At 46.2% G+C, this 143,752-nt stretch overlaps 5 protein-coding genes across 6 annotated transcripts; 2 read left to right on the top strand and 3 right to left on the bottom strand.

Moving 5' to 3' along the window:
- Positions 1 to 28,969: 28,969 nt before the first annotated feature.
- Positions 28,970 to 63,981, top strand: SCGN (secretagogin, EF-hand calcium binding protein; the record flags this gene model as incomplete). Its single annotated transcript, XM_081295640.1, has 11 exons — positions 28,970 to 29,051; positions 29,838 to 29,908; positions 37,301 to 37,387; positions 40,799 to 40,888; positions 43,918 to 43,974; positions 44,374 to 44,451; positions 52,699 to 52,754; positions 56,574 to 56,619; positions 56,835 to 56,894; positions 58,223 to 58,291; positions 63,853 to 63,981. The coding sequence occupies 11 exons, from the start codon at positions 28,970 to 28,972 to the stop codon at positions 63,979 to 63,981; spliced, it is 825 nt and encodes a 274-aa protein (XP_081151766.1).
- Positions 63,982 to 81,278: 17,297 nt separating this feature from the next.
- Positions 81,279 to 81,674, bottom strand: LOC308649698 (histone H2A type 1-A; the record flags this gene model as incomplete). The annotated part of the gene is made up of 1 exon (XM_081295442.1): positions 81,279 to 81,674. The coding sequence occupies one exon, from the start codon at positions 81,672 to 81,674 to the stop codon at positions 81,279 to 81,281; it is 396 nt and encodes a 131-aa protein (XP_081151568.1).
- Positions 81,675 to 81,982: 308 nt separating this feature from the next.
- LOC308650514 (histone H2B type 1-A) lies at positions 81,983 to 82,366 on the top strand (the record flags this gene model as incomplete). The annotated part of the gene is made up of 1 exon (XM_081296527.1): positions 81,983 to 82,366. The coding sequence occupies one exon, from the start codon at positions 81,983 to 81,985 to the stop codon at positions 82,364 to 82,366; it is 384 nt and encodes a 127-aa protein (XP_081152653.1).
- A 7,111-nt stretch (positions 82,367 to 89,477) lies between these two features.
- LOC308650454 (histone H2B type 1-N-like) lies at positions 89,478 to 89,840 on the bottom strand (the record flags this gene model as incomplete). The annotated part of the gene is made up of 1 exon (XM_081296458.1): positions 89,478 to 89,840. The coding sequence occupies one exon, from the start codon at positions 89,838 to 89,840 to the stop codon at positions 89,478 to 89,480; it is 363 nt and encodes a 120-aa protein (XP_081152584.1).
- A 15,704-nt stretch (positions 89,841 to 105,544) lies between these two features.
- On the bottom strand, positions 105,545 to 121,874 carry LOC308650321 (putative small intestine urate exporter; the record flags this gene model as incomplete). 2 transcript variants are annotated; one of them, XM_081296388.1, is made up of 11 exons in its annotated part: positions 105,545 to 105,679; positions 107,093 to 107,183; positions 108,252 to 108,399; positions 108,480 to 108,612; positions 110,729 to 110,890; positions 110,997 to 111,115; positions 113,106 to 113,192; positions 113,603 to 113,690; positions 113,774 to 114,007; positions 114,556 to 114,761; positions 121,784 to 121,874. In XM_081296388.1, 11 exons carry the CDS (start codon positions 121,872 to 121,874, stop codon positions 105,545 to 105,547), a joined length of 1,494 nt encoding a protein of 497 aa, XP_081152514.1. The 2 variants fall into 2 exon arrangements, with proteins under 2 accessions (XP_081152514.1, XP_081152515.1); XM_081296389.1 differs by lacking the exon at positions 121,784 to 121,874 and having other exon boundaries at positions 113,774 to 114,004; positions 114,559 to 114,750.
- Between the last annotated feature and the right edge of the window lie 21,878 nt (positions 121,875 to 143,752).

Here is a 143,752-nt window from a genome sequence, read left to right as displayed (position 1 = left end):
TGGGAGAAGCATGAGGCAAAGACAGGTGGGTGCTGGGCGGGTGACAGGCCTGGGAGGGTGACCCACTGCCCAGCTGAGTGACAGCCCATGGAAGGGGCAGTTATTCTGTTTGGGATGCAAAAGCCTTAAAGGAAGTAACATTGGTGCTAGGCCTTGAAGTAATGCCTTTGTAAGTGCCAGACCACGTTGGGTCTTTGGTTGTAACCCTAAGATGCAGGTGTGACACACGTTACCTCCTATGATGCAGGTGTGGCCTGTGTTACCTCCCATAATGCAGGTGTGGCCTGTGTTACCTCCCATAATGCAGGTGTGGCCCACATCACCCCCTGTGATGCAGGTGTGGCCCATGTTAGGTCAGGGAGCCATGGAGATGCAGGAGTGTTCTGGCTCAGAGCATCACCTGGGAAACCCTGGCAGAGAGCACCTGCTGTGAGCAAGTCCTCTGGGCTCCGCAGAGGAGCTGTAAAGGCCACCAAATGCCGCCGCAGTCTGGCTGGGCACAAATAACCAAGCCGCCACAAAGCCTTGTAGGTTCAAACAGCAACTCTTTATTCCCTGAACTCTCACCGGCACTCCACACACACTTCCAGGGAATACACTCCCTCCACCTGGCTCTGCATGCCCATTCTCTCTGAACCCTGCAAGAACTCAACGGGAACTCCAAAGTAGCGGGTGCCCAAGGCAGCAGGATCCGCCCTAATCCCTATTCCCTATTCCGAGCAGGGTCACCTTTCAACCATTCCCTCTGGCAAAAATGCCAGGGGTCATTCCAACTAAACTGTGGCTCTCAACACTTGAGGAGGGACAGGGAGGCCCGTGACCAGCCTCTGCTGCTCCAGTGAGGGTCAGACCCGACTCTGCAGTGGAGCAGGATAAGGCGAGATTCTCAGTGAGGCGAGAAAGCTCGGATGAACAGCCCAGGAAGGAGAGGCAGGCCCAGAGCCACCACCGAGCGAGAGCCATGACTTGTTCCCTCTGGTGATCAGCAGGGGCTGCCCTGAGAGCCTTGAGGAGCACGTTCAGTGGGGGCATGGTGGATGGACAGCCTGCTGGCCTTTGTGCCTCTGCAGTGGTCCTGAGGCCAGCCCCACTCTCCGCTGCCAGGTCGTCCCCGCCCATGCGGGTCTCCTCCTGGGCAGCCTTGCTCAACACCCTGGGCTGCACCACGGTCCTCACTCCTCTGACCCTCTCACAGTCAGCCTGGGGCTCTGACGGCACTCCCTGCACTCCTTCCGTCTCAGGAACGGTCCCCAGGAGGGTACCTGCAGTCTCTGGCTGTCCTGGCCCACTCCTCCATATCTTGTCACCCTGATCAGTCCAACAAGGATGCAGGGGAGGGTGGCTTTATGGTGTGTCTGCTGAGCTGGAGACTGGTGGCCCCTTCCTCAAAGCACAGGGCTTGCTGTTGGCTCTGTAGGACCCATAATGTGTCTCTAGAAGGTTCCCCAGGACAGAGAGTGAGTGACCAAGTGACTTCTCAAGCTTCCTTAGGACCTGACAAGCCAAATGCCACTGGATTACTGTTACGCCTGTAAAGTGCCAGCGGAGGTGAAGGGTGATGTGGTCTCTGGGAGCCCAGTGAAGGTAAGTGCTGGAAGGCCACAGCCACAAGGAGCCGTGGGTGCCCGGAGCCCACCAGACAAACCAGGTCATCAGGAGCCACTGAGGGAGCTAGGGCCCCAGCCTCCTGGGAACCCTCGGACCATATGAGATTTTCAAAAGCACCGTTAGGAGGGCCCGGGGAACCTTCTTGTAATCCTAAACCACAGACACGGCAGGATTTTCCTGTAGAGATGTGCAAAGCTCAAATGAAGAATACGGATTCCCACCCATCTCTGGGTAGGTGGCAGGGCCAGGATAACCCAGAAGTCACGTCTGCTTTTCTGGGATGTGTGTGTCACACGACTTCAGCCAGCACAGTGGTCTTCCCGTGTCTCTCTCTCCTTGGTTTAACATGGCTTCTTTGGGAGACTGCTTGGTACAGACCAGGCATCTGCCAGGTGTTGGAGAGACCTCAGTTCGAGTTTGGCCACTGAACCCAGAAAGAGAGTACAGGACACCTGGCTTGGGGGGGGGGGGCGGGGGGACAGCAGCCAGCAATGGCTTGAAGGTCAGGACCGTGCCCCTGCCCTCATCTCCCAGGACAGCCACCTTCCCTTGTTGACTAGTCACCTTAACCTCCATCTGTGAAATCCCACTGTTCTCCATGAGAAAAACATTCTGCAGCTGAAAGGGCAGCAGATGAGGAGCAGCAGAGGAGGAGGACATGACACAGGAAGTCTCTGCAGGCAGCTCAGCCCTGATGCTTCAGCAGAACATGGAACCTGCCCTCAGTCCCAAGTGGAGACCCTTGAATGGATTTTCATTCAGTGCTTTTGTTATCTGCCACCTTGAAGGCACTGCCCACGGTGGCTCCCAGTGAAAACTGTGTGGCGTGGCGGTCATTCCTCGTCACATGAGCAGGGACAACACGTCTTCTCCTGCAGAGGGAGCCCTGGTCGGAAATTGTAGATCATGGTGCTGATGCTCACCTCCCTCAGACCCTCATTCTTTCTCTGCCGCGTTCAGGGTCCTGCTTTTTGTTATCCAAATGGACACTGACCTTCCTCAGTTCCTCGGCCCTGCTACCCAAACCAGAGCAGGGACGCAGACAGGGAAGGCGGAGGGCAGTGGAAGGAGGAGGAGAAGGAATGTTCCTTCATCGTTTCTGTCTTTCCTCCCAAGTTTTGGCAGGACCCAGCCAAACTGCAGCCACGCCTCAAGGTGCTGGCCCCGGTCTCTCCTCCCACGATGGGAGGACCTGGGGCCCCGCTCCACCGCGCGACCAGCACGCAGCTTCATACAAGAGGTTCGTAGCATAGAAGTTAACTAGTGAGATCAAAATAAACACACAAAACTCAATTTACCTTTTTCTTTGACCAGGTCTGAGACAGCTCTCCCCTCTGGCTCCTGCCTCAAGCCACCCGGTGGGGCAGCAAGGTTTACAGACTAGCAGGAGAGAGAGAGAGCACGCCAGGGAGTGGCCTTTTATTAGGGAACAAGAAATTCAGGGGGAAATTCCATTCAATGAAGGTCGAGGGGGACAGCATTCCAAGGTCAGGGTCAGTGACTGGTCTCAGGGTCAATGGTCAGTCACACCCTCACACAGATGGGCTCTCGCACCTAGAGAGGGTGGGGATTAGTTCCGACTCAGTTTAGCCAGAACGCCTCACACCCAATCAGGGAGGTGCCCAATCATGTGCGAGAATGGCTTCCCACACCCCGCAAACCGGCAAACCTTCTGCCTGGTGAGCTTCACACGTCTCACCCCAGCCTCCTGCCACTCGGCTTGCAGCACACAGCGTGGGCAGAGAGCAGGGCAGTCTGGGCTCACGGCGAGGCCCACATTTGGATCTGCTGAGTGAGAGCCCTGTAGTCTGCTGCCACATGCCGACGTGGAGCGGGGTTTGGTTTCTCTGCATAGACGGTGACTCCATTGCTCTGGGCTATGGTGCTGCAGAAGAACCTCAGGCAGAAGGAAGTGGTGGAGGAAAGTGGCTCAGGATGCGGCACAAGGACACAGAGAGAGACACTAAGCTCTGCTCACCAGGGACAAAATATACCCCAAAGGAACCCACCTCCTACAGCCACACCCTACCTGCTAATTACCACCCAGGTCATCCCTATCGGGATCAATGTGCTGGTAGGTTGCATCTCTGATAAGATAATCAATCACTTCACCTTTAAATTTTCTTGCAGTGTCTCACACATGAGCTCTTGGAGGACACCTCAATCCAAACAGCCATGGACGTCCAAAACTCCCTGTGACCAAAACAGGTGATTCGTCATCTTCGAGCTGCCATGTGCCCTGCCTAGTGATGACACAATCAAATCATGGTACCTGGAGAGGTCTCCAGGGTTCGTAAGATCCCCCTGTCACTGGAAAAAGGGGGCCAGGACTGCCACAGCTTCCCGTTTCTGTGGAACAGAGACAGTGAATCTGGCCAGCGTTCACTGAGCTGGCCTTGCTCCACCCCAGGTGACTTGATGGGACCTCGGTGCCCATGCTTACCAAGGAAGAACCTGGTTTTCCCCTCTGGGTGAGAGGGTAGGGAGGGCCACTGGCAAACAAGGACATGGTGTATTGGCCTAACTTCTCAGCTCGGGGAGGCCTCTGAGCCATAGCCAGACCCCTGTGGCCTGGGCACACTTGGCAGAGGAGAAGGAACTTCATCCAGCGGCTGCTGATTTTCAAAGCTGTAGAAGGCATCTCCTGCAGGCCACAGGTGGGGCAGGATTTAGGGCACTTGCAAGCTTGAACTAGGTAGGACATGACATCTTCTGTTTGGTGACCTCATTTGCAATCCAGCATGTCCTTCAGTGATGAATGCCGTGGTCTCTCAGTATCGGAGGGGAACTGGTTCCAGGATACCTTTCCCTGATGGATACCAAAACCCACGGAAGCTCAAGTCCTTTATATGAAATGTTGTAATGTTTGTGTCACCTACAAACACCCTCCCGTACACTTCAAATCACCTCTGGAGTCTGTACAGTACTCAGTACACCATAAACGCCAGATAAATGATCGTCAGGCTGTACTTCTTAGGGAACAGTGACAAAGGAAAAAAGCCTGTGCTTTCAGTATGAACATGAGTTTTAAATTTTCACTGTTGTCAATCCTAAAACGTGGAACCCATGGGCACAGAGGGCTGGCTCCACACGTGACAAACCCCAGTGTATTAGCAGTGCCTGGGGCAGTGGAAACCACAGATCTTTCCAGGTGAGTTATAACCGCAGCAGGAATTGCGAAGCGTCTATCTCCAGGCTCATCACAGCTGCAGCACCGTGGTTTACCAGACCCCCCGCCATATCATGTTATTGAAGAATTAACAGAGAAGTGCTTCACTGACAAATATTTGTTTTAAAATATCTACCACGCGGCCTGCGCAGTGGTTTCATTAATGAGGTTCTAGGCATTAAGTTAGTTAGAAGAGATCGAAATAAAACACACAACCAGTACCTTATTTTACATTGCTAGGTCTGAGACGGCTCGCCTCCCTGGTTCCCGCCTCCAGCCGCCCAGCAGGGCAGCGAGGATTACTCTGGGCTAGCAGGAGAGAGAGAGCGAACACGCCTGGGAGTAGCCTTTTATTGGGGAACAAGAGATTCAGGGGAGAATTCCATCCAATGAAGGTTGAGGGGGGACCGCACTCCAAGGTCAGGGTCAGTGATTGGGTCCCCGGGGTCAGTGGTCAGGCACACCCCCACACGGATGGGCTCTCTCTTCAGGAAAGGGTTGGGAAAGCTCTGACACAGCCAGAGCGCCTCAGGCCCTTAACGGGAGTCACCCAATCACGTGTCAGAATGGCTCTCTGTAGAGAGCCATTTTGCTGTGCTGCCTTGTGTGGGCGTGAGCCTAATTCTTGGGCTGAGACCCAGTTCTTTGTTTTCAGCCACTCCCTAGAATACAATGTATCAATTGTCCAGCTCCTGGAACAAACTGTTTTCAAGAAGTGCTTGTTGCTTTGCACAAGCTGGAGCTGGGTGTCTCTTGCATTATGTGCAAGTGCTGGGTCTATCATTCTATTGGCTGCTGCTGTGTTGCTATGCACTCTTTGTCCAATGGTGTACGAGCAGGGCTGCAGCTGAAGTATATAAGGGGTGGTTTTTTCGGGCCCGGGGCCTTTTTCTCTCTCATCTATACCTCATGGAAGCTTCCAATAAAGTGTGTTAAAGAAGAATCCTGCTGTTGTCGTCTTTCCTGCCGGCGGGTAGACGCGACAAGTGGTGCCGAAACCCGGGAAAATCAGAACTTTCAGTCGACAGGAGTGGTGCACCGATCGTCCGTGAGTGGACCCCTCGTCCCGGAGTGGACCCCTCGTCCCGTGAGTGGACCCCTCGTCCCTGAGTGGACCCCTCGTCCGTGAGCGGACCCCTCGTCCCCGAGAGCGGGACCCCGTAGGCCTCATATTTTATTGCAGCTGCAATGTGTGCTTTTACTTTTGTTTTCTGTGTTCTTTTTGTCGTCTGTGTCTTTTGTTTTCTGTGTTTTTCTTGTTGTTGTGTCAGGGGTGCCGCACCTTCAAGTCCGCTTTTCTCGGCCCTAGATGGTCTGTTACGCTCCAAGGGCCTGAAAGTGAAGCATAGCACTTTACAGAGATTTTTACAGAAGGTAGATGTTGCTGCACCGTGGTTTGCATATTCGGGCAGTCTTACTATACCTAGTTGGGATAAGTTAGGCAAAGATCTCGACTTTGCTTCTGAGCAGGGCATATTAGAGGGCGGAGTGATACCCCTTTGGAAGATAGTCCGTAGTTGCTTCACAGATGGCAGGTGTCATGACGCACTTGCTCTAGGACAGGAAGTTCTAGAACAGTTACATGAGGAGAAATCAGAGACGGCAGGAAGTGAGGCATCTCAGGAGGATGGGAGCGTGCGGAGCGTGAAACAGGGGAGGAGACGATTGCCTCCGGCAAAAGGTGAGGTATCTCGGGAGGATGGAAGTGTGCGGAGCGAGACACAGGGGAGGAAACGATTGTATCCAGATCTCAGTGCGCTGCGCACGCCTCCATGCGAAAGTGGGTCAGAGGAAGAGGAGGATGAGGAGGAGGAGCTTGGAAGGCTGTCTCGCCAGCTAGGGAGTTTAGCTGTCGGAGAAGGGAACAAAGATAGATCGGGGCTCAAGAAATGTGATCCACCGGATCCACCGCCATATGGTGGAAGTGTTTCGGGGAGAGCTTTCCATGCTCAAACATGGAAGGCTGTTAATGCTGAGATGGGTCTTGCTTATCCAGTTTTTCAGGATGATAATAGGGGAAGATTTTCGGAGCCTTTAGATTTCAAAATTGTGAAGACCCTGGCAGAGTCTGTGCGCACTTATGGAGTGGATGCCGCCTTCACACTAACTCAGGTGGAGAGTCTGTCTAGATACTGTATGACTCCCTCTGATTGGGCTAGCCTTGTTCGGGCTTGTGTTTCCCCCGGTAAATATTTGGACTGGAGAGCATTTGTGCTAGAGGGCGCTATAGAACAAGCCGCCCAAAACCATGCAGCAGGACATCCGCATTGGGATAAGGAAATGCTTTTGGGCCAAGGTAGATTTGCTAATCAACAGACAGGATTCCCTCCTGAGGTATATAATCAAATTAATAACATTTGCATTCGGGCATGGAAGTCACTTCCAAATAGAGGAGAGGTATCTGGTAATTTGACCAAGATTTTACAAGGCCCTACAGAACCCTTTTCAGATTTTGTAGCAAGGATGGTGGATGCTGCTGGAAAGATTTTTGGGGATCCTGATAGAGCCATGCCCCTTGTCAAGCAATTGGTCTTTGAGCAATGCACCAAGGAATGTAAAGCAGCAATCGCTCCTTATAAGAACAAAGGCATAGAAGCATGGATGAAAGTGTGTAGAGAGATTGGAGGACCTTTAACTAATGCAGGTCTTGCAGCTGCTGTCCTCCGGGTTGCAAAAGGGGGCGGTCCTGCCGCCAGGACATGCTTCCAGTGTGGTCAACCCGGTCACGTCAGACGTGAGTGTCCCAAAAATGTCAATTCTACTGGACCTCCTTACAGTGGCCCTTCCACTGGCCTTCGTCCACCAGGATTGTGTCCAAAATGCAAAAAGGGGAGGCACTGGGCAAGAGAGTGTAGATCAGTGAGGGACATCCATGGACAGCCTATTTCAGCTGGGCCAAAAAACGGCCGACGGGGCCCTCGACCCCAGGGCCCGCAAATATATGGGGCAGTGGAGAATGTCACACCCGAACCCGAGACATGGCCGTCTCTACGCCATCCCATGCAACGCGGAGAGCCACTACAGGTGCCGCGGGATTGGACCTCTGTTCCACCTCCAGACTCGTGTTAACACCTAAGATGGGGGTTCAATTGGTGGAAACTGAGTTCAAAGGGCCTCTACCACCTGGCACTGTAGGTTTGCTAATTGGACGTGCATCCTCTATTTTACAAGGTCTTCATGTTTTTCCCGGAGTCATAAGTCCTGATACTGTAGGGATAGTAAAGGTTATGGTGGAAGCTCCAAAGGGCATTGTGTCCATCTCCCCAGGGGATCGGATTGCTCAATTACTAATTTTGCCTAGTTTACATGATCATTTCCCTGCGGACTCAAGGCCACGGACAGGGAATGAGATTGGTACCACCGGAGGGAATTGTGCTTATTTGTCACTAGATATGAGCAATCGCCCTACTTTGGAATTAAGTATAGAGGGTAAATCTATTGTGGGCTTACTCGATACAGGGGCAGACCGTAGCATTATTGCACTTAAGGACTGGTCTAAGGGATGGCCAGTGCAAACTTCTGATCAGTCTCTGAGGGGACTTGGATATGCCCAAGCTCCTCAGATTAGCTGCAGGCATCTATGCTGGAAAGACCCGGAAGGACATAATGGTACTTTTCAGCCTTATGTGCTTGATTTACCTATCTCTTTATGGGGCCGTGACCTGATGAAAGACATGGGGTTTACTCTTAGTAATGACTATTCCCCAGTGTCCCAACAGATTATGCAAAATATGGGGTATAGGCCAGGTCTAGGACTAGGAAAACATTTGCAGGGACGCAAACATCCTATACAAGATCATCAAAAGCTTGATAGATTTGGTCTGGGTTTTTCCTAGGGGCCGCTGAGACTCAAATACCCATAACATGGCTCACCGAGGAGCCTGTTTGGGTGCCTCAGTGGCCTCTTCCCTCGGTTAAATTACCATTAATTTTTTTTTCTCTTTACCATTAATTTTTTGAATTTGGATATTCATGGTCGCTCTGCGGCCGATAGGCATGTGTCCCCTCAGCCCTCTGTGATTGGCTATGTTAAGTGGAAAGATGTTCTTACGGGCCAATGGAACGGCCCTGACCCCGTGCTGACATGGGCACGAGGATCCGTATGTGTTTTTCCCCAGGATCGCACGGAACCGTTGTGGGTCCCGGAACGCCTGACAAGAAGAGTCTTGGCGCCAGCTACTCAGCAACAAGAATTACCACGGCAATCCCGCGATGAGGATCTTCATTCTGCTGAGTGCCCTGGCTCTGGTGCTGATGCCGATGACGCAGACAACACCAATGCAGTGGTGGGCAGTGGCACGGGCTTGGCCAATGCCGATGCCGGTTCATGATTTAATGATTCCAGGAATGCCTCCCGTATCATCGGCGAATACTTGGCTGGAAATTGGTCCATGGCAGCGGAAGACCTGATCCAGTCTCAACTAACCCAGATAGCTGTCTTGAATAGTACCCACGTCGATCCCATAACTTTGGGTCAATTCACCGATTGGATATCTTCAGCTTTTTCCTTTTTTAAAGAGTGGGTGGGGGTAGGCATTTTTGGTGCAATGTGTTGCTTCGGTATGGTTCTCTGCTTGTAGTCTCTCTGTCGCCTTAAGGCCCGCAGTGCTCATGATAAGGCTATGCTCACACAAGCTCTTGCAGCTTTAGAAAATGGCAACTCACCTCAAGTTTGGCTTGCGCAAATTAAACAGTGAATCTTTGACATGGTCGTTGCACCCCAAGTTTACGGACATTGCACTGGGAACGACATGTCTCTTCTTGCTATTCTCTTAGTGTTGGAAAGCCCTTGCACTCTGCCGGCTTTACTGCCATTGCACGCAGATGGGTTTCCACACTAGTGCTTTTCTATCGCTTTAGGACCCGTGCCTTTCTTTTAGGGTGTTGCCAACTTGTTTGTCGTTGTATTTTTATAGCCACAGTTCAGCCTCAGAGACCTAATAATGACTGGCTGAGTAGATACCATTAAACGCCTTGGCAACAACGAGCTGATCTTGTAGTACCCAGAGACGGGCAACTTTCACGCTTGCACTGCAACCTAAGACAGGGGAATGGGGCCTCCCCAAAGACGGGTAAGCAATGTAAGGGCAGTGAACGACCTAAGACAGGGGCTACTTGATTCCCTTTGACGTGCAACAAACAAAAGGAAAACACTGCTGGCAGTGGATTCCCCCCGGCCCCCAGGGCTTGGATCCAGCCCTGAAGTTTATGCACGTCAAGGAGGCCAGCTCACAAGGCCTTGTAAGATCTGTGGTGTCTGTTTTCATATTCAGCCAATACCGGTCATGCGGGAACGTCCTGACCTGCTTGGGTCTGATAAGGTTCCTGGTTGAAGGTTTAGTATGAGTAATGGCAATTCACCTCTACTCTTGCCTGTATTGTTTTTAGAAAACAAAAGGGGGGAACTGTAGAGAGCCATTTTGCTGTGCTGCCTTGTGTGGGCGTGAGCCTAATTCTTGGGCTGAGACCCAGTTCTTTGTTTTCAGCCACTCCCTAGAATACAATGTATCAATTGTCCAGCTCCTGGAACAAACTGTTTTCAAGAAGTGCTTGTTGCTTTGCACAAGCTGGAGCTGGGTGTCTCTTGCATTATGTGCAAGTGCTGGGTCTATCATTCTATTGGCTGCTGCTGTGTTGCTATGCACTCTTTGTCCAATGGTGTACGAGCAGGGCTGCAGCTGAAGTATATAAGGGGTGGTTTTTTCGGGCCCGGGGCCTTTTTCTCTCTCATCTATACCTCATGGAAGCTTCCAATAAAGTGTGTTAAAGAAGAATCCTGCTGTTGTCGTCTTTCCTGCCGGCGGGTAGACGCGACAGCTCTCCACAAAAATATTTTTAAATTATACTTCAATATGATCAGTTTCCTTCATAGGACTCTCTCCTGTTTTATCCACACAGCATCTTCATTCTGAGGTGCTTCCCTGGACTGTCAGCTTGCATGGGGGCCATGATCCAGCGAGGGCAGGAAGAGCTCCAACAGCTACCAGCCGTGGCTGCAGGCAGGACTGCAGGACTCTCACAGACATTTCTGGAAACGAATGGGAAAGGCTGTCTCACAAATGCATATTCCTTTTTGTCACCCTCCAAGCCACTTTCTATCCTCACATGCAGTATGTGCCCCAGGAATACCTCTCCGTGGTCCTGAAGATGCATAGTTTATGTCAATTCTATTTAGGAGAAAGAGGTCCCCAAAGTTGGGACAGGAGCTCCTGTCAGTGTAAGGCTTTGTCCTCGAGGCCAGCTGGGAGAGAATGTAGATTGGGCTCAGCTCTGCCACCTGCTGCCCCTGGCCAGACAGAAGGTGGCTTTCCTCCAGCCAGGAGTAGTGAGCGGACTCTACCCAGAGGGGGCCCAGGAGGCTGTTTTAAAATGTAGTGTGGTTGTTATTGAGGTATTGGAGAAGTCACCAGGCCAGGAGGCTGCTGTTGGAAAGATGGTTGGTCACTCAGTTCCCAAGAGGGGTGGGCACGCCCTGCCACAGGGCTGCAGGGGAAGCTCCAGGTCTGCTCAGTCGACAGCAGCAACTGGGGGGACTGTGGGCAGGACCTTTCACTGTGGGTCTGTGAGGAGGAGTGGATGTGGCTGGGCCCTTAAGTTTGGACTAGCTGATTTGGATAACTCCATTGGACTGGGGGGTCGAGTGCTGCCCAAGTTCTCTAGGGTCTGTCCCCGGGTGATGAGGGAAGGGACAGAGTGAAAGCCACGCATGCTCAGGCAGGTCGTGTGGACACTCAGGGAGAGTCTGTCCTACTTACTCCCTCTAGGGATGGCCTGCCCTAGGAAGTGTAGTCCCTCCTGAGGCAGCAAAACCCCAAGATGCCAAAGCACCAGAATTACAGGAAATAAAGGGGCGTAGCTGAGTGAGAGGCCCTGAGATGCCTGCCTGGAGGAAGGGCACTGGGGAGAGACTGCCCTGCAGACAGTAGAACGAGCTCATCTCCCATCGTGGACATCAGAACCAGGATGGGCAGCGGAGCCCAGCTAGAAAGAACTCTGATTGTAGCTTCAATGTCAGTCACTTGTAGAGAAGGGGCATTCAGCAGCTCCAAGCCCCTCACAGAAGCACATATGGAATTGTCTGGCCCATTGAGTGTATGCAGATGGCAACCAGAGGAGCCCATACTTTTCCTACCCCAAGCCAGAGGCTGGGCATCATCTCCTTTGTGGCCAGGTTTGGATGAGGGATACCACAGCTGCTAAGCTGAGGCTGTTCCTTAAAGTGCTTCCTGTGGCACCCTAGAGAAAGAGTCCAAGTGCCTACCTTCTCCTCAATAATGACAATTGTCATTATCATTATTATTGTCAGTGCAGGGAATCCCCTGACGTTTCGGATGCACACACAGTGGTGATTCTGTGAGCAGGGAGCTGGGGAGAGAAGGGCTGTGTATGTCAACAGAACCCTGCCGGAGCACGGCACCTGTCCCTTTGCTGGCAATCAGGGCTGTGCCAGCTGGCATGTGGAGCCTGGAAGAAGTGGCCTGGCTTTTCTTCCACAGTGTAGGAAGTATCCAGAGTGAAGCTGGGCATCAGGATCACTCTAGTGACCAACGGCTCTGCTACCTGCCCTCAGCATGGTCTGTGTTCTGGGCTCTGGAAGATGGTGGTGCTGAGTGCCTGGTGTCTGCCAGGGAGAGCCACTGAAAGCTGGATCTTCTCCTTCCTGATGAGGCAGCTGTCATCTTAGATGGGATGTGAGCAGGAGCCGTGATGCACAGCCCCGCAGTACTGTGGGTAGTGGAGAGCTGCTGGCCGGGGCCACAGACTGCCCCTAACCTGCAAGCACAGAGAAGGGATGAGTGAGAATAAAACGTGCACTAGAGGTGGCTGCTGGAGTTGTGAGTCATTTAAATCCATAGGTGATGCTGTGGTTTCCTGGGTTGTCTCCAGAACCAGGCAGGAGCTGACCCCCAAAGTCTTAATGGCATTAAGATGGTAGAAATGTAAGACTACAGCGTTTAGAGGTGGCTCTATGGCGGGGGTAGGCTAGATAGAGGACCTAGGGTGAGTCCCAGCGATTGAATCCAGTGGCTTTGTAAGGAAAGGGACACTGTTAACTTTTCACACTGATCACTACTGTGCTAAGGCATGATAGTTAAACCTGGAAAAAGATGCAAATGACTGATAGTTTCTTCCCAAGGACTCTTTCATGACCTGGCCTCTATCAGAACTTTCGATTAAGGTGATGGATCAGCAGATGCGAGGAGCCCAACTTCTCATCCTAATACTCAACACCAAGATCCAGGAGCCAGAGAGGGCTCGTCTCATCCATGTGTGTGTACGAGAAAGAGACCTCCTGCTCCAGCTACAGGTTTGCCCCCCCCCCCCACAAGCTGCCTCCACAGACAAGGAGGCAAGCGTGGTTTCCCACGAAGGTGAGCCACAGGCGAAAATTACCCAGCCATCTGAAGTTGTGAAATACTACAGCCCAGGGACAGTAAAGCAATCTGAAGGGGACTTAAGTAAGGATGCCAGACAGTAAATATTAACCAAGAAAAAGAATCCACAAGACAAAGCCAGGAATTTATTCGAAAAGAATAGGTCTTTTGTTGAAAGTCAGAAAGATGATGGTGACGGAGGCAAGGTGGCTGAAAAAGGCAGGCTGGGTTGGCCTTGCAACCTGTTTTGGCAAAAATAATAGTGATGCTGTGTAACTTATGAGGCTGGGCCTTAGGGCCTTTTCGCTTCCGTGTTTTCTCTTGAAGTGTTCAAAAACAAGGGGTTCAATGGCCAGTGTAAGCACAGTGATAGGTAGAAGAACCACCATGAGGGAATTCTGCCTGAGAAAGATGGGCCTAAACCCTAAGTACCCACATGGGCAAGCAGAGTCCACTCAGGAGCAGACTGGGGCCAGGGAAGGAAAATCACTAAGGGGAAACATCAGCAGTCAGAGGGATCTGGCTAAACTGGTCTAATGAGATTTTTGCTAAGGGCAGGCACAGGTGGCCAGACTTTACCTGGGAAATGGTGGGGGGTGAACACAATTGTACATGGAGGGCAATGGGAGATCCAGGAGGGGTGGGGCTCTCGGGAAACCCACAGCAGTGTTTTGTTAAAACTGGATTTTATAAAAAGTGCACAAATGGAGCCAGAGGAAGATTTGGGAGTCTGACTTCAAGTGGCCAAGCCACGACTCTGAGTCCAGCCTTGAGAAGCCCAAGGGCCCCTGCAGGGGCTGCAGCCACTGCCAGCCAAACAACAGCTGCCAAAAAGAACAGTGATAAGCTTTCCCTGCTGAGCCCAGGCCAAACTGCAGACTGTGAGCAAGTCAATGAGAGCCATTTTATAAACCGTGCAGCAATAGATAACTAAAAAAAAAAAAAAAAATCATAAAGGCCATCAGTTGAGGTGCATACCTGGATCACATAGGAGTTCGGTTTGGATGCAATGGACTATGTCCATTTCCCAAAGTTTCTTTGGGGTGAGTTCCTAGGGCAGACACCTGGCAGGCCTTTGAGGCAGGGAGTATAAGGGAGACAGAGCAGGAGCAGGGCACACAGCGATAAGGAGAAAATTCTAGCAGTAAAAAGACACAGCTGAAAACAGCAAGGGGAAAAGTTTCACTGCTACTGCTTCATAACAGGAAGGTTTATCATTATCTAAGCAATAAACTTCCATCTGACATTTTATTATTTGAAGTTTCATATGTATTACAAGTTATTCATAGGGGAAAAATCATTCCATATATATGTGTATATATATGTATATGTGTGTATGTGTGTATATATATGTACATGTATATATATGTGTATATATGTGTGTATGTATATATATATATATATATATATATATATATATATATATATATACACACACACATACACACTTGACACCAATCCCCCCCACCTTTCCCCAATGTCTGATGTCCCTTCTGATTGCTCAGTGCCTGCACCACACCCAGAGACCTGTTTGCAGCAGGTGGTAAGGGTAGAATGAGGAATTTGCTATTGTAGTTTTGAAAGAGAAAGATACACACACACACACACACACACACACACACACACACACACTGATTAAGAGAATCAGCGCTGCAGCACAGAATTCACTAAGGGACGAGTCATGAATCCTATCTCTGCTTCTCCCAGCTAATTCTCTGAGACCCCAGCTCCTGGGCCACAAACCTCAAGTCATGTACTTCCAGCTTGGAGCCAACTATCTGCTGCCATTGGCTGTCCCAGACTCCCTGAAAATAAATGAGGAAAGCAACAAATATCTAGAAAATTGATTAAACTGTGAATAAATGTAATGTGGGTTCCCAGGGTCCTCAGATAGGAGTAAATTGGCCATTTTAACTGCTCAATAAACCTAGATCATTTGTGAGAAAAGGTTAAAACCACACCATCATGTGTCCCTCTTCTGCCCTTAGAGAACTGAGAAGCAGTAATACTAAACAGGACACAGTTCATGTTGGCAATTGCTGGCTTTTCAAAAAAAAAAACTTAATAGCTTACTGAGGTATAGTTTACATAATACTCACCTTAAGTATATCATTTGATGTAAATTTAGACAAATTTCCATAAGCTTAAACAGTTTCAGTAATTTTCAGTATATTTGTATGATTATGAAAGCTTCCATCATCCCAGAAAGCTCCCCTACACCTGCTTTTGTCCAAATTCTGCTCCCTTCCTGGTCCCAGGCCACCACTGCTCTGCCTTCTGTCTGTAGTTTGCTTTCTAGTCAAGCCATGTAAATATAGTTAGGACTACAGGCATCATCTGGCTTCTTGGAGAAAGTTTTCTTTTCTGTTCTTGTGCCTCACCTCATTTTTGTCAGCAGGTACTGGGGACTTGGTCACGGGAAGACACGTGGAAGCTAGGTCACAGTTGTAATCCTGACCTGCCACTCCCTGTCAACCTGGAGCCAGTCAGGGCTCCAAACACCATCTCACCACACCAGCTCGGGGCTCATCAGCTTACCGTCTATCTTACAGGTAGAGCTCAAACTCAGAGACACGCAGGGCCAATCAACTGACACAATCTTGGTGTCCCTTACCAGGTAAACAGTCACAGTCCAGCACCCCCAGGTCCTCTCCCTCCCACCCCCGCAAATGCAGCCACCCTGCCAGGACCCCTTAACACTTTTCCATAATGTTGCCAACACAGGAAGCAGAGCTTGGTACAACAGGAGCCTTGACACCAATCCCCCCCTTTCCCCAATGGCTGACGTCCCTTCTAATAGCTCAGTGACTGCACCACACCCAGGGTAAGGTATCAGGAGGGACCTGTTTGCAGCAGGTGATGAGGGTAGAATGAGGAATTTGCTGTTGGGTTTTGAAAGAGAAAATGTTATAATCAATAGAATCAATCTGTGGAAATATTTTAGGGGAAAAAAATAAAGTCTTAATTTAGACATAGCAATAGTCTTCAGTGACTTGGTGAGTTACCAAGAAGCAGAGACCAGAGGTAATAACCAATTACAGTCTCTTTATGGGCTCTCAATTGTGTGGCAGAGCACTTACTCAAGAATGACAGCAGCTGTGTACTTAACTGGAAAGCCTGGCCAGAGACCCATGAGCCCTCAGCCTAACTCCATGGCACGACTTGATAGAACATGGCAGGAAATACATGGCACGTCTGTGGCTGCAGGAACACCTAGGCCGCCTACTGGTGGGGTTATGATCAAGTGACACCCAGCACTTGCTCAGCCTGCCCTCAGGATGAGGTGGAGCCATGGGTACAGGTGCACAGCATTAGACCCTAACTGCCAGAAGCTCAGTAGAGTGGCTTTGGCCTCAGGGCTCCCCAAAGACTGGGGCAGCAGGGTACATGGGATTTCATTCCCAAGATGCTGGACAAGCAGGGACAGGCGGTTCCTAGGTAGGCCCAGTAGAAGATAACAGTGGGATACCTGCTTGTTCCCTTCAAGTCTCCCGAGGAAACCCCACCCCTAAACATCATGGTAGCACCATGCTAGTAGCTAAGACTTGCAGAGTTGAGCTACCTCAACAAAATGCCAGACTGGAGATCCTCAACAGTTAAGGAGACCGAAAACCCACCAACAAGGAACAGTATCAGTTTGGCAGAAACTTCTTTGACTTGCCAATGGCCACGTTCCACTGTGACTAGGGTATCTGGCAGCCTTTATATGGACACAAATGTACAAGAAATTAAGATGAGACTCTTAACTACTCCTCTACAGCTCACGTCTGGGAGGCTAACCAGCAATTCAGTCCTCCCACGTTGAGTACATCCCACTTAAGCACCTACCCATGAAAATTTGCTTTTCCAAGCCTCACGGGAGCTTGGGAAGTCCACGCACCATACACTCAGCAAGTGAAGAAATCATAAAACCCATTAAGGAAAACACCTAATCAGCAACACTCCTAAAAAACGCAACAGGTGGCTCTGTATCATGGTTGCAGCTTTTAAGCTAAGTGTCGCAGCTCCGTGGGTGAAGAAATAAGAGTGTTGCAGCTCTCGCCTCTCCTTAGAAAGTGTTGCAGCTCCCGCTTCCTCAGAAGTGTTGCAGCTCTCACTTACCACAACTCTCTTGTATCTGAAAAACAGCACAGCTTCCCCTCGGGAGGGACAGGAAATACCTCTTTAGTAGCTTTTAATGTTCCGCACAAGGCTTACTGGGAAACACCACAGCGTATTAAAGCGTCCCACTCCAATACCAACTCCTGAAGAAACCACAGAGGAAAGAGAAGGAACCTCACCTCACACGAAGAATGACTTCAGGTTTCCCCGGTGAAGGGGTTTATATAGCGCTTGGGTCAACGCTATTGGTCCAAATTTATGCTAATGAGGTTTTGAAAACGTGCTAACGCTATTGGTCAACATGTATGCTAATGAGGTCTTGGAAGTGCTAACGCTATTGGTCAGCTCTTGAGACCAACTCCTCTCCTTTACCCTGCCCCTTTTCAGTTGTTCTCGCCTCGGTTGCTTCCATCGCGGGGTCTGAGCCACCGTTGGGCCGCAAGTCAGCCGGCCCTCGCTGGCCTCAGCCCTGGCTCCCTCGCTTCAGGCTCGTGCCAGCAGGGCAGGCTCCCCCGGGGCCGTGACCTGCGCGCCCCTCTGGGGCAAAGTCTTGAGTTTATTTTGACCTTCACTTGCCCATCTGAGTTCTGCTTTGGCGAAGGAAGGGAGTGTCCTTTAACTGTTGCGAACAGAGCCGCAGGCTGGAGACGGAACTTTCTCCTGAGGTCACACCTTGTTTAAATGCTTATATTGCTTCCTTCTTCCGTCTTTGCCCAGAGGTGCTAAGGAGCCAGGCTTTTAGACAAAACATAAATTTATTCTTGGAGTAAAGATATTAACCACGGGTCAACTCTGCTGCTCTCTTTGGAGACAACATGGAGGTTTTCTTTTTGGGTACTGGGTGGAACTCGCGAAGCCAGATCCCTAGCTCCATTTTGTGCTTTTTTTTTTGAACTTGCCATGGTCCTGACTCAGCCTCCCCAGCCTCTGGGATTACAGGGATGCACCACGGCAGCCTGGAAGTATTTAGTATGCAGATTTGCCACATTTAGGCCAGGTAATGTTAGCAAGACAACATGCCATCTCTTCAGATAAATATTGATGCATGCCTCAGCTTCCTCAAAGGCAAACATCTGAACAGTGCCTTCTTTGTGGCATGCAGTTAAACTCAGAGGCAGATGATCCCAGGGAACAAATGAACCCTTGTTTCCTCCCCTTGAGGGGTTTTGTTTCTTTTGTAATATTGGGATTGAGTACAAGACCTGATACATTCAGGCAAGTGCACTCTACCAGTAAGGTACACTCACATCCCCTCCTAAGTCTCCCTCTACCACCGAAGTTTGAATATTAATAGAAAAATATTAACCTTTCTCTGAAAAGAAGTTCATCTCTCTTGACATGCCCTGCCCAAATGCATTCATTGTTGGGAAAATACTTCTTCCTCTTTTCAAAGTGTCCCTTCAGTCCCAAGCAGGGAACAGGCCCCTGCTCTGCACTCAGGGCTGGCTCTAGATGTTCACAGACAGGCATCCGCCCCCTGCCCAAAGTCACTTGTCTTTCTCCAAATGGAAAACTCCAGTTACTCAAACATAAGCCTCAAATGGCATTTCGGACACCACAGGCAGATGTCTGAATGTGACAAGAACCAGTGAGACCCTGAGGTCTTCACCCTCCACTGTCAAGATCTGAAGGACACAGTAGTTTGTTATGTTTAATTCTTAAGAAGACCTTCCGAAGGCCCATGCTGTGGTGCACAGTTCTTGGCTGCTCTGCCAGCTTGCCCAGTGCCCACCCGTGCTCATTGCTGTTCTTAGGCAATTCAAGGGTGTGATACTAGTCGGTCTTTCCCTCTTCCCAGCCTTCCATGGTGTGAAAAAAAGGATACAGCAGGAGTGAGCTCAGGCAGCCCATCTCTCCAGGTCCCAACACTTGTAGATCAAGGTCTTCCCAATTTTATGAATGATTAGAATTTCCTGAGGATTTTTTTTTTTTTAAGTCCTGGTTCAAGGTGCTTCCTCCAGGGATGTTAATCTGTCTGTTCTTGGGTAGGAATTGCTTGGGTAGGAATCTGGACTATGAATGGTAGTGAAATAGAAGGCATCTTGGGTGGGCCATTTGAATTCATCATGGGGCTTATAGTAGCCTGATGCTTTCCCATTTAGAGGACCTTATGTGCGGGAACAGTGCGGGGTTTTGGAAGCAGCCACAGTTGAGCAGTTATGAACGCCCAGGTTACCTGGTGACTGTACTTATTTCTTCTTGTACCTTGACTCACCAGTTTTATTCCAGTCATCAAAGATTTGCAAGAAATGTAAGAAGAAACTTTCTAAATTTAAGGACTGACAGAGATGAGAAGTTATCCCACAGGCCATATTCTGCCTGTCTCCATAAGCATGCGCAGCAAACCTTTTTATTTTTTACAAATACCTCTCCTCTCCTTTGTTTTGTCTTGAGCCTCAGACTCATACTATTATCAAAAGGAACACCCTGAGTAGAAGAAAACTTGACAGAATTGAAAAATAATGCAAGAAAGAATGGAGGAAGGAAAGAAGAAAGGAAGAAAATGAAAAGGAAAAAAATGAAGAAAAAAAGAAGGACGTTTTGTCATGGTAAAGCACTGAGATTTCAGAAAATAAAATTTAAAGTTTTAACTTGTACCCAGACAAAAATGGAAATTTGTACAAGAACAGAATAGTTTCTAACACGTGGTGGGGGAGATATGCTGATTGGCCCATCCATTGAAAAACAACTTTAAATGTTAGGCGGGCACTTTCAAACTTGAAAATACATTGACACAGGGACAATTTGATAAAGGAGACTAAGGGGACAAGAGCCACATGAAAGCAGGACCGCAGGGAAGTGAAGGCTGACTCAGGCTGGCTCATGCTTTGCAGGCATTTGCCGGATCAGATGAACTGTCCTTCAGATGCCGAAAATCAAGAGATGAAGCTTAAGGAGGGGTCTAACAGAAGACTCGCCTCATAGCATCAGAACCCGGAAGAGCTACGCCTCAAATTCGGGGAAATCTAGAGAAAGCAAACCCTCAAGTCTCCATGTTGGAAATTGACTGTTGCAAACGTAGGACAGTTAGAAGGGAAACCGGCTGTCCCTACTAGAACTTCTAACAACAGCCTGTCCCTTAGACATGGGGACTAAATTCATTCTGCCTGTGGATTAAACAAGAACAAAACAAAGACCTCAGTCTGTAAATTTAGAGGAAAGTCTCCTTGTGCAGTGTTTCTAGGGGCCTTGTATTGTCACTGCTCAGCAAAGAATTGAAGAATAAGACATAGAAATAGAAAGCACGCAGCAGGTTTATTGCAAAAGCCACAATGGCCGACTCTTCTGAAGGGAAGGAGCCCAGAGCCAGGATTCAGGAGGGGAGGTTTGGGCTTGTTGTTTTTATGGGAAATCCCTCCTTCCCTTTCTCCTCCCCTGTCCACACTCTCCTCACTATTGTTCGTTGCCCCCACTCCATGTCCCCACATCTGTTTTAGGTTTTCTGTTGGGTGCTCCACCTAGGAGCACAAGTACGAAAGCGTCTGTCGGATGGGGTCCCCCACTTGTGACCATGAGCACTTTCGTCCACCAGGACGTCAACTAACTGGAAGACCCTCTCCATGCTCCTTTGGTCTGGTTCCATGCTGCTCCCCCTCACTTGCCATCTTGCCCTGGCTGCCCATGCCCTCCTACATCTCCCTCACAACTAATCTTAGACCAAGCCCCTGTTGTAAGCAAATGAAAATCCTCCAACCAAGGTTGAAGCACATTCCCACCAAGTTCCAAGAGTTATGTGAGCCTGTACTCTCAGAATCAGAAAGACACAAGGAGACAAGGCCCTGTTAGTGAAAGACACCAGAGAAACACAGCAGAACCTTCAGATGTGGAAAATATCAGAAACAGAATTTTAAGTGATTTTAATATAAAGAAATAAAAGTTGAAAATGTGAGAAAACAAGGATCAGTGAGATATAACCACGCATATTTTAAATGGGAAAAAATAGATGATGCTAAAATGAGAACTCTAATAATTGATTAAATACAGCTGTGCTGAGAATTGGTGAGTAAGAAAACAAATCTCGTGAAACTATGAGACTGTGCAGTTTGTGGCGCAAAGAGGAGAGAGATGGAAAGTGTGAAGGGGACCCAGCTTAGGATGAGGAGAGGGAACACATTTCCACCAGGATTCCAGAAAGAGAGGTAGAGGAGGGGAGGTAGGAGAGAAGAAGTGGGAAACTGAGTAGAAACGAGCTGAAACTTTTCTGGATCTAATGAGAAATACCAAATCAAGCAGCCCTGTGAATTTTAAGCAGAATGAGTAAAAAGAAACTCATCCCTAGACACACTGTACTGAAATCAGAGAGCACCAAAGACAGAGAAGGCCCTCGGATTGCCAGAGCAAGGGACAGAGGCCCACAAGGGAATGACAGGATGGCAGCAGCTGACTTTGAGATGGGAATTTGAGATAAAAGGAGAGAGATGCTGAGTCTCACAGGAAACGCCCATAAACCATGGAGAGGCAGAAAGCATCCCAGAGCTCCCGAGAGACATTCCCTTGGCCTGTGCCTTTGACCCATGCCCTGGTAACACGAGGAAAATGTAAAACTGCAGGGAACACTGGTGGAAATGGTGTAGCTCCACCTGCCTGCACCTCTAGTCCAGCCCCTGGCAACATCCTGCTAGGAACACGACTGCCCCACTGTTACCACCCCACACCAGCGGGATGCTGTCTGCTCTTTGGGAGGGGGCCCACTGTCTCCAATGTGCATTCCTTGCTTTATCGGGAAGGGCTTTCTCTCTTGAGCTTGCCCCATTTCTGCCTTGACTACGTAAGTGCTTCCTTAAAGAAACCTCTGTCTATGCCTCTGACTGACCGGTGCTGACGCTCTTCTCCATCCTATAAGCCAAAACCCCTGCGGCTCCTGAGTCGAGTTCCCCCTCTGACTAGGAACTCCCAGAGCCCTTGGTGGGAGGGGTCTTCTCCATGACAGCGTCTTAGCATCCAGGTGGAGACCCAGGAGACCCAGGGGAGTCGTCCTGTCAAGAGTCTGAGAGAAAGGAGCTGTCAACACAGAACTCAATCCCTGCGACATTACTTGTAAGAGCAGAGGTGAAGTAAGAACCCCCCAGACAAATGGTGAGTTCCCCTCCAAGGGAAGCTCAGTAGAGGGGATTTTAAAGGTTGTCCCTCAGAAAGAATAAAAGTAACCCTAGTTGGAATTCCGGAGATGCAGGAAGGATTAGGTAAGCAAAAAATGATGTTAAATAAGTGTGGAAAATTGATAAATATCAACAACTAAAAAAGTAACCAAAATCTGTGGATTAAAATACATTTAAGGTGTATAATAGCAATGGCATAGAAATAGAGATGTGGCAACCCATTCTAAAGTCATCTAAGGCTTTAAGTTACTTGGGAGGATGGAAATTTATTAAATAATTTTTACTTTTAAGTTTTCACATTGATATCTGTGGGGTTAAAAAAACAGAAAATGAATATGTAATCTCTAAATTAATTTTTAGAAAAATTGATCAAGTGAAAAATCATAAATAAATCAAAAATCATAAATCATCAAAAAATAGAGAAAGAAAAAAGCAGTTTATAGAAGGCAGGAAAAATAACATGAAATATACCCAAGCATATCAATAGTTATAATAAATGGAAATAGCCAAACATTCTATAGACACATCTAAAATATGCACAATGATCCATGTAAGTGGATGGAGGTAGTGATATAAAGCAAATACTACATCAGAAAGCGGTGTACCCATATTAATATTAGATGAAACAGAGCAAAAGATATTAGATAAAAGGAATTGTGGGATGATGAAAAGATCAGTTTATGCATAATTATAAATCAACATTTATATAAATAAATCAGTAGTTACCTCACCTAATTACATAGCCTCCAAAGGTATAAAACAAACAAAAAACAAACAAAGGAAATAACTTCAAGAAGAAACAGATTAACCACTGTCCAAATACAAGATTCTAACATATGGCTTTGTAATTGTTTAATTAAGCAGGCAAGAAATCAGTGAGGACATAGAAGTTTGAACAACATAATTGACATACTTGACCTGGTGGACATACCCAGAACATCATGCCTCAAATTGAGGAATTTGCATTTTTTCAAACACACGTGGACCATCTATGAAAATTGACTTTATAAAGGTTCATGAAGAAAACCTCAACTGATATTTTGGGATGGTGACCATAGTCACATTCTTCAACTGCAATGCCATTCAATTAAAAATCAACAAAAGCTATTTAGAGAAAACATACATAGGTAAAATTTATGAAATATTTTAAATCATGGACCAAAGAATCTCATATGACAATCAGAAAACAAAATGCATAATTAAACAAAATTCATGGACTCTGCCTGTATCAAGACTTACAAGGAAACTTAGAACTTTGAATAAATTATATTAAAAGAAAAGAAGTTGCAAATTAATAGTCAGGCACCCACATAAGTTAGGAAAATAACTGCTTACTAAAGCAGCAATATTGGATGAACAGAATTTATACTCCACTTGGGAAATAAGTACAATAATGTTCTTATTTTTGTGGTCACCAGGATTTAGCTTAGGCTACCAGTGATTTAGAAAGCACTCTGTACCAGTCTTGAGCCCAAATGATGTAAAACCTCTACGCAATTTAGGAATGTAGAACCACAGTGGGGGAAAGGTAAGAAGGAAAATTCATTTGAAAGGTTATCCTATGCTTTTGCATTATTAAATCTGCAATAAGGTGGCTATATTTGTGGCTGGAAAAATATTTATAGTTTCAACTTACTGTAACAGACCGAGAGATTTTAAAGCACTGCTTTTGTGCGTTAGTATAGGTTATCACAGTCTCTTTCCATAATGAATATAACTCTACGAACAAAAGTCGCATGACTAGGGCAGTATAGAAATATGAAGTGGTCATTGTGCCAGCTGCTGTATATGGGGTGGGCCAGAGAGAGAGCCCAGGAGGTTTTGATAAGCCACCTAGTGCCACTCACCTTCATACACATGCCACCTCTGAGCAAATCCTAAACTACTCCACTTTCCACAAATAACTAGCAGTGACTACTTTAGGATTAATCTCAAAGATTTTTTAAAAATTATTAATGTAGATACTCTCTTTTATTGCTAGTGACAGCACAAATTGGTAAAATCAAGATGGAATCTATTTTTAATAATGTGTATTGAAGATTTTAAAATGTCATGTATCATTCAGCCCAGCACTTTTGCATTTAGAATTATATCCCAAAGAAATAATTACAGGAGTGTGAAAACATTCAATTGATAGTGAAAACCTGAGAAAAAATTCCAAAAAGAGGACTACAAATAAACTAATCTAATGATATTGAAGCCAGATTTAAAGTTAGGTAGTCGGTGTAGTTAGGTAAATCCAGTCTAATATCAAGTGAGATCTCAAATGGAGGCCATGTTGAGAATGAATTCCAGAAACGCAGGACAACTCATGGAATGTTAATGAAGTCCAGAAAAAGCCCAAAGCCAAAGCCCATTCCAAAGAAGTGTTAATGAACAGCCCCCAGCAAACTTGAAGGTGCTGACTCAGAAGTCATTACTGCCCAGATTACTTCTTTGGCCCACCTATGTCCCACCCCTCGGGCCTTCCCACCTACCTTTCATCACTGAAAGAAACTGTAAAATGGAGAGAAAACCGCACTTCCACGGATTCCATCTCTTGGGTCCCCTTCTTCCTCTGGGAGAAGTCTTTTCTGCTGTCCTTTAATAAACTTCTAATTTCTACTCTGACCTTGCCTTGGAGTGCTTCTCTAGTGTTATACTTCAACATTGGGGAAGCAAGGACTCGTCACCGGTCAACAGCAGTAACAATATCACTAAAATGACACCATAGAAAAATAGTTAATGATAAGGTTCATGATATCACGTGAAACAGGCAAGTTACAGAGCAGTATAATCCAATTTTCTCCATATAAAAATGATTGAAAAGACATACACCTATTCATTGTTATTGTTAGCTTTCTTTAGTTGTAAAATCATGAAACAATCTTTTTTTGAAGCTTCTGATTTGTATTGCTTAAATGAGATATTATTTGTGTTATTGCAAAGGAAACAATAAAGAATATATTTTTAAGCAGCAGCTTTACTTTCAGTATTTATAAATTTCCTCATGATTAAACATTGTCCAATTTCTTCTAGTCTACTTCCTTTGACCTTTGGAGCTGGCATGGCATTAAGCTAATGCCATCTTTGAATCCTAAGACTGTGAGGCGTCTATGAAGTTTGGATATTCAATAACTATTGGGAGATGATGCCACAGAAATCCTTTGTATTTCTCATTAGAAATATCATTCTGTGTTTGCAAAAAGATGCAGATATTTTAGCTTAGAAATGAGTGCAAGCACCAGGGTTAATTAGCAATGCTCCAAATTATATACCACTGCTCTTTCTGTATAAATAACTATCAATTAGCTATGCTAATGAGAAAAGCAGGAAATGATTGTAGGAGAAAATGAAATCAGCAGGGAAAAAATAAAACCCTATTGTTTTAGTCCCCAGTGTGAGCCATCAGTTGTCAAAGCTACTAGAATGACTTATAAGTATAAATTCTGATTCCTTTGGAAAGAGATGGGGTATGAATCACAAAAGAATGTTGAATCCTTATGTTTTTCTTTTCCAGATTTTCCTTCAGAGAAGCCATATCCAAATAATAAAATGACAATTATGAGCATCCAGAAGCTTAGAGACACAAGGCAAGACAGTGTATCCAATATCATCCTTGCAGGGGTGGGGAGAGGGGCTTTAAAAATATCTATGTCAAAGCCCACTCCAAACCATTCAAATAAGAATATCTGTAGAAGGAGCTCAATGAATCTATAAACTGCATAATATATCTTTGGTTGCTTCTTGCTGCTTCTTGAGTATTTATTTTACTCTAAGCTCTCTGGGTGGATGATAATGGTCTCAGGTAAAATATCTCTGGTTCTTCCACCTCCACCCCCATCATTCCATTTTCATGTAGGAGAACCAGGGAGACAGTCTTAAATGTGTTTCCTGCTGATCCAGTATCTCTAAACACTTTCCTAATTGCTCTCTTCTCTGTCAAGGATTTGAACGATTTTCTCCCAAAGGAAATCTCATGTATATTAGGATTGCAAGGTACTTCAGCAGCAGCTACCTAACCCAAGGTAGGTATTTGCATAAAAATAAAGTAGATCATGGAATGGAAATCACAGCTATTCAGAAAGCTCCAGATACCAGACTGCTGGAACTTGTTCTGCATTTTGGTTGCTCTCAGTGAAGAGCAGAGCAGCTCTGGTAGTTAGGCTTCTTTTACTAACTTTCACTTTTCCAACTTCAAAAAATCATGAGAGTTTGCATTATATGCTTGCCCTAGAAGGTCTTAAAATAGAAGAATTATAAATAATAAAATTAAACTCAGCTACAACCTCCCTTTCCACATTACAGAGAGAAGCGTCACTGATGCCATTAATGGATATCCTTTGTTTCCCTATGTGTAGAAAGAAGTCAATACAGAATTGGGTCAGACCAGATGAATGCTTCTGTAGTTTGCTTTTCCTTGTGTCATTGGGCTTCAAAATCAAAGTTTCGATTTTGAAAATGCCATACATCCCATTGTAGAGATTTACCTTTGTTTCTTTAGCTATCGCCCTACCTGAGATCTTGATCATTACTTTTGATATTTGCCTCGTTTTTCCTGTTCCTATTATTTACCAGAAAACAAGAGCAGTCATCAACCTGCTGAGTTCTATAGACCAATCTTTCTGCCTGATGCTGGTATTGATAGTTCCCCAGGGCCACATGGTAACTACCCATACTGTGAGCTCCTCCCCTCCCCGACTCAGCTCTTCAGTGTTTGTACCCACCACTTCCCATTGGTGATGATGTCATTTCCCTTCCTTCAGCCTAAGCCATGCTCCTCAAAACCTTTCAAGTTTATTTCATCGTCCTCCCAATGCATTTGTTTGGGGGACTCTTCACCTCAGTAACTGACTTAGGTTGGGTGCTCAGGGCACTGCTGAGAGGACAGAATAGCACATTTCACCCTCAGGATAGCACCAGGAGAAAAATGCTATGGTCATCCCCATTTTACAGAAAAGAAAGTGGCTTCTGAATAATTTTCTCAGTTTCTCACAGCTGGTAAGAGGCCAGGCTGGGCCTCAAGCACAGAGAGATTTAGTTCTAAACCATTTCCCCCCAATATTGTACCTGAATTCCATATTTATTCAGATTTTCTTAATTTTTACCTAATGTCCCCTTTTTGTTCCAAGATGACACCCAGGGTGAAATGTTACACTTGATCATTCTCTCTCATTAGGCTCCTCTGGACTATAGGTTTCTCAGACTTATTTTCTCTCTATATGTATGCGTATGTGTATATATCATGCATTCATCCCTTGTCATCCAGAACACCATAACAACCATGAACACTGTGCATTTCTCTGTGCAGCTATGATCCTCATGGAAACTCCCCATGGTAAATGTTATAATCCTCACTTTATAGATAATAAATTCTCAGAAATGAGAATGAGTGGTTCAGCTAGCAGATGGTGGATCCTGACCCAGGACTATGTGACTATGAAGGTCATGTTCTTTTCATGACTCATTCAGATGGCCTATGCATGTGTGCTTTTCAAAAAGCAGTTCAAGTACTAATATCAGAGTCAGAGTGCTATAAAGAGGATATATTTCTGGTCCACCCCTCTTAACCAATATGGAAGCTTCTTTTATAGATCCTCCAACAAAGGGGTCTCAACATATACTCAAAGTCCATCTGTTTTTTTTGGGGGGGGGCATTAAGCCAGGGGTATTGTACCACTGAACCAAATCCCCAGCCCTTTTTGGTTTTTTATTTTATTTTATTTTGAGACAGGGTCTCAAAAGTTGCTGAGGCTGGCCTTGAACTTGCTCAGCTTCTGCTTCAGCCATCCAAGTCACTGGGATAACAGACATACCCAGAAACCATCCAAATTGTGAACATTCCCGGTCACTGGAAATCTCTGTGTTCCTTCTAATGAGTTTGGCTTTTGGTTTTCATGTGGCTCTCAGGAGCCAAAGGCTGGAGTGGACGCTTATTGGAGAAGAGGGTGGCCAACATGGCTGCGCTGGCTCTTCCTGGTAGAGAGAGCTCAGTTTGTCTTCCTTCCAGTATCCTAATGATACCCCTTTGAGCCGCAGGGACAGGCAGAATCTCCGTGTACCTGCAAGTCCTTATATTGTGTGTGTGTGCGCGCGTGCGCTACACGGTCAGGGCTCAGTAACTGCTGTCCACTGGCTTCTTGTGAGCAGCAGCCTCATACCGCCATCGCTGCTGCGCTCTCCACCTGCCCCCGCCGCAGCGTGTGTCCAAGTCATCAGGTCCAGAGGGGTCGGACACTGACATCTCCTCCAACGCTGTAGACTGGGCAGCTCTCCCTAGCAAACCTCTTGAGACGATAGTGTGAAAGGTGAGTCAAGCGGAAGAGGGAGTTTTCTGAGTTTGACGAACAAGCTAAAGGGCAACGCAGTGAGCCGTGGCCGGGTGACAGCGCTCCTCCCCGCGTCCCCAGCAGACAGCGGGGGCTCTGCGCGCGGGGCGGGGGCGGGGGCGGGCGGGGCAGCGGGCCAGGCCAGGACTCCCCGACGCCAGGGCCACCAGCGCCACCAGCGCCTCCCAGCTGAAGCCCGCCCACCGGCAGGTGCCCCAGCAGAGCACCAGCGGCTGGCGAAGGCTCAGCGCAGAGTGCGGGTGTCCTCCCCGAGGCGTGCGGTGCTGGTGCCCGGCCGCGCACACCACCATGGACAGCGCCCGCGAACCGGCCCCGGGGCGCTGGGACGCCGCGGGCTTCTGGCAGGTCTGGCAGCGCTTCGACGCGGAAGGTGAGTGCAAGCCCCAGCCCGGGACCGGGTCTCCGCGCAGGGAAAGCCTCCACCTGCGGCGTGGACCCGCGTGCCCGTGCTACACACTCGGAAACCTCGTGAAACCGGGTGGCGGGAGGGATTTGCCCCCTTCCCAGCCTGGGCGAGTCAGGGTTCCCCAGTTGGTGCGTGCAACGACGAAAGTCTTTACAAGTAGCCCGGGATGGTGCGCTGAGGCGCAACCCTCAGAAGCCAGCCCTCTCTGTGAGGTCCTGGGGGTACACACCTACCTCTTCCGCGCACGCACTCTCTCCCACAGAGGAGGAATTTATCAACCTTCAAATGTACTACATCTCTACCAAAAAACAAAGGCAAAAAACTTTCTTGAGGACCGATCACTTCGGTTTTACTAATAATTAAAGAAACATAAAACACCTACCATGTGTGTTTAAACCTGCAAACTAGGATTCTATATTTACCTCTGTTAACTATTTCCAAGCTTTCAAAATAATTGGATTTTATTCTAAAACTCGTGTTTATTCATTAAAATTCATGTATTTAAGAGCTTTTGTTCTTCAAATCCTAATGTAAACCTTAGCATAAAACATTTACTCAGCAGCATGTATTCTCTGTCCACATCTGTGTCTTCTGGAGGTCCATGTTGGTACTTAATTATTGGGATGACAAAAAGAAAATATGTCTATGGGGATTTTACACGGCGTGAGATTAAAAGCAAATTTAGATAAGTCCTAAATGCCATATGTTTTTCTATATGACTATTATTTATGCTTATCTCCTTACATTTAGAAAAAGGCTACATAGAAGAGAAGGAGCTTGATGCTTTCTTTCACCATATGTTGAGGAAATTGGGCACAGATGTAAGTACTTCCGGCCCTGAGCATCAATCTATGTGTCTCTTAGTGAAATACAAGCATCCAACTCTTGTGCTGATTTGTACCCATTAATCCCATCTGACCTCTTTTCTTCCTTGCATGTGTGTAATTTTTCTCCCTCTCCTAGCAACACAAGGGGATTTAGGCAGGTTTTATAAAAGATACGACTCTAACTTTCACCATGCTGGTCACTGACTGATTGTAACATCTGTCATGCACTCAGAGGTCCTAACTGTAGTCAACTCTGTTTTACGCGTTTCCTTGTTTATACTTCTGCTAATGGATTTAAAGCTGGAGATAGGGTGGTTTGCTTTGTTCACAAGATCAAAGGTGGAAAAGATGTTAAGAGCTTTATCGTTCTGGGTGTTTAGTGCATATGGCACTCCTTTGATAGCAAATGGCAAATCATCTAAAATCATTTTCCATTATTCATTTTATTAGAAGAGGGAATGACAAACTAGAGAGAAGCCAGACAGAAACATAATCCCATTTATGTGGCATTCAGGTCCCAGATGGTAAATCTGACCTTGAGAGATGTAGACTGACTCTTGGAGATTCCTGCCCAAAGCAGAGGTGAGCTCTCTCAGAGGCGCAGAGCTTCGGCTGGTCTGGATGGCTCTGGTCAGGAGAGGGCTCCCTTAGGGAATGCGTGCCAGGAGGAGGAGCACGAACAGCTGCACAGAAGTCAGGTACAGAGAGAGCTCACCTGATTTTGGGAACACTGGGGTGCGTCTCATTCTCCCTTCTGAACCCAGAGCAGGGATCTGGGAGCTTTGCCCCACTGAGGAGCAGCTGGTGGGTGTGGGGGCTGAGACAGGTCAGAAAAGAGGAGGCTGCCTTCTCCCTCCACCAGCCGACCCGGCCTCCATGTTGTCTGCCTCCCATTCTGTTCCTCTTTGTATGTCTGTCTCTCTCACCAGTTTCCTGGCTCTCATCTCCCAGTGTCTCTTGCCTTCCTCGTTGACCCCTCTGACTCTCATCTGTCACCTGCTCGTCACCTGTTTCCCTGGCTCTCTGTCTGTTTCCTTTCTTTCTCCAGCCAGTCTCTTTCTCAAAGGTCTCTCTTGGTCCCTCCTGCCCTTGTCTTTCATTTTTCCATTCCTCCTCTTTCCTCTCTATCTCATCTCTCCTTTTTTTGGTCCTTCATTTCTTATCTCACCCCAGTCTTCTGCTTTGGTCTCCGATGGCTCTCTCTCCATATCACCCTTTGTGTCCCCCATCCCCACACTCTGTGTGCCTAGGGGGTGAAAGGGGTGGCAGGTGGCAGAAATCTGAGCCCCTTCTTTGCTCTGGTGAGACCTTTGGCACACACTGTTCTTTACCCTTCATGACTGTGATTGCACCAGCCCCGAGCAGAGCTGAAAACCTCACCCAATTTCAATTTTGCTGCCCAGTTTCATGTGTCAGCAGCTTGTGGGAAGCCCCCTCAGCCTTACTGCTGGGCTCCCACTTTGGCCTGTGGATGCTAAGGGTCAGGGTGGTCCAGGAACCAGAGGCCATGTGCCAGCAGGCGTATTTGTGGAAAACCCAAAGATGCATGTGAAGCTGTTAACGTCTTCAGTGTTCAACTCCTAAACTTCAAAATAGTGTGGTCAATGCCTAAACATCTCCATCTCCAGAGGCTGCAACTCCACACGTTTCAGCAGGCTCTTTGCTTTAGTGATTTATAGGAAAGGAGAAACGTCATAGTCAGCACTGAAACTGGACATGTCTTACTTTCGGTGATGGAGGGGTGGCTACTCACACACGAGATGTGCTCTCGCTGAAGACTCTCCTTCTGAGGACTCAGCTAACCTAGGGGGAACTGTTGCCATTAGAGAGAGAGAAGGGGAACATCATCTCTGCAGCTTGTCTGCTCCATCTCAGGCCCCTCCTCAGATCTGGCCTGTTTTCTCTTGTGCAGGAGTAATCCTGAACCTTGAGGAAACAAGTCACAAATGAGTCACTGTTGTCCTGTGCAGCTATGCTCAGTGCAGGCATCTCTGTGTCTACTAAAGAAATTTTAAGGGGCTGGGGATGTGGCTCAAGGGGTAGTGCGCTCGCCTGGCATGCGTGCGGCCCAGGTTTGATCCTCCGCACCACATACAAAAACAAAAAAACAACAAAAAAAGATGTTGTGTCCGCAGAAAACTGAAAAAAATAAATATTAAAAAATTCTCCAAAAAAAAAAAAAAAAGAAAGAAAGAAATTTTAAGGTCTCAAGCACCTGATAAAATGTGAACCCGTACGTGTTTGAGTATATTTAGTGTCTGCAAAGAATCTTGCGTGGTAAAATCACACTACATCATTTGCATTTCCTCTTACCCTCTGTCCCTGCAGGAATGGTGATAGCTTACGGGCAGGGGATTCTGCCATGATCAGGTGAATCCCACTGAGCTGGGGCAGCAGATTCAACACTGCTCCTCAGCCCTGGGCTAGAGAGGTGGTGTCGATGACTTGTTTATTAACTAGAAATGGCAGCGTTTGCCACTGGCACCCTTTCAAAATGCTGAGGCAGTGCCTGGTGGGGGGCGGTGCAGGGACCTTCACTGGGCACCCCGTGCTACCTCGACAAAGCGACTGGAGAACCTTTTCTAGTTCTGGGCTTGTCCCTGATGCGCGAGGAGTAAGCTCAGTAGAGAGGGACAGCCCTGCTGTGCTCGTCCCTTAGTGAGTACAGAGACCAGACCGCAGAGAGGCCTCCAAGGCCAGGCAGCCTGGGCTCTGAAAAGCAGGCGTGGCTGGTGGATCTTCAGGGGTCCCAATAGCTGGAGCTTCCCCCAGAGACCTCAGAAGAAGGATAATGGGCTCGACAGAAAGCTGCTGCCGTGGTCTCTGAGTGGCCAGGGAGGAACCTCCTGCTGCCAGCAGCTGCTCTTTTTTCTTTGCAGACTGTCCTCTGAATGGGGACTTCCAGCCAGTCCCTTGCTGGCCTCAGCTTCCTGCGCACACTTCCCTTGTGTTCACCTCCTAGGCCTCTGAGAAGCTTAGATTGTGAGTGTCCTGCTGGGTCCAGGGTCTAGACAGAACTCGGGGGAATCACAGCACAGCAAACCCTGGCTCCTCGGCATTAGCCCTGAGGGAGGCTTTGGGTGGGAGATCTGAAAGGACAGGATAAGGCTCAGTGCTCTCAAGCCAAAGCTGGCCCATTAGTAGAACCTGGTCACTGCTTCTTTGGCTCCACATTTATTTGCTTTGAAATCTAATGGTTCACCAATGTGGCCTCTGTGAGTTCACTTCCCTTGGGAGTGCCCAGGCCACCATAAAGAATAATGTATTGATCAACAGATACTGTGATCCTGAGGTCCGGAGATGGCGGTCCCAGCAGAGTTCTTCATCTAAAAGGTCAAGCTGAAATTCAAAGTGTTTCCCACCCTGCTGAGCGATTTTCCTGGTGCTCTGCCTCCGTGGGTCTGCACGTTGTGGTAAGCCAGGGCTCTGCAGAAAGACAGAACCAGTAGGATATGCATAGAGACCTTGAGAGGTGATAGACCAGAACTCGGCTCATGTGACTGTGGTGGCTGAGAAGTCTCAAGACAGGCCGTCTGCAGGATGGAGACCTGGGGTGCTGGCAGCCCAGCTCAGGTCAAGTCCAGAAGCCTCAAGGTCAGGGAGGCCAATGCTGCAACTCTCAGTTGGAGGCCGGAGTGGAAGAACCCAGTAGAGGGGCTGCAGGTGTGAGAGTCCTGGATCCAGGGTCCAGAGAGCCTGCATTTCTGATGTCCAGGGCAGGAGAGGAGCATGTCCTGGACTTTGAGCAGGGACAGCAGTTGGTCTTCTCTTTGCTCTCTGACTCCAGCTGTTTGAACGGTGTCCCTTCACACTAAGGGCAGATCTTCCGCACTCAGTGCACTCAGACCTCATGCTGACCTCCTGGGGTGGTACCCTCACAGACACACCCCAAATAATGCTCTTCCAGCTTTCTAGGAAATTATTTATTTTTTAATGAGGTAACTTTTTTAAATTTGGCTTTATTTTATTCATCTATTTTTTACATGATGCTGAGAATTGAACCCAGGGTCTCCACACGCTAGGCAAGTGCTCTACCACTGAGCCACAGCCCCCCGCCTCTAGGTGTTTTATAACCTGATCAAGTTGATCCCTAACAGGGAACAACATCACACACTCAAACACACAGTGGAGGTGCTGAGACTGGACAGGCTGGTCGAGGCTCTGAGTGACATCACACGGGGAAACCCGGTCGACGGGAGATCTTGCAATCGCAGGAGACCTGTTCACCTTCTACAGGGCAAAGTGTAGCTCCTGGTCTCCAGAGGTGCACTTCAGAGAAGCCCTGTGATGGGGAGATGATTGTGGGGGACACAGAAATCCTGTGTGGCATCCCTGCTCTGCGGCCACAGCCGTGTGGCATGACATCAATATGCCATTTACGCTCCCTGGGACTCAGTTTTTGCCCATAAAGTGGGAACGACCCTGTTTGGACCTGCCTGTCTCACGGTGAGACCCCACAGGTGAGAAGAGCTTTCTAGTTGGGGAAGCGCCCGCTGTCCTCGTGTTCTCAGAGTGACGTAGTCTCTTCTGGGGCCTTTGTTTTCCCAGGATTTATTCTGGATCCTCTTTGCTGTAGAACCACCACCAAGTTACATCTCATGAGATGATTGGCATTGACTCTCTAAACCACTAAAATGCTTTTAATATCCAAAATAAACACATCTGTCCCTGGGGCTCCCGTTTGTGAGAGCAAGTTCCAAGCCAAGGCAGATGATCCTGAAGTCCCACCTGCCACCACCCTACTCCAGGGAGGTGGTGACCACAGTGAGTCACCTCAGGGCCACCACTCTCACTTGGGCTTAGATGAATGATCCGGGTGGTATTTCCCCCTTCCTCGCCCGAGATGTTGTAATGTCTTTTTCTTCCCCTCTGTATGTTTTGTTTGGTGGGTGTTCACTTAAGAAAGTGTTCCTTTCTAAAAACTAGGTTCATAATCATCAAGCAAACACACTTGGTTGATGGTACTTACAAAGTCAATCTGTCCGAGACCTCTGATTTTAATCATTTGGGGGTTTCTAAATACAAGACCAAAGCCATTAATCTAGCAGATGGCCCTGGTATGATGGAACACAATCCATTTGATGAGTGCATTATCTCTGTCACAAATGCGAGTGCTTTGGGTTTTCCTTTTTTTTTTTTCTTGATTAAAAATAGCTTCGCCTGTAGACGCCATCTTGAGTTCTTGTTAACAAAAGTTCTAACTTTGTACAAAGAAACTCCCCTTCACTGCAATGTGTTCTGAGCAAGTGAGTCTCACTGTCTAACCCTGCTGGGAACTACAGAAGCCCCAGTCATTCACGGTATTCTAATCCCCTCCAGCAAAAGGTGACAAGGGAAAAAAAAAAAAAGGTGCAGTTTCACTTTATACATGCTGAGGAAGTTCCTGAGTGGTCAGATGGGGAGACTCACTGTAGTTTGGCATGAATCTACCTGGCGCTCATGTCAGCCTTCAGAGTGCAAAGATTAAAATGATATCAGGGATCCAGTCGCTCAACTCACCTCAGCCTTTTTCTCTCCTCACCGTGATAAACCACCACCAAGCATTTGCTGGGCACCCACCTCACACTGTGTTGGGGGCCACAGTCCTGCAATGACCCTCTGGTCTTCCCCAGCACAGAGTCACTTCTCCTGAGCATGGTGCCACTTGCGTGTTCAAGAACTAGACTTCAAATTTCAGGGTCTTATGATATTTAAAGCATCCTGTTATTTAGCTAATTGCTGAAACCCATCCTGAAAAATTCCCAAAGTGAGTCAAGTTCTCACCTTTTGTTTGAACCGTTTCCTGTTTATAAACCACTTCTTGCCGGGCTCCCTGTGGATGCTGCTGCCTCCCATGGGGTGGGAGCAACGTGTGGGGCAGAGGGCCAGGGAGTGGAAGTGCTGGTCCCTGTGGTGTTCTGTCCGCCTGTGGGGAAAGTCATCCTTTTGGCCTTTTTCATCAGTAACATGAAAGGGCAGAGTCTCAAACCCGAGGAGAGCCTGAGGCTTTTTCTCCTGGACTCTGTTGCATGGAGGCTGGTCAGAAGGAAGCATGTGGCTGAGGGCAGCCACAGGTGCAGGGGACATGAAAGGGGCCTCTTTCCATGTCTCAGGCTCCGGAAGGCAGAGGTGGTCCTCTTGATCAGGAGATGCCACCTGTGGAAGGAAGAGGCTGGCTCTGTCCTTCTCTGGCACCCTTCCCCCCCCCCCCCCCCCGTGGCCTCCCATTGTGGAAGTCCCTCAGGGGGAGGTCCCAGTGGAAAGGGAGGTGGGACAAAGGGTCTTCCACAGCCTGTGCCCCAGGGCAGCCCCGGGCTGTTTGGCTCACCACCAGGGGCTGGCGCTGTGCTTGGCATGGGGTAGCTGCTCAGTAGAAAGCAGCTGTCCTGGGTTGGCCTGGTGGTGCTGGGCCAGGGCTGCAGGATGCCCCATGCTGGGAGGCGCAGGAAGGGAGCCCTGGGGGTCCGGGTGTTCCAGTGAGTGCTTCATCTCAGCACAGCTCTCCCTGCGCTTTCTACTGTTATTCTGAGAGCAGCAGGGGAAGGCCTGGGCAGGTTCAAGGCCACCAGCTCACTTTCCTGCACACATGTGCATAGATGACACATCCAAAGTCTCCCGCAGCTCCGAGTCCCCTGGTCTCCAACACCAGCGGGGATGGTGGTCAGTGAACATCACCTCTTCCCAGTCCTGTCACTCACAGCTGGAGACTTTGGGACCAGGACTAGAGTGAGCATATTAAGAATTAAGACATTATTAAGTACAAGTTGCAGTGAGGATGGAATATTTGAATTGGGCGATGTCGAAGACTCTCTGTGCCCTCCATTTGACATCAGAGTTCATTCTTCATAGTTCATGTTCCCTGCAGCATCCCCGAAATCCACCCAAGAAGGTAACTGCAGCTGTAGGGAAGGCTGTGGATAAGAGATAACCTCTTTGGTGAGCCAACGATCATTTCCTTTGGTTTAGTCTTTGATTATTTCCCTGTTATAATGATGCTTTTCTCAGTGGGCACAAGGAGAAGATCAAGAGAATGCCCTGCAGCAGCCATGGCGCTCCCCAAACTGAATTGTTTAGTTAAAAATGGAAAGCCTCTGAGTTCTTGGGAAAACACCTATATATTAATTACAGTGCTATTGTTTCTCACAGCTGAGTTTATAATGATATTCCAGTTCACTCTTTCAGCACTTTAGTTTCTCAGCTTCTTTCCTCTGTAGTTTAGTGACTTAGTGACTGTAAACTTCACCTGGTCAGACGGTGGTAGGTGGTGGGTTGCTGAAGTCCCCAGCACTGTGCTGTGCCCCACAACGAGAGAGTCTTCCTAAATGGCTGGGGAATCTGCTCCTCAGTGGCACAGGGGCCAGGCTGTGCTTGCTCTTGCACTAACGTGGGTGTGTGTGGCCCTTGCAGGAGGCCGTCTTGGAGGAAGACACGCGCAGGCTGAAACAGCAATTGGTGACCACGCGTGAGGCCCCTACCCGCGTTCAGATGAAAGAGGTACCTGTCGCCACTGTGCCTTTCTGGGTTGTGCCTTTCTTGACTTACCTTCTTGGGCTGTGATTTCCTGTGAGAGACAACGGGAGTCTGACATCCATTCGACTGGGAAATACGAGCCTTCTGCAGGGCAGTTGGTTTTTGAAGCAATCGCCTCTCCTTTTTCATCTGCTCAGTTACCTAGTAATGAAGGGTAGGCAGGGCTTTCTTGGTCTTATTGGGGTTGATCAATATACCTATCTTATCACCAGGGAATTGAGGTGGGGATGTCTTTTCACAGTGTCTCGTTCAAATTGAACTTGTATAAGGAAAAAACTTACTGACAATAAATGAATAAATAAAGTTTAAACAAACTAGCATCAATGCCAGTGGAGATTGGAAACATCTGTCTCTGATGATCATTAAAACAAAACAGAACAGAAAATAGCTTTCTTTACTGACAGCATATGTTCTGAGAAATGTTTTGTAAGGCTTTTTTTTTTTTTTTTTTTTTTGCTCACACAAACCAGGCATTATAAGTCAATCATTCCATCTGGCTTCTTGGTACTATCAAGAGACTCTCAGTAAACAAAACATGTAGCAGGCTGCTAACAATATAACATGGCTGACTGCAATACAGTAAAAACTATTTTTATATGAAAATAGAACTATAAAACAATGATAAAAATATGTTATAATAAGCATACAATCAGGGACACAGATGATTATTGTTCTTATCAGTTCTGTGCACAGTATGTAACTGTATGTGCTGTGTCTTTACATGATTGACAGTATTATAAGTTCACACCAGCATCACACATGTGGCTCATGCATGTTGCTGTGAAATCATCACAGCTGTGAGGTCACTAGGTTTCAGTTCCAGCAAGATCTTATGGGGCCACCATTCCATATTGACTTGGACAGTCAATATCATTGAAAAAAAATAAAAGGGAAATTTCCTTAGGGAATTATGTTACTGGAGCAGGATAATGTCTCTTTATGAAAAGTGAACGGCAGCTGCCTTTTCAGAAAATCAATAAGCTGAACCCTAGACTTATGAGTGTTGCTGTTTCCAACATTGTTTTTTGCTCAAAGGCAAGTTTCACATGTAACCTACGATTCACATCAGAATTGACATAAAAATATCAGTATGTCAGAAGTAAATGCAAACACGGAGCTCAATGTGCAGAACTAGGGCTCGTGACAGCAGGGTTCTTGGTGTGCTCTCAGCCCTGGAGCAGACACAGCACACAGTGGTGTTCCATTAGTTGTGGACGTCCCCAGGGATGTGAAGCATGGTACCAGGTGGACCCTCCTGAGCAACAGGCTGCCATGTGGTTAGAGGCTGCCCATGAGTGTGACCCTGGTGGCTGTTTGTAGGGAAGTTGGTAGTGTAGGTCTGGGTCCTTCCCAAGGTTCCTTAAGGCCTCATGGGTCTGCAAGTCTCTGGCAGCAAGGTCTCTATTTCTCCCGTATTCTCCTTGCTACCAGTGACATTTCACTTACTCCAGTTGCAGGTAGTCGTGACATAAAATCAGTCATGCTGACACAGTTTAGATGTTCAAGTGAAAAGTAAGATGGAGAAGAGCTCATGACCAAGAGCCAAAGTAAGGCTTGGGGACACTCTGTGTGTTTGATGTGCCCAGGATACCTCTGTGCCACTCCAGCTAAAAGTGGAGGTAGAGAGGGGTCATAAAGGCCTGGCTTAAGTGAACTACGTCTAATTGGGTTTCTTCGCCTGAGCCCTCCCTATGTGAAAAGCACTGCTTAGTCCTGAAGAGCCATTCCTAGTCCCAGCTGACCATGGGGTTGTAGGGTAGAACACAAAGTCATTGTGGGGGGATATGTAACTGTGGGCAGGTCATTTCATGTCTCTGAGGCTGAATCCCATTACCATGTGATAAGTGGTAACATCGAAGTTACCACTTATGATGGCTGAATAAACACCAGGTACTTTGCTACAGCAGTTCACGAATATGGGCTCATTTTATTTTTAGTTTTCACATAAGCATCAGATGCCATTATTATTGTTCCCATTTTATAAATGTTCCCATTTTATAAATTGGCCATAGATATGTCAATTAAATTGTCCAAGATCAAACAATTGGTGAGTAATAAGGAGAAATTTGGTGCTACTCTTGCCTGTCACAGTAAAAAAGGGGGTATTTATTCTTCCTGAAGGGTTGATGTGAGAGTTTAGTGAGATGATAAATGAAAAGCACCTTACCTGTGCCGGCCATGCAGTAGGCACCCAGCACCCAGTATGTGAAAACAGTTGTTAAAATGATATACCCTTGAGCTGACTCGAATCCAAACGAGCGGGTGAACCAGTCTGGCCTAGAGCCCACCCACTTCACGTGTGCTGGACTTGCTCTGTGCCGTTATACCAGATGCTGAGAAAACTATCAGTTATGAAAAGCAGTCATTATTTATGGGCTGACCCAGAAGGAAGATGGCTTACACAGTAGTCCCCTAGGTGCAATGAACCCTGTCAAACGCCTAGGTGTGAGGCAGAATCATGATCCTATAGGGGAACAAGATGTCACCTGTGTTTGAAATAAATGAAGAGTGAAGTACATCAATTGCTTACATAGGAAGCTTGTTGGTTGAATTTATCACCCTTCAGTCAACTGTTGTAGCATCATATAAACTCTAATGATGTGAAAGAGCATAAACCACAGTAGTACTCAAGAATCCCCCCAGCCAGCAGTCGTTCCTGCTCTGCACTTGGCACTGAGATTCTTTGAACAGTCAGCATCTCACCAGCAAAGCTTCATGGTTGCGGGTGGCGGGGGGGGGGGGGCTTGAAATTCCTGACTTGAAGACTCCACTCCCCACTTACTCACTGCATGACTTTGATGATTTTGTGTGTGTGTGTGTGTGTGTGTGTGTGTGTGTGTGTGTGTGTGCTGGGGATCGAACCCAGGACCTTGTGCATGCAAGGCAGGCATTCTACCAATTGAGTTATATCCCTGGCCCTTGACGATTTCTTTATCTCCATGTGTCCTAGTTTCTATAATTAGAAAGAAATAGCAGTGGTGTATGTGTATCTCAAAGGAGGTGGTTTGGATTAAATGAGCACTTAGAACAGTACCTGTAAGCCCAGGTAAGCATTATTCACTATTGACTATTCCTATTTTCTATCATTAATAATTTAATATGGGAGGTTCTTAGAATAGTAACTGGAACATACTGAATGCTGAGCAAGTTTATTATTATCATCATTATTTTGTATTTTTAGCTCATGGGAAACAGGTTTCACACCTAGTAGGAGAATGATAATTATTGAAAGAACCAATAATCCACGCAGGGTTATCAAGGGCAGGGAACTCCATTCTGGGAGAGCTGAGCCCTTCTGCCCCGTGGCCTGCGTCCACAAGCACTCCCTGAAGGGCCCGGGGAAGTGTCCCTGATCGCTGTCCTCTGTCCCCTTAGCTCGCCAGTATGTTCTTGTCTGAGGATGAAAAGTTTCTTCTGTTCTTTCGCCTGGAAACCCCCCTGGACAGCAGCGTGGAGTTTATGCAGGTGAGTGGCCTGACATGGGGAGGGGAGTGGCTGCCCCCTCTCCTGCCTGTCCTGAGGGACAGTTGTGCACAGAGGACAGAGCGGGCACTATTTTTTACCTTTATATAAAATCGAGCAAGCACATACACAGGGTCTTCACCGAAGAAATCTGAGTGGACCATAAATATATCCAATAACCCAAGGAATGTAAATAAAATAACTTAATTTTTCACAAAGTGGTCAAGATTTTAAGAAGATCTATAAAAATATGCAGTGCCACTAAAAAAAAAAAAAAAAAAAAAACCCTGAGATTGTTCACTGATGCTCTGTGGCAGGTGTGTATTGTGGAAGAGTTTTATGGAAAGTAATTTTGCAAAAATTCAATCAGGAAACTTTAAAGCTTCATGATTCAGAATTACTTAAAAACATTTACGTATTGACTTTATAATTCTACTTCTCCAGGTAGGTATTTTATGGATGTAATCGAAAATGTAGAAAAAAAAATTTCTTTAGAACATTGTCCATTAAATGCTGTGCTGTTACTTAAGAGTTAAAACTGAAGGGTTGGGGCTGTGGCTCAGTGGTAGAGCGCTTGCCTGGCATGCATAAGGCTGTGTATTCAATCCCCAGAATTGGGAGAAAAAATAACATAACCAACTCTGAATGAAGGAAGAATAAAGGAAATGATGACACCTCGTATGATTCCTTCCTTCCACAGTGCTTCTGAGTACTTGCCAGGGGTCCTTCTAGAGGCTACAGCTTCTTAGGGAAAGTCCCACTGCTGGGCAGTATGCATCATTGAATTGCTAATGTTTCCAAGAATATTTGATGATATGCCGGAGGTGCAATGTAATGTTAAGAAACAGACTTGTACATAGAGTGATCTTAATTTTGTTTAAAAAAAAAACACTGTTTTTCCTAAACCTGCATAGATAAATACTCGTAAGATGAATTACAGTTATTTGTGAATGGTAGGATTTCTGGACATTTTCATAATCTTTGTGTTTTCTAGTTCTGTATAAAATTATTTACAAGTTACTTTCAAGACATTTTCAAAATGATTTTAATTATGTTTAAAAATGCTCACAGGAAGTTTTAAATAGAATTTATAAATCAACCAAGTGTGTAGGTAATGTGACCAGCAATTCAGTTTTGTTTTATATGTAATAGAAACAGAAGGGAAAGGAACACTAAATAATCATCTCTGGGGTAGGGATTTCTGGATAGTATAGTTTTTTTTTTGTATATCTTTAATTTTGAATGATGAACATCATTTATTTCTAAAATCAGAAAAAAAGTATTAGCATGTTAGGACTTTTTTAGTCTGGAATAACCTTGAGAAATGGGAAAAGGAAACAGAACTAAGGAGCTTTCTTATCTTTTTAAGAATATATCTATTCTATTTTTCCTTCCCTTTACTTGATCAATTTGTTCTATAAGGAAGAACGTTCAGGGCCCTGTGCAGGTGAGGCAAGCACTCTACCAACTGAGCTATGTCCCCGGCCCTTGAGTTACTTTTTAATTAAATTGATTGCAGCCCATTATACCCTATGTATCTTAGGAACCCCAGTGTCCACTGTTCCCCTGAACCACAGGCCCTTAGCACTAGCTTAACACACACTCACTAGCTCAAGTGCCTTTTCTGCACAGGGCATTATTTCTGCCTGATTTTCTATATGCCATGGATTTTCTGCAGCTGAGATCCTTTTCAGTTTGCCCACATTATCTCTGCTCACAGTTGCTTAGACTTCCTTCTTTGTGTTTCTCCTTGTTCCAGGGTTTGTTGGTAATAAACTGTTTTTGTTTGTCTGGATCTCTCTTTACTTGGCCTTCTTCCTTTAGAGAGAGGCTTGCTGAGATTCACAGAAAGCTCTCTGGCCCCCCATGGCTCAGCTGCCTTTATGGAGCTGGAGGGGGATGGAGAAAAACACTTAAAGAGTCTGTAAAAATGGTTGGTGGAGTTATTGGAAATTCTCATAGTTTGGGTATATTCATCCAAAAATATGATATAAATCACACTTACCTCATTGATTTTATAAGTCAAGCTAATTCAGACACAAATGACTGGGACTAGAAGAAGTGGCTTTCTGAGCAGTTCTCACTAAATGTCCGCCTGGTGTCACCGCCGCCCACTCACTCTGTTGGTGGGGTCTGAGGTTGGGTCCTGATTGTGTGCAGGATGGAGGTCCCTGCCGTGGGTACCACAGACCACCCATTTAGGATGAAGGAGAACCTTGTTCCCTAAACAACTGCTCTGGGCTGCCTTGGTTTTGTGTGGGAGCCAGGGCCTTGTCCACGGGAGGCAGAGGTGGTTCAAGGAGCAGCATTCATCAGAGCAGGCGGCTGGTGGCTTTGATCAGATCTCCAGCTCTGTCTCCTAGCTCAGGACGCAGCTGTGGCCACAAACCAGTGGGAGGGATGGCTTGCCCCTGGGAGTCACCGAGGTAGCCTCTCCCTCCACCCGGAGCCACGGCCATGCAGGCGAGGTCACCGTGTCCCCGGCAGTGTGTGTGAGCCCACCCTTTCACTGGGAGGTGTTGACGTTTGGCGTCTCAGCTTTGAGCAGGTGACTCCATCTCATTTCCCACTTGTGTGGGTGCCAGGTTGTCACGTGTCCACCTTGAGGATGGTTGTCTGACAGAGATGCAGCTCGTAGTCAGGGATGGGCAGACCACGAGGGCAGGCTGGCTTCAGCCCTGCGCTACCTCTGAGCTGGCGCTGCGCTGTCGTGTGGGTCTCTCAGGGGTCCAGAGTTGTTTCTGTAGCATCCTGCACAGCACAGCGTTGAAATGCATCTCATCCTATTGTTTCATACGGAGCCTTCCCATGGGAGCATGTGACCCTTATAAGTGGCTTCAAGTGGACACAGTGCCACAATTTGGCTGAGTTCTTCCCAATTACTGTCACCAAAGAAAGCCTGAAATTCCCTGTGAAAGTCTTACTTGCACCAGTTGGGACAGTTTTCAGATGCTGAACCATGGGGGACACCAGCACAAGTCCATCTCTCAGCTTTTGAGGACAAATCGCTTAAAGACTTTTGTGTGTTTCAGATTTGGCGCAAATACGATGCCGACAGCAGTGGCTTCATATCAGCGGCTGAGCTTCACGTAAGTGTCCCTGGGGACAGCCGCGGGGGGAGGGGTTTTTATCCTTGGCGATTTGATATGTGTGCATCATGAGTTTTATTTCCATGATTCTAAGAAACATGGATTTGAATAGATTACTTTAAAAAAAAGCATGCCTGTTTAGAAGACTCAGCAGGTGCGGGCTGTGACGCTCTCTTTAGCAAAGAGGTACACTTGAGCACTTTCGCTTTTTTCCATGCCTGGAGCTATTCTCTGGGTTCCCTGAGCTCCCTTCTAACAGTGACAGCCCTCCATGCTTGGACTTATTGCTTGTCAAAAACATCCTACCTCCTTCTTCAAACAAACAGTCATAAGGCCTCTACAGAGCTTTGCAGCTTATTTACTTACGACATACAGTGTCACTTTTCTCTGGTGTCACAGAACTTCCTCCGAGACCTCTTCCTGCACCACCACAAGGCCGTTTCCGAGGCTAAGCTGGAAGAGTACACGGGCACCATGGTGAGTGACAGAACTTCTCTCCCCAGGGCCCCTTTCCCTCTGCTCCTCTTTGAGACCAACTGCGTGCACCAGAAAGCCTCATCTCCCGAAAGCACTGGCTAAAGCTGAATCACTTCAGCTTTTCTCTTGGGAACAGGCTGTGTGCATGGGGGAGGCTGTGTGCTGTCTTTGGGGAGACGAGGGAAGTCCAGGCAACATCAGGCTTCTCAGTGCCAGGCCAACAGCCCAAGTGGTAACAAAAGTCACAGGGAAAAAGTCAACATGGACCTAGGTGATCAGGACCAATCAGATGGGCATGCTTGCCCCTCGGGGACGGTTCTGCTCATCTGGTGTGTGGTTCCGTGTAGTGGGGGGTCAGAAAGAGGGGGTTGTGTCCTGACCTAGGACAAGCGTTAGCCTCCCAGCATCACTCAGATCTGTAGTGACATGGATTTAACGGTGCCTAGACACCGTGAGGGCAGTGAGCTGCCGCATCTGAAGCACACTGTGGTATTTGCTGTCACCATGTCACACTTACGACATCCTTGTCCCAAATGACTCAGAGATGTCGTCAGCGTCGGGCTTCCTGAAAAATGGTGAGGTATGAGGAGTTGCCCTGATGACTCGCTCTCCCATTCTGCCTGATTTTACCTCCCTGCGTCTCTCCAGCCCTAGTCCACCTTTTGTGCTGAATGGAATCTGGCTCCTCTGCCTGTGGCCTTCACCATATCCGCCCCCCACCCCCATGTGAGCTGCCTTTCATCAGATCTGCAGGTTTCTTCCTTAGAAAGCAAGTCATTTGCTGATGGAGGCTTAATCATGTGCTTGTGGGTGGTTCCACTCATTACCTTAGGAGTTCTGGAGCAGACCCACCTTGCTGAGCCGGGCGGGTAGTGGGGGTCGCATACCGCGTGGGTAGTGGGAAGAGCCTCTGGTTCTGTTAAATGTGCCCCCAGCTTGATCTATGCAGATCCTCAGTTGGCGTTTGCAACCACTGGAAGTTGGTTTAAGGTATGATAACCCAGGAAACTCAGTTACTTAGCAGAGGGTACCAGCTGAACTGGAAGCTGTCCGGATTTGCCTTTCTGGACCCGTCCCTACCTCTCGCTCTGGAACCTGGCGGCTCTGAATGCTGACCCCAGTCAAGTGAGTCTCCCGGGACCATGATAAGTTGTGAATGGCTTGGACAGGAAAAAAGATGATGCCCAGGAGAGAATGACACCCCAGGGCAGGATCTCAGCTGAGGAGACAGACTGGCGACCTGCTCTGTTGGTTTGTTTAAACAGCTCACAAAACGACGTCCAAAACCCTGTGTAAATATGTGCCCAGCACTTACGGGGGAGCGGACAATCCCCCAGCTCAGGAAGTTGCCTCCCTGCTGCAGAGCTGGCTCCAGGTCCCTTTTGACTAAGCCCTAGGGAAACCTTGTAATGGAATAAAGAACCTGCAAAAGGGCAATTAGGCTGAAACTGCCGGGGACGGAACAGGGAGCGGTCTCTCTAGCTGAGCATGTTTTAAACATTGTCTTAATGTCAGAATGTCAGCGCTGGCTGTTACCTCAATTTTATTAACTTATAAAACATGAAGGACATAATGAATATATTTGCATTTTGAATCTCCAGCATAAGTTCCTGGTATAAGTTCTTCTCCCATGAAGCCCAGGGGCTCGGAGGGCGTCTCCCACCTCCACTACTTTCTGACTGCTTAGTCGAGCCTGGCTCATCTTTTCCTACTTTTCTTCATCTGGCTCTTGTTGGTCCTTCGAGATGCAGTTGGAGGCCATCTTTCCTGAGAGCCTCGCAGGACCTTCTCCCCTGGCGAGTCCAGGGCTGCTCTTCTGTGCCCCTAGCACCATCGGTGCTTGCCGCCTTCATAACATAGTCACTCATCCAGTTCATTCTTTGAATATTGGTTAAATTCTCATTAAGCCCCAGGCACTATTCTAGTCCCTGGTGATTCAGAGGTGACACCAGAGGCAGAGGGGAGGCTGCAGGACACAGTAAATGCAATCAATAATGCATCCATTGCAGGAGCGGGTGGAGGGTGATGGGAAAGTGGTGCCAGGCCAGGGCTGCAGGTGCCCTGGGCGGCGGTGGGTGGGGAGAAGGGGCAGCTTCCTGTGGGCATCAGGGTGGCCTCCTGGGAAGGTGAGATGCCTGGAAGGACTGGGGAGCAGCGAGCTCAGCCCCTGGGCAAGAGTGTGCCTGGGTCTTGCCAACAGGGAGAACCCATGTGGCTGCTGCAGAGGGAGAAGGGGGTCTGAACAGGGACCAGACGAGCCTGGATTTCTAGGCCATCATGGGGACCTGGGTTTAGACTGAATCAAAGGGGAGCCGCTAGAGGACTGAGCAGAGGCTGTCAGCATCCGGCTGCCGTGTTGACGAGTTTGACACAGGTGAGGGTGGAATCAAGAAGAGCCCCGGGAGGCTGCTGCCATCTGGGTGAGACCCTGGCAAGAGGACCACCAGGTCACGGTGGGCAAGAGCTGAGAACTGGATCTGTCACTAAGTGGAATCAAAGAGATGTACGGATGAATGGGGGAGTTGAGTGTGACAGTGACGTATGTGTCTGGGTATTGTCCTATGTGAGCCAGCAGGCTTTGCTGTGACCAGAATACCCCACAAGAACAACTTAGAAGAGGTGTCAGTCAGAGACAGACGACTCCATTGCTCTCCGTCCACGTATGGTGGCCCATCATGGGGAAAGGGCCCGGGCGAGGAAAGCTGCTGGCCCAGGGTGGGCCTTAGCAAAACCCCTGACACTGCATGGAGAGGTGCAGCCCACACCAGGCAGGGGAGAGATCAGCCGTCTGGACAGGATGTTAGTGAATCATGTCTACTTTTATTAAACATAAGCAAGTACCTGTGGGAGAGATACTCACATCCCAGATTAGAGCATGAAATAGCGCAAGGCAACACGTTGAAACCCAGCACCTTGGCAGACAAAGAGAACTGCATGAGGTGGAGCTGGGCCCATCCCCGGCAGCTGTGGCTCTTGTCAGTCAGGCCTGGGGGAGCCGCTGTCTCTTTCTCCCTTCCGTAGTCCTAGGTGTCCCCTCTCCGATCCAGGCCGACCTGGGATGGGCCTGGGCTCAGTCCTAAGGTGGTTCCTTTTTCTGGGTCCACCTTCTGTCTACTGGTGATCTCGATTAGCTAAAGTTAATGACCTCAGTCTCTCTCTCTGACTCAGACCACTCCTCTGAATTTCTTGGGCACAGCTGGAAATGTATCATCTTCAAAATCGAAAATACGACCTTCCTCACAAACCACCGGCTGTTTTTCTTCACCTTAGTTAGGGAGAATATGATCTTTCAAGTTGGTCAAGGCACAACTCTCAGAATCATCCTTGATGCCTCTTTTTCTCTTACTCCACCTCTAATCGGCCGATCTTATGGGCTACTGTATGAGTTCCTTTTCTAATCAGCCATTTTCGGTAACTATAACAAAATACCTGGGGCTAGGGACTTAATTTTTGGTTGTTATGACAAAATACCTGAGAAAAATCAACTTAAAAGAGGAAAGATCTACTTGGCTCACAGTTTCAGAGGTTTCAGTCCAAGGTCATCTGGTTCCTTTGCTTTGGGCGGAACCAGGGTGGGGAGCATGTGGCAGAAGAGGCTGCTCACCTCATGGCAGCCAAGTAAGAAGAGAGAGAGAGAGAGAGAGAGAGAGAGAGAGAGAGAGCGAGCGAGCAGGCCAGGGTCTGAGGACAAGGTACATTGCAAAAGCATGCCCCAGTGACCGACCCCTTCCCACCAGGCTGTGTCTCCTGAAGTCTCCACCAAGGGTGCCGCCCACTGCCACTGGCCCTTTGCACTCCCCGCATCTCCACCAGGATATTCCTAGCTCCAGGTATGCACGTGGCTTGCTCTTTCCCTCGAAGGTCTCTTCTTACCGGACCTTTCTATGACCACCGGTTCCAAGCTGAGCCCCTCAGTTGCTGCTCCACAGACTCCTACATAGGTAGGACAGTCATGTGACTTTCATATGGAGTTTCATCACCGATTTGCCTGGTGCTGACCTTTCCCCCTCTGCAGAAGACCCCCTCCGTGAGAGCGGGAATCTTTGCTCCCTGAGCTGAACAGTGCCCGGCTCACAGTAGATGCTCAAAGTGTGGGTCCAATGAACAGAAGCACCGATGAATGCGTCTTTGTTGAATGAAGAAATGAGTGAATGGCAGATGCCACCGACGTCTTAGGAACCCGCCAGACTGCAAACTCCTCTTCTTGGCCCTCAGAGCCCTCTGTGCCTGGCCATCCTCCCCCCACTCACCTGGCCCCCTCCTCCCAGTCGGACTCTGCGGGCAGCCCTCTGCCTGCACCTGCAGCAGAGCTCTGCACTGTGTCCACCGGCACCGTCCTCCCTTCCTCCCAGCCTGCAGGAAGCCCCCTCTCCCGCCTCCGTCCTCCCCAGGGCCAGGTGCTCCCTCCACCCCCTGCTCTGGGAGGTCACAGGGATGGCGCCAGTGTTGCGGGTCACCCTGCATTTCAGACCTGCGTTTGGTCTCTGCTCTCCACTCCCCAGAGTGTGTGCCACTGTGGCGATTTCTGGGGATCTCGTGCAGTACCCGGCGTATCGTTAAACTGTTATTCTGTTGTAGGGACAGACGAGGCAGGGCACTAAAGACAGCCGGAAACCGTTTTATTTGGCTGCAGCCAGGCTCAGAGGGCACAGCTTTTGCTGTAATCAATCAGTCCCCTGAACCCCGAGTTCAGGGAGTTTCAGAGTTTTATACCCAGCGTGTAAGGGGAGGGACTCAGAAGGTCACAGTCTGCAGAAGTTCACATAAAAGCAGCTTTTTCTTTCACTGTTCTGGGCAAGTTAACCCTTCAAGGACCACACCTGAGAAGGGGGGAGCTTCTTCTCCCCTTTCTTTCCTCCCCCTGCCAGCTGTTACCACGGAGCCCAATTGTAACTTATCTTAAAAATGGAGACATCTCTGTGAAGCCCAGCTCAAGGCCAGAGGCCTGGTTAAAGGATTTGTCCTTGTTACCACATGTTGCATTTGCAAACACACTTCTACAAACTACTAGACTGGATACATGTTTGTGAAAAACAAGCCAAGGGGCGTCCATCACCTGAACTGCTGATTTTCCCCAGACCGCTGGCCAAGTAAAACAGAGCATCAGGAACATAGGAGGTTTACCCATGTTGAACTCTTGTCGAGACTCTTTTGCTTAGAGTCTTAAAATCCATTATGGTGAAGATTTCTGGAGCTCAGTTAGGATGTTTTGGGGAGGACAGGGTTCCACTGCGATTCAGTAAATAATTGTAGACTAATAATAGAAGAAGGGGCTCTACGTGCTCTTTGACACAATAATATGATAATTACCAGATAAAGATGATGATCTCTTTTTAAAGTTAGGGGAAAAAAATTCTGTTAAGGACTGAAGTTTCAGTCTCTCTAGGAAAACTCAGGCCACTGAGCAGGAGGCAATACCCATCGCCTTTTTCCCAAGGACAGAGAGGCATTTAGAAAAGCAAATGCCACATCTCTGGCATAATCTATGGCGTCAGATGTTTTATTTCATAACCAAACATGGAGCAAAACAAATTCATAATGAGACATTCAGACTCCATGAAGCCCAGAGCTCTGGTGACAGATGCGTTGTGTTACCTTTCCGTCACTGTGACAAAACCCCTGGGGCGGTCACCTAATAAGGAGGAAAGGTCTGTTCTGGCTTGTGGTTTCAGAGGCTTCAGCCCATGGTGGCTTGGCCTGTGTTTGGGCCTGTGGTGGCAGTACATCATGGCAGGGACATGTGGTACAGCAGGCCACCCACCTCGTGGCAACCAGGAAGCCAAGAGAGAAAGAAAGAGACCGGTGTCCTGAGTCCCCTTCGGGCAGTCGCCCAGTGATCCAAGACCTTCCACTGGGCTCTGCCTCTTGAAAGTCCCCCCACCCCTGCCAACATTGTCACAGGCTGGAGACCAGGACTTTAGCGCATGGCCCTCAAGGGGACACTTCCCAACCATGAATGAGCTTAGACTTGCATCTTGCCAATTTCTTAGACAAATTTAATCTTTCTCAACTTTGGTTTTCCTGTTTGTGCCATGCAGATATTTCTTACCTTAGCAGGATGTTGTGACCATGAAATGAAATGACATATAATGTATCAGAACTCAAATGGTCACTATTATCACAGTTGTAAAACTTAAGAGCTCTTATTATGTTCCAAACAAAGGGGCCAAATTCAAAATTCACCCAAACAGTGCAGAGTCCTGAGGTCCCCCTGGGTCTGGTTGTCCCCCTGTGGTGGGCTGGCCCCAGGCTCCCTTAATTACATGCTTCAACTCACAAGGTCAGGGCCTTGGAAACCGGAAGGACAGATCCCGGGTCCGTGTACCATTCACCCCCATATGCACACAGGGTGAGAAGTTCAGAAAGAGGTTTTCAAAAGAACTCCGGTTCTTAAGTGGATCACGCCGCCCGCTCTCTGATGTTGAACCTCATTGACATGAACTTGGTGTCCGCTCTTCCTCAGTCCGATTTTGAGTGAAGGGGCTTTCCCCATCTAGGTTTGCTCCCGGAGGAGTGGGCCCCCTCCTTATGAGGGAGCACTGGCTGAAAGCTCCTGCTGATCCAGCTCTCTGTTCAGATGGAGCCTCTCATAGTGACAGTGACAGAGATAACTCTGGCAAAGGGTGCCACTGCTGGACTTTACTGGCATGGCGTTCAAGAGACACCCCTGGACGTGTTCTGTGTACAGATGAATAAGGATATCCCTGGGCCTTTAGTAGATTCTGTAATGTACATTTTGGTGCCCAAGTTTTGGGAGCCTGGGCTTTCCAATCAAATACTAAAAACACACTGGATTTGGAGCAGGAGGAAGGATTTTTTAATGAAAAAATCTGTTGGATGTGTTTCCAGATGACCTCAATGTCTCTTTTTCCCTGTGCGGCCTCCTCGTACTATTGGGTTTAGAGACTTTCTGTGGCTTTAAAATGTTGTGAAGTCAGAAAATGCACTCACATCTCAACTCTCACCTGCCACACGTGTCTCCTCTGTCCTGCCCGACTGACCAGCCTTCCCACCTGTGGTCAGTGCAGAACGTGCCGACTCTAGTGCTGGAGTCTACAGCCGTGTCTGCTCTAGTGCTGCAGATGGGCTCCGTGGAGTCTCTCTGTGCAGAGAGAGGCTCAGCCCTGGCTCCTTCCATCTTCTGGGAAGGTAGGATTTCCTCTGACAGGAGCCCCGGGCTGAGGTGCTGATAGGTCTGTCACTCAGCTCTTTCATCACCGTGTCCAAAAAGCATGGTGAGGACAATGCAGAGGAGGAAAGTTTGTTTTGACTCCTGGTTTCAGAGGTTCTGTGGCTGGCTGACCCCACAGCTCTGGGCCCAGTGAGGCAGAGCATCATGGCAGAGGGCATGGAGGAGGAAAGCTGCTCAGGACACGGCAGCCAGGAAGCAGAGAGAGCTCTGTTCACCAGGGACAAGTACAAACCCCCAAGGGACACCTCAGTACCTACTTCCTCCAGCGACACCTCCCTGCCTACAATGCCCACTTAATAATCAGTGGATCAACCCACTGATTAGGTCATACCTCCCTGATCATTTTGCCTCTGAATATTCTTGCGTTGTCTCACATGAGCTTTTGGGGACACCTTGTATCCAAACATAACAGTGTGCTATTCGGTTGCTGTGAAATAATTTCAGAAAACCCTGACTCAAACCAAGAACCCAGGTTTCAGGCTTTAACCATCAGGCACAATACCACTTTGTTGGAAACTGGCGGTTCTTGCTGCTGTCCACCAAAAAACTGCAGTTTTCCTCCTGAGCACAGGTAGGACTACACCACTCAGCCCCCATGAGGTTAGGTGTGGCCGCAGACCTGCTCCAGATAATGAAATCTTAATGAGCAAGTGATTTGCCATTCTCTGTGTCTCTGTGCCTTGGCAACTGGGAATGTTGCCAGAGAGTAGCTCCTGCAAGTCCCAGAGTGCAGACATGGAGCCCCTGCAAGTCCCAGAGGGCAGAGGTAGAGCCCCTGTCAGCCCCCCCACCCCCCGTGCCACTGGAGTCAGAGAACCTGGGTGTGGTATGCCACACAGGTTAACCCACTCAGGGGCAGGTGCTCTGAGCCATCCCACACCGACCTGAGATGCAACTCGGTCTGTAACAAAGATGAATTTCCCCCCAGACAGAGGGATTCCCCCGCCAAATAGGCAAATATGTAATTAGAAGGGCGAAATAGAAAAGCACTTGATGACTTTCAGAATGAACTGTTACAAATATTTCTTACAACTGTTTTTCCTTGTGCATTTCAGATGAAGATCTTTGACAAAAATAAAGATGGTCGGTTGGATCTTAATGACTTGGCAAGGTGAGTAGTGTGGAAGTGAGGTCACGGATTCAGAGATACCTTCCTAGGGGTCTGAGGACCACATGTACATGCTTTCAAAATGGGGGGTCAACGGTCACCTGGAGGGCAGAAGATGATGTGCTTCTTAACAAACAAACTCCTGTTTCTGAATCTTTGGGGGTGACAGATCCCTCTGTGAAGATAATGAAAGCCCTTTCCCTAAAAATGTACAACGAGTAACATTTTCATGAAATTTTGTGGATGGACGGGTCATGAGCAGAGCCTGTCCTCAAAGATCAGACAGTTATGGCCCCACATTGGGGCTGTGACCAAAAAAGAAAAAAGAAAAAAAAGAAAATCATCCTGAATCCATTCCCTGGCTTTGGGAACGTTGAACAGTTCGCCCAGGACACGGCTGACACCTGAGCCAGACCAGTTATGTGCTCTGGTCCCAAGTGCTGGAGTGTCCTCAGTGGGACATCCGGTGCCTGAAGGGTAGACATGGAAGAGGACAGGATAAGAGCAGAAGTGACCGGATTACAAAGGTGCTGGCTGTGAGCCTGGGACCATGACATGTGACTTTGTGTATCAGGCTGCTTTTCATTGCCATGTTGAAATACTTGAGGTAGGCTGCCTCGTAAAGAAAAGTGATTATTTAACTCACTGTTTTGGAGACTGGGGGTCCAAACAGCACATTACCGGCTCTGGCAGGGTCCCCCTGACTGTGTGACGTTGTGGTGGGCGTGTGTGTGGATCTCCACGTCTGTGCAGACTCTTTCCTTCTTATAGCACCACCAGGATTCCATCAGGGGGGTGCCATTCAATGGAGCTAATCCAGTCACTTCCCAAAGACCCTCACCTCTAAACACCAGAGTTGGATTGCTTCCACCCTCCTGATACCACTAACGCAGATATGGGGGTCCATTCCTGCGGGAGTCATACCTGGGGGACAACCCGGGTCAAAGCACAGCCGGTGTTCTGTCAAGGCCAGCTGAGCCCAGACGACGCGCAGCAGGTCGGGCTGGAGGGCCACAGCAGTGGGCAGCTTCTGGCCAGCTGGGAGGGGGGATTTCAGGGACTGAAGGCAGGTTTCAGAGACGAGGAGATATTGTGAGGATGTCACAAGCAGGTCAGAGCTCTGTCTCTTAGCAGACGTCACCTGCGGCAGCTGTGTCTCCCTGGAAGCTGCTTGTGCCCTGTTTTGAGGGACATCTGTGAGGAGGAACACACCTGGAAGAATCTCCCCTCTAAGGACCCTGACACGGCTCCAGCCCCTGGATGGACTTCTCCCTGTGCCTCTCAGGGTGGTGGGGCCCCCTGAGTGTCCTCTCTGCCACTGCCCAGGACCTCATCCTGATTTGGCCACCGGATGCAGAGGGTCAGAGCGTTTCTCCCAAAGGCCTGGGGCAGCAGGGTCGCAACCCGTAGTCCTGACTCTGCCCCCACTTCCCACTGATTCTCTTGGCCAACATAAGCACGGCCCCTGTCCAGAAGAGGTCAGGCAGCCAGCGGAAACAGTCAGCCCTGGGAGGAAAGTGCCGAGGTCCAAAAGATTCCTTCAACACACGGAAAGGAGAGTTAATTAATTATTTTAATTTTTTATGTATTTATTTTTTTATGTGGTGCTAAGGACTGAACCCAGGGCTTCATGCATGTGAGGCAACCGCTGTACCACTGAGCGACAACCCAGCCCAAAAGGAGAGTCCAAGCCTCACCACTCCTTCAGCAACGTTTGCCTCTTCTGGGCATTTAGTACAGATAGACTCACACGGGGCACCGTTTTTCAGGTCTCCTTCTGGCATTTGGCACAGGGTTTCCTGGCTCTTCTGACTTGTAGCATGATCCAGTCTACATTTCTTTTTAGGGTCTACTAATATTCCAGTATGTACACACTCCATGTTCCCATCCATTACTCCATGATTTGGGGTGTTTCCTCTTTTTAGATATTAGGAGTGTCACTAACCACCAGTGTTTCTGTACAAGCTTTTGTGTGAATACACGTCTTAATTCTCTTCATTTTATTCCTGTGAGTGGGATTTTGGTTCATATGGTAATTCTATAATTCTATAATAAACTGCCCAATGGAAACACCAGTTCCACACCATCTCAATCACTATAGATTTGGAGCAAGGATCTAAAGTGGGATCCTCCAATTTTGTTCTTATTTTCAAGTTGGTTTTGCTTATTCTGGGTCTTCTGCATGTTCTGATGAATTTTAGGATCAGATTGTCAATTTCTGCAAAAAAAAAAAAAAGCTCAGATTCTGATGGTTTTGTTGGAATCTCAATTTGAGAAGCACTGTCATCTTTACAATATTGTGTTCTGATTGAGGAACATGAGATATCTTGCCATTTGTTTGGGTGTTCTTTAATTTCTTTCCAAAATATTCTGTTCTTTTCAGTCTTTAGGTTGCATCTCTTTTGTTAAGTGTACATTCAAGTGTTTTGTTCTTTCTGCTGGGTTTTATCCAATGCTAGTGAACAGAGGTGCCTTGAATTTTGCAGGGAGATCTTGTATCCTGCATCCTTGTTGTAACTATTTATTAGCTTTGATAGTTTCTTGTTTCGTTCTTTGGATTTTTTACATATAAGATTGAATCACCTGCAAATACAAATAGCTTGACTTTTCCCCTTCATTCTGCTAATCTCTGTTTTTAATAGAATATTTTATCCATGTACATTTAATCTGATTCCCGATAAGGTAGGATTTATATTTGCCTGTTTTCTATTTGTTGTCTCTGCTATGTTTTTGTTTTTCTATTACTCCTCCGTGTCTCCTTTAAGTTGAATAGATATTTTCTAGTTTACTATTTTAATTCCTTTATTATTTCTTTTACCATATACATTTTTAAGTTATTTTTTGAGTTATTCCTCCTCTCAGGGAATAAGATTACAATTCACCTCTAAATTTAGAACAACATAATTTGCATTAATACTAAGTTAATTTCAAGGTTTTACTAAAACTTTTGCTCCTATATAGTTCAAATCTATTCTTCAAATCCCTCCCTACTGTTTTGTGTTATTCAAATTACATCATCAAACATCATGTACATCATGTGCCTATCAACAGGTTTTTGTTTTGTTTTGAGACAGGGTCTTGCTTTCTTGCCTCAAACTTCTGGCCTCAAGGGATCCTCCTGCTTCAGCCTCCCGAGTAACTGGGACTAGAAGCATGCACTACTGTGCCTGGCTCACAGATTTTTAATTATTGCTTTATGAAGCTCTCAGATTTTTACTTATGATGTTATGAAACTGTCTTTTAAAAGAGATAGAAAAACAAAGTTACACACAAAAATTACGTATCTGCTTTTCCACTTGCGTATGTAGTTACCTCTGTGGCGGTCAGTTTGTCGTTTCTCCATGTGGGTTCATGTTTCTGACGGGTGTCTCTCATTTCCGTGTGTTTCCCAGTGTTTCCTGAGGGCTGTGTGCACACCATTCATCGATCTTACCGAGATCAACCTCTGTGTGTGTGTTTTCTAGAATAAGCATTTCCTGGATTGCTACAAGAATTTGGTTCTTTTCCAGAGTTTTGAAAATGTAATTGTTTCTTTCCAGTTTTCTCTTTGCTTTTATGGAAAGAGGATTTTAATGAGCCCACACACTCTGCCACTTCCTACCACAGGGAAAGTTTGAAGTCCCTCCAGGCAGTACTGACGTTCATGGGGTCTCTCCGGCCGTCCCTTTACCTGTTCCCGTGAGGCGGGATCCTGAAGGCCCCGCACCTCGCTGTTCTGCTGGCTTCCCGGGAAGCCGTGGAGTCGTTCCTCATGTCAGAGGTGTGGAAAGAGTGAGAGCTGATGGAGCTTCATGTGGATTTTATTTTATTTTTTCCCCTTAGAATCCTGGCTCTCCAGGAAAACTTCCTTCTGCAATTTAAAATGGACGTGAGTATGCCTTTCCCTAGGTTGTGCCCTTGTTCCTCTGCGCCGTGGGGAGGGAGAAAGGAGGGGAGGCAGGCGTTGGTCCTTCTTTTAGCTTATTTAGACACCGACGAGGCTCAGAGTGGAATCAGCAACCTTGAGGGTCACTACTGGAGGTTGTAGAGGTGCCCAGGGCCAGGAGGACCAGGCTGGACTGACTGGATGCTCTCTCCATCCAGGCCTGCTCCACGGAGGAGAGGAAGAGGGACTTTGAGAAAATCTTCGCCCACTATGACGTGGTAAGTGTCTCCCTGCCTGCGCTGGCCTCCGTGTGGGCACATCCTATCCACATTCCTGAACTCTTGTGGCCAGTGGCCATCCCGCACGTGTGTTCTGAGGCCAGGTACCTGCTGCTCCTCCAGGGATGTCCAAGAGCTACGTGTAAATGGGCCCGAGCATGTTCACAGTTGGAGGGGGGTGAAACCACAGTGTCTTTGTTTTTTTGCTTTCATCGGAATTAAGAAAGTTTCTCCTTTATGTGTGACTAAAAGCCCATTTATGATCACAGGCTCATAAAAACATACCAACACACCTCCCCATGTGCAACCAGAGGACACGGAGGCAAAGCCGCACCTACTTGGCATAAGAGCGGTTTCTCTCTCCAGGACCAACTGTGTGGTCACATTTCTGGGGGAGGAAAGCAGTCTAAAGCACCAGGTGCAGTTAGGAGATGGCCTCCTTGAGAAGGCTGCAGGCAGCATCCCCCGGAACCAACCCGGCTGGACGTCTGTGTTCTGTTCTGAGAGGAAGAGCAGCAGGGTCAAGGCTGAGGCTGCCAGGGTCCCAGTCACCTTAGGGCTTAGCAGACGGTGATCTGGGGCAGGTTTCCTCACCTCATCAGCCTCCAGGAGCCGTGTTCCTCTTCTTTGTAAAGGTAGAGGATAAAGACAATAAACTCCCTACCTAATGCAGTTTCCATGTTTGTAGTGCTTGGAAAATACACCAAGACGTGGAATTTCAAAAATCGTATATTAGAAGCTCAGGATGAAGGACATGTGAAGAGAACGGACACTTTGCTGTCGCTGGGATGTTAGAGAACAGATATTTTAATGTTTTGTATTTCATAGACATCCATGTTTATATGAGTTATAAAAAGGGTAGGAAAAAATAGTCTTGACATACTGACAATTATAATGTGTTCACTCAGCATAGGCTCCCTTGATTTACTCTCTGTGTTTCCATAATTACCAAGCCACTGCTCAGCCATTAAATAAAAATTAAAAATGTCAATCTGTCCTTCAAAGGGTCAATAGGGTGTGCAGTTACAGCAGTCTGAACTGAAGATTGGAGTTTGGAAGAGAAGCAGCCAGTGAATTTCACGTGTTTTCAAGAGCTCAGGGACCCAGACCTGCTGCTTCTCACGTGGCGACAGGGAGCTGTCTGTAGGGAATTCCTCCAGTGCACAGGACTCCACGTTCTGCAGGAAGGACTTAAGTTGGATCAGGCCATTTCTAGATCAGTTTATGGCTGCAGAGGAACACCCACTTGGTCTCCTCACCCACTTTATTCTTGAACCTTTTAACTTAAGAAAATGCTGTTGGGTGATTGGATCTTTTTTATCTTTCAGAGTAAAACTGGAGCCCTGGAAGGCCCCGAGGTGGATGGTTTTGTCAAAGACATGATGGAGCTGGTCCAGGTGATGTCCTGAGGCTGTGGGGGCGGATCCCGTGAGGGATGGGGTTGCTATTTTGATTGATTCTATCTTTCATCCTGGGAGTGAGACTGAAGGTTAATGCCAGAGAGAAAACTCTACAGATGTAGTCTATTTGAGAATCTTTAAGAGCCTGTGAAGCCCAAGAGACCTCCCTTACTTTCTTAAGATTGAGTTCAACTCACGTGAAGTTATTATAGAAACATCTTTTTGCTTTACCAAAATAACTCGGTATTACTGTATATTTCACTATTTTATTTTTCATTTGCAGAAAATCACTTCTAACTCCCCAGACTTGGTTATTAGAATAACTAAAATAGAAACAAAATTTAATTTCATATAACAAATCTCATATTTGGGATTGTAAATTTTTTTTTTCACCAAGGGGTTTCTTTCATACCTTGCAATTAACAAGCATTTTTTTTTTTTTTGAGTCCCAGAGGGTTGATTGGCTGCATAATCTGCGTAAGCAGATAATTTCCAACTCCTTCTTTTCCAAGGGACTGTGCAGACAATGGATTCAGCAGTCTGTACCCAAGGCCCTTTTTTTGAGGTTTGTTTGGTATACAATGTATCCTTGTTAGTTCAGATAGCTACAAATCAGAATAACAATTATCAATCACTTTTGAAGCCCCAGAGTTCTTTGCATCTTATTTAAACTATGGAGCCTTGAAACAGAAAAGTGTTCAGATAATCAATTTTTGCACAAGTCTCCAGGAAGTTCACACCCTGGGACTCAGCGGGCCCAGGCTGTTCTTTCTTCTGTTGGCTGGGATGACTGGGCACCTTCTGTGAGGCCTGACTCTTGTCAGTCCTGCCTGGCTGGTCCCTGTCCTCTTCTTTCCCCCTTGACCTGTTTTCCCTGGTGGTGACACAGAGGGCTCTTGCACCACCAGAGCTACCAATGGGCCCTTGTGTGGTATTTCCCTTTGCTTTGGTTGCTAGAGGAAAGCCCCATTCTTCTCATTATCTATTTAAGAGATGATGTGACAGAAACCAAGTCATCATGGTGGGACATTAAAGATGCATGCACCAGGAAGGGCCAGGCTGGGGCTTTCATTTGCTTTTGATGGGATGCATGGGCTGTGAGCCTGGCTTGGAGGGTGCCCTCTCCAAAACTGACTCTTCATCCATACAATAGGTGCAATAGTATCTGATTCCCGAGTTTTTATGATGACGAGGAATAATGTAAACTGTCACAGTCCCTGGGTGACAGACTTCCCAAAACGATCGGCTCATTTGAACAAAGCAGCTGGAATCTCTGGAGCAAGTTTAGCTTGAGAACAGTTAACACTCTCGAGAGCTCCAGAGATTCCAGCTTCAATGACTGTAAAACTCTCTGCAAATTTAGAAAAATATTGGAAATAAAGGAAGAAACGAGTTAAGTAGTCGAGAGACTCTAGGCCAGGGATTCAGGTTCTAGGCTGAGTGTTCTGGGTCCCAGGCCGTGACAGGCAAGGTGACCTTGGCAAGTCATTTAGCATCTCCAAACCTCAGTTTCCTCATACAGAAGGTGGGAGTCACCAGAGATCCCACCTCCATAAGGTTTACATGAAGATTATAGAGGCAAACCTGCATAGAGCAGCTAATGTTGTGCTATTTCACTGTTATCTAGGATAATAAGCCGTTACTGAGAGATCAGTAAATTAGCCGTTATGAAGATCTCACAAATTGATCTGGAAGCTATTAGCTTTTATAGCTTTAGTTATAGCTTTTGACCTTTGCTACTTCTGACTTTTCTAAAAGAAAGGCCAGATATCTATATCTATATTTCCTCTCAAAATTCACCGCTTTTCAGCCTGGATAATCTTCATAATTTTCAGTGATTCTGCCCTTGAGTCCTCACTGTCTGGCAATAATTTCCAAAGGCCCAAAGATAAAGGTGGAAGTAAAACTCAAGTCAGAAACAGAAGAGACATTTTTTTCCCCCAGAGAGAATAAAAGAGAAGGGAAAACTTGTGGCTCACAGAGCAGTCACAGTTATAGGAACAGAAGCCGGGGTGGGGTGCAGGGGAGCTGCGCGGCTGCAGTTGGCCCCATGAGAGGCACATGGGGGAAAGGCTGGAGATCGGTGTGCAGGATGAGTGAACCTGTGCTGGACAGGCTGGGCTGCTGATCTCCGCTCTGGGCTTCCTGGGCGCCCGTCAGGCCAGCAGCAGCCCCTCAGCTCCCTCCTCATGAGGAGGCTGTTTGTAATCTCAGAGGGGCTACCCAAACTCAGTGTGTTTCCACATCATCTGTTTTTCTCTGCTGTGGACAGGAGGGTGTTGGGCAGGAGGGGACGTCACCCGAGCTAGAGGCCTGAGTCTAACATGCGCCTCCCCTAAGAGCTACCCTGAGCACGAATGTGCCTTTCATGTTTAGTTTATAAAGGTGACCCATATGTCACTGGAGGTTGGACCCTGGGGACTAGGGGAGCACTGGACACTGGGGGGTTGGACCCTGGTAACTAAGGGAGCAGTGGACACTGGGGCGGGGGTGGAACCAGGGGAGTAGGGGAACAGTAGAAACTGAGGCATTGGACCCTGGGGACTAGGGGAGCACTGGACACTGGGGGGTTGGACCCTGGTAACTAAGGGAGCAGTGGACACTGGGGGGGGGGTGGAACCAGGGGAGTAGGAGAACAGTAGAAACTGAGGCATTGGACCCTGGGGACTAGGGGAGCAGGGGACACTGGTAGATTGGACCCCGGGGACTAAGGGGAGCACTGGACACTGGGGGGTTGGACTCTGGGGTCTAAGGGAGCAGTGGACACTGGGGCGGGGGGTGGAACCAGGGGAGTAGGGGAACAGTAGAAACTGAGGCATTGGACCCAGGGGACTAGGGGAGCAGGGGACACTGGTAGATTGGACCCTGGGGACTAGGGGAGCACTGGACACTGGGGGGTTGGACCCTGGGGTCTAAGGGAGCAGTGGACACTGGGGGGGGGTGTGGAACCAGGTGAATAGGAGAACAGTAGAAACTGAGGCATTGGACCCAGGGGACTAGGGGAGCACTGGACACTGGGGGATTGGACACTGGGGACTAGGGGAGCAGTAGAAGTTGGGGGTTTGGGCCTTGGGGACTAGGGGAGTTGTGGACCTAGGGGGTTGGGCCTTGGGGACTAGGGGAGCAGTGGACACTGGGGGTTGGACCTGGGGACTAGGGGGGCAGTGGACACTGGGTTTGGCAGCAGTGCTCATTATTTTAGAGAACTGGAGTGCACAGGAAAGGGAAGTGGTCTGATAAATGTACGAAGGCCCCTGAAGGACAGAGTCATCAGTGATTCTGTTGATCTGACTATGGTGCTCCTACTGTGGGGGGAGAGGCCAGTCCCGATGGTCCCCCACTTCCCAGGATTCAAGGGGTCAGATGGCCTGTCTTCAATCAGTGACCCCAGATCCACCCCCGCTTCCTCATGGGGTGGATGAGGAAGGCTGTGGAGGATTGTGGGCCTGCCTGGGTGTGAATCCTGGTTCAGTGTGACAACTGGGGACAACCCTGAGCTAGTCCCCTCCTCTGCACAGTAGGGATGAAGGTGGGCACAGCCTCATGGGCTGTTCTGAAGATGGGGTTAATGTGTTTAGAGCCCCTATGTTGGGAACCCTGTGGGCTTGTGTTGGCTACTTGCCGTTAAAACTGTTTCCAAGACCAGGGTCCCAACAGCCTCAGGTGAAGGGTCTCCCCTGATCCGTGGACTTCTGAGCAGTAGCATTCCAGTCTCTGACTCAAGGTGGGACGCCCGGCTTTAAAACAGAACTCAAAAGGCCCAAGGACAGGTCCCCTGGGTCCTCACCCAGCACCCAATCACACAGAGGTACCTTCCACTTGCCTCAGGGAGGTAGCAACTTGGCAGGAAACAAGTCTATGATTCTCTTTTTTATTGGCAGTGCTGGGCTGGAACTCAGGGCCTCGCACACACTGGGCCAGCGCTCTATCTCTGAGCTATGTCTCCAGCCTGATAGTCTTCAATTAGAAAAATCAAACGTAAAATAATTTGAACGAGGTTAATACATTGCAAATTAATTCAGGCTATCACGTAAATGACTCTCATGAGTCTTCTAAAGGTGAGGATTTGCCTAAAGGACACTGGGCAGGGTGCCATAGACCAGAGAAAAGCTGTCGCAAGGTCACTTACAGAGCTAAAGTCAAACATCCCAAAGGAGCTCACCACACGGGGCCCGAGTGCAGGTTGCTGTTTGGGGACTCAGAGCCATCTCCTGGGGACACTCGTATCCCTGCCTCCTACTGATACCCAGGGAAGCATCCCTTGTGTGCCCCAACCAAGAGCCTCTTGACAAGGGTCCCATCTGGGTCTCACGGTTTAATCATTCAGGGCACCTTTGACAGAGGAGCGAAGTGGGCCAGATGGTCTGCTCCCAGGCTCCCTCTCCTCCAGATGTCCCCTGAAGCCCTCCCCACGCTGTGGGTCTGTTCTCCCGCTCTGCCACCTGACTCCTGGTTTCTGCCGCTCTCTCCCCTCCTTCCTACTTAAAGCCTGCTATCAGGGACAGTTTGGGTGTCAGTTGCTTACCCTGCTGGAAAGTGCAAGTGGGCGTGTCCGCATGCGTCTGGTTAAGGAGCAGGAGTTCTGGTCCCTACTGAGGTTTATTTTAGGGGTCCTCCCATCCAGGAAACCTTGGGGGCAGGAATGAGGTGGGGAGCTCTTCCAAGGACCCCTACCAAGTCCTGCAGGCAGAGCTTTTCTCTCTTCTCCACAAAACCTCGTGGAAACCCAGGGCTTGGCTGGGCTTCTGCTGGGCTGGGTCTCCCTTCTCTCTGGACACTGACTTTTTAATTTAGATTCCTGGCCAGCCCCACAGCGGTCCTGCAGGAGAACAGTGCCACAGGGGAATGAGCTCTTACTGGAGTCAGAGGCCGGGGGGTGATGGATGAGGCCCAGCCTCCAGCCGGGCAGGACCTCTGCTCTCCCTGAGCCTCTGTCTCCCAATCTGTAAAAGGGGTGCGATTGTCTCCCTCCCATCCTTGCTGTGAGGCCCAAGTGAAACACGCACCTGGGCAAGAGCACTGGGTTCCAGCATTGCTTGACCTCTCAGACCTTCGAGCTGAGACCTTTCCCTAGTGGACTCGCATCCCAACTCCTTTTTTAGCCCTGGAAACATCCTTTGGAGTAAGACCTCTGTCCCTAGCTCAACATGAAATGTAAAGCACTGGATCTCATCCTCCGCAGCCCTTCTTTCAACCAGAGGCACAAAACCTCCCACAGGGAGTTAGCAGAACATGGCTCCACTCTCTAGGGCCAGGAAGGAGCATTCTGTGATGCCAGTTCTCTGCTTCCAGCAAAGTCTCTTATTATGATTGCTCATGAGACAGACTTCCCATGAGAAAGCCATTTAGAAATACAAGTCTTTATTTTTTTTTTATTTTGCCTGAAGGCACAGGCTGAGAAATGAAGCCGCTGGCAGAGGAGCTGGCTGGAGTGAGGGGACACTCTGGGCTCCGAAGCTCCCAGACAGAGGGTGCCGGCTGGGTGATCAGGGAGGGCACTGTGGGTGGAGCTGCCCCGTGGACCTTGCCCGTTGACCTGCTCCTTGTGTCTTCTGCAGCCCAGCATCAGCGGGGTGGACCTTGATAAGTTCCGGGAGATTCTCTTGCGTCACTGTGATGTGAACAAGGATGGAAAGATCCAGAAGTCGGAGCTGGCTCTGTGTCTTGGGCTAAAAATCAGCCCCTGATCTTCGCCCAGCTCCACCTTTCCTGCGTGTCCCTCTGTGCTCCTGCTGTTGAAGTTGGCCTTGTGCTTTGACTCAGGGCAGCCTCCCCCCACGGTGGCGCTCTTGGTGAGGGTGGGGAAGGCCCTCCTTCCTCTCCGGAAGCCCCCGCGCAGTGCTGCTTGGTGTTGCTTTGCCCTGGAGCCTGGGCCAGCCTGCTGGGCTGCTCTGCTCGTCCCTCCCGGGTCTGGACGGCTGGGGCCACAGGTCATCTCGGGTCTTCCTGTGGGCTTTCTGCTGAGTCGGCCTAGTGTGTGGCACCCGCTCCATAGAGATTTCTGTGTGAAATAAATCTGCAATTGAAAACAAAGGTGTCCTGGTCATTGTGCCATGGCCACTCCAAGTGCTCCTCTGATGGGTTGTGGACAGAAGCACCTGTTTGCCTGGGGTGGGCCAGGGGCAGCATCCTGAAGGAGCCCGCTGACCCCAGTGAGCGGGCCTGAAGGTGGAAGCTGCCAAGCATCGCCTTTCACTGGGTGGGGAGACCAGGAGGTGCATCCTGGGTTTGTGCCCACGTGCTGGGTGAGCAGACCTGGGCGGGCAGTAGGACTACAAAGGAACCTGGAGAAGGACTCCCAGGTGGCTCAAGCACCTGCCCCCCACCCCCGCCATCCAGCAGCGTCCCTGGTGAGTCTGGAGCACGGAGGCTTCCCTGCTGCCTGGTTCTTCCCATGGGCCTCTGTACATGCTCTGGCCCTCCGGCAGCTCTGCCACTTCACTCTGGAGCTCAGACTTGTCCCCGTGAGAGGTCCCCAGGGGGAAGAGGGGAGAAGAGATGGCTGTGGGGGGACCCCGCTTTCCTCTGTCTCAACACTTTACTCCCCATGGCAACATCCCGGCCTGGTCCCGGCTGCCCAGGAACCTCACGGGCACCTCTAAACCCACAGTTAGAACGTTACAATCCCCTCATCACTAAGAGCCCTGCCATTCACGGGATCCCCGTCATCCGACCCTGGTCCTAACCCTGTTCTCTGACCCCAGGTCCCCTCCTTCCCCACGCAGATCATGAAGCTTAGTGGGGAGACGTTTTCCAGGTAACCCAAGCAGCTGCGTAATAAGAAAGACCACGGTGGGTTCCTGTCCAGAGCCCAGGCCCTCTTCCCCATGTAATTCCAGCCTGACTTCACACACGGTCAGGAAACGTGGCTCCCCACAGTGGTTTGGCCTTGCTGTGGGTCCACCGCAGCCCAGGACATTGCCCCGAGTCTGTATCCTTCATTCTGGGGTCACATGTCCCGAGAACTGAGAGTCCAGGAAGCAGCATGGGGCAGGTGACATGCCAGCCGCTTCTTCTTGTTGCCCTAGTGGGTGGTTGACCCCACACACACCCTTGGAAGGACAGACGGTCGTTCCAGGGCCAGTGCTGCCAAACCCACAAGAAGGAAAATGTCCATCCGGGAAGCCGCGTCACTCTGCAGCACAGCGATCCCTCTTCCTGGTCCCTCTCTGTGGTTTTGATAACACGATCCATTGTCTTACTGCAGTTGAGTTTATTTTATATTTATATACTGCGACACCTTTTATGTTTGGCATGATAAATTCTACTCTATTTGTCACAAATGAATTCTTTTTCTATTTTTTTGAACTTTTTTATTGTGGTTTTATATATTTTATATATATATATATATACATGTCTTCTAAAATATAAGTAACTTCTAAAAATCAACTTTTTAAGTGTAAAATTCAATGGCATTAATTATATTCACCATCTTGTACAACCATCACTACTATTTATGTCTAAAACTTATTCACTGCCCCAAATATAATCTCTACTCATTAAATGACACCCTAATCCCCTTCTCTCCTAATCCCCTTCTCTCGAATCTTCTTTCCTTCTGAGACATTCCAGATCAGCTGCATCAGACAACTCCTTTTGCCTTTGGCTCCCTCTGCCTCTGGCTCCCTCACATGATGGGCTGGCGATTCATTCCCGGGCAGCCAACAGCAGAACTCCATTCCTTTTTATGGCTGAATGATATTCCACGGTGAGGAAGGTCCACGTTTTGTTTGCCCATTCATCGTGGGTGGACGTTTGGTTTGTTTCCACCTTTCGGTTATTGTGACCAAAGCTGCAGGACACGCTGGCACATGTGTATCAGGGTCACATTTTGCAGCTCTGGTGTGTGTACCTAGCAGCGGGATGGCTGGCTCCCGTAGTCATTCTGTTGATCATTTGGGGGAACTGCCACAGTTTTCCACGGAGCTGTGACATCTCACACCAGCCACGTATGAGAGTTCCAGTTTCCATTTCCTGCTCCTGAACACAGCTCTTTCTGGAGCTGCCCAAAGTAAGTGCTGGGCCAGTGGCCGGACAAGACCCACTTCCCTGACTCCGGCTGCACTGGAGGATCTTGAGGGTCTCACTCTGCGATGGCCGCACTGACCTCTAGCTGGCCCCTCTCCCTCCTTGCTGCAGGCAGTGCAGGTAGGGGTGGCTGGGGGGATGTTTTCTTTCAGGGATAACCGTCCAGATCCATGGAGGGCAGCCCCCAAGGCTCACAGGTGGCACGTGGCTGAGACTCCACAGGAGCGCTCAGACTGTCCAGTCCAGCAAAGCTCTTCCAAGCACCCGAAGTGAGGGTGGGGGAAGATCTTCAGGTAGAAAGAGCTGGGTTGTTCCACATGAGCAGTGATCTCACGCAGAAATTGCAGACCTCTGGGCCGCACCCAGACAAGACGGGGAGACAAGCAGCCTCAGAGGCCTCGCTGGACGAGGCCCGGCTTCAGCTCACCTGGGTCTGGGTTCCTCAGGGCGCACGTAGGTCTTCCCAGCAGCAGGCAGCCTACTTTGTTGGGCTGAGGACACTCAGGGTCATGGGTACTTCCAGGAGGAGCTGAGGACAAAATGAGCTTCACGTGGCTCAAGTTTCCATCTGACGAAAAAAGGCCTGCTTCCATCCCCCCCAGGGTCTTCTCCTCCTGGGCCAGCCTGACTGAACCTTCCCTGGACACCAGGTCTCTGGCCTCTGTTTCCTCCTGTGCTCTAGGATAGCTGCTGGCTGCTGTCCTCTTGATTGCTGGCCAGCTGCACCCTCCCTCCCAGCAGAGCCTGCTCCTGCACCCCCCACTGCCATTTTCCTCCCGATTCCTATCACCCTTTAATTACTACCATCTCAATTCCTGTTCTTGTGCTCTTGTGTTCTCTGTGTGACTCCATCCCTCCACAGGTGGGAAGCTCCAGCAAGATTTGGAAACCTGTTGTGGGCTGTGACTAGTGACTGCAGCTGGCCTGCTCTGCTCCTACGCCAGCGCGCGTCTCCACACTGTGCCCAGTGGGAAGAGCCCCGGGAGGCTGGCCACCTGTAGTCGGACCTAGTTCTTACTCCCTGGCTGTTTAGCTGGGAAACATCAGCTCATCTCCAGACATCAATTCCTCATCTGCAAAATAAGACTCCTGACTTCTAGGAAAGCCCCGGTGGGAGGCACTGGGCAACTTCTCCCCAGGCCCAGAGAATTTTATCAGCAGTCCTCAAGCACATGAAGAAGTCAGGGTATGTCTGGAGAAATCCTCTGCGGTTTTTATTCCAGCTAAATCAGAATTATAAAACAATTTTTCCCTCCCTTCACTTGCCTAAATAATGATAACAGTGATGATGAAGATGAAGATGATACTTTTCAGGAGGAAAAGATTACTGACAAAATGACAAAGGATAGCTTTGATATTTCTCCATTCCCCGCCCCCCCTTCTCTCACTTCTGGTTGTTTGTACAACAGTTAAATGCCATTATTAATTAAAACAACAGCTTGGACGTTAGCAGAGTGCCAGCCTCAGCGCATGGAAGCATCTGCTCTGATGGAAGAGGGAGGGGAAACGTTTTCTTTCGCACTGAAATGGCAGATATTATGACTTACCAATAACTATCGACCCAAAGACAGTCTGAAGCTCAAAGTTGCTTTTATGAATCAAAATGCTCATGGGTTCTGTGAATATGGCCGTGTAAGTATTAGGGCAGACGCAGACCATTTGGACAAACACGTACACCCAGTGCTATAGATGCTGCAGTGCATTTTAGGTCAGGAAGAACCTGTACTAAGGGAAAGCCTAAATCCACGAGAAGAAGCGCATCTGAACATGGAAACCACCACCCGGCTGTCCTCGATCCCACGCCGCTGCTCCGTGTTGCTCCCATGCACAACCTGTGTGACCTCGGTTGCCTCCTCTAATACATGGAAATAACAATAATAGTACTACTTCGTGGTTGGTGAGGAGGTCGTAGGAGTGAACGGGCGACTGTGTGAAAATGCTTTTATGAAATACAAAGCTCTACCCACAACAGGCAGGTGGGCTGGTCATGGTGGAAAGAGGAATGGGGCTCGGCACAGTCTCTCACCCCTACTCCATATCCGCACCTGGCCCTTCACACGCCCCCTTGCAGTGTCCAGTGGTCCCTCGGGTCTGTGCATTTGATGTTCACATGGGCCGAGCCTTGGCTTTACACTCTGGGGCCACTGCAGGACTTGTTCTGCTCTTGGTCTCTTCCTCTCTCGAGTGTGTCCTGCTCTTAAACACAGAAGAGCAGTGAACCTTTCCACCTCCCCATGGGGCCTCATTCAATGCAGGAACCGAGGGACAGCCGGACTGTACCTGGGCTTGAGCTTCAGGAAACAGCTGAGCCTGGTGCCAAAGCAGGAGCTGAGCTGTGAACAGAGAGGACTAGAGTGAGGCTTTGAAACATTTCTCTTTTATGAATCAGAAAATCCGGGAGATAAAGCAGGAGACAAATTCAGTTGTGAAGCAGAGAGAACATTTCTTTTCTAGGGTGCTCTGTTAGGAGATTTTAGGTGGAACAGGGGACATTCTGTCCTCTGGGCCTGAGCAGGGTTCCAGGGAGCTTTGACACAAGCTTGGATCTTTCTTTCCTTTACTCCAGGTGATAATTGTGTGATCCTTTGTTGAGCATGTAGAGGCTGCCAGCTGGGAGCCAGTGAGTACTTGCCCCAGAAGCAAAATCTAAGGGGTCATAAAATAAATGCAGTAATCAAGATAAGCACTACTACCTTTATGCAATATTTAAATAAGTCACAATGTGCAAACTCTCTATGAACAAAAACACCAAATATCGAGTAAGGATCAGTATTACCAATTTTCACCTCAGTGTCATGGGTTTACCTTCGGAGCCAGCTATCAATTTTGAAATTTTAATTAGGAAGGCAACTTTGCATTTTCAAGTTTCTTTCCTGCTAATCTCCAAATGACCAATTTCTTACTCTAGGAAAGCTACATGCCCTGGCCTACAAGTCTTTTGAAAGTCTAAGAACTTGGATGTCGTGGACAAGACAGAGAAGAGGGAAAAGGATTTGGGGGGAGAACAGAGGGTCTTGGAGAAGCAAGAGATCAAGCTGGAGCCCCGAAAGAAAAGCATTTCCCCTAGCTGGAATCAGAAGGAGAGTTCTTTGGGTCCCCAGCACTGGGGTTGGATGTGGCTCCAGGGCAGAACTCTAGCAAGCAGCAGCAGGACGTGGCTTCACATGGAGGTCACATCCAGGCTCCCTGTGTCCCACGCACATGGAGAGGAAGCCAGCTCCAGTGCACCTGCATCCTCTGCTTCACCTTCTCTGGGTACAAATGGCTCAGGTGGCTCAGGCGCAGCCTGCAGTGAGAGCCGGCCCCTCAATGATGGGGCCCCCAGTGAGCTAATCCGCCCTGTTTTGCGACTTTGTTTTCTTCAACCGTCTAAATCGAATGCCCATCTTCATCTGGCCCTATGGAAGCCAGGCTCTTCTCTCCTCTTGTTTTGCCAATCCATGGCAGAAACCTAGAGGGAGAGGGTGTGGTGGTGTGGTGGCTGGGGCGGAGGAAGGGCAGTTCCTGTGGAAGCCTGCGCTGGGTGCACACGCTGGTGCCTTTGTTATAACTCTGAGTCACGCTGAGTCAGCCTTGATGACCTCCTGACAGTTGTACTGATGTGCAGGGGAGTGTTCCTGTGGCTAATGATAGGGCTCTGCTGAGCCAGGATCTGAGAGGCGTTCTCAGCGTCAGGATTTCGCATCTGGAACTCCTCGCGCAGCCAGAGGTGGAAGAGGCAGCATCTGGCGAGTCGACAGGCCTGGGAAAGAGGGCAGCCTGCAATTAGATGGCCACGCTGTCACCAGGGGGCTGGCAGGCCCCGTCTGCACGCTCCGGGGTTGAGCATGGCCTTTAACAGATGTGGAGGCTCAGCACCAGCCCCTGTGAGCTGAGAGCCTGAGGCTGGCGGCTCTGTCTCCACCTCTGCTCTCCATGTGTCTTCTGGGCTTCTGAAGGTCATTGTGGAGCTCTTTTAAGGAGCCAAATGGGCTGGATGATCCCACGGGTCAATTCAATCAAAACCATGCTCAGTTTTACTAGTCCTTTGAATATTTGCCGGATCTCTTTTTCCTTTTTGCTGTCTCAAACAGGAAAACTTCCTTTATGATGTTTCCTGCTATTTCACCTTCACTGGGTACCCTGTCTTCTAGACCCAGATGCTGCTCATGCCCAGAGGTTCAGGTGGCCTGGGGCAGTAGCCTCGGGAGAGAGGGGCTGCTTGATGTCTTCTATTAACTGCTTCTATTAACTGCCCTGACCGGCCAGCCAAGGACAGCTCTGGCGTTTATGGAAGGCTGACCTTTGGTTTCTGGCCCACCCAAGTTCACAGAGACCTTAAAGGGCTGGCTAGTGGCTGTGGATTTTATCCCCCGCAGCCTTAGAATGCACTTGGGGAATATGGGTGTTAACCAGGGGCTTCCTTATAGGGGTCCTGTGTCCCAGCTCGGCTTGTGTGACCCCTCTTCCCACTCTCCACACATGGACACGCATCACCTCTTCCAGGAGCCCATCCCTGACTGTCCAGATGGACGTGGTCGCGCGGACACAGCCGGTCTGCAGAGAAAAGAGCCGCAGCCAGACCGAGGGCTGGACTGCGTCCCAGCTGTGGAGCAGCCTCTGGCTCCCAGAATTAAAATAACAAACCCCACAAACCAGTTGGTTTAAGCAACTGAAGTGGGTTGTTTCGTGGTCCTGGGGGCTAGAAGTTTGGGACTAAGGTGTCTTCAGAGCTGTTTCCTCCCGAGGTGGAAAGGGGATCTGTCCCCAGGAGGGGGGTCTGTTCCGGGTCTCTCTCCTGGCGATCTTGGCACTCCCAGGGTGGTGGAAGCATCACCACCTCTGTCCTCGCCTTCACCTGGGTCCCCGTGTGCATGTGAGTCTCTGGGTCCAAATCCACCCCACTCTTTTTTTAAAAATTAGGGCATTAATATTGTACATCTTATTTGGGTTTATTTTCACAAGAGACACAAGGAATTTGATTTCAATCTCATTCTCCCTTTCCCTTCCCTCCCACTCCCCATTCTCTCTCCTCTCCTCTATTAATCTTCTTTTACTCCTTTATTATTTATTTATTTTTGATGGGAATTTTCTGCATATACGTACAGGTGAATTTATTTTTGGTACATTTGTATGTCTGTAATGGGCTACTGCTAAATTCTTTCCATGTTTCTATTTTATTTTTGAGTTTTTTAAAAATATATGACAGTGGAATGCATTACAATTCTTTTACATATATAGAGCTCAATTTTTCATATCTCTGGTTGTACACACAGTAGATTCACACCAATTCGTGTCTTCCTACCTGTACTTTGGATAATAATGATCATCACATTCCACCATCATTAATAACCCCCTGTCCCCTCCCTTCCCCTCCAACCTGTCTGCCCTATTTAGAGTTCCTCTATTCCTCCCATGCTCCCTCTCCATACCCCACTATGAATCAGCCTCCTTATATCAAAGAAAACATTTGGCATTTGTTTTTTGGGGATTGGCTACTTCACTTAGCATTATCTTCTCCAACTCCATCCATTTACTTGCAAATGCCATGATTTTATTCACTTTTATTGCTGAGTAATATTCCATTGTATATATATGCCACATTTTTTTAATCCATTTATCTGCTGAAAGGCATCTAGGTTGGCTCCACAGTTTAGCTATTGTGAATTGTGCTGCTGTAAACATTGATGTGGCTGTGTCCCTGTAGTATGCTGTTTTTTAAATCCTTTGGGTATAGACCAAGGAGTGGGATAGCTGGGTCAAATGGTGGTCCCAATCCCAGTTTTCCAAGGAATCTCCATACTGCTTTCCATATTGGCTGCACCAATTTGCAGTCCCACCAACAGTGTATGAGTGTGCCTTTTCCCCACGTCCTCACCAACACTTATTGTTGTCTGTATGCATAATGGCTGCCATTCTGACTGGAGTGAGATGAAATCTTAGAGTGGTTTTGATTTGCATTTCTGATGATGAATATTTTTTCATATATTTGCTGATTGATTGTACATCCTCTTCTGAGAAGTGTCTGTTCAACCCTGGCCAGAGCAATTAGAGAGATGAAAGAAATTAAAGGGATACACAAAGGAAAAGAAGAACTCAAATTGGCACTATTTGCTGATGATATGATTCTATACCTAGAAGTCCCTAAAAGTTCCACCAGAAAACTTCTAGAAATAGTAAACGAATTCAGTAAATTAGCAGGATATAAAATCAACACCCATAAATCAAAGACATTTTTGTATATCAGTGACAAATCCTCTGAGAGGAAAATGAGGAAATCTACTCCATTTACAATAGCCTCCAAAAATAAAATAAAATAAAATAAAATACTTGGGAATCAACTTAACGAAAGAGGTGAAAGATCTATATAATGAAAATTACAGAACCCTAAAGAAAGAAATCAAAGAAGACCTTAGAAGATGGAAAGATCTACCTTGCTCTTGGATAGGAAGAATTAATATTATCAAAATGACCATACGACCAAAAACACCATATAGATTTGATGCAATTCTGATCAAAATCCCAATGACATTCCTCATAGAAATAGAAAAAGCAATCATGAAATTTATCTGGAAAATAAGAGATCTGGAATAGTTAAAGCAATCATGAGCAGGAAGAGTGAAGCAGGTGGCATCACTATACTAGACTTTAACTATACTACAGAGCAATAGTAACAAAAACAGCATGGTATTGGCCCCAAAACAGACTGGCAGACCAATGGTACAGAATAGAGGACACAGAGACTAACCCACAAAATTACAATTATCTTATATTAGACAAAGGAGCCAAGAACATACATTGGAGAAAAGATAGCATTTTCAACAAATGATGTGGGAAAACTCGAAATCCATATGCAACAAAATGAAATTAAACCCTATCTCTCACCATGCACAAAACTCAACTCAAAATGTATCAAGGACCTAGGAATACAACCAGAGACCCAGCACCTAACAGAAGAAAAAGTAGGCCCTGATCTCCATCATATGGGATTAGGCCCAACTTCCTTAATAAGACTCCTGTGGCGCAAGAATTAAAATTAAGAATCAAAAAATGGGATGGACTCGCACCAAAACATTTCTTCTCAGCAAAAGAAACACTCTGTGAGGTGAATAGAGAGCCTACATCTTGGGAGCAAATCATTACCCCTCACAGATAAGATAGAGCACTAATCTCTAGGGTATATAAAGAACTCAAAAAGCTAGACACCAAAAAAAAAAAAAAACCCAAATAACCCACTCATTCCACATTTCTACCCCTTCCCCTTCCTTCCTCTCCCTCTGGCTCTCCTTCTTCTACTCCACTGATCTACCTTATGTTTTTATGAGATCCAATCTCCTTTCCTGTCACCTTTCCCTTATTTTGTTTCAGCTTCCACGTATGAGAGGAAACATTCATTTATTTTATTTTTTGAGTCTGACTTAATCTACTTAGCAAGATTTTCTTCATTTCCACCCATTTGCCAGCAAATACCACTATTTCATTCTTCTTTATGGCTGAGCACACTTTTTAATCCATTTATCTGTTGAAGGGCCCATAGGTTGGTTCCATGGCTTGACTATTGTGAATTGTGCTGCTATAGACATTGATGTGGCTATATCACTATAGTGTGCTGATTTTAGATCTTTGGGGTATATACTGAAGAGGGGGATAGCTGGGTCATATGGTGGTTCCATTCCTAGTTTTCTGAGGAGTCTCTAACCTGCTTTCCAGAGTGGCTGCACTAACCTTCAGTCCAACCAGCAGTGTATGAGTGCACCTTTCCCCCACTTCCTCACCCACATTCCTTATTGTTTGTATTCTTGATTTTTGCCGCTCTACCTCGAGTGAGATGGCATCTCAGTGCAGTTCTGACTTGCATTTCCCTGATTGCTAGAGATGCTGAAGATTTTTTTCAGATATTTGTTGGCCATTTGTGTTTCTTCTTTTGGGAAATTTCTATTTAGTTCTTGGGGCCATTTACTAATTGAATTATTTGTTTTAATTCTATGCTCTTTGTAAGAACATCGGTCATGCTAGAAAGGGGGCCCACCTGACACCAGTGTGACCTCATCTTCTCAATCGCATCTGCAATGACCTCATTTCCAAGCAGGGTTATGTTTTGAGGTCCTGGGAATTAGGACTTCAACCCATGAATTTTGAGGGCACTGCACAGCAGAGCCCTTGGGAGACCCCTGTTGGTCTCCTGGCCTGTGAATGAAGATAGGCTGGGACTAGCTACTCAGAGTCCTTGGCGGCTTGGTGTGTGTGGCTCAGGAGCACTGTGGCTCAGAGGATGTCAGCTCCACCTGTCGTCATTCTGTCTCAGCAATGGGAGTGGAAGTGGAGAGGAGGGCAGACAGGGCACACGTAATGAATGGCTCCTCCCTGGGAGCACTGGGCACACTTAGTGGCTCCTCTTTCTGTAAGGGCCAAAAGGTAAACCATTTCCACTCTTTGAGCCTGCACTTGTCACAGACCAGCCTCCAACAGCATGGAGATAGGTGGATTCACCTGCTTAATACAATGCAATTTACAAAAACAGACAGCAAGCCCGAACTGGCCTGCAGGCTGCAGCTTGGTGACCCATTTTTATGCTCCATTACGCTGTGTGACAGAGAGAGGACCTGCACATGGGAGCAATACCGGCAGCAGGTAACCTGGGTGAAGAAGGGCTGAGCAGGTGAATTTTGAGCTATTTATGCAAATTTCCTGTAAGGGTGAAATTAACCTCCTCCTCCCCCCCGCCCCGAAAACCTGACAGAGACTTAAATAAAACAGTGAGACAGGTAAAGTGATACCAAGTGTTTGTGGAAGAAATGAGGCGTCCCTCTGCCATGGTAGGTATCTGGACAGAATTTCCAGAAGACTTTTGAGGTCAATCTTACAGGAGGAGGAGTCGGCTTAGAGCCAGAGACACACCAGCCGCTAGCACATACTGCAGACAGTGGTGGCCGGCCCTGTCCTGCGAGCACATGTCATGCTGCCATCACAGGCACCTGGACTGGCCTGGCAGTCCTCACAGTACTACCCACCCTCACCCCTTCCAGCAGAGGAATGTCCGCTCTGTCTCCTGGCTAATGTGTAGGTGGAACTCTGGTGGTCTGAGTTTCCTCCCCCTACATAATCCCTGGAACTGGGAACATGGCAGATCTTATCCCTGTGCATAGGCTAGATTGTGTGTCGCAGCTGACTTCAAAATAGGGAGGAGATTGTCCAGGACCAGGTGGTCTGACAATTGTCCAGGACGTGATGAAGTGAAGGACTTTGAGATGGAATTTTCTGGGCGGGCCCTAAAAATGGGAGAGGAGGAGGTGAGGGTTACAGGATCGGGGTGAAGACTCTACCTGCACTTGCACTGTTAGAGGGTGGTGGGGCCTGGCACCCAGGGCTGGTGCTCTTAGAGATGCGAATGGTCCTCGGGTGACAAGGCGTGTGGCCTTCTCCTCAAATCTCGCACCAGGCTCTCTGGCCTCCCCGCCTCCTTGCTCCCTGGAAGCTGTCTCAGCAATCCCTCTCCTCCACACAGCACCTCCGGCTTCATATCTTAGGCTCTGTCCCAGGATCAGAATGGGGTAGGACTCTTGTCGACCCTTGAAGTCACTTCTTACTTCTTTAATGAGCATGTATCATGCATCAGTGACTTTCCAGGTCGTAAGAACCACTGGAGGCACTTTTCATAGACATTCTACCTCCTTCCGAGGGTCTCAGGGATCTTGATGGAACCCTTATTTGAAAAGGTGTCCTAGGTAATTCTTTTGGCCTGACAGATTGGGAAGCACTAATATAAAGATGAGTAACACAAGGTCTCCTGAGGCGGCCATCCCTGGGTATTCTCATCCCTCCCACACTGTGCCTGGCTGGACTGTGACGGAGGGAATGACGTGTGTCACTCCTGAGATCGGGGCATGGAGGGCACACAGCTTCCATCCTGCACACACTTCCTCAGGCCCCTTACAACCTTCGACTGAGTGTCTGGGATTATCTCTAGACATTTTTATTATGAAAAAAATCATCAGCCTCCTTCATACACTTACATTTATTTGTTCATAAATTATATGCCATAATATGTACCATATCATATACCCATTGCAAGACATGCTCGGAATTAATACATGCTAGATAGGAATTAAACAGAAGATATATTTCCTTCCTGCCTTTCAGTGGTTCTCTTGCTTCTTCTACTCTGGAGCTCAGGGGTTTAGCGCTGTGCTTTTTTTCAAAGTGCGATTTGCCAGGTTGTGAGCTGGTCGGCATTGAGATCAGAGTGACCCCCAGCTGTCACCTGTAAGTGCATTTCCCATGAATGTGTTCAGTTCACAGGAGCCCCTCATTTCCCCTAGATCATGTCTGCTCTGATTCCATTTACTGAGATGTAATTCTAAGTCTGTTGGACAAAAGGTTAAGAGCTTGATGGTGTCTTGAATGTTTATTTTTATTTCCTGTTACTAGCCATTTACTTTTACTATATTTGACAAAAGTAATAGCCCACAACAGATTGGATAATACAAAACGAAAAAAAAAAATAAACCAATTGGTCCTTCCTCATGGGTAGTCAGGAAGCTCTGGCTTAGACGGACCTGGTATCAGACAACCAATGATGCCTGGTGCTGGAGGGGCTGTCTGCTTCTGAGACCTCTCCTCATCTCTCTGGGAATTCTGACCTACTTAGAGGACACCCACCCTGGGCCAGGACCCTCCCAGCCGTGGATTCCCTTCCTGCCGGCTTCTGGCCCCTCGACACTACTGGATGCTGTTGACTGACAGCAAGGAATAGAGAGAGGGGCGAGGGATGGCTCTGTGATATCACCTGCATGTGACACCTGCCAGTCAGTCCATCCCAGAGCCAGCAGGGCCCCCAGTTCTGGCCCTCCAGTTCACCCCAGAGGCTTGACATACTCTGCAAAGACCAAAGTGTCCTTCCTGATGGGAATAAGAGAGGACTTCCCCTGTGACAGAGCCCGAACCCACTCCAGCTAAGGTGACAGAGGAGTGGTCTGGGCCTAGGTAACACCTTCTAGACTCACGAAAACTCTCCTTTTGAAGCAAAGCACACGCCCAGACATGCACAAGGATAAGAGAAACCCCTCCCTGGGTCTCTGGTCCTCGGCCATCTGTGTTCTCCAGGGAGCCCGCCTCAGCGAGTCACAGGCACTGGTGTGTCACACCGCCCTGCAGCTCTGGGCAGGATGTGAAAAATCACAGTTTTTCTTCTTTTTGGCCCAGTTGGATAATGTTGCTCCTATACTGTCCCCACACTGAGCCTGGAGCCAATGTTTGGAAGATGTTGTGGCCTCTGCTTGGCTCTCCAGCTAACACACACCGAGTTGTTTTTCTCAGGTATTTGTCACAGCAACGAACAGCTGATTAACATAGAAAAATGGAACCGGGATTGGGACTGTTGCTGCAACTTATGTCTGACCAAGTAGTTCAGCATCCTGTGGAGCTCACTTGTTGGAGAAATTTGGAAAAGTTTGGAGATGCAGGCTAGAAAAGTCTTAGAATGTTTAAAGTGGAGCTGAATGGGCAATTCTGTTGTGAACTCAGAAGAGCAGAATGCTGATAGGAATGCAAACAGCAAAGGCCATGTTCCTAAGGTCTCAGTTGGGAACGAAGATTCTGGTTTGAATCTGACTACAGCCCGTATGTGTTGCATTCTGGCAAAAAGTTGCATTTTGTCCATCTTCTGAGACTTTGTGTGAGGCGACATTTCAAGGTGACAAACTAGTCAATCTGGCAGAGAAAATTTCAAGGCAATGCTGCATTCAGGCCGTGGCATGGGCATCGCGGGCAGCTTTTATCCAGGTTTACAATGAGAACTGGAAGTAAGCAATAGATCAGAAAGATTTGAAAATTTGCAGGTTCTCCAGAAAAGCGTGTGCTTTGCGGCCAAGAAAGGTGTGGTTGCTGAAGGGATTAGTGCCACTGAAGAGAAGCTAAGTATTTTGCACCAAGACAATGGGAATGATGTCTTAAGGTCATTTGAGAAATTTGCCAGATCCCACTCATGTCAGGCTCAAGGATATAAAGTGTGAACTCTTTTGAGAAACTTTGCCTTAACAAGAGAAGGCTGGCAGGTCTTGCTCTCACAGGGCTGTATAGGAAGTTTTTTCCAGGATTTTTTTCACCATGCTTAGTCATCCAGGCACTCAGAGGCCACTGCAGCCATGGTCCAGGATAGCATGGTTACTACTCCTGCTGGCATCAGACCTTGTCCTGTCCATGTGGTGTTCACTTTGCAGGTATGAAGAATGCAAGAGTTACAGGGTCATGGAGGCATCCAGTGATATTTCAAAGAAAGACCCAAGAAGTCAGAAAATGTGCACCAGGACCGAAATCCCTGCAAGCAACCCCTAAGAAGGTGATGAGTAAAGCTGTAAGAGTGAAGCCAAATCTGTAATAGAGCCTAGAAAGTTGGAGATGACAGGAACATGGGACATCTGCAGAGAAAATGTGCAGTCAGGGAGCAAAGCCAGCCTAAGAGAAAGCCCATACAGTTCACAACTGATAAGGCCACAGAAGTGGAACGGCCCATGCCCTTCAGAGGTTCCGTTTTACCACCACGTGCCCAGCGTAACAAAGGCGAAACTGCAGGACTCAGTGTTGACTCTGGTGGGTTTCATTCTTGTTTTGATCTTATCTCTCCTTTCTATGACCCCCTTTATCCCTTTTGGGATGGGAATGCTTACCCTTCGCCATTGTATGTTGGAAGTAGATAGCTTACTTTTGGGCTTTCATAGAGTCGCATAGTTTAGGGTTTTTCTTGAGTCCCAGAGGAGACTTGGGGCTTGGATTTTTTTTTTTTTTTTTGAGAACTGTTGGAACCATTAAACTTTGGGGACTATTGAAGATGGTTACATTTTTTTTTCAACATGAGATGGACATAAGTCTTTGCAGATCAGGGGGAGAATGTTATAAATTTGGATATAAAGTACCCTCAAAGACTAATGTGTGAAAGGCTTAGGTCCCCCATGCAGTAAAGGACAGGTGGGACTTTTGAGACGTGGTTGAATCATGATGAATCTTATCTCATTAGATTAATTCACTGATAGCTCACTGGATGTCTGGCAGACAGTGAAAACTGTAGGTGAGATCCAGTTGCAGGGACTGGGGGGTCACTGAGAGCATGCCCTAGAAAGGCATTGTGTGTGCCCAGTCTCTCCCTCAAGCCCCTGCACTTCATGATAGGCATGAGGCCAGCAGCTTCTTGTGTCAGACCCTCTGCCATGGTGACCTACCTTCCCTCAGGCCCCAAGGAATGGAGCCAGCTGACCAGGGACTGAAGCCTCGGCAAGCTTGGGCCAGATAAACCCTTCTTCCTGTGAGCTGTTTCTTAGTTATTTGTCACAGTGGTGAAAAAGTTACACTCCTCCTCCAGCGATTTTGAAATGTATATCATTACAAACTATACTTAACTGTTTACCTTCACTTGTGCAACTTATTTATCTCTACTCATTACTAATCTTTTAGTTTACATTCTAATTTACCATGACATTCCTTTTCTTCTTTCATTATTTCCTGCTTTTCATTGGATTTGTTGAGATTTTTTATTACTCAATTTTTTCTACATTAATTTTAACACTGCATATCATAAAATTTATATACCCAAATCAACATATCCTAATCAGCATGCCTACCCTTCTAGAAACGATTCAAATATATTAGAATTCTTTATTTTGGAATAGCCTTTCATCTAAAATTACTATCTAGTTTTTTGTTGTTTGTTCACTGATTCTTAAAAATACTGTTGTTTTTTGCTCACTGATTTTTAATGCCATCACAAACACATTATTCTTTACAGATAGTATATTTATATTTTTACCTCTTTATAGTATTCTTTTATCTCAACCTTCTGAATCAATCTGTTTCAATATACATCCTTCAGTAGCAATTATTTCAGGATGCATTTGAGAAGTAAGTCTTTGTCCAAAAATGGCTGCTCATACTAAAAATAGTTTATCTGGACATATAATTTTAAATTGAGAATTATTGTTGCCTCAGTACTTTGAAGATGTTATTCCATTGTCCTGTGATTTCCGTGGTCGCTACTCCATGGTTTGTGGAGAAGGCAAAACTTTACCTCTATCTTCTTAAAATTTTCCATTGGTACTGTGAATTAACTGACATGATAGATCAACAGGAAGGAAGCTTACAGATTTCACATGGTATGAGAGTCATCATAAGAAAATGAAGATCCAAGGACACACAGTTCAGCACTTGGATTGATCATAACAGCCAATTATGAAATGTGATAAGCGTTTGACAACTTTCTTCTCAATTTCTTGTCCATAGTGCATAAACAGATCAACTATTGTGCCTTTTTATCAGTAAAACTGTTGAATTATCCCACATTTCTTAATTTCAAAAAAAACTGACAGGCCTTATCTTCTGGCCCCTAAAACTGGCAGTAGTATTTCACTATTCACATATAATGGCTTATTTTGATTCATCTTGTATCTTCATCCTATTGTGTGAAGCCCAGGTATCAAATATTCGGATGCTCCTTTAGACATGCACATGAACCAGTTGCTTCACCTTTACCATATTGAAAAAGAATCCTTTTCTAGAATGTACTTAAGCCATAGGACCTGTCAGACCTCTGTAATGTAGGACTGCCCAGTTAGACCAGAAGGAACGAGTCTACTTCTAATTCAATCAGTAATATATATGCATTAAATCACGTAGACAAAATTGAATCGCTTTTGCTCCCTACCTGGGAAACGACTGTCAACGTGAAAGGAAAAACTGGCCTTTGTAGCCACTAAATTTACTGTTAAAATTAGTACACATTTCACATTAACAGCTGCTAAAGCTGATCGACTTCATTTTGTAATATGTGTTTTCACCATTCTTGAATACTGGTGCTTAAAAGTGGAATTACACGACTTCAAAAGTTATAACTTGTGCACAGCCCTCTTATGAAATTGTGGGTGGCCCTGAAAAGAGCCTTTTATGTAACTTCTCCAGGATTTACGTCATTTGGATTTTTTTCAGTTGGAGATTATTTGCTTGGAATCTTGTGGTGACGATTTTCAGTCTTCTTGGGCAGCAGTACGGCCTGGATATTGGGCAGGACGCCACCCTGCGCGATGGTCACGCCACCCAGCAACTTATTAAGCTCCTCATCGTTGCGGATGGCCAGCTGCAGGTGGCGCGGGATGATACGCGTCTTCTTGTTGTCGCGGGCCGCGTTGCCAGCCAGCTCCAGGATCTCGGCCGTCAGGTACTCGAGCACCGCTGCCAGGTAGACGGGCGCGCCGGCCCCGACCCGCTCGGCATAGTTGCCCTTGCGCAGAAGGCGGTGGATTCGGCCCACAGGAAACTGCAGTCCTGCTCTACAAGAGCGAGTCCTTGCCTTAGCGCGCGCCTTGCCGCCCTGCTTGCCACGTCCAGACATCTCCGCAGAAAGGGTCTGCTACAAACGAAGAATGTGCCCCAAACCCGGTCTATTTATAGTCTAATCCCAGGTTGTCCTTGCCACCTGATTGGCTATGACTGCAGAGCCAATCAGAAAGTCTTACTGGAGACACTTCATTTGCATACTCGCCACTGCTGTCGTCCAATCAGATAGTGTTTGCCCTTACGTCATTCGAGCTTTGTGCCTATAAATACCACTCTTCCCAGCCTCAAGTGGCATTTTCTTTTTGGCTTCTCCTGGGAGCCGTTGTCTTTGAGCTGTTAACGTTGTAGAGCTATTTACTAGCCATGCCGGAGTTGTCTTGTAAAGGTACTACGATATCCAAGAAGGGCTTCAAGAAAGCTGTCACGAAGACTCAGAAGAAGGAGGGGAAGAAGCGCAAAAGATGCCGCAAAGAGAGCTATTCCATTTACATCTACAAGGTGCTGAAGCAGGTGCACCCTGACACAGGCATCTCCTCGAAGGCCATGAGCATCATGAACTCCTTCGTCACTGACATATTTGAACGGATAGCTGGCGAAGCGTCGCGCCTGGCGCACTACAACAAGCGCTCGACCATCACGTCCCGGGAGATCCAGACCGCGGTGCGCCTGCTGCTGCCCGGGGAGCTGGCCAAGCACGCCGTGTCAGAGGGCACCAAGGCGGTCACCAAATACACCAGTTCCAAGTAAATTTATTTCGTAAGTTTGCCTCCAACCCAAAGGCTCTTTTAAGAGCCACCTAAATTTTCTAAAGAAAGAGCTGTGTGCTTCATCAGCTGTAATTCTTTGGCATTTGGCACCAGTAGGTTGGTTTTGTGTACTCCTGTTCACTAAACATTGTTCAGTGGTCCGAAGTTTCCTTTTAGCACATGAATCTAGAAGCTTTTCAAAGGCAGTTGTCCTCTGGTTTTTTGGTAGTCAACATGTAGATTCCATGTTAGGCTTTGGTAGTTCTTAGCTAGTACACATTCCCAATCAAAACAAGGTCTGAATAGGTTTTATGGCCTTGGTCAATTTGTTTGGTTGGTCAATTTGGTAATTAATCTAGTTATCCTCCAGGCATTGGGACTCTGCAGCCTAAAGCTCAGGTTTCGTGTCTAGATGTCCTTTATTAAGACGCCTCAAGTTTCGTTGACTTTGAAATATGGAGGTTTGCCATTCCTCTAGGGCACTTCATTCTGGAATAATATCTGAACTAACTACTATTAGTTGGCAGTTAATTTTAACTGAATTTTCTCTTCATCCCTAATAGAAGTTATGGTATGATCTCAGTATTTGTTTTGGTAGAGCTATTAAAAATGGTGTTTTTATGTCCTGTGTTACTAGATCACTACTCTTCAAAAGCAGATAAAGTGATGAGACATTGAATTCAACTCTTAAAAAGGTATTAACTGGAAACAATACAATTTTTAAATTGTTATATTCTGGAAACTTGCTTGTTGGAACTCTCAATTTGATGATGTTTTTCTTTCATTTAAAAATACTTAGACTATGCATATGATTTTTTTACATGAAAAAGCTTTAGTTTCATTTGATAGTATATCTGAATGTACAGGAAAAAAATGCAAAATAAAATGCCCTGTTCTGTGCAAAGCTAGGTTCCTGCAGAGCCTTCTTTGACTAGGAGTCCTCCAAGGTGGTAGACAGGGTTCTGTGCCAGTATAGCTCCAGCTGCCCCATAACACTCTGAGAAACAGCAGATACTACCCCCAAATCCCTGTCAACTTTGTGACCACTCCTAACAGGCTACTCTAATTACCCAAGGATGGTTTTTAGGATTATTTGGGCAAAATAATCTAGGAAAAGCATCTCTTCAGAGGAAACCTGACATAGCTTTTATCTCCAATATATTTTGGCTACAAGAAAGAGGAAATGCCAGTTGATTTGGCTGAGGCAATAAATACACTACACAGGACACCAAGTCAGAGAAGTTTCCCCCAGAAGGATGATGGAAGCCCTGCTCCAGCCTTGCATTCTTGCCTCTGCCCTTTTCCGCAACTGGACTTGACTCTGATGCTGGTCTGCAAGTACTCATGTAAATAGGACAAAGTAAAGGCAGGGAGAGATTGTTTCACTGGGTGTCCAACTGAAAGCAAAGAGCCTTCCCAGAGGACACCCTCTAGGTCCATTCACTCAATCCAGTGCCAGGTGCTGCCAGAGCCATCTGCCTGCCTCTAGGGTACCATGTAATGGGGAAGCAATCATTTACCTTCATATAAATTTGGCATTTTAAAAACTTAAGTGAAGTTCTAAGTATTTTTTTATTATTACAAATAAGGTATTTCCCTATTAATATCTTGTAATGCTTTGTTTTATATGAAAGATTGCTTTCTGTGTATTAGTAAATCCTACTATGTCACTGAATTAACATTTTCATATTAGTTTTCTAGTAGATGTTGCATTTTACATGTTTGCAATATTATCTGAAATAGTAAACATTTTATTGCCTCCTTTTAATTAGTTAAATTTCTAATTTCTTTCTCTTGTCTGATTTTAGTGGCTTGCACCTTTACAACAATATGAAATCACTATTCTTGCCAAAGATTCTTCTGCCATCATTCTGATTAAATATATGTTGTATTGAGGAAGAATCATTCTGTCTGATTTATTGAGTTTTATTTCAAGAATGGATGTTCAGTTTTGCTAAATGCCTTTTCAGTATCTCTGGAAATGATCATAGATTTTCATTTTTAGGTATATGATGGTGAGTTATTTTAATACACTTCCTAAATTGAGTTATCCTTGCATTCCTGCTAAAAACCTCTGCTTAGACATCATATTTAATACATTTAATGTTATGCCGAATGTTTGCAATGTATTATTCATAATTTATATTTCACCACTATAACAGAGGTATTCTCTATTTTTCTTTTTTTGTGAGCAATATATTCAGCTTTTGCAGTAAAATTTTATTCCATTTATAAAATTAATATGGAAGATTGTTGTCTTATTTATACTTTGGAGTTGTTTGAACAGTATTGGAATTCTCTTTTCTTAAAAACTTTGGTAAAATTCCATTTTGAATGAATTGGTATTCGATGCCCTTTTTTTGTGTGTGAGAGTTATTAGTTTTTTTTAAAATATTTTTTTAGTTGTAGATGGATACAATATCTTTATTTATTTATTTTTATGTGGTGCTGAGGATTGAACCCAGTGCCTCATGCATGCGAGACATGCGTTCTACCACTGAGCTACAACTCCAGCCCATTTTTGTTGTTGTTGTTTGTTTTGTTTTGTCTTTATTCTGATTTGTTATATATAACAGAAGAATGCATTAAAATTCATATTACACTTATAGAACACAATTTTTCATATCTCTGGTTGCATACAAAGTATAGTCACACCATTCATTTCTTCATACCTATACTTAGGGTAATGATGTCCATCTCATTCCACCATCTTTTCTACCCCCTTGCCTCCTCCTTTCCTCTCCCTCCCCTTTGCCCTGTCTAGAGTTCATCTAATCCTCCCACGCTCCCCCCCCCACATTCTCCATTATGAATCTGACTTCTTTTATCAGAGAAAACATTCAGCATTTAGTTTTTTGGGATTGGCTAACTTAGCATTATATGAGATTATTGTTTCAATATGCTAAGAATATGGAATAAACTTTGATAAATTAGTTTTTTTTTTCAGAAAAATCATCTAAAAATAGTCCCTTAGACATAAGCAAATTCTTCACTATTGATTGTTGTCACCACTGTGTTTTCTGTAGCACAACTCTTGCATTATCTTATTTTGTATGTGCTTTCTCATTTACACAAACCACACTAAGTAACGATTCACCCTTTATTCTCTTTATTTTATTTGTTATTTATTTATTGGTACCGGGGATTGAACCCAGGGATGCTTTACCACTGAATCTCATCCCCAGCCTCTTTTATTTTTTTTTTTTTTTTTATTTTGAAACAGGGTCTTACTAAGATGCTGAGGCTGGCCTTGAGCTTGAGATTCTACTGCCTCATCCTCCTGAGTCTCTGGGATTATGTGCCATGATGCCTGGTTCCTTTATTTCATTTAAAAAATGTATTTCTTGTAGCTTTGCATTTATTAAGTTTTACTTTTTAATTTTCTCATAACTATTATTTTTACTTTTCTCACTATTTATTCTTTCTGCTTTGCTAGTTCATTTTTCTTTTTTATTTCCCTAACTTCTTAAGTGTATGCTTACTTTACAGAGACAGTCCTTACACTGCATGGTGTTGATAGAAATGAATTTCAGTTACTAGTGTTTAGCTCAATAACACCAGTTGCTAAACAACCCAGTTCAAATTTCATTTATCATGATTTTCAATAGTAATCACATAAACTAGAAACTTCACTGCTAGCTCTTCAATCCCATACACAAACAGCATACAAATAATGATTGGTGACAATTGTGTCACCACTTTTAAAGTTTGTCAGTGATTTATGTTGTTTGGTTTATGCAAAGACAGGAAGCATGTTATTTGGGGATTTGCTCTAGAAGCAGGAACAATTGTGGCTTTATTTACCTATCTGTAGACTGTGATTTCTGCATTGTCACTTCAAAGAACATAATTGGTACCAATCAGCTGAGGGCTGGGAAAAGTGCCTATCTAGAAGTATGAAGTCTGAAATCGTCACAAAATCACTATAATGCCTTTGAACTCAGAAAAAGAGAAATATCACCCTCTAAGGCAAACTTCCTGGTCTCATCTTACATGAGACCATCAGTTATACTGAACAAGGGAAACCCCAAGGAGAGGGACCAGAGGGGACCAAAGCACCCTAATCAAGTCTTCATTGTCCCACTGTGAAGGTAGTGCTGCTGGCCCTTCAGTGTGGAGTTACTTGTAGAAAACTGACTGCAGTGGGGGGCTTCCCTTTTCCAAAAAGGTTTTTAAAAATTGTGTTTCCTTTTCCTCCATTCTTTAAACATTTGCTCATTGAATGTTATATGTGTGTGTGTAAAAAAAAAAAAAAAAAAAATATATATATATATATATATATATATATATATATATATATATGTTCCTTAGTATCATGGGGTTTACTTTCTTGTATAGTTAAAGGTAGACTTTATCAAATGTAAAAAGGCATTTATGGATGAAGGAAATATGACACAGAAAATTTAGAGCAGAATTCTTTATATTAGGAGACCAAGGAAGGCTTTGCATTTTCTGTAATTTACTCTAAAATATGAGATGAGATCACACTGAAATGTGAGATGAGATCACACTGAAATTTGGAGAAAGTCCTAAATCCAATGATGGGTATCTTTACCCATCAAAGGAGAACACTTGACACAAAGATACCAAGAAGATAGTTACATAGTGGGGCGTGGCAAACAGAAATTGTAGAATGTAACAATAAGCCACAGGAAGCTAAGGATCCCCAGTCGCCACCAGAGTGAGGAAGGAAGCATGGCAAAGGGTCTTCCTGGACAGTCTCCAGCTGAAACAAACTCTGTTGACATTTTTTTTTTTTAACTTTTAGCTTTTATAACAGTGAAAGAATATATTTCAATTGTTTTAAGCTACTAATTTGTGTTTATTGTGCACTTGGAATGTGCTAATCTCAGCTGAGATGTGCCTTAACTATAAAATAATAAATTTCAAAGACTTAATTTAAAAAATGTAAATTATAATTTTTATCTTGATTACATGTTGAAATTATAACTTTTGGAATGTAACAAACTATTTGATTAAAATTAATTACATCTGTTTCTTTTTTGCTACTTTTTGGCTACTGGAAAGTTTAAAGTTATATATGTGGCCAGTATTTCTGGTTTGCTTTATATTTCTATTGGACCTTTTGAAATTAAAAATATACACTCAGTTTAAAGTGTTAAGAAACTGAGGACTGGACACAGAATGTGGCTCAGTGGTAGAGCACTTTCCTTGCATGTATGAGGCACTAGGTTCAATTCTCAGCACCACATATAAATGAATGAATGAATAAAATAAAAGTCCATCAACAACTAAAAAAATTGAAAATTATGTATCTAACAAAGGACATGTATCCAATATATAAATACTCAACAATAATAAGGTAACCACACAGTTAAGTGCAAAGGATTCAGAAGGACATCTTAACAAATAAGAATGTAAAAAGAAGCTCAACATCATTTTTTTAAATTAAGGAAACAAAAACAATGAGATACATTTGTACACCTAACAGAATGACGAAAATCTGTAACACGTTTAAAAATTGCAACAAAGATATGATGCAAGAAGGACCCACATTCCTTGCTAGGGGGAATGTAGAAGGGTGCAGCAACTTTGGAAGACAGTTTGGCAGTTTCTCACACTGCTATACATTGACCATATGACCCAGAAATCATGTCTTTAGTGTTTACCTAGCTAACTTGTAAACACATTCTCAAAATTCTGCATATAAATAAATATAATTTATAGTAGCTAAAAGATCTCTTCAATAACTAAATGGAGGGCTAGGGTTGTAAGTCTGTAGAGTGCTTGTCTGGCAAGCCTGAGGCCCTGGTTTCGATCCCCAGTGATGGGGGTGAGGGGCTGGGGGGTTGTGAATTAAAAAACAAAACATAGTATTTTTAATCAATAAAAATAAGCAATTACTCATCATATAAGTGAATTATAAATCCATGTTGCTGATTGAAAGAAAAAGAATAAAAAATTACATTTCAATTCTTGAAGTGACATGGATGTGACAGGTATACAGATGTATTGTTTGTCAGGGTTTTATTGTGGCACCTGGGCACTTGATTATAGATGATGCTCCTCTTTTATACAATGTGAATTCAGATACTCCGTTGTCACCTCCTTGATGGTTACTCCAGTACTCCTGCTGGAGCTGTTTCTCGGCATTGTTTTCTATGAATATATTGTACATTTAACATCAACTAAGGTTTTCAAAAATGGTGGAAAAACACAGTCTGAATTTCAAGAGACAATAAAACATTTAATCAAATTGAAGATTCCAGCTACACTCCAGTTTTCTGGAAGTACTAATATTTTGATCCTTCCTTTTTAAGGTAGTCCATGTCAGTGTGTGTTATCTTTTTCCCCCTTAATGCTCATCTGCTCTGGGAGGAGGATCTAGATCATGATGACAGAGTAGATCTTGCAGCCAAGTCCTGACCTGAATATTGGGCACTTGAATTTCTTGTAAACCTTAAACAGTGACCCCCCCCTCATAAATTCTAAATAATGCCAAATATAGGGCATTCAGTTAATACAGTTTCTCCTGTTTACCAGTTGACCGTGGTTGACCGAACTGTTGAGTTCAGGTAGAAATTACTTGAAATGACAAGATGTTCACATTCCTACGTCAACCTCTTTTCAAACAGAGCTGGGTCTGGACTTCAGCGAAGCTCTCAGATGACATCATCAGACCAAGAGACGCCCGGGCTTTGGGCCTCAAGAGCCAGCAGCCCAACCCAAGGAGGAAGAAAACCAGCCTCAATGCGCACGCATGCCCAACTTGCAGAAAGTCCACAGCCCCAGGCTCTCCCGGCTCAGATTGGCACAGCGGGACAACCTAGAAAAAGGAGCTGTTGGCCCATGGGGCCCACCTGTAGCAACACCCAAGGTGGAACTGGGGTTATATTTGGAGGCCTTCTCTACTTCGTTTTCCTTGGAGTTTCAATGAAACCATGGCGCAAAGCTCACTCAGAGCGTACTGCTAGGTGAACCACTAAGACTAGTCACATTACCTTAGATGTAAATGTGAGCTTGTCCGACCCAGCTTGTCCTGCATGCCACACAGGCCCCCAAACCCGGTAAGTGATCAGCGTGCAGCCCATTAGAAATTGTAGGTGGCTCTGAAAAGAGCCTTTGGATTGTGGCGTTCATCTGGCAGCTGGTCAAGCTCGCTTGGTGTCCTCGGGCCCCGAGTGCTTGGCCAGTTCAGGAGGCAGCAGCAGGCGCACGGCCGTCTGGATCTCCCGGGACGTGATGGTCGAGCACTTGTTGCAGTGCGCCAGGCGCGAGGCCTCGCCCGCGATGCGCTCGAAGATGTCCTTGAGGAACGTATTCACGGAGCCCCCTGCCTCAGAAGAGACACCTGCAACTGAGTGACCCTGCTTTGGCACCTCATAGTTGTAACCAGCACTCTTGGTGGCATCTCTTGCGCTTTCCCCACCGCCCTCCTTCTTCTGACTTCTAGAGGCAGCTTTCTTACAGCCCTTTTTAGAAGTGGCGGCGCTCCTCGGAGCAAGCCCCGGCATGGCCAGAGCTCGGTGGCAAAGCAAATTGGAAGAGAGCAGCACCCACTTGTGAGAGCGGTATTTATAGGCACAGAGCTCAAATGGCGTCCTCTGTATCTGCCGTGTGATTGGATATTGCCATGTATGTAAATAAGGAGACCCCTTTCAGTTCTCTGATTGGTTAAACATCAGGCAGCAGTCAGAACCCGCACAAGCCACCCCCCGACTATAAATAGGCTGGGAACCTGTCTTAACGGAAGCCGTTTCGGTTATAACAGATTGCTCCTGAGTTTTGCGGTGATGCGGAATGCAGGTGACCGGCAGTGTTCTCCATGATCGTGTTGGCCCCGTGGTGGGTTTGCTGGCCCTCACAAGTGAAGCTCTGCTGGAGACATGGGCGCACAGGTGCACCTGACAGCCAGACCCTGGAGCTGTCCTGCAACGTGGTGTGAAACGATGCTGAGCCCAAGGGGAGGATGGGGCGACCATATATAATTCTGGGGGTGTCCTGCCCATCCTTGGAGTTGGGCTGCTGTCCACATGTTTGGCAGCTGCCACAACGAAGTTCAGTGTGGTTTAACACCACAAGCTGCCAAGCTGGCAGGCCCGGGGAGTGACAGGAACACCCAGGTTCATTTTCACAGAGCAGACAAAGGGTAAACTGGAAGCTGAGAAACAGTAAAATGGATCTATTAGAGCATCGCTGGTTGTTCCAAGGAAAAATCCAGGGGGTCCCTGGCATTCCTGAACTCTTCCCCACCCACCTCTAATTCAAGCTGGGCTTCCTGAGAATGAGCTGAGCTAGTAGAGGAGCAGCTCTGATCTTCTGCAAGGCTTCCCTCCTGTTTTCTTGTCATTTTTGTCTGAAGTTCATCAAAATCATTTACTTCCGAGGCCCTTCTACACTGCAGAAGCCAAGGCCTAACACCTAACACAGATTCCACAAAAGCTAATATTCTGCACTGTCAACCCAAGTCACCAATGTGGGGCCTCTCAGGCAGGAGCCTAATTCTATAGTTTGATGCCAGCTACAGAGTTGTTTTCTCCAATTACATTTTCCAACCTAATTTGGGAGTGCCTATAACACAATTATTTTTTGCTGACATAAACTTTAAAGTTTTACAGGAGAGTGCTCTTTGCTGTGAAAGCAAGGACCTACCATGATATGTAAACTAGAAATCTGTCTACTGACTCAAGGAGATGAAATTTTCTCTTGCCTCAAAAGCTAGGTGATTAAAAAAAACTGAACCCTTCCTATAAAATTAACTGTTGACCTGTGAATAGTGTAGTTTTAGATTCAAATGTATGCTCTTTTTGTTTCCCAGAAAGATTCAAGCTATGTTGTATACCGAAAAGTGGTCTCAGTTTTGTGTTACTTAGCAGAAGCAAACACAAAATATCTCTGGAGGAATAATCCCTCCACCACTGGCAAGGTTCCTGGAGATAAACATAAAACATTATCTCACAATCTGAAGTTAAACAATACATCTGGGATGATCCATCATAAGCAAGAGTCAAGAGAGCCCAAAATAATTGAATGTCCTTCCCCAGAGACTCAGCTAACCAAATATAAGGAAAAATTGGAGAAATTAAGAAGGATAGAACCCTAAGAATAAACCAATAAACTACTTACAAAGGCCAGGCAGAAATGAGGAAAAGGGGGAGGTGGCAAAAACGCCCCCAAAGCAGAGTCCTTGAAAACAAGACTCAGTGAAAGTGAATTAAGTAGCTGATTATGGTGCTGCTGATTTCTGGAACTGTAAAACAGATTTCTGGCTAAAACAGAATTTCATTGTTTCCAATTCAAAAATGGTATGTTGGTTCAACATAGTTGGACAGTTCTTGAGTTTTTCTATATTTCTTTCCATGTGTGGTTGAATATGTCATTGTTCACAGATACATGCTGCTTTCCTTAAAGGAAGTACTGTATGTACTCTGTCACTACTAATGTTCATCCAGATCATGTGACTACTTGCTTTGATCAACAAAAGGTGAGTAGAAGTAACATGGAACTTCTTTCTTTTTTAATTATATATGACAGTGGAATGCATTACAATTCTTATTACACATATAGAGCACAATTTTTCATATCTCTGTATATAAAATATGTTTACACCAATTCATGTCTTTGTACCTGTACTTTGGCTAATAATGATCATCACATTCCACCATCATTAATAACCCCCTGCCCCCTTCCTTCCCTTCCAACCCCTTTGCCCTATCTAGAGTTCGTCTGTTCCTCCCATGCTCCTGCTCCCTATCTCACTATGAATCAGCCTCCTTATATCAAAGAAAACATTCGGCATTTGGTTTTTTGGGATTGGCTAACTTCACTTAGCATTATCTTCTCTAACTCCATCCATTTACCTGCAAATACCATGGTTTTATTCTCTTCTATTGCTGAGTAATATTCCATTGTGTATATATGCCACATTTTTTTTAATCCGTCCATCTACTGAGGGGCATTTGGGTTGGCTCCACACTTTAGCTGTTGTGAATTGTGCTGCTATAAACATTGATGTGGCTGTGTCCCTGTAGTATGCTGTTTTTAAGTCCTTTGGGTACAGACCGAGGAGAGGGATAGCTGGGTCAAATGGTGGTTCCTTTCCCAATTTTCCAAGAAATATCTATATTGCTTTCCATATTGGCTGCACCAATTTGCAGTCCCACCAGCAGTGTAAGGGTGTACCTTTTCCCCCACATCCTCACCAACACTTATTATTGTTTGTCTTCATAATAGCTGCCATTCTGACTGGAGTGAGATGAAATCTTAGAGTGGTTTTAATTTGCATTTCTCTGATTGCTAATGATGATGAACATTTTTTCATATATTTGTTGATTGATTGTATATCCTCTTCTGAGAAGTGTCTCTTCAGGTCCTTGGCCCATTTATTGATTGGGTTGTTTAGCATTTTGAGTTCTTTATATACCTTAGAGATTAGTGCTCCATCTGATGTGTGAGGGGTAAAAATTTGCTCCCAGGATGTAGGCTCTCTATTCACCTCACAGATTGAATCCATCCCATTTAGTTTGAAGCCATCACATTTATTGAATTCTTGATTTTAATTCTTGTGCCTCAGAAGTCTTATTAAGGAAGTTGGGGCCAAATTCCACATGATGGAGATTAAGGCCTACTTTTTCTTCTATTAGACGCAAGGTCTCTGGTTGTACTCCTAAGTCCTTGGTCCATTTTGAGTTGAGTTTTGTACATGGTGAGAGATAGGGGTTTAATCTCATTTTGTTGCATATGGATTTCCAGTTTTCCCAGCACCTTTTGTTGAAGAGGCTATCTTTTCTCCAAGGCATGTTCTTGGCACCTTTGTCTAATATAAGATAATTGTAGTTTTGTGGGTTAGTTTCTGTGTCCTCTATTGTGTACCATTGGTTTACCAGTCTGTTTTGGTGCCAATACCATGCTGTTTTTGTTACTATTGCTCTGTAGAGTTTGAGGCCTGGTATAGTGATGCCACCTGCTTTACTCTTCCTGCTAAGGATTGGTTTAGCTATTCTGGGTTTAGCTATTCCCGATGAATTTCATGATTGCTTTTTCTATTTCTATAAAGAATTTCATTGGAATTTTGATTGGAATTGCATTATATCTGGATAGTGCTTTTGGTCGTATGGTCATGTTGATAGTATTAATTCTGCCTATCCAAGAGCAAGGTAGATCTTTCCATCTTCTAAGGTCTTCTTTGATTTCTTTTTTTAGGGTTCTGTAATTTTCATTATATGTATTATATAGATCTTTCCCCTCTTTCGTTAATTCCCAAGTATTTTATTGAGGCTATTGTAAACGGAGTAGTTTTCCTCATTTCCTTTCTGAGGATTTGTCACTGATATACAGAAATGTCTTTGATTATGGGTGTTGATTTTATATCCTGCTAATTTTCTGAATTCATTTATTATTTCTAAAAATTTTCTGGTGGAACTTTTAGGGTCTTCTAGGTATAGAATCATATCATCAGCAAATAGTGCCAATTTGAGTTCTTCTTTCCCTATGTGTATCCCTTTAATTTCTTTTGTCTGTCTAATTGCTCTGACCAGTGTTTCAAGAACTATGTTATATAGAAGTGGTGAAAGAGGGCATCCCTGTCTTGTTCCAGGTTTTAGAGGGAATGCCTTCAATTTTTCTCCATTTACAATACTGTTGGCCTGGGGCTTAGTGTAGATAGCCTTTATGATGTTGAGATATGTTCCTGTTATCCCTAGTTTTTCTAGTGTTTTGAACATGAAAGGGTGCTGTATTTTGTCAAATGCTTTATCTGCATCTATTGAGAGGATCATATGATTCTTATCTTTAAGTCTATTGATGTGATGAATTCCATTTATTCATTTCCATATGTTGAACTGACCTTGCATCCCTGGGATGCATCCCACTTGATCATGGTACATGATCTTTTTCATATGTTTTTGAATTCTATTTGCCAGAATTTTATTGTAAAATTTTGCATCTATGTTCATAGAGATATTGGTCTGAAGTTTTCTTTTTTTGACGTGTCTTTGCCTGGTTTTGGAATCAGAGTGGTATTGGCCTCATAGAATGAGTTTGGAAATGCTGCCTCTTTTTCTGTTTCCTGAAATAAATTGGAGAATATTGGTATGAGTTCTTCTTTAAAGGTCTTGTAGAACTTGGCTGTGTATCCATACGGTCCTGGTTGGTAGACTTTTGATGGTGTGTGCTATTTCATCACTTGAAATTAATCTGCTTAAATTCTGTATATCATCCTGATTCAATTTGGGCAAATTATATGACTCTAAAAATTTGTTGATATCTTCGATATTTTCTATTTTATTGGAGTACAAATTTTCAAAATAATTTCTAATTATCTTCTGTATTTCTGTAGTGTCTGTTGTGATATTTCCTTTTTCATCACATATGTTAGTGATCTGAGTTTTCTCTCTCCTTCTCTTCATCAGCATGGCTAAGGGTCTGTCCATTTTATTTATTTTTTCAAAGAACCAATTTTTTGTTCTGTCCATTTTTTCAATTGTTTGTTTTGTTTCAACTTCATTGATTTCAGCTGTGATTTTAATTATTTCCTGTCCTCTGCTGCTTTTGGTGTTGATTTGTTTTTCTTTTTCTAGGGCTTTGAGATATAGTATTTAGTCATTTATTTGTTGACTTTCTTCTTTTAAGGAATGAACTCCATGCAATGAACTTTCCTCTTAGAACTGCTTTCATAGTGTCCTAGAGATTGCAATATGTTGTATTTGTGTTCTCCTCACCTCTAAAAACTTTTTAATTTCCTCCTTGATGTCTTCTGTAATTCATTGTTCATTCAGTAGAATATTATTTAGTCTCCAGGTGTTGGAGTGAATTTTATTTCTTATTTTATCATTGATTTCATTCCATTATGATCTGATAGAATGCAGGGTAGAATCTCTACTTTTTTATATTTGCTAAGAGTTGCTTTGTGGCATAGTACATGGTCTGTTTTAGAGAAGGATTCATGTACCTCTGAGAAGAAAGTATATTCTCTCATTGAAGGTTGGAATATTCTATATATGTCAGTTAAGTCTAAGTTATTGGTTGTATTATTGAGTTCTATAGTTTCTTTGTTCAGCTTTTTTTGGAAGATCTATTTAGTGATGAAAGAGGTGTGTTAAAGTCACCCAAAATCCCAAAATTATTGTATTGTGGCCTACTTGACTCTTGAACTTGAGAAGAGTTTGTCTGATGAACATGGCTGCTCCATTGTTTGGGGCATGTATATTTATAACTGTTAAGTCTTGTTGGTGTATGGTTCCCTTGAGCAGTATGTAGTGTCCTTCTTTATCCTTTTTGATTGACTTTGGTTTGAAGTCTACTTTATTTGATATGAGGATGGAAACCCCTGCTTTGCTTCCACAGTCCATGTGAGTGGTATGATTTTTTCCAACCCTTCACCTTCAGTCTGTGGATGTATTTTTCTATGAGATGAGTCTCTTGGAGGCAGCATATTTTTGGGTCTTTTGTAATCCAATCTGCTAGTCTATGCTTTTGATTGGTGAGTTTAGGCCATTTACATTCAAGGTTATTATTGAGACATGATTTGTATCCCCAGCCATTTTTGTTTATTTTTGATATTTAACATGACTTGGTTTCTTCTCTGGTTAGATTTTCCTTTAGTGTAATCCCTCTCCTGCTGATGTTCATCATTGTTTTTCATTTCCTCTTCTTGAAATACTTTGCTGAGGATGTTCTGTAGTGCAGGCTTTCTAGTTGTAAATTCTTTTAACTTTTGTTTATCATGGAAGGTTTCCATTTAACTATCAAATCTAAAGCTTAGTTTTGCTGGATAAAGAGTCTTGGTTGGCATCCATTTTTCTTTCAGAGCTTGGTTTATGTGTTCCACAATCTCCTGGCTCTGAGGGTCTGGGTGGAAAAGTCTGCTGGGATACATTCAAATTGGTCTCCCCCTATATGTGATCTGATTCCTCTCCCTTGTGGCTTTTAAGGTTCTATCCTTACTCTGTATGCCGGGCATTTTCTTATCATGTGCCTTGGTGTGGATCTGTTGTGATTTTGTACATTGAGTGTCCTGTAAGCCTCTTGTGGTTTTTTTTCCAATTTGTTCAGAAATGGATAGACAGTGTAGATAGGTAAATCGAGTCAGGTTGGATCTAGGAGGCCCATTTTGAGTGAGTCTGGGAAGTTGAAGACTGTCCCCTGAGATCACTGTTTACCAAGATGTAGAGTCTGCCCAAATAAACCCCCAACAGAGGGAACCATGATTGGTTCCCAAGTTTCCAGAAAAGGGGGGAATGAGAAACCAGCCTCTACCTCAGAGCAAAGCCTGTCCAAGGAAGGGACATGACCCTTGTCCTTGGAAAGACCCACAGAGCACTCCTAGGCACATTCCCACCTGCTGAGTTGTTTATCTACAAATAACAGGAGAGATCTGCAGCCCCAGGTGTCCCTGACTCAGTCAGGCTAGGTGGGGACCCATAGCAACCCCCTAACAGCCACCAATCAGCATGAGACAGGGAAATACCTGGGATGCCAGATGACCCCAAGTAGTTTATGGTGGTTGATAACATGTTGGGAAACCATGTAGTTCAGCACATACTCCCCTCGTGGCTTAAATCAATCAGTTCCCTCTCTTGTAGTAACCAATCACCCCTACCCAACTTGTTCCCGCCAGTAAGTGTGCTAATAATGTTTTAGAGTTGTTTTATGATTTTCCCGCAGTATGTGATGATTTTCTTAGAGATGCTATGATGTATGTGAAGTCCCTGCCTTCCCCAAAGAGTGTATAAAACTGCTGTAAACCCTGGGCTCGGGGCCTCTCAGCGTCAGCAGTTGCTGTGTTCGCGGAGGACCAAGGTAGCTCGCAATTAAACACCTCTTTGCTGTTTACATCAGTCTTGGTCTCTGGTGGTCTTTTGGGGGTCCCGAACTCAAGCATAACAATTTATTTTAGGAATGAAAGAGTTGTTTAAAAATACAAGATATATAACTGTCAATGAACACAAAAAGAGAAAAACTATATGATAATTTCTATGGACCTGGAATAATCTTTATATGGAGTTATCATTTATCCATAATACAACTTTGTTAACTAACCTTGGATGTGTGACAGAATTCTAGTGTGGTTCCCAAGGTATCCAGTTCTTATTGTACTCTTGGGTGGTCACATGAGAACAGAGGGTGGGAATGTTAGAGGCTTATAACTTGTTCCTTTAGTTTCACATGTTCACAGGTAGAAACTGTGCCCCAGAAAGCTCATCTGTACCTGATTTAGATGATGAGATTTTGAATTTTGCACTAATGAGCTTTTGATGAAGTTTGGGTCTTGAGCTAATATTATAATATGATGAGGTGGGTTGACTGTGCTTTGTGTGTGAGATGAACAAAAATCTTTAGGGCTGGGCACAGTGGTGCATGCCTGTAATTCCAGTGGCTCAGGAGGCTGAGGCAGAAGGATTTTGAGTTCATAGCCAGCCTCAGCAATGGCAAGGCACTAAGCAACTCAGTGAGACTCTTGTCTCTAAATAAAATAAAATGCAAAATGAGGCTGAAAATGTGGCTTAGTGATTAAGCGACTCTGAGTTCAATCCCTGGTACAAAATAAAAATAATTAAAAAAACCCTTCAGGGCCACAGTGTTGACTGTGGTAGGCAGAATATTAAGATTACCCCTTCTGATTTCTGGGTCCTGGTCTTTCTGTAACCTTCTCCTAGTTATTTAGTAAACTCAAGCTGGGTGCTTCTTGAAAGAATTTTCCAGATGACATTATGGTCCCAAACCAGGTGACTTTAGATAGGAATAGTATCTAGATGAGACTGGTCTAAGTACTCAAGTCCTTTCAATCTGGCTCTAGGAGTCAGTGATGGAACTGTCAGAGATTCAAAGTGTGAGAGGAATTCTACATGAGGGATATTCCCACTGCTGGCTTGGGGGATAAAAGAGGCCATGCAGATTAATTAAGCCTGTATTTGAACTTCAAAAAAATAGACACCTGGGGCTGCCAACTTTTGGCGTCTAGATTCTTAGTGGAGCATGTTGTGTTGGTGTATTCATCCAGAGCGTTAAGTGTTTCAGGATTTCTCCCCTTTTTAAGTTACATGCTTCATATTAATGCACCACAATATGTTCATTCCAAACATTCTGCTATTTTTAATAAAGCTGTTATAAACATTTCTTGTCAAGTATTTTTGTAAACATGTATTTGTATTTTTCTTGGGAAAATATTGTTCACTGAAGCAGACTTTGCTTTCCTGCACTGGATTGCACTGATGCACTCATTCAAAAGTGCGTGGCCATGGGTGTGTATCTCTTTCTGCACTCCTGCTTTCTAACTTGTTTGGTTTTACCCAATCCCGCACCCACCACTCTAGCTTACTAATACCTTAATATGTAACTGCATTTTTAAATGTAATCTCTCTCCACGTATGTGCACAGGAGCTTCTCAACCAAAGCAGTCTTATGAATTGCAGAATAAAGATAGAGCATTTGAAGGAGAGGGTTTTGTTTCTAAGGGGTCTTATTACCAACGGTAAACTATGGTATTCATTAAGGGTCCATCTAAAACAGACGAGAGTCAAAGAATTTGGCAGCCTGGTTAGCTTCCTGTGACATTCTAGTTAGAATTATATTTCTGGAGGTCTGGTCTTCTTTCAGTCATATAGCTTCCTTTTTATGACAATTTCTCAAAGGCCACCAGGATATGCAATTTTAATTTCATATCTCAGGTCCAAACTTTGGATCGATTCCCAGTAAATCTACAGTGGGGAGATTTGCTGAGCTTTGCTGAGCCCTTCCCTCCTGCTTCCCAGTTCCAGGTCTCTGTTCCTTTCCCTATGCACTGGCAGTCCCTACCCCCTGCTGTAATTCACTCTGATAGCCCTTGTGAACCGTGCAAGGTCACGTGGCGTATAACTTGTTCCTTTAGTTTCACAAGTTCACAGGTAGAAACTGTGCCCCAGAAAGCTCATCTGTACCTGATTTAGATGATGAGATTTTGAATTTTGCACTAATGAGCTTTTGATGAAGTTTGGGTCTTGAGCTAATATTATAATATGATGAGGTGGGAGGAGCATGAAGGTATGTCAGAAATACCCAACGTGGTCCTAAGTTTTAAGTCCTGTCTTGCTAACTGTTTGTGTGAAGGTTGGCTCTTATTGCTAGGACAATAGATCGGGGGGTGGGGGGAGATGGTGCCTTGCTAGTAGCATGTCCCGTGACAGCAGTGCGCCCCAATGTTTCTGAAGGGCTGGATGTGCTCAGCTCCGGTGTGAGGATCTGTGAAACCAGGATGGGGGGGCTCCTGTAGAGTCAAGAAGTTGGACAAGAGGAGAACGGAGAAGTCTTTCAGACCTGAAGCAGACGGTGAAGACACACTCTCTTTTTTATTTAATGTTTTGAACATTTTATTATCTTTTTCTCTGAAAGGAACACGTTTTTGCCTGTGAGAAGGTGTACATACAGGAAACAATGAAAGCCAGCGAGTAGATTTCTCACTCTGCTCTTTCTATGCTGCTTTACAAGAATATAAGCAGATAAGAGCATGTTTCATTCTCTTCCCTTTTTACATTAGTGGTGACACTATAAGCAATGCACTGTGTCCTGATTTTCTAATGTAATCATGAGAATCATGCTCAGAGATGACACATGTGTAGAAATTCCAGGACCTTTAATGTAACTGTGATCAATATGCTAAGAGCCTGAGTGGGAAAAGCAGGCAAAAATGTAGCAAAATAGGTAAAGTCAGAAGAGACATGGAAAATTCGAGAAAGATTAAAGAAGAAATCCTAGAAAACAAGGACACCAGCACAGAGACAACTTCCCAAGCCGAAGTGCAGAGAAGAAAATCAAACACACCCACCCACTAACAGGACACCCCAGATCTGTGCACAGCACCAAAGGTGCAGCCATCCCACAACAGCAAAAGCAGAAAGAATGCCAAGAAGAAATGTTTGAAAAAATAATGGAGGACAACACTTCAAAACTGATGGCAGACAGCAAACCACACATCCAGGAAGCTCAGAGAACACCAAATGGCATTACAAGAAAAAAGAAAAACAATGACAAGAAAAACTACCTAGATATTCCATATTTAACTGCAGAAAACAAAGAAAAACTGTACATTTGCTTTTTTGTTTTTATTTTTGCTTTGGTACTGGGGACCAAACTCAGGAACACTTTACCACTGGGACACATCCCCTGCCGTTTTCAGTTTTTACTTTGGGACAGGGTCTCGCTAAGAAGGGTCTTGCTAAATTCCCGAGGCTGACCTGGAACTTGAGATCCTCATGCCTCAGCCTCCAGAATCTCTGATGTTATATGTGTGCAACCATGCCCAGACAAACAGAGCATCGAATGAATCCAAAGGAGAAAAATACCTCACTTACAGAGGAACAAGAATAAGAATTAGAGCAGACTTATTATCAGAAATCATGCAAATGAGAATGTAATCTTTAATGAGTTGCAAGAAAGAAAAAAGACCCTCCAAACCTAGAAATGTAGTTTGGTGCTATACAAAGGTACAAGATGAAAAAAATGAAGAAAGAGAGCCCGTAATTATTCTAAAAGAGGAAAACTCACCAGAAAAGTATTTCCACAAAGCAGACCTAAGTTGAAAGCTTATAGTACAAAATGAACCTACAAACTAGTAAAGCCATTAGACTGGCTGGACAGGTCAGTGCAGCCCGAAGGACCTCAGAGCAGCAGGGGACAGGATGTGCTCAGACAGTGGAAGGTTGTGGGAAAGAATAATAAAAGTCAAGATGGACACTGCAGAAAAGAGGATGAGATGATAAGGAGAAGGGGGCGGGGGAGTACACAGCAGTGCCACCTCTGCCCAGGCAGGGACACGGGTGGAGGGAGTGTCCTTGTCAGGCTCCCTGTGCCCTCCAAGCCAAGGAGCGTGCACCTTCATCTCACTACCTCTTACCAACCTGACAAAAACCGTGCTATAACTTTAAAATAGGTCATCTTTTATTGTGAATGGGACTGTACACTTTTATATTTCTGTGGCTTTGCTGTTTCTGTGGTCACAAGAGTTGGTCGTCTCAATTTGCTGTCTTGTGAGTGATCTATGGCATTTCTTACCTACTGGGATACTATGATTTATCTATATGCAACATACAAATGCAAGTGTATTTCTTCCTAGGATTTGTAGAGGGTAACTTGTGCATTCCTGTGTGGAGTGCCTTATTCAGTGATACTGGTTGAAGGGTGCACAGTCGATGGACAGGGAACACACACTGGGGCTCATCCTCTGGTGTGCGTAGTACAGTCAGAGCTCAGTGGCTCTAATCCAACCACTGTGTTCCAGCGCTGGGCTTTGCTAATGAGTGTGGGGGCTTCATGCCATGAGAAAAGCAGCCCGGGACCTGCGCATATGCACGTGGAGACTCAGACGAGGGTCTTCCGGCACATCCGATTGGGTGAGGATGTGTGCAACGTCCTTGATACTTCTTGTGAGTTTTTTCTTTGCGGGGAGGGTGATATATATTGGGGACTGAACTCAGGGGCCCTCGACCACTGGCCCACACCCCCCGCCCTATTTTGCATTCTATTTAGAGACAGGGTCTTCCTGAGTTGCTTAGTGCCTCGTCATTGCTGAGGCCGGCTGTGAACTTGCACCAGCACCTGATTCCTGCTGTCCCCTCTCCCTGGGGTCTTGTGCTCTCCGTCAGAAGAATCATATCAAAGTCCAGCCGAGGCAGGAGCAAGTCGATTCTTAGGCTCTGGAATAAGGGAGGCAGCGTGTGGGGACAGAATCCAAGACTGCCTTGAAGGACAGAGGTGGACAGCTCCTGGGCATCGATGGGGTGGACAGGGACCAGGCCCATGATGTCATCACACGGAGAGGTGGGCTTAGTCGCCCTCTCTGCCTCACCTGCCTCTTCAGGAGATGTGTGTCAACACCACCTGTCTCCACCTGGGTGTGGATCTCCTATGCTAATAAGGAGCAGTAACTAGAGGTTTGTGCAGTGATAGTTCAGTGCGTGTACATGGCCCTCACAGCTGGGCTTTGTCCTTTATCACCTGGGAGAGTCCCTGATATTGTTTTCAGAACAGGGCAGACTATTGCCCTGTGTCATGGTTTGATTTAAGTGACATGGTCTCATCCAGCTCTGGCTCCTTGGTATCTCTGCTGAACACACAGTCTTAGAAAGCTGGACTGACTTCCTAATCTCCTAATTAAGAATCATCTTAATTCCGTAGCCTTAAAGACTGGCTCATTTATTAACACCTAATTTTCTGGTGTGTCTGTCAACCCCATAAGACTGAGAGCTGGCTTGGCTGTCTCATATCTACCTCCTTATTTAGTATTCAGTCCCAAATACGTCGGGCACATTCACTATTGACCCAGCAAAAAACAGAGAAAGCTCACAGGAGACCGTCCTAGGCACTTGCAAAGTAGTCTTACCCTGTCCTCACTCACTGCCATGAAGGTGTCTTTCTGCTCCCAAAACACGTGCGACCTCTTTCCCTACAGCCTCAGCTGTTCAGAATTTATTTTATCAGCTTGGACAAAACCAAAGGAGGCCCTGACCTAGGAACTGACAAAGAAACTCCCAGGAGGTAAGCCCACGGAAGACAGGCAGGCGCCTTCTTTAGGGTTCCATCCAGTTATTTCCACAGCTCAGGCTAAGAAGGCCTCAGGGCCTGACCTTCTCTGGGGCTACCCTTCTCTCTGGAAGCAGTGGGGGTAAGGGAGGTTTGTTTTGTAAATGAGCTTCAAGTCCTGGAAGACTTAGAGAAAGAAGAGAGGCAGAGGAAATCAGCTCTGGAGACCCTGTGGTCACCGGCACTGCTCCGCGGCAGTTTAGCAACCTTCAAGAAACAAGCATTGGTTGTCCCTGCTGTATTTTGATTTTATAAATTTATCAGCTTTTTCTATCCTGTGATTTCTACTTTTTGCTTTTAATTTACTTTCTGCTATTGATATGGCAACCCTAATTTATGAGTGTGTGTGTTCATGAGTGTGTGTGTGTGTAAAAATCTGAATATTCTGGATTATTTTACATCGCTTCTAAATTCCACCTTTCCAAATCATTTCACTTAATAAGTGTTTTTCGAAAAGGACATATAAGTGACTTCAATTATTTCACCGCTTTGAGAGCTGTCCCTTTGGTCTAGACACATCGAATCCAACTGTGTCTGACCTTGCAAAGGTACCTCATTTTCCTGAGTTGATTTGCTTCCTTGCAGAAATTCCTCCTTATCTTGGTGGTCTTCCTCCTGCTGCTGCCCTCCTGCCCGCTCTAGTAATTCAGAAGTTTTATAGAATATTTTACATTTCTGTGGTGCGTCCACTTCCGAAGTCTTTGATGAAGTGTTCCGTTTCACACTTACAAGCGAATTCCTTCTCTGCTTCCTTTTCCTCTTCAAAATGAGGAGCCTTTTCTGTGTCTGACAACTGTTCCTTGGCTGGGCCAGGTCTGCTTGAGCTGCTGTGGCCACCTGGTGACAGGTGTAGGCCCCTGGGACCTCTGAGCTTGCCTTGCAGGTGACAGGCGAGGTGGTGGGAGGCTCCGGGAACAGCAGCTCTTTTTCTTGGCCTTGCTTTTCCCTTGGCTGTGCTGATAGTGTCACCGGAGTCCTGGGCCAGACACCCGTCTTCAGGGTTCTAACCAACCAGGTGCAGTCATTCACCCCAAAAATCAAACAGAAAAGCAGGAAGAGAAATTGGTCCAGTTAGGCCACACTGGGAAGGCAAGGCGAGGTCCTGCATCTGATCCCTGTCTTGGGGCACAGACAGGAGCTGCAGGTTGAAACAGGAAGAATTGGGGTGGGGGTGAGAGGTCTGGGTAATTAAGCAGCCTTGGTCCAGCTGTGGTCTGGTTGATCATTAGCTCAGTGCTGGCTCTGCAGGTGGCTCCAGAGACACCCTATCACTTGAGGAAGTTCACTGGGAATCCCTATTCCTTCCTGCTCCTTCCTGCAGAATAACTTCCAGAACACAGAATGCCGATCTTGTCCTTCCCACTAACACACTTCCCCCTGATCTAGTGCTTTCTTGCTCGGTCCCAGTACCTGGGTGCTCTAGCCTTTCGGAACCCACAGCCTACTCACCAACCACGCCTTCCTTGTTCTCTGCACTCTCGCCACGCCTGACTGCTCTCTCTCACCACCAAACCTTGGCTTACGCTGTGCCCCTTCCTAGAACATTCTCCCCATGGACCTCCTGCCACAGTTAACACTTGACCTCCAGATCCCATCTGGAGCTTCGTGTGTGACCTCTCTTGCCTACGTCACTGCACATGCACCTCACTCACTCTCCTAGTGCATGTCCCCCATTGCTTCAATTCCCACAGTTGTCATTACACATTCATTTGTGTGATACTTGATTAAGGCCATCTGCCTTCTGAGATACTGAACTCCTTTGAGCTGTGTATGATTTTGTTTTCTGCTATGCCCCCCTGAGCAATGAATACACGTTCACAATATTCACTGAGTTCTTGAATTTTTGATCTCTTTCATGGCCCCTGTACTGCCCATGTGGGGGCTCACTGAGAGCAGACACACTAGGACAATCCCTGACCCCTGGACTGGGATCAAGCCAGTGTGGGTCTTAAATAGTTTTTTGGAACACTGAATGTGGTGCAATGATGGCAAGGTCCCAAAGGTCAGAAGCAAATGCAGAACATCTGAGATGGATCTTCATGAAGATATGTTTGAGGGGACAGGAGAGAAACTGGACAATGTTTATCCACTAAGCTGCCAGTGATCTGCCCGGACCCACACACCAGATGCAGGACTAAAGTCAAGATGGCCACAAAGATGGCGGCTATGGATGAGCTGGATCCACAGAGCACCTGAGCAAGGAGATACGACCGAGCTGATCCCAATCGAGAGCCGGCATTCCCAGAGAGCAAGTTCGGAAGAGCCCACACTACAGCAGGACGTTCATTGCTCCTGTTGAGATGGACTCACTCTCTGTCATCCTTGTCTCCTTACAGGTTTTCATGCAGACATCGTACCCACACCGTGCCTCGGAAGGGCCTGATTCCCTCCTCCCTCAACATGAGAGGGACTTTGCCTGCTTAGGTCCCCTGGTCTGGGGCACTTTCCATTGTTTGGGAAATGAAGAGACACACCTAGGGTTTCCTCTGTAAAATCTCTCAGCCTGGTAAAACCTCAGTGTTACAGAGGCCAGGACATGAGGAGATACTGAAAACCAAGCCAGTTCCCGTCACGGGGCTAGCCAGCCATGCAGGCTCAGAGGGGAAGGTCCGTGGGGGACAGCAGTGGACACCAAGTGAGGGAGCTCACACGTCGCTCTCTCTGTTCAGAGGTGGGTGAATCTCCGCTCTCTGGCCCAGTCCTGAACTTCTGCTTGGCCGAAGATGAGGTAGAAGACCAGACCTGAGATGTTGACGGCAGCTGCCAGCAGGAACATGTTTCTCCAGCCAACCTCTGGATCCTGGAGACAGGGAACTGGGAGTCAGTAATGGCTGCGTGGTTCTCACCCTTCTGCCTCAGAGACGGTGGCCCTGTCCTGCTGCTCCGCCCCCTGCTCCAGCCTCAGGGGCCTCTGGCTGTTCCTGGGATATGTAGTGGCTTTCCCGACTTGGGAGAGAATGTGCTGGCCTCCTCTCCTGGGGTGGCCCTCCTCCCCCGGGGTCGCCCTCCCTCAGATACCCACTTGGCTCACTCTCACTTCCTCCCACCCCCTGGTTAAGAGCTCCCTTCTCAGGGAGTCCTGCCTTGAGCATCCCACTTAATTGAAGTTCCAGTCCCTGGCATGTGTACCATGGTAAAATGTACACATGTAAAATGTTCCACTCTCTCGGCTCTCACCACCACTCCATCAGTCATGCATTTTACCCTGGTTTTCTGTTTCTTTCCTATAGTATAGGTTCACAAGGAGAGGGACTCTGGTTTGATTTATTCCCTTAAGCAATACAGGCACATCCAATGTATATGCATTGAAAGAATCAATCAATCAGTCGATCAATCAATCAACCAATGGCAGGAGAAACAAGGTCAGTTTGAGAATTTCTATTAAAAAAAAAAAACAAAACATTTCCCAACAATGTGTCAGTAGCTAGAAAAGAACTGTAACTTCCAAAAGGAGAAGGGACGTGGTTTCCTGCAAAACACCCCCTTCTTTGTTATTCCCCACTTGTTTCTCCTGAAGGAAACCAGTAAGTGACAGGCAGGTCACAGAGTGACAAACAGGTAAGTGTCACACCCGTATTTATGTAAAGGCTGTGTCAATAAGATCCAGAGAAGGCGCGAGTCATCAGGTGAATTTGCTGGTCTGACTCCTTCTCATGCATCTCCCAGGGAGGAGGGCTGTGCAGAGGAAAGGCCCTGGACAGGGAACACTGGCCACAGCCGTCTCTGCACTGGCGGCTCCTGAGCTTGCTCCTCCACCTGTCACCACCACCTGCCGCCCACGTGGCATCCAGCCCATTCATCCTGTGAACTCTGTAGAGTGACCGGCTCACTCTACAATGGTGGCCTTGAACTTTCAAGGCTTTGATGCTGACAGCCCTGCACCCAGGCAAACCGGGATGGATGGCCACTCTACTTTGCAAATATGACTGTCAAATATTCCTAGAGATTTTGCTTTTTATCTTGAGAAGCTCATTTTGCAAGGACTCACAAAGCATAAACATAACTGTGAGCATTCACCATCACATCCCAAGAATGTGGCCATTTCCTTGGATGAGGTCAGCCTGGGGCAGTAATGAGGATATGTGAGGTGCTCAGGATGCTAGAGTTTGAAGAGCCTCATTAAGGAGGGAACACAAACACCCTTGCTTTAATGGCTGTGCCACAACCTTTGTGAGTTCCTTTTATGGACATTCATCAGAACGTTTGGCCTCACCTGGTTGATGAGCACTCCTGCTACGGTGGGCGAGATGGCTCCTGCTATGTGTGCAAACATTTGCATCAGCCCCTTGAGGAAGCCAGCATACCTGAGGGCAGGGGGACACCCATCGGTCAGCAGAGGGTCAGTCTCGGCTGGGCTGTCGGGACTTATGCCTGACCCTGGGGAGCCTGGAACTGTGCTCACTCTTATTTTTTTTAATTTTTAAATTGATTTTTTAAAAAACAAATGATAGTGGAATGTGTTACAATTCTTATCACACATTTACAGTACAATTTTTCATATCCCTGGTTGTATATAAAGCATGTTGACACCAATTCGTGTCTTCATACATGTACTTTGGATAATGATGCCCATCACATTCCACCGTCCTTGCTAACCCTCTGCCCCCTCCCTCCCCTCCCTGTGCCCTATCTAGAACTCGCCTGTTCCTCCCAGGCTCCCCTGCGCTCACTTGTGTTAAACCCGAGTACAGTGAGCTGGCTGAGCATTGGTAAACTCCTGGGCTGGGTCTGAGACTTCCAAGGGGTAGCCAGCCCTAACTTGTCAGTGTCACGCATACAAATGGGCAGGGGAGGGTCTGCGCCTGATATGGATGCTTTCTTGGTGCCGGCTATTCAGCCAGACCTTCTAGCTTTCTTGGGGGCACAAAGCTCCTCCCTGGATGAGAGATGCTACTCCCTGAGACCAAGGTGTCTCCACATGGTTTGCTGGTTCCTCACCTGAAGATGAAGTATGTCCTGTTGCCTGAGACGGGACCTGACCGGAGCTGTGCCTGGGGTTCTCAGTCACCTCCCTGCTTGCCCATGTTGGAGGAGACTCCTCCTCCTGGCTACCATGCCTTCCCCTTAGCAAAGGCGAGGATGGGCCTGCCCCATGGAGCATAACAAATGCTCTCGCCAGTCAGCCCTGGGTGTCTGTCCTCCAGGACGAGTCATCAGAGGCTCATGACTCTCCCAGCAGAGCTGTCATGGGGCCACAGGAGGCTCTGGTTCACACCTGGAAGCACTGAGCTCTCGGCGATTGGCCAGCTCAGGTGACTTTCCCAGAGTGACCTGGATGTAGGCTGCAGGTGACATCTCTTTGACCTGCTGCAGGTCCCAGCAGGGCTGGGGGCCTGAGCCAAGCTCTGTGAGAACGAGGCGAGGGGTCCTACCGAGGAGCGATATCCAAGAAGTTCACCAGCACGCCGGCTTCACAGAGGCTGCTGAAGGCAGAAGACAGCGCCAGGAAGACCATTGTGGTGCCGTGGCTGGATCTGACCCAGTGCAGGGCCACCAGGACCCCAGAGGAGAAGACCACACCTGGGCAGAAGCACAGGTGGGATCAACAGGAGGCTGCAACGAGCCTCCCCAGCCACGCCTGCCTCCAGCTGGGCCATTACCTATGGCGGTGAAGAGCTTCCTGATGGTGACAAGTCTGAGGACTCTTCTGGAGAGGAGAAAGTCGGCCAGGAGACCTGACAGGATGATGCAGACACAGCCAACCACAAACGGCAGAGCCGACAGGATCCCGCTCTGAGGACGAGAGAGGTGAGTGCATGTGCCCCCACCCACTGAGAAGACAGTCCTCCAACAGACTGCCCACAGCTGTGGCTTTTCTTTATAGACACATCTGTTCTAATGTCCATTTCAGGCATTGGAATGAGCCAATGAACTTTAAGTACTCAGGGAAAGATGTGCATATAGCTCAATTTAAAAGAAATGTTCTCTTGATATATAAGGATCATGTGGAAATAGGTATTAAAAAGACCAAAGTCCAGCAGAAAAATGAAGGAAATGAACAAACAATTCACAGAAAAAGGAAAAACAAGAGGCTCCTAAACATGTTAAAACAAACCCAACTTCACTTAGAATAAAGCCATAGTGAGATGTTACTTTTCATGAATCAAATTGGCAAAGATTAAAATAGGATTAACATGTTTCAATGGCACTGCAGGGACTTGGGTCCTCACAGACATTAGTGGTGCCCACGTAGAACAATTTGACAAATATAAGTGGATAGTGCATTTCCCCTCTGACTCAGCAGTCTCCCATGTAGACATCTACTCCCCAGAAATCGTTGTGCAAATGTATGACAAATGAAAAAGGCTTTTGCTGCAACGTTGTTCAATGACGGAAAACCCTAGATATTGCCCAGTACAGTTCCTGTGTACTGATATAAAGAGAACCTCAAGGTATACTAAATGGCAAAAACCTAGATTACAAGGCAAAACCATGACCCACAGGCCATAGGTTTGGTGAAAAAAAAAAAAGTTGAGAAAATAAGAATATATATTCATGTATGTTTGCATTCTCACAGAGAAACAATGGAAAAAATGTGAGAATTCAAAACAAAACAAAACAAAACAAAAACAACCTGTCAATAGAGCAGGCCAGGAAGACAGGGCAGATTAGAGACAAGACCCAGAGTAACATTTTTCACTCTTCATAGAGCTTTATCAAGTCAAAATTATGTAGTTTTGCAAAGGTTGAAGCTTGTTATTTCTAATTCAACCTCCAAGTTAAATTCTTACTGAAGAAAACGAAGGGGAAATTAGATCACACTTTGCTTTGCATAATCCAAATAATGAAAAGCTTAGCTTCCCCCTAACTCGTGCACAGATGGCAAGCCACGCCCATCCGGGTTAAGTGGTACAGGGGCACCCCGAGAGCAGCAGGCCTCCTGGGCTGCGGACTTCCCGGCCTGGGGAGCTCTACGGTTGGGCCACACTTGACTTCCCATTTGACTGTCGTCCTCGTCAGCCTTGGCCTCCCCACCTGACTTTACACCAGAGACTAGGGCTCCTCCAGCCAGGCTCAGAGTTCTGCCGCTTGGCTCCGGCATCCTGCACGCCCGGCCTTCTGCCCCCCTGGTTGCATTTCATTTTCCCCTTCAAGAGGACACAGAGCCACTCCTCCCTGGGGCTTTCGAGTCAGTGCCTCCTTCCTGCACGTGTGCCCCAGGCTCTGACTCCCTAAGCAGGTCAGCTGTCCCTTGGCGGCTGTGTGCATTTCCACTGGAAGAGACCCCGCCTGAGAAGGCGCCTCTGTGAGCAGAGAGGTGGGAGGTGATAATGGTCACTACGGCAGCTGTCACTCACAGGCTGCCACCTCTAATAACTCTTTGCCACCTGAAGACATCCATCTAGTGGAAATCGGACAGCTTCTCCAGCTGGCCAGCAACCATTCACTTTGTGAAGATCTGGAGGGTCGTACACCCACATGCACTCTTTTCTCCATGTGATACACGTACACAATATTTTTTTAGAGAAACATCATCCTCAATTTTTTTAGGTAAGCTCTACTTGGGACGGTTTTCTTCTGTGCTTCTCGGTCATAGATTTTCATTGTGTCTATTATTTATGCTGCCAGCAGTGTCTCAGTCACAAATGTTGACTGAATTGAGAATAAAATGTTTGCAAAGGACTCTTAAACATGAATTGTGTGACTGTCACACAGACCTACAACCATGACCCGCTGCTCCAACGAGCGGTAAACCACACTGGGGTCAGCCAGAAGCCTGCTGGCGAGACCGCATTTCCTGTATGGAGTCCTGGGCCTAAACCACTCATTTTGCAACCACGGGAGACACAGAGGATTGTAGAATGAAGCATTTAAACAGAAGAACAAAATGAGCTTTCTCTGTACTCACATCTCTGAGGTTGGTTTGAAGTACGGAACTGATGTATGTGGGCGTGTACGACATTATGGTATAGAAAAGCCAGTATTCACAGAAATAAGAGACTACGATGGCCCAAAGTGGCAGCGATAGGACCATGGCTTTTAAGGGCAGAGTCCAGCCTGGTGAACAGTCCTGGAAGAAAGCACATATCAACACCCGCTCCCTCGGAAGACGGGCTCTGCTCTGCACTGTGAGGAGCCAGGTGGTGGGGAGAGAGCAGGGGCCTTGCTCAGGATACCTGTTGGGCCAGGGAGCACGCGATGTATCTCTTCTCACCAGCACTGATGAAGGGGTGATTCCCAGGGTCATTGTAAACGAGAGGAAACCAGAGGAGGCAGCAGGCACACCCAATTCCCCCTGGGAAGAGAGGATTGTTCTTTCAGTTGGCCTCTTCCCCAAGATGACTCCTCGGTTGGCAGAATGATTGACACCCACACTGCAGCCCGTCACCAGCACCCGGCCCTGTGCTGAGTGGAGGCTCCCCACCACGTGGCCAGGGTTCTTGACCTGTTCTGAGCCCACCACTGCCAAGAGGAGCATGCTCCTGCTGACCCATTGTCCAAAGCAGATGACAGACAGAGAGGAGTCACCCAGTTTCCTTGCGGAACTATGAGAGTAGAGATGGCTGTCTTAAACCACTGAGATTTGGAGGTTTGGAAATGCAGCGGTATTGATGCAATAGCACGCTGCCACAAGCTCTTAGTGTGTCTGTCCCATGTGCTTGGAAATGTTCTCACTGTTCCTGTAGCAACCAGCATCCTTCCTGAGAGTCACGCGTCCACAAAGTCCCCTTTTCTCCACCTTTCCATGTCTTTCCCTTATCCCGAAGCACTTGAGATGTAGCAGCAGCACATTTTAGGTGCAATGGATCACCCAATTTCTAGAGAAATGAAATTATTCCTCTGGAAAGGAATCGTCCCTAATTTTCACATTATTTTGGTCCCCGGGAACTTGACATCAGCACTGAGTGGCCACATGACCCTTCTTGGAATTCTCCCCTTAGAGTCAGGTGTGGTGGAGCACGCCTGGGATCCCAGTGGCTCAGGAAGCTGAGGCAGGAGGATCCTAAGTTCAAAGGAGACCCTAGCAACTCAGCTAGACCCTGTCTCTAAATAAAATGTGAAAAGGGGCTGGGGATGTGGCTCAGTGGGTAAGCGCCCCAGGGTTCAATCCCTGGTATCAAAAAGAAAAAAAAAAATTCTCCTCTTAGAATCTCGAGAGTTTTAAGTGTTCTCGTCACATAAGCGGCTTGCCATATGCACGTCCCTTCACAAACATTACACAGCAGACACCTCCATCAAGCATTGTGCTAAATTTTGAAAAATACAATTTTTCCCCCAAGGAAGTTAATGGGCTGGGGGGATAGACATGAAAATCAGCAATGTGGTGGACTGGGGTTGGAGGGTGTTAATAGTGACTCAACAAGTCTTTAGTGATTCCTATTTTGTACATGCTGCTTGCTAATCCTCAAAATCACAAGCATGGTGAATCTTTCTCATTGTTTAGTAAATTTCATAATCTGCCCTTTTGGCATTTTTTTAATGACAGTCTTTGAAGACTGATATTCTATAGCAATTAATATTCATACATTTTTTTATGCATGTAGTTGCCTAATGTTACAGGAGCCCTTGATGTAAGAGGATGACCCTGTGATGTAAACACTAGTGGCACTCACCCTAAGGAACCAGGGAATTTACAGGAGGGATATCCGAGTGTGTCACAAGTGGAAAATACAAACATGAACTGGTAGCAGCAGGGCAGTCCCATCCAGAGCTCAAATGAAAGTAAAACATGAAGCTGTAAATACTGCCTTTGGAACATTCCAGAACTTTCTGCAGAATCTTTCTGTGTATTGTCCACTCTTTAGACTCTGATGGTCTGTCCTGCAGGCTCTACTGACTGATTCTCCACTCCAGGCAGTGTTTTACCTATGGTTAGTTTGCATTCACACAATTTTCTGGAAGTGGTAAAGAATGTGTTCAATAAAAAAGCACAGACTAAAACATAGCCTGTGATCACAGTTCTCCTGAGATAACATTTTCGATGTCTTATGAAAGAAATGGCTCTGGGATCCTTTGGTTCAACTTAGAAGCAGTAAAGAATCCTATGATACCCCTAAATCCATAAGGTTATTCTAGCTTTGCACCGAGGCTACTGAAACTTAACCGCTGTCGTAGAAGCCGGCATGATTCACAACAGGATTGGTGCTGAACAGGATCCGCTCATGCCTCCTCAGGGTCCATACCTACTGGGATTGGCTCACCCAGGGTAAGCGGCATTACAGAGATCATGCTTAATGCTCTTTGTCTTCAAGGAAAATTCCAAGATTTGAAGAGCACAGACTCACCAAATATATAGAAGACATAAGGCCATCCTATGTTCTGGCAGATGAGACCACCAGTGAGAAGGACAATGAAGGTCCCCAGCATTGACCCTGAATGGAAGATGCAAGTGTTCTGGGTGAGAGCCGGGCTTGGGAGTCCACGCACTTCCCGCAGAACCGCCAGGATTGCAGGCTGTAAAGCCTGCTCCTCCTCTTGGAAGCTGTGTGACCTTGGATGATTGTTAGCCTATGTGTGCCCCAAACTCCTTAGGTGAGAAAGGAAAAGAATTATACATGGCTGACTCATAAGACCGTTCTGAGACTAATAGGAAATGAGTACTTATGAAACACAAGAATGTTGGTGCACAGTAGTGCCCAGTTCTGATCAAGGTAGTGCAGGCTGCTGCTTGCGAGCCAGGGCTGTGGTGATGGTAATTGGAATGTGAGGTCTCAGGGCCTTTGAGGGGTGTGGCCCGGCGCCCTTGGACAAGGTGAGTGAAGGTGAGTGGGAGGTCAGTTACCTGATCCAGCCACGGAGGTGAGCTGACTCCTTTCCAGCGGGGGAGCCCATTTGACCCAAATTGAATATTGACCTGTTAATACCATAACCTGGAGGGGGGATTTCTGATCTTAGGAACATGAGATCATTCTGGAACCTAGGTTTCATTCACACTTGGGAAACATCATAGTACCTGGGCTATGCCTTGGATGACCCGAAGGATGATGAGCAAGGCCACTCCAGCGTCAGCCGCCAGCGGGATGAAGAGGGTCAGGACGGAGGAAGCCAACAGGCCGGTGCCGACCACGTACTTAGCTCCAAATATCCCAGCCACGTAGCCCGTGGGGATGGGGGCCACGAAGGAGCCATAGTTGAGGGAGCTGAGGATGATACCCTGGATCTCAGGACTCCAGTCGTATGCAGGGACCTAGGCAACAAGGGTGAACTCACTGCCGGTCTGTGCTTACAGAGTCAGCCTCATATCGCGAGGACTTGCAGGCAAAAAGAAATACGCCATTCTCTTTCCTATTACCTCTCTCCCACTCTTCCAATTTACCGACTTCATAAAAGGGGAAAAAAAGCTTAAGCATATGCCTAACACACTCTTCCCTGCCACCCTGACATAGCTAACTGACCAGTTAAAATGTGAGAGTCCATGAAGAAAGAAAGCTTATAAAGAAGCAGAGACAGTAGACTCAAATCCGTGGAATTTGTTTTGTGGTGATTTCCATCACTGTGGGGTAAGAATTCATGTCCACCAAATGGTAAAGGCTGTTTCTTTTATTCTAACTTAGCTTCTGCTTATACTCGTAAAGTCTCCTTAGACACACAGTATGCTCTTGTGCTGTTCCTGGCACATAGTATGCGCTCAATAAACACATTTATTGGCTAAAAGAGTTGCGTTCTTTTATGAGATAACCTTTTAAGATGATCCACTTTAGTAAAACAAAGGGTCCAGAGTCTCACTAAACTCACCACTGCCTTGGATTCCTTTAGAGATGAGTTCCAGTGGTCCTGGGGATGCGTGAGGGGCATCTCCGTGGAGGCATTGGGCTGGCTGGGAGCCACCGTGCTGTTCACCATGGCTGTGATGGCAATGCTCAAGTTCATTTGTTGGGTGTAAATTGAAAAATTACAGAGCTGCAAGATGAGGGCCAGCCCATGTCGGACCGAACAGAGACCTGCAAGAAGGGCACAGAAGGTCCCATCAGGACACCCGCCCACCCTTCCAGGTCCAGAAGATGAGAAGGTTGACATCTACCTGAGATGGAAACATGGGGACAGCAGACCTTGCTGTGCAGGTGTCTGGGGGACCCCTGTTCCCTGGGGGATGTGGGAACAGCAGCCCCTTAGAGGCATTGCTCAAGCAGAGGCGTGAGGAGCGTGTGGAGTCAGGGGGAAGGAGCCTGAGGGCAGGGCTCTCCAGGGCCTGAGATGAGAGGTTGCGGGTGGGGATGGGAAGAGCACTGAAGAGAGAGAACAGGCAGAGTCAGCGACCGACTGCATTTGGAGAGCGAGACTGAAGAATGTCCCTGGCCTGGGAGCTGACATGGTGCGAAATGCCGCTTATAGAACTAGGGAACCCGGGCATTTAACTTGTTTCCAGGCTCAGGGAAGACGCTACCTGAAAAGTAGGCTAGGGTCAGACTGCAGACGCGTTTCATCTTTGTCTTGATACTCTGGGGCAAAAATGATGTCCCCCTAATCCAGGCTTGCATGAAACTTGCTCTTGTTCCATGGGAACTGTGGGGCCACCCCTTGATCAAGAAAGATACACGAGTCTGATGATGGTTGGAAAGGTTGAGAGACTGTGGAGAAATCCAGAAGCAGCGCATGATCCCTGCCCTGGGCAGTGAGTGTCCTTCCCAACCTCCTGCAGGGAGCAGATGCACCTGGAGCAGGCCGCATGGGGCTTCTTCCTCTGCAGATGCTCCCTCAGGTCTGGGAGCTGACATTCGGTCTAACTCCGGGGCACTGAACTGTGCATGGACCATGGGTCACTGTCGTGTGGACTCAGCAGATTAAACTGAGAAAGGTCGTCACAGCTACAGCATCGCCTCGTCCTCGCCAAGGGCACCTGCCCACGTCTCCAGGACTGTTTCTCTGTCCCAGGGAGACCTCCTACTTCTCTTCAGTTAAGGCCCACACGGTGGGTTAAGTACCTTGTATTGTTTCTGCAACTGAGTTTTTTTTTCCTATTATTTTCATCAGTTTATTTTTTCCCCTTGGGTTTTGACTTTAAAAAAAATGAAAAGAAAGATTTTATGTACAAATAATGGGGAAATGAGTTATTCTTGCTGTTTGCAACATTTATTTCATTCCTTTACTTTATTCACCAGCGTTTTCAAAACTTTGCTAAATAGGAACAATAGGAGCAAGCACTCCTGCTACCTCTGAATGTCCTGGGAGTGCCTCTCATGTGGCACCAATTAGCAAGCCATTGGGAGTCGGTGTGACCTGTGTCTAAACTGCAGCAAGTTATCCTGTGCCCATTTTTAGGTAATTTTTTTTCAAATATATTTCAATCCTGGCATCAGTTACCTGAATCCCACCCCCAGATGTTGTATCAGAGATGTGTGTTCCTGGACAATTATTGCTCTCTTCATGGCCACCTGTTGCACCTGTAAAGCAGGGGTCATGATGGAGCCCCACCTCCAGGCACCATGAGGAGAAGTGAGTCAGTTCACAGAAATTCACTTATTATTATTAGTAATATTCGACTTTCCTTGCATTTGGGGAATATCTCTTCTTAATACACTGTTTTTAATGAAGAATATGATTTATTTGGTTATCTTAGAATTTTATTCAGCATATATAATTGAGCTTGGTGTGTGTGTGTGTGTGTGTGTGTGTGTGTGTGTGTGTGTGATTTCTGCCATACATGTTACCTTTGCAAGAAGAAGGAGAAGAAGGAGAAGAGGGTGAAGGGGAAGAGGAGGAAGAAAGCTCTAAGCTCTCCATCTTGGTCTGTGATCAAGACATAGACATTTTCATTTTCCCTTAATAAACTTTCTGTGTTAGGACAGTTTTAGGATCATAGAACCACTGAGTTCTCACACGTCACATAGGTTTTCCCTATTATTAACCTTGTGTATTGGTAAGGCACATTTGACACGATTCGTGACCTGTGTTGACGTACTATCACTAACTGAAACCCAGGCTTCACCTGAGAACTAAAGTTCTCAGCTTTCCCCCGCTGGGCGTCCCACTCTGCATTTGGTTGTCGGGTCTCTGACCCACTCTCTTAGCCTTCTCTTCTCTCTTTTTTGGTGGAGTTGACCATTCTGAAGCGTCCCCTCATCTACTTTATGGAATGTGCCTCGATGGCATACAGGATGTCTTCTCATGGTCACACTGGGGCCGTGAGCTTTTGAGAGGAAGCCTGAGGAGCGGAGTCGAGCTGTGTCCTCACTGCATGGTACCAACGCTGCCCAACTGCCCATGTGGCTGTCACTTGGACCCTTGGCTGGAGTTCAGGGGCTGTCTGTTTTTCCTAGGAAGTACACTGCAGGGCACCAGCCAGGACCTACGCTCGACATCAGCTTGTGTTCTTTGGAAGTCTTCCACCCAAGCTACGCGGGTATTTTCCTGCTCCTTAGGAGTCTCCCAGTTTTTCTAGAGAGACAACCAAGACAATTTGTGTGTTGGTTTGTTTGATTAAAGGGAAAAAGTTTTTTACAACTTTCTCCATTTCTTATATGTTTTTTGAAATATACAATTTTAATTTTTCTTCTTGATCATAATTGCAAAATTATAATTATATAAGATTAAAATAAATTATATATTTATAGATATAATTACTAGGAAATCAGTTGCTGCATGTTTTCTCATAGTCTATTATATACGTTTCAATGCTTCTGTCTCCCGGTTTTCCGTGGGGTGTCTCATCTTTGCTTGATTAATCTGAGAGGCAGATTGCTTGCTATATTGCTGTGGGTGGCCTCTTCTTTATCCAAGAACCAATTCTTACATAGGTTTTTCACCTCAGTCTCCTTCACACCTGAGTTTACGTGATTTTCCTCATTTCCTTACTTCAATGTTCTGCATTCTCCCCTTGAATGGGAAGCTGCGTGACGTCCCCTCCTGAGTGCCGTCTTCTCCCTCTGCAGGTTTGTCACCTGCCGTGGGCTAGTCTGGCTGCCTCTCTCTCAGGCCATGGCTCCACACAGCTGGTTGGACTTCCCATAGTGACAGCTTCTCTCCTCACTGCTGCCAATCCCGTCGTAGTTCTGCGGTGACACTTTTTCCTCTTAGTTTCTTTTGTCATCTACGCTGAGGTCGTGTTTCGTATTTTCCTGTTGGTCTGCTTCATACTGTAACAAGCTGCTTTACCACCATCATCTCGTCAGCACTGAGAACCTGAGTACGTGTGAGGTGAAGTCGTCTCCATTTCCCGCTAAAACAAGCACGCAGAGCACCCAGCGCCAGGGCTGACGACCGCGGCTCTGGCTGGTGGGGTGAGGTGCTCCTCCCTCTGCTGGGGCAGCTCCTGGGGAGTGGGAGCGCTACTACAGGCCCTCCTTGAGGGGCCACATGGGACTCTTCAGATTTAACTGCACACAGAGCTCAGAGCAGTGCCTAACAGGACACGCACTCATGATGCTACAGCTCTCAAAATGAGCCGTTACCTTTCTCTAGTGCCCTGTGGATCTCTTCAATCAGCACATCCCCTTCCTTTCTTCCCCGTGTGCTAACACACATATACACGCAGGCCCCTGTGGTGCCCCTGAGCCTTGACCTGGAAGGGCCAACTGCATGTGGCTTTGTTCTGTGTGTTGACACCCCACGCAGGGTCACCTTTGCTGGCTTGAGGTAAGGCTGTCACGTGGGTGGCGGTGGCGTGTGGTGTCATGGAATTCCTGCCCCGTTAAAGGGATAACTCTGCAGTAACATGCGGACGTGGGCCAGCGCTCTCCAGTGTCTGAGCTGGTGTCTGCGCCCACTCCTGCTGGCCTCTGCTCCATGGCGCTGGCTCCGAGGCTAAACTGCAGATCTTTACAAAGGCCCAGGAGCCAGGAGGGGAGGCTCCTCCACCACTGGCCACTGCAGGCCCTGGGGGCCTCGCCCCTGTGGCCTGCACAGCTACTGTCCTGGGAGCCTGAGCGGGAGCCCCCAGAGTGCTCTCCTCTGAACCCTGCCCTGTGCTTCCGGGACGGGTGGCCTGGCGGCTCCTGGTGTCCTCCCTGACTTCCAGATTGTGTTAGGTCTGTGTCCAGGGCTGTAGAATGGATGGCTCCCTGGTTTCCGCCTCCGTGGAGGTACTTTCTCAAAGTGTACAGCCGACTCTTCTTCTTACTTCCACAGTCCAGAAGGGGCTCTACCTGCAGATTGGCCTGCAGGTGCCACAGGCAGGGGCATATCTAAGTCCACGAGGTTTTTTTGACAGGAGGAAAAGAAATGTCCCTGACATTGCTTACAGAGTCTCAGTGTCATCTCCACCTTGACCTACCTTGTAGTCCCCGTGTGGGGACAAGTGCATGGAGTACTGCATCCATGGCAGACGTTAAGGGCGTCTGAGTGGCAGGCCACTCCCCTCGTGCTAGGCACAGAGAGAGTGTGAGCGGCAGACTGCTTACCCCGTAGGCACACCCTGGGTGTAAGGCCATGTGTGGCCGTCCCTGCGCTTGCTCCATGGCCCACTCCTGGATTGGTCGCTGCAAGTTAGCAGACATTGCACTGGTGGCTGCTGTAATCTGCTTGGCTACTGGCTGAGTCTATATCCATGGTAACTGTGCAATAAAATCAGACCTGCTTCCTGCTTGGTCTCCAGAGGTCTTGATTAGTGACTCCGCAGCCACACTCTCCTCTGCCCTGTTCTGTGGACCTCCACGCTGGACAAGAGAGAGCCCACGCACCCCAGAGGGGCACAGATGTGGAAACTGCAGTCTTTGGACTGCCATGCAAACAGATTCTGCTCAGATTTTACCAGCGGGTTGCCAGGCGCCTGTGTGTGAAAGGCTGAGTACACTGAGGAGCCCTGGTGCACCCGAGGCAGCTCCAGGCAGCGACTGGGCACCAGCGATAGCAGGCAGGGAAGCTATGCCTGTGACTCTGGGGTGCCCTGAAAATCGCCCTCTTTGCCATGTGCCTCGCTGGGGTCGTTGGCAGTGATGGGGTCATTACCACTTCTGGTTTTCCCGAAAGTGACCAACCTGACCAACCTGTTTCCCTAGGCTTCCAGAGTCTCTGGAACCTTCTCGCCCCTGTACTGAACCTCTTTCTTCTTGAAATGCTTAGACAGGCTCCTGTTGTTCTAATCAAACTCAGACTGACCCAGCACCTCATGGGCCTCTGTGGTAAAGGGGATCACAAGGCAGCGTGGGGTCTGTCTCCATCGCAGCCCCATGAGTCCTTAGCTGAATCCTGAGACTGAAAGAACAGTGACCCTGCAGCAGAACCTGGGGCCAATCCTTCTCACTCGGGGTCTCTGGGGGCCTGGGAGGATAAGCAGATTCAGATGCGACCAGGTGACCAGAGTGGCACATGGTGGTGGCAGGGTGCTTCTCCACACCCCATGAAACTCCTGCACTTGGTGTCCAGGTGTCTTGGGAGCCCAGTGATGCCCAGCAAAGACTTCAGGGGCCTCTGCGACCCTCCGTGCCCAGAGGAGCCCCCAGCCATGGCCTGGGGTCTGACACTGAAGACCTAGGAGTACCCTGTGGACACAAGACAGGGAGCTAGAAGGAAAGCTGGTGTGGACACTAGCGATGGACCCAGAAAGGGTCTGCTCCTGCAAGTTCCCGAGAGACAAATGGAGCTGGCTGAAGAGCAGAGCCAGCAGCAGGGGTTCTGGCTTTTCAAGTGGGGAGGCTGCCCAAAAGGGACTGCTGTGTATCAAGCTGCCTTTTGCATCGCCAGGCTGCATAGGGGTACAAAGGCACTGGCTGACACAGCTGGACTCCCTGGTGGTCATCAGAGGGCTGAGCAGCCTGATAGACAGGTGTCCTAGAAGACTGCAGGAAACGGGGAAGATCACACGTGAATTTCCCTTTAGACAAAGTATAAATGAGCACTCTAAGGACTGCCAAAAGGCGGGCGGCAGAGGGGACAGCATGCGAGTGGCAGTAGTAATAGCTAACGGTGCCTTAGTGCTTACTGGGTGTGAGGTGCTGGTCTATGGATTTATGGTCTAATGAATCTAATTCTCGGGGCAACAGTTCAAGTTAGTTTGTGTTATTATTACCTCATTTTTGAAATGGCGGACTGAGATATGGAACGTTCAGGTAAATTTGTCTAACATTACGCAGCTCAGAAATGGCAGAATGAGGACTGCCAACTCAGGGAACCTGGCCTTTGACCCTTGTTCTGACCCTGGATGTCGTGCTGTGTCACGGTACAACTTTATATGTAAGTTTTTCACGTTATTGGCTACTGATTGGGGGGAGGGGATTGAGGGTCAGGGCAGACAGGATAGAAGATTCTGGCCAATGGCATAGTCCAAAAGATGGCAAAACACATAGAGACAAGGGAGCACTGGAGCCAGTGCCAATGGAATAGAACTCATTCTGGATCGCATGGTGCTGGGCTGCAGGATGAGCATCAGCAGGTGCATCCTAAGTTCCTTGGTGGGCTAGACTGAGGAGCCTCTGTTCTTAAAGACATGCACACTTCCCACAGACAGACTGGCCAACATGTTGAGTTTTTAGATGTTCCATCTTGGTCAATGTTTTGCTTTGTGAAGGCATTATTTTAGGACCAGCCTGTATCCTTAGAAAAATTAATGCATAACAGTTATAAGTCATTAACAACTTGGGGTAAAATAAGGCATTCCACGTTTAACCTTGTGGCATATCCCAGCAAAACACCAATTGCAGATGAGAGGAAGGAAGAAGGAAGATCTAGGACACGGTGAGAAAGAAGGCCTGCTCCTTTTGAGGCGGGTATGGGTGCAACATGAGCCGAGAGATCCACCGGCACGAGCCCTGGATGTTTTCAGAGAAGCCAAAGTTGCTTTCCATATTTCCGACTTAGAATCTGCTTCATTTTTCATTTGTTCATCTCTAAATAATATTGTACTACACACCTTTTCTATCTACCTTCAAGATTTCTTGTGAGAAATGAAACAGGAGTAAAACGGCTTTTTAACTATGTACAATTCTTGGTAACTAGCAGTAGCAAAAAATGCTGTATACCAACAAAAGGGAGGTTGCAGTGACAGAAATCCCAGTTTTTCCCACAGTCACATCCCCACGCATGATTTTACCTTTCCTGGGGGCTTGCTCTTGAGCGGTGTTTGAATGACCATCGCTGGAAATGTCTCCTGCTGCCCCCTTGACAGCAGCTCCAGTAGACATGCTGGTTCTCTCCTCCCAGGGACTGGCATTCACCCTCTGAAGTAAAAAAAGCACAAAAGCAAATAAGGACAGCAAAGTGTCCTGTGTCTTACACAACACGGCTCCAGTCTTTCCTCCTAAGAGTTAGGAAGGATCATCGTTTGGTGGGAAGAGGACTGCACTTGGGCTCAGTAAGTGGGTTTGTCTCCTTAGCTCTATCATCATGTGGTCTTGGAAAAGTCACAGTCACTCCAAGTGAGGAATCTAGCCTGTATTGCCTTGGTAAACTATAAGATTCTGTCTAGTTCAGCATCCCTGTGACATTAAGCTGACACATCAACTGGACATGGAAACCTGACCGACCTATTTGGAATTTCATCTGGAAGATTGCAGTGGATTAAAATAATTGGGAGATGTATGGAACATTCTGCTGTAAAAAATAAGAATAATGTGTTTATCCTTCCTGGCCACACCCTGGGGCAGCTAGTTGGACAGAAAAGACTTTTTCAGCTGTTAGAACTGAAGACCACTTTCATTGTAAACATTTCCCCTATAGCCATAGGGCTCTTCAAGTGAACCAATGCCCAAGGGTTCGCTCTCAGCTGCTCATTCAGTGGTTTGGTAAACATTTGTGGGATAAATGAACGGAGCGCTCTTCCTCCATGGCCCCTTCTCCTGCATGATCGAGGACTTGATTCTCTCTCATCCACCCCCCTTCCTTGCTTTCTGTAACTGAAGCACTTGCCAGTTTTCCATAAAACCAGCAATCATGGCTTTTCCGGAACCTATGAGACACTAAGATTTAGCAAGAGAGAGCAGAGATAGGACAATGCTGTGGTATTGAAGTGGCACCCCGTTTCTCCACAGAAAAGCCCTCTTCACCACAGCTGATTTTAGGACTGTCAGCAAAAGAGTCTCTGCAAGAGTCCAATGTAGATAAACTTCCTATTTTCATGTCACCACAGGCCGAGAAGATACCAGCACTCCAGGTGCTGGACACCCCCTTACTACTTTTTCACAAACATATCAGTACAGTAATTTGTAGAAATGTGCAAACAAGGCCTCTGGCCTTGAGCTGGGCTTCACAGAGATGTCTACATTTTTAAGATAAGTTACAATTGGGCTCCATGGTAACAGCTGGCAGGGGGAGGAAAGAGGGGAGAAGCAGCTCCCCGCTTCTCAGGGGTTGTCCTTGAAGGGTTAACTTGCCCACAACAGTGAAAGAAAAAGCTGCTTTTATGTGAACTTCTGAGCCCCTCCCCTTACATGCTGGGTATAAAATTCTGAACCCTGAGTTCAGGGGATTGATTGATTACAGCAAAGGCTGTGCCCTCTGAACCTGGTGCAGCCAAATAAAACTGTTTCCTGCTATCTTCGGTGCCTTGCCTCGTTTGTCCCTACAACTGCATGAAAAGGGACGCATCCAGGGACAATAGCTGAGACATGGGCTCTGGTCAAAGTTACCCCCAGGAGGGGGTGTAGTGTGAAAGGAATACACAACAGTGGCACTTGCTATAAAGAAAACAAGAGCAGCCTGGCACTCAATGGTGACTTGCACGAGGGAGAAGGGTCGACGGTGCCAGTCCAGCTGCTGGACCTTGTCTGCATCGGATGCTTGTATTTGAGCTGAAATGGGAAGGACGAGAAGGAGGAAGAGGTGGACAAGAGCAAGCTGGGTGTGTTTCCTGGGAGACTGTGGTGCAGTGTGGTCATGCAGGGTGTGTGAGGGCTAGAAGGAGAGGAGACCCTTGGGTGAACTGGGCCACACCACTTAGGGTCCTACAGGCCTGGGGATGGCAGGGGACCACCTTGACTGAGGTGTGGTATGTGGTCCATAAGGGGCCAGATGAGGACCAGGAGCCCAGGCAGGAAGCGGTGTCTTCCCCTGGCAGCTGGGCTGGGACGGCTGTGTGACAGGACCACATCCTGGACTTATATTGGGACGAGCCAGTTAGACTTGCTAAGGTGGCCCTGTAGGAATGAGAGAAAGGCAGGACTCGTCAGACATCTCGATGAAGGCTCCAGCAAAGGAGAGAATGGTGTGTGCCCAGTGAGACAGGAACGAGTGAGGGGGACAGGTGAGTTTGGTTTTGGACACATGGCGTTTGAGATGCCTGTTGGAGCCAGGAGGGAAGGCTGCCAGGTGGGCTTTCTGTCCTTGAGCCCACAGCTTGGGGCCGAAGGCCCAGGGAGAACTGGAAATCCTCAGCCTTAGCTGTTCCTGAAGACCAGGTAGATGAGAAAAAGCTAGCAAAGAAATCGGGCCAACTTATCCGTCTCCTTACCAGGAGGGTTAGTATCTGTTCCTGCTAACAGCTAACACAATCTGCGCCTCCGCCCCCCTGCTCTGTGGGGTGACTTTCCCCTAAGAGACCACATAGCTCAGGTGGCATTGCTGCATGTATCCCCTCCTCCAAAGGAACAGCTGGTGGCTCTTATGCACAGTGCCCAAATCAGAGCTCTGTGCCCAAACCCCTCACCCAAGAATGGCTTCCTAGAGCCACGAGAATTTCATTTTTGTTTTTTTCCCTATACGAGTTTATAAGGAAGGTTAGGTAGGTTTTCAGTAATTTGATGTTTTTAGGCCTGATAAAAACATCTTCCCCTGGAAAACATTCACATAATTGCCTCATCACAGATATAATCGATGCTTTTATTTAAATTAATATATCCCTCAAAACAAGCCTAATACATGAATGCATGAATCTTACTGTAGATCATCTAGTGCCAACATATCCCTTAAAAGTATAGTTTAAACTTCTGGTTTGCATCCAAATGTTGTCTAACCCCCCCCCCCCCCCACACACACACACCTATACTTTTAGAGACATTTATTCCCTGATTTAATGGATGGAGGATTCTCTCTCTTTCCAGAATTATCCCAGGAGAGAAACGTTCTCCTCAACACCCACAATCTCTACCCCAAAACAGCAAATTAAACATCTCTTAAAGGGGAAAAGACCCATCCCCACCTTTCAAAAGTAGAATATTAAAAAGCAAAATCTTAAAGCCAACCTGAGGGAGGCAGGGTGCAGGATCCTCTTTACCTTTCAAATAAATTTCTCTCAGTTTTTTGCAATTGTCGAATTGCTTGCAGGTAAATGATTAGCGAAAACTCTAGCCCTGGTGTTAGTGACCGGGAGGGTTTCATTGGCTCAGTAGTTTAATTTTTAACTTTACTTTTATTGTTCAGTTGATAAGCAGGTCGAGTTCACAGCATCTTCCTCATGCTTCAGGTTCATTTACGCCTGCCTTAGTCCCCCAGTCAGAACCCGCGCCCCGTGGGATCCCATGTCACTGGAGCCCCACTGCAGCACTGACACCTTCCAGGGTCTCAGAATCATCACAGTCTCCATGCAGATGACCCCTGTCTGTCTCTTCTGAGTCCTTTTCCACCATCCCCTTGTTTAACCCATTTTTTTTGCTTTTATTTTTTTTATTTTTTTTTATTTTTTTTTATTGGTTGTTCACAACATTACAAAGCTCTTGACATATCATATTTCATACATTAGATTGAAGTGGGTTATGAACCCCCAATTTTACCCCAAATGCAGATTGCAGAATCACGTCGGTTACACATCCACAATTTTACATAAAGCCCTATTAGTAATTGTTGTATTCTGCTACCTTTCCTATCCCCTACTATCCCCCTCCCCTCCCCTCCCATCTTCTCTCTCTACCCCATCTACTGTAATTCATTTCTCTCCTTGTTTATTTTCCCATTCCCCTCACAACCTCTTATATGTAATTTTGTATAGCAATGAGGGTCTCCCTTCATTTCCATGCAATTTCCCTTTTCTCTCCCTTTCCCTCCCATCTCATGTCTCTGTTTAATGTTACTCCTTTCTTCCTGCTCTTCCTCCCTGCTCTGTTCATAGTTGCTCTCATTATATCAAAGAAGACATTTGGTATTTGTTTTTTAGGGATTGGCTAGCTTCACTAAGCATAATCTGCTCCTTGTTTAACCCATTAAGTCCGAAGGTTTCAATTCTGCAAATATCTCAATGAACTAGACACAAGTGCATGGAAGTGATTAAAATAATAATCTAGAGCGTCCATACATTATACTAGTATTATATATTATTATGCTGCAATACAATTATGTTATCAATTAATCATATTAATTTATAGCATAGTTGTTAAGCTATACTACAATCTAATTATATGTATGTACTTATATGACATATTAAATAAGACCTTTACATTGCTATAGGTGTTCCACATCTGAGACGACAGGACAAAATGTGTTTTCCACAGAGGAGAAACAGTACCTTTAGGTTGACTTGAGTGATTTTTGTGTTTTTCTGATTATGATTCTCTGCACAACATCCACTGGGTTTCCTGTGGAAATTGGCACCCTGTGACTCTGTTACCTCTGGCAGGGAAACATTTCAGAAGGTCTGTGCATGCTTGCACGCTGTTTCTTTGCCTTTGATTTCCTTGTGAGCCCACTTGTGTCAAGGCAGCCCTTGGGAAAGCTGTCTTGAACTCTGCCCTTGAACTTGGCTTGTGAAGTCACACCCAGGGAGATCTGGCCAGTCCCCTCACCTTGCATGTTTTTCTGCTGACCGTGGACTCATCCTGACCTCATCCTTGAGCTCTGGACTTTACCTCTTCAGCAGGTTTCAACTCTCCAGGGTCCATTAGGTGCTCGGTCTCAATGTGGCCATGAGCAGAGCTCCTGCACCCCCTTCAACCCTGCTGTTGCTCCAGGATCCCTGTGTGGCCAGCGCCATCTCCACCTCCCCAGATGGACTCTGCAGAGACAGTTGAGTTCCCACTTTCCCTCACTACTCAACATCTGCCCAACCAGCAGGTTCCACCCACACCTTTCCCACAGGCCATCGTGTTTCATTTCCTCTATTCTTATCTAAATAATCTGTCATCAGGACACACAAGACGATCTGCCTGGCCCCACAGTCTCCACTGCCTTTCATTCCCTCTCCACGCAGCAGATAGAATGTTGGGAATGTAAACGGGATCATCTTACTTACTAGTCCCCCAACCCCTTCCCAGAGCCCGTAGGACAGAACGGACCCTTTTCTGTTTCCTTGAGGTGCTGTGAGACTTCACACCACCCAAGCTGCGCCAGCCTCCCAGCCCTCGCGCCTGCCACTCTCCGTCTTCACTAGCGCCAGGCAGCTCTGCCCACCTCAGCCTCAGTGCCCTGCCCCCAGCCAGGAACACCCACGCCCACAGCCCCCGCAAGTGTTTCACTGATGCTGTCAGAAGGACAAATCAAGAAGCCTGTAATGTGACGTTTGAATAGTGACCAAGAACATTATCAAGCAAGAAAAAGTTGGGAAAGGCAACCTCAAACAGACCTAATGAACCTGGACAGGATGTTGTGGGTTTGGAGAAGACCAGAATTTGAACAAAGAATTTTATTTAAATCGCCTTTACTTTGGTTAATCTATATTAAATTGTGATTTATAATTTATAATTATAATTTAATGATATAATTATAATTAAATCAGTTTTAGTACGTGGAATAAAGTTACTTGATGTATAGTCACAGAAGGATACAAACTGTCATCCCTAAGATGAATGAGTTCTGAAACCCAATGTACAGTCTGGTAACAATAATGTATTTTATACTAGAAGTCTGCTGGAGTTGGTCTTGGGTGTTCTCATCATGGGCGCACACAAGTGGGTGCAGATGTATAGCTGGACTGTGACGCTCACCTAGCAGTGTCTATCAATTCATCCCACCATACATCTTGCATACTGTTATGGTTTGGATGTGAGGATCCCCCAAAGGATCATGTGTGAGTCAAGGCCCAAAAAGTTCAGAAGTGAAGCGATTGGATCATTGATATTGATCTTGATTCACTGGGTGGTGACTGCAGACAGGTTGCGACAATGTGACTGGAGGAGTGGGTCATTGGAGGCATGGCTTTGGGATATATATTTTGTCTGTGCCGAGGGGAAGGCTCTCTCTGTGCTTCCTGGCACATGTCCTGAGCAGCTTTCCTCCACTTGACTTCCACCATGATTTTTGGCCTCATCTTGGGCCCAAAGCAACAGAGACCCACAAACTGAGACCTCTGAAACTTTGAGCCTCAAATAAACATTTCTTCTAATATTGTTCTTGTCAGGTCTTCTGAACAGAGCAGTGAAGAGGCTGACTACAACAAATACATAGTTTTTATTTGTCAGGCTCCTAATAAAGCAGAAGAAAACTGTCATAGAAACTCCGTGTTTTCTCTTTCCCCAGGAGGCTAACAAAGCTCGAACTTCAGGGCCCTCACTTCCTGAGCCTATTTCCAGGCTCTGGGGACAGCCCTGGCTCCACAAGGTCACATGTTTTGTAGAGTTTGCAAAAGTCAAAGTAACTAACAGCATGGAGCTCACCCGTGGGACAGCTGCTCTCTAGGGCAGGGATCCCGGACAACCCAGTAAGCAGAGAACTCTACAGCTCCCTGCCTTGACGTTAAGCAAGGTTGGGGGTGGGGTTCTGCTTCTGGGAAAAATGCAGAGGTTTTAGTCAAAACTGGCTCCTGTGGCAGCTTAGTAAAAGTTGGAGGTACTACCCAGTCATCTGGTAAGAGCACCAGAGAGCTATGAACACAGCACAAGCTAAAATCAGAGAGAAAGAACATTCTGCAGATGAGCCGGCAGGCCCCACCAGGAGAGCCAGTGCTCCAGCGAGGGAGGGAGAAAACAGCAGAAAATCATCATCCTGTCATATATTCAGATGTCGAAACCACACCACAGAGTAGGTCAGGGTCAGTACAGAAGTCACAGTGACAATGCCAGTTCACCCGTGATCTCAGTTGACATTGCGACATTTCTCCGGTAGATAAGCCAATAATAATGTTTATGTGAAACACAAAAGGGGCTCAGATTGTGCACCCTAAAACAGGCCACTTGGGCATAGGATTATTTTGAAGTGAAGGCCAGGAGGAAAAGCAGACCCAGGATAAGGTGTCCTTCCCTGTCCCCAGGGCGGGGAGGACAACTCTGAGTCAACTGAGGTGACTCTAGATTCTTATCAGCTCAGAGACAGCACAGGGAGATCTACCTAACAAACCTGCCAAACGCCAGTCTTCCCAACCGTCAGTCCCTTCCCTTCATCCTGCCAGTCCTCTACAAGTTTTGTTCCTTTGTTAAGATGCTACATGAGGCCACCTTCTGAATACCCCCTTTGGGTTACTTCCCAGTAAGAAAAAAGACTTTAAAAATTTCTGAGTAAATCGGGATGAGCACATTTCATCGTTTCTCTCGATGAGTGTGGAGCTAAGGCCTGGAGACATTGTTTGGAACCCATACGTGACCACGGTGAGAAGTGGATCGTGGCAGAACCAGGGAATAAGACTGGAATCTCAAGTCCCACTGAACCGTGGTCAGTTTGCACTATTTATCTGTTTGTTCTTCAGATTCCAGGCCCCTGTTCCTGACTTAGGTGTTAGAGAAGTCAGGGACGCGCAGGGCGGAAGAGGGTCACTAAGGTTCCGATTTCTGAGTGGAGGGAACTAGAAAGTGCTGGCATTCCACAGAGAAAGAGGGGCCACGATGACTCTGAAAAGCTGTGGATGAAATCACCCCCTCGGCTGTGGAAAAACAGAGATTCTCCCTAAAGAAAGAAGATACGAAGGAGAAGAACAGAAAAATTTAGAACTGAAATCTGAAAAACAGAGTAAGCTCCCTGGACAGGAGAACAGCAGATGGAAAGGAAGGGGAGAGTGAGTGGACTTCAAGGTGGGTCAAGAAAAGTGTCTGTCTGAAAGGCAGAGGCATGAAGGGCAGGAAGCAGAGTCAGTGAGAGGAGTCTAATGGTCACTTCTGGGTCCCTGAAGGGGTGAGGAAAAGGCAGCAGGAGAGGGAAACAAGGTGGGGGGGCAGAGAGAGGAAGGAGGTGCTTCAGTGGGGAGGACAGACTTCATAAGGTTGGAAATGCCTCAACCTAACCTAAAACTCCCAACCACCAAGCCCATCAGGTGAAATCGAGAAATCACTCTACAGTTTAACAAAAATCAAAGAAAATTATTTTAAGAACTGTAACATACCATAAAGGACTAATTTCTTTTTCTTTCTTTCTTTCTTTCTTTCTTTCTTTCTTTCTTTCTTTCTTTCTTTCTTTCTTTCTTTCTTTCCTTCCTTCCTTCCTTCCTTCCTTCCTTCCTTTCTTCCTTCCTTCTTTCCTTCCTTCCTTCCTTCCTTCCTTCCTTCCTTCCTTCCTTCCTTCCTTCCTTCCTTCCTTCCTTCTCTCCTTCCTTCCTTCGTTTATTTCTACCAGGGATTAAACTCAGGGACACTCAACTTCTGAGCCACATCCCAACGCTTTTCTATATTTTATTTGAAGACATGGTTTCACTGAGTTGCTTAGTACCTCATTAAGTTGCTGAGGCTGGTTTTGAACTTGAGATCCTTGTGCCTCAGCCTTCCAAACCACTGGGATTACAGACACGTGCCACCTCACCCAGAATAAAGGACTAATTTCTTAAAGAAAAAAAAATCACAAGAAGAAAAACGATATTTATCTATCTGAGAGATAAATAAAGAGTCTAAGAACCCTATAGAAAATTGGGTAAACAGAGACTCTCTAGAAAGGAAAATACAAATGGAGTTCAAACACACACACACACACACACACACACACACACACACACACACCTTATTTTAAAATAAAATCAAGGGAAGTTAAAACCAAGACAATTTTCACCTCTGAGGTTGTAGTGATCAAAAGTGTGATAAAATACAGTTGGTTGGAAATTAGAAAAATGTGTGTTCAGCTATGGTACTGATGGGTGCTATAGACTGAAATGTTGTGCCCTTCAAAATTCAAATGGAGTAGCTCTTATTTCCAAGGTGATGGTATTTTGGAGGTAGGGCCTGTGGGACGTAATTATGTTTAGAGGAGGACATGCGAGGGGCCTCATGGTCGGACCAGTGTCCTCACAAGACAATGAGACCAAACCTTCTCTCCCCCACCTCCTCCCTCTCTTCCTCCCTCTCTCTCCCCGCCCCTCCTCCCTCTCCAACCCCAACCTTACTCTTTCTTCCTTCCCTTCCTTCCCACCTCCCCGTGCCAACGGAGGATACAGAGAAGGCAGTCATCTGCAGCCAGGAAGAGAGCACTCCCCAGAAACCAAACCCTGCCAGACCTTGACCTTGGAGTTCCACCCTCGAGGTCTGTAAGAAAATGAATGTCTGCTGTTGATGCCACCCATGCTGTGGTATTTTCTCATAGGAGTCCAAGATGACTAAGATTGTTATGGTCTCTATAAAAAGTGCAATTTGGCAGTGTTTATCAGTATTTGAACTTCAAAATCTGTGACCAGTAATTCAACATGGTAGGTTTTTACCCGCAACTACACTGGTACAGGTATGAGTTGGAGGAGGTAAAGGGTCGTGACTGTATGTAAACAGAACATGACCTATAACAGCAAACACGTAGTATTTAATACAGAGCAGGCTCTGTTTCAAGTACTGTGGACATATTAACTCACTGTGTCTTCCCAACAACTCTGAGACCAGCACTATTATTATCCACCTGACAGGTACCAAATACTGGAACAGAATTGTTAAAGAAATTGCCAAAAACTGTTCTGAGTATTTGACCTATTGTGAAAACAGTCAGCGGTATGTGTTCAAAACATTTCTCTTCCTGAGCACCCTGGACTGCTGTGTTTCCCAGCACATTTAGCAGTTGGTCTGTGTTGTATGAGGGATTTTCACAGAATGGAAGTTGAGTGGGTCTGAGTCACCGTTAGAGGAGACCCCCAAGGTCAGATGACCCATCTGTACTATCTGTAACACCAATCAAAATAAATGTTTGCTTAGTTAATTCAGGTGATTTGGTGCCATGTCAGAGCCTAATTGGCTCTACAACAGAACTGGTAGCTTAAGTGGAACTGCACCTAAGAAATCCTGAAATAACCCTGACCCACAACCACATGTTGAAAGTCAGAGGCTGCAAAGATAATGAGTGTTGCAGCAGGTGTAGACTGCAAGCCCCAGGGAGAGGCAGCAGCAGGCTATTCTGTGGTGTTCAGGAGGCAGGCACTATTGACTGGCTGGGCCCATCGACATTTCCAACTTGGGTCCAACTTGTGCCTTTTATGAGGGTTATAAAATCAACCCCTCCTTTGTGTGGCTTCCTCGAAACAAACGGCACTAACATATTTCTGGTCCTCAAAGCATAAGAAGAAGTTGCCTTGTACCTCACTTTCCCCTTTTTCCTCTTCTCCTGCCTGACTGGGTCAGGTTGGCAGCTGTAGCAGTTATTTGATGATCCCAGGATCACAAGTATGAGAATGGAAGCCAGTGAGCTGAGAATGACCATCAGTCAGGATGAGCTAAGCTACACTGACATAACCAGTGACCAAAGCTTTAGGATATAATTCCTGCCCACGGTGTGGTGTTCTGTCTACAGCTCTGCACCAGACTCCTCTCACTCCAAGACCCTGTTTAACTGGGCTTTAGCTGGAGTATCAACGGTCTCAAGGTAGAAGAGATGGTGGCAAACCAGTCCTGGCTGTTAAATTTCCCCTCAATGTCATTTCCACTCAAATATCACTGGGCAAATGCTCGTAGCCAAGATAGAGACATGTATCCTTTCCAAACAAGGTCCGAGGACCTCCATCCTTTCTACACACACAAAGTATTTTTCCTTCTCAAGGAAAACCAACTCGACTCACACTTAATTATGGCATCAGACCTGTCATCCAGGATTTTGACACTATCTTCTTTTTTTTTTTTTAAAGAGAGAATGAGAGAGGGGGAGAGAGAGAGAGAATTTTAATATTTATTTTTTTAGTTATCGGCGGACACAACATCTTTGTTTGTATGTGGTGCTGAGGATCGAACCCGGGCCGCATGCATGCCAGGCGAGCGTGATACCCCTTGAGCCACATCCCCAGCCCCTATCTTCTTTATTTGAATATGGCATGCTATTGAAGAAACTCACAAACAAGACAAAGTGTCTGCTCCACGTAGCCTGTCACACCATGTCATATCAGGGAACTACAGACAAAAATGTAGCCAGCAAGGAGTGGGTCCTCACATGAGAACCTGTCCTACAGCGTCCCTCTCCTGGGTGGAAAACAGTACTGGACTACTGTGTAGAACATGACTGGTTCCCCAGAAAGCCATCTACTTAGCTCCCAGCCCACCTTCGGGGTATCTCTTCCTTCTCAATAACTCTTGGCCATTTTTGAAGAGTCCCTGCAGATAAGATTTCTCATCCCACCAACAAAGGAAACAAAACACAAGGATCACTAAAATCTTCCATCAATCATAGCACCCTCCATCTAGTTGATAGCCCTCATAAAACAAAAATGAGATGAAACTCATTTGTTCACTTTTGCTGGTGGGTGGGACCCAGGCAAACAGCAGGCTTTCGCAGCTATGGAAACTTATGTTAGTGATTCCGGTGGAACTACTACTGAGCAATCATGCAGCTCTGAACACTGCACCTACAAACAGCAAACTGTGTCCTCCAGTGTTACAACTAAACTTCAGTAGCTCACCCAAAATTTCTTGCCTTGCAAATGCAAATCAGCAATAAAAGTCATAACAATGCAAACTGAACTCAGATATTCTAAAAAAAAAAGAGAGAGAGAGAGAGAGAGAGAGAGAGAGAAGGAAAGAAAGATAAAGCAAGCAAGCAAGCAAGAAAACAGCTCCCATAGGTATCACAAAGTGTGAAAATCTGGGGATTTGAATGGCACTTGAGTCAATGCTATTGGTCCAAATTTATGCTAATCAGGGTTTGAAAAACTGCTAATGCTATTGGTTAAGATTTATGCTAATCAGGTTTGGAAAGTACCAACGCTATTGGTTAGCCCTGCAGTCCCCTTCAGGCCTGCCTCCCTTGTTTTCTGCTGCTGGTGGGGAAGCAGGAGATTGAGATCTTGGGTTCCCAGGCGCTCAAGATGCTCTGGGCTTCTGCCCCAGCCCTGAGGGGATTCTGAAGACAGGTCCTTGTGCCCTGGCTCACCTCACCTAAGGCCTGCACTGGCACAGTGGGCTCCAGAGGGTCATGGCGGCGCTCTCCACTGCTCCTGGCTGCCGCAGCTCCGGCACAAGGGCTTGGCTTGAGGCACTGGAGCTCTTAACTGTCTTCTAATGTATTTGATTGCCCGTATCGGGAGTCACAATTACTACTCTTTTTCATATAAGATCCTCTAATTTGGGATAAGTTTCAATAGAAGAGTTTTTATTTAGAATCAGTTTACTATCTAAATTTATTTACACGACATTATCTTATTACTTTCAGGGATTTTAATCAATGAATATCACCACCTTGAGTTGATACTTACACTAAGCTTAAAGAGGACTTTCTCGCTGGGCACAAAGGTGCATGCTTGTATTCCCAGAGACTTGGGAGGTTGAAGCTGGAGGATCACAAGTTTGAGGCCAGACTCAGCAACTTAGCAGGACCCTAAACACCTTGGTGAGACCCTGTGTCAAAATAAATAAATAAATAAAAAGAAATAAAAAGTCTGAGGATGTTGCTCAGTGGTTAAGCACTTCTGGGTTCAATCCCTAGACTGAAAAAGCAAAGCAAAGCAAAACAAAACAAAATCAAAAAACTTGCTTAAATTATCTCTAAATTTTCTCTTTAACTGTTTGAATCTTTCAAATCAGTCTAAAATTATTCATTTCAATTTCTTTCATTCCTATTTTCAAACCAGCTAGTGCTTTTACTGTTTTTTTTTTTTTTGTAGTAGTAATAGTTTGTGAAAAATAGTCAATAATAAACTGTACAATTTACATTGATTTCACAAAGAGCTTCAACGAAAATAGTAAGTTCAGTAGGGAAACGATACATTTTTAAGTTTTCTGAATGTCTCAATAATGCAAACTGGGGACTACTGACCTTCCAAACCCTAATATGTTTATCGATTTTCCCTTCCCAACCATGAAACCTAAGTAAAACAGTGTTTTGTTTTGTTTTTAATGTACAGTAGCATCCTGTGCTATGCCTTCTACTAATTGCTGTATTGGTTAACAAAGGTGCAGTTATCCCTTGGCAACAAGTGAACCTCAGCTAGTGCATCCAACATGGTTTTATAGCCTGCTTTGTGCCTTGTCCAGGCCAGGCAGTAGCAGCTGGGTTCCATGTTGTCCTCACTGAGACCAGGCAGACGGGCAACCTGCATCTGAAGCCAGTCTGAGGTAGAGGCAGAGAAAAGACGGGATGTGGAAACATTTATGTCTAGAAATTACACCTTCCTTCTGCTCTGATTGCATTGATCAGAGTTAGTAGTCAGATGATCCCAACAGACATGATGTGGCTGGAGTACAATCCTGCCTCTAAGAAAAGCAGCAATATCTGTGAACAGTATTGTATTCTACCCCATGTATGCAAAGAAAAATATTAAAAACTCAGATCCCTCCAGCTTTATTGAGCCAGTATAACAGTTTTGAATTGTGAAAAAATGAAATTCTATTTAAGCCATTCTGTACCATTGAAGAATTCAGCAGCATCTTAATCAGCAACTTAACTCACTTTTCTTTTCAAGAATTCCATTTTGGGGGCTTTATTTACCCCCCTTTCCTTTTTTCCATTTCTGTCTGGTCTTCTTAAGTAGTTTGTGGGGTTTTCTTAGGGTTTTATCCTTAATTTATACAATTTCTTCTTATAAGCTCTAGGGAAGGATGTCTAATTCTTTTGTGTTCCCTTGACTGTTTCTCATACTGGATCGTCCCAGGCATACTATTTAACATCAGATTGTGAGCTTATTTTTAAAGTTGACTTACGGGAATCTTGCTAGTGTTCAAGGTATTATTTCTCCAGAGAGATTTTGTGTTTGCTTCTGCTAAGTAACACTAAACTGAGACCACTTTTCTGTATACTATGTAGCTTCAATCTTTCTGAAAAACAAAAATAGCATACATTTGAATCTAACACTAAAGTATGCACAAGCCAGAAGTTAATTTTATAGGAAGGGTTGAGGAGTTTTTAAATTGCCTACTATAAAGGGCAAGAGAGAAAAGATCCTTATTTCCCTGAGTCAGTGAACAGAGTTCTTTTCTAGTTTACCTGTCATAGCAGGTCCTCCCATTATCTGGTGGCCCTTAGGAAAAAAAAACAAAAAAACATTTTCCTATAAAAACTTAAGTTTTATGTGAGTAAAAAAGAAATGAGCTCCAGGCCCTCTTAAATCAGGTTGGTAAATGTAATTGGAGCAGGCAGCTCTGTAGCTCTTGTCCTGCTGGCATCAAAGTATTGAATTAGGCTCCCGCCTGAGAGGCCCCACGCTGGTGACTTGGGTTGACAGTGCAGAGGAGTAGCTTCTGTGGAATCTGGGTTAGGCCTTGGCTTCCATTTCTGCAGTGTAGAAGGGCCTTGGAATAAACGGTTTTGATGAACTTGAGGCAAAAATGACAAGACAACGGGAGGGAAGCCTTGCAGAAGGTCAGAGCTGCTCCTCAACCAGCTCAGCTCATTCTCAGGAGGCCCAGCTTGACTTAGGGTTGGGCGGGGAGGAGTTCAGGAATGCCAGGGTCTCCCTGGATTCTTCCTTGGAACAGCCAGCCATGCTGTATGGGATCCATTTTACTGTCTCTCAGCTTCAGCTTACCCTTTTGTCTGCTCTGTGAAAATGAACGTGGGTGCTTCAAAATGTTACCTTAATCAGCTGGCTCAGAAGCTGTATCCAGAGGGCACTGGAGAGACACTGTGGGGGTAAAGGGATTGTTTCTGGGATTTGGAGTGCTCCCTGGGAGGACTCCAGGGAGATGGTCCAACCACTGTGGCCACATACTGTTTGGCTCCTTCAGGGCAGGTCAGCCAGCAGCAGCCAGTAGCCCACAGCCCCCCAGTACTACCTCCCTCATGTGGTCTTAACTTCCAGCAGACCCCTCCTGTGACCAGCTTGACCCCACACAGCTGGACATCTAGCCCTTTCCAGTGGTGCAGAATCACGGCACAGAGCTGCTGACCTGAGCTCATCCCTCTCCCCTCTGCCCCACTTCCAGCAGGGCCTGGGTCTCAGCCCTGATGCTCTTCTTCAGCTCCTGGGCAGTGAGTGGCTCCTGCCTATGGAGGCTCATCCTTTATTCCTTAGAGTTCTCTTTTCTTCTTGGTAGCCAAACCCTGTTAACTGTTAGAGTTAATGGTTGTTGAGAGTAAATAGTCCCTGTTAAGGTCCTTGTGTAGTTTCTCACTCTTGATGGGTCAACCTGTACAACCATAGACTTCTCATCTTGCATATCTGCAGATACTGAGTGATTTGGACCAAGGCTGGCCATGCATGCTAAGTGTCGATGTTCTTTTATCATTTACTTCTAGCATTTATCCAAAGAAATGAAACACTGGGAACAATTTTGAGCATATTGCTTTCATCAGATTTTGTCCTGTATTTATATTTTCTACATAGTGGAAAGGAAATATATTTTTGCTAATGTATCTGTGTCTTTTTTTTTTTTTTTTTTGTCTTGTTTGTTTTGTTTTGTTTTTTTTAGTACCAGGGATTGAACCCAGAGGCCCTTCTCCAAATGAGCCACATACCCATTCCTTTTTATTTTGAGACAGGTTCTCACTAAGTTGCTGAGCCTGGCCTTGAATTTGTGATCCTTCTGCCTCAGCTTCCTGAGTTGCTGGGGTTACAGGCATGTGCCACCACACTCTGCTTCTTTTGGAGAGAAAAAAAATTGTACATGTGTGCACACTCAGTTGTTCATTCCTGACTCTCCTGGGAATGGCTCTGATATTTCACCTTCAAACATGATATTGGACTTTAATATATTAAGAATCCTACCATTTTGGTTTTACCAAACAGTTTTTTTTTCATGTAAAATTAATAATAAAGAAAAATGACCTTTTAGCATGTTTTAATTTAACAAACTTTTGAAACTTTTAGCTTGATATCATGAATTCCACCTTTTGGATTTCCCAATGTCAACACATACTCAGCGTCAGACTCAGTTTGGGCATTTATAACAGAAGGCTTTAGACCGGGTAGTTAAATAACAGAAATTCACAGGGCTAGCGGCTGGAAGTCCAAGAGGAAGGCTCCAGCAGCTAGCTAGACTTCTTCCAGGTTTGCAGACAACTGTGTCCTCAGTGGGGTCTTCTATGGTGAAGAGCCATGAGTGGGCTCTCATGTTTCCTCCTGAAGGGCATTAGTATCACCCCTGAGGCTTCTCCTCCTGACCTGATTTCCCCTCAGTCCTCTTCCTTTTAATCTCACCACACAAGCTGTTAGGATTTCAATATGCACTTAACACTAGATTTCTTGGGAGGGTATTCCTGGAGTGCCGACCCTTGATGAATCTGTGAGCCTGGGAGGTCTGGTGTCATTCTGTGGCTGATTTGTTGAGGTATTCTACCTCCAATCAGGTGAGCTCAAAGCTGCAAATGAACACGCCTCCTTCCGTTCCTTCTAATGCAAACAGCATTTAAGTCTTGCTCTTACATCACTGAAATAGAACCCTTAAAATATTTCTCTGATATTTTGCTGATCTTCATATTTATTCCTCCTTTTTAAGAACTGCTTGTCACAAAAATAGAATAACTGCACTTTGTTCCTTTTCCCTAGAACAACTAGCTCTTCGAATCCAGTAACTGAGAAGGATAGCAGTGCTCTACAGGAATGTGCTGGTTCTGCTCTGCCACCTGCAACTGGGTCTAAAGTAGATCCTCTTCGATACCAGCACCCTCTCTGCAGCCATAAGCATCCTGCAAACCACTTTGGGTAATATTTTCAGTGATTCCTCTGAAAGCCCCTTGTCATTAGAATCATATTTTTAAAAACTACTATGAACTTATAAAAGGAGAGCTGCAATAGTGTGTCTCTGTATGGGGAGCTGATGGCTGGTGAATCGCTCACCTGCTGTGTTGACCCTGCTTCCTACTTTGTGACTGAATGCAGCTGCATTTGCAATTGTAACCTAATCCTCAGAGTGACATACCCTCACTTCTGCCATGTGATATTCCACCGGTCACCCAGTCCAACCTGGGATCAGTGTGAGAGGGAGCTACACAAGGTTGCAGACACCAGAGGCACGGAAACTGGGCTGCTGTCTTAGAAGCCGTCTACCACACGGGGGACAGTTAACTCACCCAAAAGTCTGCGGAGTGTTGGCCGTGGTCAGGTTCTCTGCTCAGCTGCTTTGTCTAATGTTCCACAACGAGATGTGTAGAGGTGACAAGTACTTTTTTAAGGGGTAGGTCCTGATTCTAATGCCAATAAAACTACTTCATTACTGAACTAGTGGCTCTGGGTTTTATTGGGGAGACAAATCCACTCACTATCCTATTTTTAGGGTATAAAATTCTACCTCCAGTTAACTAAAGATTTTTAAATTTAATGAAACAATAGCTATATTTTAATGCATTTTAGTAACTTTTTTAGTGATTACATTTATTACTTTAAATTTAATTTTGTACCAAATAATTATTTCATTAGTTACTGACACATTTTATTAATTTCACTGTTTTCTATTTACATTTTCTTAGTTTTAGAAATACCTGCAGAATTATCTATATTAAGATAATGCTTATAGTTCTTACAGGAAAAGACATTGTCTTCTTCCAATCAACCTTATTCTTTCTGGATTAAAGATATGTTATTCTTGATTGAGAGACAGGGTAGTTTACAAGTTCATGGTGATTCATATTTATGGACACATTTATTGTGCTGTACTCATTGATGAACATGAAACTATCAATGTAACTGTTATATGTACCCATCTCTCTACTCTTATGTCCATCTTCTCAGTGCATTTTAAAAAATGAATATAACACTTTGTCAGTGTCAACTTGCTTTGTGACTCTCCTTTATGGATGCCCTTGTGTTCTGGAGAACAACACCAGAGGCAGTCAGCTAGGGCGTCAGTTGCAAATGAGCTGCTCAAGATGGTCAGAAACCAAAGACTTTTCAGAGTAACTGAGTTTTCAAACTAAAAGCTGGAGTTGACTATGGTTTCCTTATTTATATGCTATTGGTGGTAAATGATACAGTTAATTTGATAAGATGTGATGAATTATTTAAATTATTATTTGCAGACAAAATATACATTCAAATTCACCAAATTGATTAGAGGGAATCCTATTTATTGTCAGAATTGCAAAATCTGCTCATGAGTGATTCTTTCTCTCCTGCTTAATGCAAACATGTGAATTCACTTCCACGTATGAAAATTTATTTCTCATATAATGGCACTTTTTAAAGACAACCTCTAACTGGACTTTATAAATCAAATATGGGAGAAACAGGTTTTTTTTTTTTTTTTCAAATAAATGAGAGACTTTTAAGGGACAATTAATAAATCCCCTGACATGACCATGTGGTTTTGATCCCTCAGAACTTTCAATGTGATATTTCTTACAAAATCTACTGTCCATTTTAATAATTTTGTTGTCAGCAAGTATTATGAAATCTGGTGGCAGATAATTACTTACTTACTATTATTTATTTCATCAGAATACTCACGCACACGTGGACTGAGTGCAGTCATGATACACATGTTTGTTCTATTTTTTCTTTTTCTTGTTCTTTTGTGGTGCTGGGGATTGAACCCAGGGCCTTGTGCATGCAAGGCAGGCACTCTACCAACTAGTTATATCTCCAGCCCCTATTTTCTTTTTAAAAAACCTCACCGAAGTGAAAGTGTGTCAGAGCATGGCTTAGCTGTCAATGACAGGAGCCACTCTACTGAATCAAGTACCAGGTTTTCAATACTGAAATAACATTCCCTTGCTATATTGGTCTATTCCAGATTCAGTAGCTGCAGATATGTCACACTTTTAAATTTAATCTGCACTGTTAAAATTTTCTCCCATGATTTTCTTAAGTCTAGACAATAAAAAAAGCAATAAATAAAGTTCTGACTTTATTTATTTATTTTTGTGTTACAAAAAAGTTCACCAGATCAATTCCTAGCATTTTAAACACAGCTGTAACTGGCATAAATCCCTTAGGAACATAGACTGAATGGGGAAATTCTGGCAAGCAGTTAGAAGAGAATTTTTACTGTTATAAGTTTAATTTATTTAACTAAAATGCCATGTGACTTAATGTTTAATAATGGTGATGTTTAACAACCTTCTTGCTAAATTCCTGAAACTTTAGCAAATGGCCCCTGTGACCTGCACTCGCTACACCAGCCCCTGCACTGTGGTTTGCTGCATGGTGACAGCATGAAGTGTTCAGGGCAGAGTCCTGTGCTCAAGGGAAAGACAATTTCTGGTTCAAGCAAACCAGACAGGCATGAGGGCTCATCTTTTACTCTCTCCCCACCAGAATCCATCCGCACTGGAGCCACCAGTTTCTTGAATACTTGCACATCTATTTCAGTCCTGTGCCTGGAGCTGTGGATGTCTACTGTCGCGCCCCCTCGCCCGCAAGGAAGACGCAACAACAGGAATCTTCTTTCAGCCGTTTATTCAGGTCCTTGTTATTCCTTCTTCTTCCCCTCGGATGCCCCTCCCAGCCTTAATAAAGCATCCCAAGCCCCAATGCGAAGCTGCTACGTGGAGCTTTCTCATAGGGTGTTAAAAAACCCTGTGCCAACTCTCCCAAATAAGGAGTTGTTTGTTACAGACCACAGTGGAGCCAGCGCCATCTTGTAATGGTGACCACAGTCCGCAGAAACGGCTCACCACAGTCTACCCTTTGGATTAGAAATTCCAGTCTCCTTAGCATGCCATGCAAAGTTTTGTGTCAACTGACCTCCAGCTACTACCCATGATATCTCCCCACTGCATGCCCGGCTCCTCGAGCCATTACATTAGTCTTTATTGCTCAGAAAAGCCATCCTTGGCCACGCCTCAACTTTGATGACTCTCAGAATGGACCTTGCCCTTTCCCCTGCATAATACTTAATAGCACCCTCCGCCAGACCAGGTTCAAATATTCATCTCCTGGGGAAATTTTCTCTCCCACCTCTCCCTCCAGTCGGAACCAAACTCTTAAGCTGTAGCTATGGGAATGTTGAGTAGGTACACAGTTTCTGGCAACAACATTATTAATATTAGCCCTTACGTTTTTTTAAATGATCTAACTCATTTATTGTTCATTTCTCTATCCAATGAACTCCTGAAATAGTGTCTAGTGTGCCACTCATTTTCAAGTGCCAAGAACAGTATCTGTCACACGTTTAAGCTCAGTAACCCTTGTTTAATGAGTGGGTGAATGCCTTTTAAGACATCAAGTGTATTGGTATTCCTAGGATAAGCCATGTATCTTCACAACATATTTTTCCTTAATAAAATGTATGATCAAATTCTCTGTTTCCTGTTTGGGACTTTGCCTCTACTCTAACAATTGGGATTAGCTTCACGTTTTCTTGTGTTATCCTTACCTAGCTTTGATTTTAGGATAATGCTAGCTCATAGCATTCTATAGAAGTTCCACCTGTTTATCCCTCCACTACTATGCTAACACATCCCCAAACATCTGGCAGCCACTGATTTTTGTGTGTGTGTGTGGCTATAGTTTTGTCATTTCCAGAATGTCATTAAGTTGGCTTCGTACAATATGTAGTCTTTTCAGAATGACTCATTTTAATGGGCAATGTGTATTTAAGGTTCATCCATGTCTTTTTTTGTCTTGTTTTTAGTCAGTGCATAGTAAGTACTCCATTTGTATGGACATAGAAGTTTATTTATTCATTTACCTATTGAATAACATCTTGATTGTTACCGATTTTGTAAATTCTGAACAAAGCTGCTGTAAACATTTACAGGTAGGTTTTTGTGTGGATATATGTTTTCAATTCATTTGGATAAAGACCTAGGAACATAACTGCTGGATCACATGGTGAAAGTATTTAGCTTTATAAGAAACTGTCAAACTGCTTCCAAAGTGGTTTCACCCTGTTGCATTCTCACCAGGAAAGAATTAGCTCTTCTTCCCACATCCTCACCAGCATTTGGTGATGTCCATGTTTTGGATTTTAGCCCTTCAGACACATGTGAAGTGATGTCTCACTGTAGTTTTGATTTGCAATTTCATAATGACGTATGCTGCTGAGCACTCTGCCATGGGCTTATTAGCACATCCTTCCCAGTGAAATGTTCACTGTTTTCATTCTCTGTGAAAAATTCACGGTGTTTGTCTGTTTTGTAATTGGATTTATTTTTTAATGTTGAGTTTTGAACATTCTGTATATTCTCTATGTAAATAAAGTCCTTTGCCATTTGTGTCATATCTCTGAAAATTCCAAATTCAAGGTTTTAGCAGGATTGGGTCCTTCTAAACACTCTAGGGGAGAATTTGTCCTCTGTCCTTTCCTTCGTTCTGATTGCTGCCAGGAAAATTAGGCATGATTCCAATTCTGCCTTTGTCTAAAAATTACCTTCTCTTCTGTGTGTCTTCTCTGCTTTGTTCTCATATGAAGACACTCAGGGTCACTCATCGTTGGCTTTGAGATTGACTTGGGCCCTTTAGATGGTATGAGATCCTGCCATTACCCATGAAGTACTGAGACACCAAACTATAGTATAAGTGTAACCTGAATGGCTGGCATCAAGAGGAATCAGAAGAAAGGCTCTAGGAATGAAATGTCTTACATCATGTATACTCGTGTTTCTCTGGGGTGACAGGGAGAGGAGGCTGACTCACTTGGGGAATCTCTAATTTTACTATGATATTTCTAAAGATATAGATATATAAAATTTTTAGTTGTAGATGGACACAGTATCTTTATTTTGTTTGCTTATTTTTATGTGGTGCTGATGATCAAACCCTGTGCCTTACATGTGCGAGGCAAGCACTCAGCCACTGAGCCACAGCCCCAGGCCTTGCTATGGTAGTTCTAAGGGGCAAAGTCCTCAACAGTCCAGTAACATTGTCATATTCCAGGGAGAGGCAGCCAGCTTAACTTTTACTCCCAGCATCACGGGATTTCAGTGTTGTACCATGGTTATATATTGCTGGTTGATTAACAGTGCTGAGTTTGCTTGGACCCTACAAGAAAATACAATTAGAGTTGGAAAAGAC

The sequence above is a fragment of the Spermophilus citellus genome, assembly GCF_964194105.1.
Source record: "Spermophilus citellus genome assembly, chromosome: 5".
NCBI lineage: Eukaryota > Metazoa > Chordata > Mammalia > Rodentia > Sciuridae > Spermophilus > Spermophilus citellus.
Note: the sequence above shows the minus strand (reverse complement) of the source record. Positions and strands in the feature narration are given on the sequence as shown.